Here is a 144,179-nt window from a genome sequence, read left to right on the forward strand (position 1 = left end):
ACTTTGGAGTTTGGAAATGATCTTTGTCTTCAGTGACATCACTGCCTACAGAAATCTTTAATTTTTTCATTTTTTCCCTCTGAGTCAATATCTTTCATGTGAGTTCAGATTCGGGGCCACTTGATAAATGTGGAGGAATGTAAAGTTTATAGTTTTCATTATCTAACCCCACTCCTTACTAATGGGAGGAAAGAGGGTTCTACATGTTTGATGAATCATTGAAAGAGTTGAAAACAAAAGATGGAATTTTGAGTTTGAGAAAAACACTCTGGTAACCTAACTCTAACCCAAACCCAAGTTCTCCAAGACTTTGATCTCATTTGAGTAAATTTAACATCCATGGTGATTTTCAGGAATAAGGAGTGATTCACAGAGGAAGTGATGAATCACCTCTGCATTTACAACATTCCTAAAATAAAATGGAGAAAAGACCCGGATGACATGAGCTAGCTGAAAGGTACTTCCAATTTTAGGGGTGCTCACTGAATCCTCCTTTGGCTACCTTCTCCTCCTGAAAAACATTATCAGTTTCAAACCTTTTATTCATCATTTTGGAAGGTTCTGTATGTCAGTGAGGAGCTCTGTCCCGGTAAGAAGGAAACCGACTCCTGCAATGTTTCCTCATAGCAGGGATTCCTTAGAGAGGCAATCATCACCTGCTTCTGCTGTTCCACCCTAGCAGGATCTCCACTCCTGGGAATACTCTCCATTTGGGCTGGATTTGGAGTCACTAGAGCGCATTACACAGTCACCGATTCTAGTGTAGGGCATTAAACTTTTCTACCATCAATAACAGATTGTATGGTTGGGACACATTTCATACGGCCTGACAGGACAGACAAAAGATACAAAATTAGTATTGGTATGTCAATATTTAGAAGAGGCTTTGAAAGATAAAGATAAGAAATTAATGATAATTGAAACCTAGCAATAATTTTGGTAAGTTCTAAATGGCTAGTGATTTGATTTGTCCTAGGCATTGTGGTTTAGAATACAATTACAAGATGAAAAGCGGAATATGTACCTTTATGTTTTAATTTCACTTCACAATGTGTTGGGGGAGTTAAACTAAAATCCATTGATGAAATATACTTTCAAGAGATGCTGACTTTTCTTGGAATCTTAGACATTATCTACTACAACCATACAATTATGATGGCATAAAAATGGAGGACTGACTAGCTACCATTAACTATAAAGTTTATCACCTATACTTGGTATTGTTCTAAGCATCACACATATATGAATTACCTCTAAACCTTAGAATAACTGTACAATGTAGCTGTTATTATCTCTATTTTACATATTAGGAAACTGAGGCACAGAAAAAATAAGTGACTTTTCCATGGCAACATAACTAGTAATTGGTAAGTCAAAATTCGGATGCAGATCTACCTAGCATTAAAGCCAGGTTTATTTTCACTATACTGTGTAGTTGCAAATACAGGAATAGAAACAGATTTCCTGACTCCCTGTCCCATTCTCTTTCCATTAAGCTATGACAGACTTTGATTTTTCTAGACTCTAACAGTAATGCACTTTGAACTTGCTCTCTGTGGTCATTAATTTTACTGTACCATTGGAAAGTAACAAAGCTATTATAATAGTGCAGACCTTGAAAGTAATGATTATGTTTTTATGAGAAATAAATTAATTCGGGGGGGGGAAGAAATGGCATACTCTCACTTTGATGGGTCTCAGAATATTGACATTGTCCCAAAGTTGGCCAGCCTTGATCAGTTTTCTGGAATGATCATAAAATGGCCATTGATTGCACAAAATCCAAAACTTTCCTTCTAGTGAAGGAAGATCTTCTAGTGATGTGAAGACCCTGGGATGTACTGGAATCAACCACTTTAACTCTGGCTTCAGTTTATCTTTGTGTGGTTCTGTGGGTGCTATCTTAAGCTGGTAGAGTAAAATAAGCTGGTAGAAAAGATATTACTTGTAAGATGAAAGAAGCAGCTAAGGAGAAGAAACTTTCTCTAGAAAAAAATGTGATGTTCATATATTTGTAATTTTTAATACCTTATTTCTTCTTTTCTCCTTAGGAGTCTAAATAATACAGCAATTCAGGAATTAAACTCAATTTAGCAAAAACTGATTGAGTCCAATTTTCTTTTTTCTTTTTTTTTTTTTTTTTTTGGTAGAGATTGGATCTTGCTATGTTGCCCAGGCTGATCTCCGACTCCTGGCCTCAAAGTAATCCTCCTGCCTCAGCTTCCCAAGTGCTAGGATTACAGGAGTGAGTCACCACATCTGGCTGATTGAGCCACGTTTTTCAAATAGTGATTTGAGTACTGATGGGCTATGGAAAGTTAAACTTTGAGTTTCTAATGTTTATAGTTCTGATATTTGGTTAGAATATAAGATCAGATTTTGGATATAAATTATCTTTCCTATTGAGAATAATAAGGGTAATTATGTACAAGCTTTGTTTTCACAAAGTTTTTGCCTTTACAAATGTATACGGGTGAAGCCACATGTGGAGTGGAAAGAATATGGAACTTGTGGCTGGCTTGTGGGTGCTCGCTCTGCCTCCTCCATCTAAACTGTGTGCTCTTGGGAAAGCTATTGCTCCTCTTCCCCATATATTCAATGTCTGGATTTTGCTAGGTTATCTCTTAGGGTCACTCAACTTTAACGTATATATGCATCTGTGACGTTGATTTCAGACTCCTCAGAACATCTATGAATAGAAGCAGCAGGAAGCCTGTTTGTCCACGTGGAAATCTTTAAATCTTTACCTGACTGGTAGAACAACCAATCTGCCTTCTTTCCTCCTTCCTTTCCCACTTACGAAGGGAGCCCAGTGAGAAACGTGTTTGCCTATGAGGTGGTATGTTTCATGCTGCTGGAGAATTCAGTTCTTATATAGGATTATGGAGTATTCAACTTTGAGGAGGGTCCTTGGACTTAATCTATTGCCTTCTGGGGGAGATATCGTGAAAGCACATTTCTACTTTAGAAATAGACATTATCTGTTCAAATCTGCCACCTTGACAGGATCCTAAAGGATGGAAGCTAAAGTGGTGTGGTATATTGAGTCTAGCACGACCTTGAACAACTGGTTTTATATGGTTGTCGTCACCAAGTACTTACATGAGTGTATATATACGAGAGAGCTACATCTCCACGAGTTCAGACTTAGAGAACCAGCTGAGCAATGCACGGAGCAGACCTGTAGCCGACTGACATCATCTTCAACATGAAGATAGACACAGTGCCCGTGCTTCTGACCTTGGCTCTTTGCCTTATACAAGGTGAGTAATTTGTGTGTAATCCAAGCCTCTTGCCACACATCTCAAAGCCCTGGGGAAGGGACTTTTCTCCCCCTACCTCCACCAAAAAATATTTATGTATGTATGTATAATCCTAAAATACCTTGCCAGACGCAGAGGTTTTGAAGATTTTATGTATGATATGTGTGGCTTTATAACTATGTTATCTTTAGAAATGGCAAGTAGTTTGAGATAATCTGAATCTTTTTTTTCTGTGAGAAATCCTTCCATTTTTATTAGTTCTCAAAAGCTAACAGATTCTTCTTCATCTTCCCCTTACCAAGTATATCAATTTGTACTGCCTGTAATATATATATATATATAAAATAGGCATTTAAAACTTATATGTAAATAATATTTGTATTTTAGATAAAATATTAAAATACAATTCAATAATCTGTTCTTATTTTAAAGCAATAGCACACTCTAGCTTATTTTATTTTTGTGTTTTCAAATCCTAAATGAATTGAAAGTCTTTCTCCTAAGGACTGAGGGACTTTTGTGGGAGCTAGGAGAGAGGTTTTTGCATTTGCTATTTGACTTTGAAGGGAATATGGATTGCCTAGCATTAACATTTTTAAAAAGAGAACCTCAGAGACAAAGAGTCAATGAGATTACTTATAAACATAGTGCTTGCTTTCCTAAAATAAGTATGTAGGTACAAAAGAGTATGTTAAGGAGAGAGTATAATAGTCTTGTGATTTTAATTAATTTTAATTTTTAGCAGATCTTTAATTTTTGTATATGTAATGAAGAGGCAGAGTTGCCAGAATTCAGAAAGATGAATTTTATGTGTATGTATGGTGTAAACTTCGTGTTGGAATATACTTTTAAATTATACTATAATTGGTATAATATTTGATATGTATTTTATGTTAAAATTTTAAAAGGGAGCCTGCCATACTTTACTCTGAATGGAGCTTCTGGAAATTTGCTATTTTGAGAAGGTACATGATTATTAATTTCCAAAGTACTTGGAACTCGCTGAGCCATTGGACCTTTGTGAATGTACACCCTGATCTCCTGGTGCAGTGCCATCACTGTATTTGCCATGGTCAATCTTAACATGTTCAAAAATAAGTTGTGGTTTTATAACATATTGTCATTAAAGCAATCAAGACACTGTATTAAGTGGATTATTTTATTGATTAAATATTTTGCCTTTCCTTAACTTTGGTTTCTGTATTTTTGTCCAGATGCTGCCAGTGAGGATAAAGATCAGGTTAGTCCTGCTTTTTCTGTTCGTTGAATCCATTCCAAGAAGTCTAAAGAGAAATTGTTTGTGGCCAACACCTTCATGTTAACAATGTAAACCTATTACACTGATGGGTACTAATAGCTTTTGTTAAAAACATAGAAACAGGTCTTTTAAAATCCAGGTATGATCTCTCTCTGTCACTCTCTCTCTCTGTCTCTCTCTCTGTCTCTCTGTCTCTCTGTCTCTCTCTCTCTCTCTCTCACACACACACACACACACACACACACACACTCAATGTGTCATTCATGATTGATGTCTGCAAGAGGCAATTTGCCCTGTTAAAGGAGTCCTGGAGAATTTCATAGAAATTTGTCCACAGAAACCAAAAATAAGTCAACTTGTGAACTACTATCATTCTTTTAACCTCCAAACAAACCAGGATACATCACATAGGAAGCTGAAAGAAATTTTCTGGTAATCATTATGAAAAAGGGGGTTGTCTGTATCTTGTACATAGTGAATGTATATAGTTCATCTAGTAAATATTTATTGAGCATCTCTTGTGTTCTATTATGTGTCAGACCCTGTTTGAGGTGCTGGGGATATTCTAAAGTAAACCAAATAGATGGAAATCTTGCCCCTTGGAAACTTACATTTGAATGGAGGAAAACAGACAAGTTAATAAGTGACTTAGTAAGATATATAATACTTTAAATAATAATTAGTGCTAGGGGGCAAATAAAGCAGGAGGCAAAATAGGAATTCCTGGGAACGCAGGTGGTATTTGTTCTCATTGGATAGTGCGGGGAGTTCTTTCTGGAGAGAGTATTTGAACAGCAAACTGGTGGGCATGAGGGAGTGAGCCATGAAGGTATTTGCAACTTACAGCAGACCAGGCAGAAGCACTTGGATGGCAGAGGCCCTGATGCGGAAAGGTGCTTTCCCAACTCTTAAAACACTTTTCTTTGAGAGATAAAAGGATCATTTTCTATAGAGGTTAAATTGTTCCATCTATTTGAAAGACAAGTTAAAAGGCCAATTATACACATACCTACATGCATTTTATATATTTACATAGGAACACTGCTATGTGCGCCATTAATGAAGCACTTAAAAGACAAATTTCAAGTGTTTTGCTAAGTATGTAGTACAATTTGCTATGTCTCTCAAAGGCCATAAATCAACTATTCTTTACACTGAAACTCTTAGAACCGTGGTTACAATACCCTCTTGCTATATTTTACAATACCTTTCTTTTTCCACTATAAAACATGCAAGTGGGGATCCTCTCTAGTTCCCAAAAATGCAGCCCTTTTTTTATTCTACCATACTTTCTGGACCTCTTCTTAATCAGCAAATTTAGATGAAATAATAGAGACTATGACGAAATTCTCTAAAACATTCCTGTAAGAAGTTTCTTTTTAATAGAACTGTTGTAAACTTATGTTTTTAAGACATTTTTAAGTGAAATAGAGTTTAATGATATGAAAAATATCAGTGTAAAATGTGCACTATCTGCAGGAAACCCACCACCCTTGTCATGGCTCTGTAAAAGAACATGATGCCTTTGTGTGCAGTGGGATTTATACAATATCTTTCTTTTTCCATCATAAAACATGCAAGTGGACATCCTCTCTAGTCCCCAAAAATGCAGCCTTTTTTATTCTACCATACTTCCTGTAAGAAGTTTCTTTTTAATAGAACTGTTACTGTTTTAGAGAATTTCATCATAGTCCAGAAAGTGTGGTAGAATAAAAAAAGGATATTCTATTTTACTCAGACAAAAACCCAACTCATGCTTTCAATTTTTATGATCTTTTCCCGTTTCCCAAGAGAATGCATTGGATAATTTCTTAACTCAGAAAAGTAGCACTGAGTCTCATCTAAGCCAATTAAACACAGTGGGCAAGTTTCTTAACTTGCGTTGGTGGTGATGGTGGTTGGGTGGGTCTCTGATGCCCGTTTGTAAATAAGTGAGTCTTCTAGGAATTAGGTTTTCATTAATTTGTGACATTGGGAAAGTCCAATTTAGAGATTATCCTTATTGATGCTGTCCTTTTACAATTAACCACTTGAAATTATTTAGAGCTTCATTCTAATATTATCATGAGTCTTTGTTCTATAGACTTTCTGTAAGACTTACCTCACAAGGGCTATGTTTCTATTATGAAGATACCGAGCTCTTTTCTGATTCTATTCTAAGGGTTTTAGGAGTTTATTAGAATCAGTTACATCCAGGCAGGTAAGCAGTAACTTGGAAAGTTGGCATAAGGTACTATAGAGTCAGAGATCAGAAACAGACCTCAATACCCTGTTAATCTGTTGCCAGAAATTACTCCTGTGCTACTCTGACAAGATCATTGGGTAGTGATAATAATCTTAGAGATATTTCAGCAGGTTACCTTCAGCATAATTTTCCACTGCTGGTCTCTGATATTATTTAGTTATTCTTTTTCACCATTAACTATTCTGTAAGTGCTGCCAACTGCCTGCCATGTTTAAGCGGCTAGATTAGGTACAACATTATCCAGTCAGGCAAGGATACTTCTTCCCTATTTGCTGTGGCACCTAGCAAAGTAGAGTAATCTCATGAATAAGTGATTGTTGACTGATCAAATGATTATTATAACAATGTAGGAGTCTAAATAGAATCCTATAATAAATCCTGTGGAAGAAGTTGTATTTTTTGGAGTTGAAGCAAAAGTTTTTTTTTTTTTTTTAATTTTCTGATATAAACATCTTTAAGTAGATTTGTTATTTTTGGAAAAATCAAAGCAATAAAAAATAAACAAAGAACAAAACCTTTAGATTCAGAAGTCTTACGCTAAAGGCCTAGTGAATTTTCTAACCTAATAGGGAATATCACAATTTAAATCAGTATTTTACTGAAGTATCTCAAATGCACAGATAATTTTAAACTCCTAGAGAAGAGTAACATGTATCAGACCTTCAATAAAATATATTTAATGAATGAATGACTTGTGAAGATCATTCCACTGTCTTTCCCCCATGAATTCTATTATTCAAAATGGTTTCCACTCTCCTCCTAAATGTATCATAATAGTCACTGGTATTTTTTTTTAAAAAAAACAACCCACAGCATGTCTTCAAGGATGTCACATAGAATAGTAAAATAGTAGTTCCAAATGTCATGCCAAAAAACAAAAGGAGCAAAAAAAGGCTTAAGCAAGTTTTGAGAAAATTGCACTGTACTTCCATAGATTCACAAGCTTTGATTTTGATGGTAGTTATAGTGTTGGTAGCATTGGTGGTGATGGTGGTTGGAGTGGGAGGATGGGCAGTTTTTAAGCAAAGAATACAAATATAAAAATGCAAAATGGTTAGGCCTCTCACAGGAAGGGGTGTGACAGTGAAGGGCACTGAACCTTAAGCTTTATTAGCTTTAAGGTAAGTGCTGGTAAGACGAATGATATACCAAGGAATCTGAGGTTTGTTTTTTCGGAAAAGGAATTCATTCTAGAAATTTGTTTACCACATCTATGTGACCAAGGAATACTTCCCCTCATCCCCAATTAACAACTGATAATATTTCTAGGAGCTGGTATCGTGCAGTACACTTTGTGGAAAATGGACAGAGGTACTTTGGAGTTTTCAGTGATCACATATCTTGTCTCAGTCCTCCAGCAACATTCTCATGTTCTTTTCACAGCAATTACTCTTGGTCTACTGTGTGCTAGGTATTTTATATGTGTCATCTTAATATATTCCAATAGTAATAATGGCAACCACCACCACAATAATAACAGTAAAGGAGGAAGAAGAGGAGGGATGAACTTACTTTGAATATCTCCTATATTCTGGAAAATAAGCTCAAGTCTTTTGACTCCAAGTCCCTTGTTCTTTCCATTTCACTATTTTTTCACATAAATGCTTATCAGGCGAATTCGCCATCTTCAACAGAGAAGCCAGAGTCATTATTTTTGTCTATGTTATTTGTATCAACTGACTGAATGGCCTCTGTACAAGGGCGATACTGAGCATTAGACTGCTCAAGGAGGTTCTGCTTAAAAGAAAGCCTTGTTTTACTGAAGTTTCAATAAACACAACTTTTTTTTCCCCCCTCAGGAAACATGTAATGAATTTAGGGCGTTGATGAAAAATGGAAAATTATTCTGTTCCCAGGATAAAGAACTCTTTCAAAGCCCTGATGGAATAATGCTTATCAACCAATGTGAAACATGCAAAATGATATTGTGAGTAAAGGTTTTCTTTTTTTCAAGTGTTTGAGTTACCAGCTATTCTGTGGACTAGTACATATATCCTTTTTCTTTTCTTTCAAATGTGTTTTTCTAAGCCTAAATGGTTAATTACAAAGGCTTAGCAGATCATTCTGACGAATTCCATCTGATAAAGTTGGATAATTGCCACCCATCTGGAAAGGTTTTAATAATCACTCAGATGGGATTCCAAAATCATTTCAGAGGGCCCAGTATTTATGTAGTACTCTGTAGTCTTTTGAGGACATAGTTTCACTTTGAACTTCTTGGTTCTGGGGGGAAAAGTGGATTTAAGAAAGAAAGTCAGATTCCCTAGGCCCGTTAATACCTGGTTCTGTCGTAGCCTAGGGACTGAGAAGATCCCCTTGAAAATAAAATCAGGCTGTCCTGGGGGCAGCCAGCATGCAGAAGGATTTACATAGGATACATCCTGATTCTGTGAGCTGCCAGTGTCTTTAGACATCTGGGATTATGCTAGGGTAAAATGAACTAAAGAATAGATTATAGCTTCAAATTCCTTGCAGCTCAGAAAGAATAAGTATTCTGGAAGTTTACCAAAGTCTATCCAATTCTTCTTAACTTGGTTTGGTTTTCTTCTTTCCAATGTGACACCACTAAGGTGGGGGAAAAAAAAAAGGCTTGAATTATCAATTGCAAATCCTCAAACCACATGGTCCTAATTTGTTTTTGAAAAGGGGTTTCATCCTCAATTTCTGACTGCCATCAAAATTTCAACGCTGGTACCAAGCCAATATTAAGCTTACCCATTTAAGATAATTACATTGTAATTGATTTTTTAAATGCCAGGTTGGCATGTGCCAAGGGATTTACTTTGTCATATTCGATAATATTGGGATAATGAAGCTCTGATCATATGCGCTGCTTCTAGAGAAGAGATTGTGGGAAGATGAAGAAAAGCAGGACAAGATTTTAGTGAGGGTCTGAGGCCAAGGGAAGGTTAAATAATTCTTTCTTATTCTCTTGAAAGCTGAATGTAATCCGCATATTATTGCCTATAAAATTTCCTTCTTGTTACTTAGGATGTTTTAACAGGAGACTGAAACTATGAATATAATAAATTTACTAAAAAAAATTAAAGCAGAAATAAAATGCTTTGAGACTCAAAAGACAGTTTATCACATTGGAGTTACTCATTCAATTATTGTTTCTCTTACTTATGTAAATTATATTGGATTAAACTTGGCTTCCTAACCTGGAAAGAGGAGATTGTGCAAGGCATAAGAGCTGTCTCCAATTGCTGAAGGACTGCCTTGTGGAAGAGAACATCGATTTGCTCTTTGGGTCCTTAGAGGTTGTAATCAGAATCAATACAGGCAGGGAGATTTGGGTTCACTGTAAATATGGTCTTTCAAAAATTGCATTCAAACAATGGAGAGGATGGTGACCACTCCATCCTTTTAGAATTGGTGGCCATCTGGCTGTTGGAAGTATTCAAGAGAGGTAATCTGTTACCCGGTTAAAGGTAGGGATTCTTGCCTATACTAATACCATGTTTGAGATATTTTTCAACCTTGAGGAGAGATTTGTGGTACTGTGCCCATTTCTGGACACAGTGCCTCCACTTCCGACACACCAGATTGGGCTGAGGAGAGCAGTCAAAATTAAGTTTGTCATGGAAGCTGTTATACCCAAGAGTTGGGTAAGCAATGTTAAGCTATGCTATTTCTTTTTCTCTTCCAGGGAGAAAGAAGCCAAATCCCAGAAAAGGGCCAGGCATTTAGCAAGAGCCACAAGGGCCACTGCCCCAGCCAAGGTGAGATTACTGAGAGCCAGCCTGTTATGTTTGCTTTCAAGATGATGTTGATTCTATTTGGAGGTATCTGTTTATTTCCTAATTACTAGGTCATACCTGTTGTGAAGCCAGCTACTTAGAAGGGAGGGAACACGGCTTAGTTCAGGGGTGGGCTAAATATCTGGTACATCTTGTCCATAGGCCCAACCCATGACCCAACTCTCTGAAAACATTCTGGGCCCTGACAGATGCTAAGAGGTGGAGTGAGCCAGTGTTATGTTGGCCTTGGGTGGCCTTTTCTCATTCTTCTTGTCCTGTCCTACCTCCAAGAAGAGGCTTCCTGGGACTGTACGATTAAGTTTAAATTTCAGAATTCTTATTTATTTGTCTATGCAACTTGGGAAATTTATATATTTCCGGGTCTCAACTTTTTCATTTGTGAAGTGGGTTGTTGACCAAATGAAAAACCAAGTTTAAAAAGCCAGCTTCAGTGTTAACATGTTTTAACAGGCATCAACTCATTCTACTACGTTTCTCTTTTTCCTCTTTGTTTTCTTACTGAGTATCTTTTCTAATATTGGAGGCTTTTCCTAATTCAAGTAGAGTTACTTGTTTATATCTATTTTACAGATTGAGACTAATCTAATATTAGGCCTGGCTAATATTTTGTTTGAGAAAAGTGCTCTGTGGTAAAAAGAAAATAAAACATTAAGAAGAGAAAGAAACTGCACAGATTTATCCCACTGAATAACCATTCCACTTTATAAATATTTTTAGTCATACATTTTTTTTATTTATACAAAAATATAAAAATAAAATTAAAAAATAAAAATTTTGGGCCCAGATTGGTGGAAATTTCTGGTCTGTAACATATCACAATTAGGTTGTCAACAAAGCTGGGACTGGGACTATCACCAGCTATTCTGAAAACTACTCACATTACTCCAAGTCTCCCATGCAGCTTCTTCTCTAGTATCTTTTTCCTCTTCCTCCTCTCCTGGTCCCAACACATAATTAAAATAATCAGTCAGAGTAGGCACACCCTAATTACTTATAACTTCCACAGTCTAACCAGGCTACCATCTTTCTTAGTAGTGTTACTCAGGAATGTCTGAGAACCTCAGCCTCCGCAGTGAAGGCAGTTAACTAAATTCTTTGCCTGGACTCAACCAGTCTCACTTTAAAACAATATACAATCACTGCTCGATTTATCAGTAATTGCAAATCCTTTATCTGTAGCAAAGGGGAGCTGGTTCCGTACTCTGTACAATCTATGGGACCCAGAAACATTTAGTGACAATTTTTAAATCTGCCTTTATTTGTCACATTCAGAGAGAAGCTGACTCTCTAAGATCCATTCTCCTTTTCCTCCTCTGTCACCGTCAAAAAAAAATGACACATCAATGGTGTTCAAAAATATAAAACACAAGCAAATGATAAAAAACTAAAATACACACATAGACACACACATACACACATGCACCCTTCTTAACAAACCTGCTATTTTTAAACTGCTTCCATAGGTAGTCACAAATTCATTGAATTTTTTTTATTTATTATTATTTTTTTATTTCAGCATATTATGGGGGTACAAATGTTAAGGTTACATATAATTGAATTTTAATTAAATAAAAGTTTTAAGAAATAAAATGACAGAACTTTAAGACATTATGCCTTTATGTTAGTATTTTACGCCTGAGTTATAATTTTTACCTCTGGATAAAATTCTTACAGCTAATATTAATAATTTGCTGTCTAGGAGACTACTTACATATAAGTTAAGGTAGTTAATATTTGGCTGTATGCCTTTTAAGTAATTTCTTTCTAAATTTTTACTTGCTTGTGTTTGAATGGATTCCTGCAATTACACCATGTTTTTGTTGGTTTTCTTTCCACTATAAAAGGGAACAATCTACCCACTTTCTCTTAGATTCCTCCAATCAAAAATCAACCATGTTACTCACTCTGAGAATAAGGTGCTCTACCTTTCAAGAATTTTCCTCCTACAAACATCCTCTCTCTCTTTCATCATCAATTTCTTCTTCATTAGCATGACATCCTTTCATCTCCTGACTCTAATATTCACTCCCTCAGGAAGTCTTATTGGTGCTGCCTCCAAAATATATTCCTAATTTCACTTCTTTTCACCATTTCCATATCTACCACCCAGTTCAGTCATCTGTTATTTTTGATCCCTAATGTCTTTGGTCCATGTCATGATTTTTGCTTTTTAATTAATGAATTAAGTTGCCAACTTTAAGTTGCCAACTTTATGGGATATTAAGTTCATATGAGAGTATGTATGTTTCTGAGTTTCTTATTATTGTCAGATTAATTCATCTTTTTAATAACCAGTATAGCAAATCCTCTTTTTTAGTTCATATTGAAAGTTGACTTACCTATGCATAGATATTTATTTTCCATATATATATTAGAAATAAAAAAAATTACTCAGTTTATTAAAATCCAACTTGCATGTGGGAACCCAATGTGATCAGGAATACAAAGAACTTGTAAATTAATTTGGGTAAAATTAACTTTTTATAATATTAACTTGACCAACTGAAGCACATACAATAGCTTATAATTAATTCATAAAATTTCTATGTACTTTATGCAATTTATAAAATTTCTTCACAGAAATTCTTATAATTTTTGTTAATACCTAAAAAAATGTATACTTTATTGCTACTTTGTATTTGTTTTTTATAGTATTTTTATCAGGTTGTTCTATAGACAAATTTCTATAGGTTGGTCTTGTATCAGACAAGTTTATGATATTTTCTGTTAATTTTAGTAATTTATTGATTCTATTGTTTTTTTCTTGGTAGTTGATCTCATATCATCTACATACAATAACAATTTTATAATTTCCTTTTCAATCTTAGCACTCCTTTATTTTTCTTTATTTCTTCATATCATTGGCAAGGATGCAGAGTTGAACAGTTAAACAGTTAAACAGTAGTGATAATGATGAACATCAACCTGCCTTCCCTTTCCTCATATTAAAGGGAATAAATATAAAGTTTTTCCATTAAATATAATGTTTACCATAGGAGTTTTTACCTATAAACTTTAACTAGTTTGGAAAAGTCATTTCTATTCTTTGTCTGCTGAATATGTGTTGGCTATTATCAAATGTCTTCTCTGCAATATTAAAATAATTTGATATTTTTCTCTTTTAGCTTACTAATGTATCAATTTTCTGGATACATTTCCTAATAGTTTACATTAGGATAGTTAACATTAGGATAGTTTCCTAATGTTAAACTATCATTGTTCTCATAGAGTAAATCATACCTTATTATAATGTATTTTTAATATACTGTTGAATTTAGGTAGTAATATTTTATTTAGAAAGTTTATAATTGTGTTCATGAGTAAAGTGAGTCTACACTTTTCTCTTTTTAATTGTTTTTACCTGGTTTGGGAATCTATATGAAGTTACCCTGCAGGGTGGCACTTTAGGCTATGGCTGAATGGGGAGGTCATCAAATCCTCTCTCCAAAAGCAACTATAAAGCTAGACAAATTGACCAAAACAAATATTATAGTGCTCTGAAAAATGACAAGCAGCCTATGCTAATCTGAGAAGCATTTATGCTGGAAAAATTGCTGAACTTTGGATAGAAAAATGGGAACCTGTGATATTCTTCCTCAGGGATACTCCCATCTCACTCCCTGGCTTGGTTGGAATGGAGGTTCTATACAAGGCAGGCTATAGCATCAGCAATTGCACCGCCACTGTTGAAGGGGGCTTATCTAATCTGAAGTAGTGGGCAACGGCCATGCCCAGAGGTGTTTTCAGTGTAAGTGAGGATTTTCACAGAGAGTAAGAAGATGGCCTGAGGTTGCAGTCATGGTTGGGGCAAGTATATTTCTGGCTGAGTCTTCACATATGGGTAGAGGAGAACAAAGAGGGGCCAAGGGATTCAGGAACTCCTGATCAATTCTAAGGCTGAGCAATACGCATTAGAAAACACAAAATACCCCCGTGAGAAGCAAATGCTAGGGGAGATGTGAAAGAGTCCTGAACTTTGCATGCTGTCCTTTATACACAAAGGTCTGTCTGCAGAGCATGAAAACCTTATTAGCTTGAGGTATTTGAGCACAGATTGTGTCAAATCATTAGCTGGCCAGTAAGCTACAAAGATTTAGGGGGAAAAAAACCTAAGAAGTCAGGTTTAAAAAATCAAAACTATAAATATTTTCTTAACAGACACATCAGCAGTTATAAATTATAGGAGAGAAAGATTTCAAAGATTTAGCCCAGCCAAAAAAGCAAAAAATAAAAATGTGACAAAAATAAACTTTGGGGGAAGGACCTATAGAAAGAAAGGAAAAGTATCAAAAATGGTGAACCATTGAAAATAATGCTGCTAAAATGGTGAAAATATAGGCATTATAGTAAATGTTTTCTTATTTTCTCCTAACTTCTTTTAAAATGATATTATTATATAACACAATAATTATAATGCTGTTTTATTGGGGGTGTGTATGTGTATCTATATCTGTGTCTATATATATGAATGACAACAGTAGCACAAAGGGGGATGGAGGAAATAGAAATATTTTGGGGCAAAGTGTCTGTATTTTGCTAGAATTAAGTATTAATCTGATATAGATTGTGATAAATTAAGATTCATATTGTAATTACTAGAGTAACTGCTAAGAAAATGACATAAATAATATAAAAAATTAATGGAAGGATTAAAAAGGTACACTAGAAATATTTCACTCAAAAGAAGGCAATAGTAGAATAGAGAAACAAAAAGGATAAGAGCATATTGAAAACAAATAGAAAAATAAAATTTAAATACAGCCATATCAATAATTGTATTAAATGTAAATGGTATAAATATCCCAATCAAAAGACAGAAATTGTCAAATGATAAAAAAAAACAACTACAAGTTGTCTATAGTAAATGTTTCTTGGATTCAAAGACACAAGGAGTTGAAATAATGAAAGAGCAATATCACTCCAAGCATAATCATAAGAAAGCAAGACTGGCTATATTAATATCAGACAAAATAGACATTGTTACAAATAATATTATTAGAGACAAAGAGAGATATTTCATAACTTTAGAACTGCTGATACATAGGGAGATATGACAATTATAAATGTATACACACTTAGTAGCAGAGGCTTAAAATTTATAAAGCAAAAAATGCTATAATTAAAAGAAGAAATAGGCAATTCAACAACAGTAGTTGGAGAGTTCAATATTCCGCTCTCAAAAATTGATAGAACAGCTAGACAAAATGTGATCAAAGATATAGAATATTTTAACAACACTATCAACTAACTTAACCTAAACTGAAATCGAGAGAGCACTTTCCTGATGATTGCAGAATGCACATTCTTTTAAGGCAACAGAGAAGCATTCTCCAAGATACACTATATGCTAAGATCTAAACATATTTCAATTAATTTAAAATAATTAAAAGCACACAAAGTATGCTGTTTGACCACAACAGAATTGAATTCAAAACCAGCAATAAAAATAAATTGTGAAAACCCTCAAATGTTTGGATATTGAGAAACACTTTTAAATAACTGATAGGTCAAAGAAATAATCATTGGAGAAATTGGAAAACAATTTAAACTGAATGTAAACAAAACAATAATTCAAGACGTATGAGATTTAACTAAGCATTATCTAGAGCTTTAGATGTCTAAATCAAATAAGAAATGACTCAAAGCAATAATGTAAACTTCAACGTTAAGAAACTTAGAAAAAGAAGAGCAAATTAAACCCAAAGCAAGCAGAAGAAAGACATAAGAATTAGAATAGAAATCAACAAAATACAAAACATAAAAACAATAGGAAAAATTATTAAACCAAAGTTTGTTCTTTGTACCTATCCCACTTTCATTCTTTATATTGTTGGATTTATTACCATTTGAATATTTTCCATATTCAAAACTTCTACTTTGTTTTTCCTTTATAACTTCTTTTTTCTTATTTTAAATTTTGCTTGATATATGTTGTTTACTATATTGTCTTTTATGTTGTATTTCTTTTATGTTGTTTTATTCCTCAAATATACAGATTTTTTTACTGTAAGATTCCACAATGGCTCTATTTTTTTCTGCTAGTTAGTGAATGTTCAAAGCTGAGCTTCAGTGTGGACCCTTCCTGGTAAGTGTAAGGATAGAAAAAGGAATAAGGCCCAGAGCTGGAAGTTCTGGGACCTCTGCTGCCCACTGCAGTTTGCTGCCACTTCACTAGGTCAGGAATCCATCTGTAAGTTCTCAGATACTGTCAACATTAGGAAGAGGTGTTTCCTGTAGGTTGTGATGCACTACCTCGTGGAGTTTGGAGGGGAGGGAGGTAGAGTCGTAAATCCTTGCACCTGTTCTCATCACCTCCCAGATGGCCTTTTGACCTGCTCTGTCATTCCTCTGACTACACCTGTGACCTACTTAATATGTTGCTGTTGGTTTTCTGGTGAATGGGGGACAGCAGTGATTGTCCCAAGTTAATTACTCTGATCCATAATTTCCCCATGCTTCTGTAGTATCTCCAGAAAGGATTTTTGAGAGAAAACTAGCAGTCATCCTGCTTTTTCTTTTACGCTGCAGTCACACTTCTCTTCTTTCTGTCTTTGCCTTAAACAGGATAATCTAGTTCCCATCACAAATGCTTCAAAATCGCAGTTCTCTGTATCTAGAATGTTCTTCCCTTAGATCTTTAGTAGTTGTCTCCTCCTCATTAATCTCATCTCACCTCAAATGTCACCTTAGCAGAAAGACCCTTCTTGCCATTATATTTAAAATTGTCACCATTCTAGGCACTATTGTATTCTTCCATTTATTTTTCAAAGTACTTACTATAATCTAAAATTGTTATATATATGTTGTCTGTCCCTTTCTGTCAGAATGTAAGCTCCTTAGAACATGTATTTCATTTCTTTTCTTTTCTTTTTTATTTTTGCTGTGACAGCCTCACAGTCTACTAGAATGCCTAAATCTAGTTAATGTGTAATAAATTTTGTGGAATAAATTAACAAATGAATTAATGAAATAACATATGTGGCTATTACTTATTTTATTTTCACTCTATTTTTAACTTCTTCCTAAACATATAAATCGTGGAGTATGTTCTATAGCTTTTCTTTTCTAAGTTCTTTTTTTCTTTTTCATGGCTTTCTAGAAGATTTTTTCAATCTGGTCATCTAGTTCAAAAATTCATTATATATTTATATCTATTCTAGTTTTTTTTTTTTTTTTTTTTTTTTTTTTTTTTTTTTTTTTTTTTTTTTTTTTTTTTTTTTGAGACAGAGTCTCACTTTGTTGTCCAGGCTAGAGTGAGTGCCGTGGCGTCAGCCTAGCTCACAGCAACCTCAAACTCCTGGGCTCAAGCGATCCTCCTGCCTCAGCCTCCCGAATAGCTGGGACTACAGGCATGCGCCACCATGCCCGGCTAATTTTTTATATATATATCAGTTGGCCAATTAATTTCTTTCTATTTATAGTAGAGACGGGGTCTCGCTCTTGCTCAGGCTGGTATTGAACTCCTGACCTTGAGCAATCCGCCCGCCTCGGCCTCCCAAGAGCTAGGATTACAGGCGTGAGCCACAGCGCCCGGCCTTCTATTCTAGTTTTATTCTTTATAGTTTGTGACATTCTAGGCCATCACAGGTCTATATTCTAAATGTTCCATAGTTATCATTAAAATGTTTCTATTATTATAACTATGACATCAACAATTTTATTTTGCAATGTGATATCCTAAAGAAAAAAATCTCCATTTTTATTATCTGGTTTTAGATAGAAGTTAAATTCAAGTTAATTCTACATCTTCTTTAGGTAGCTTAGGTCACAATAATAATGAATTGCCAAATAATGTTTCATAAGTATTCCTTTGATCCTTACCACAAACCTGGAATGTGGGTAGGGTGTGAATTCCCATTTTTCAGATGAAGAAAGTGAGATTCAAAGAGGTAGAGTGAGTGGGAGGCAGACTTGAGATTTAAACACTGGTCTTGGCCGGGTGCGGTGGCTCACGCCTATAATCCTAGCACTCTGGGAGGCCGAGGCGGGTGGATTGCTCGAGGTCAGGAGTTTGAAACCAGCCTGAGCAAGAATGAGACCCCATCTCTACTATAAATAGAAAGAAATTAATTGGCCAACTAATATATATATATAAAATATTAGCCGGGCATGGTGGCACATGCCTGTAGTCCCAGCCACTTGGGGGGGGGGGGGCTGAGGCAGCAGGATTGCTTGAGCCCAGGAGTTTGAGGTTGCTGTGAGCTAGGCTGATGCCATGGCACTCACTCTAGCCTGGGCAACAAAGTGAGACCCTGTCTCAAAATAAAAAAAAATAAAAAAAATAAACACTAGTCTTTAGTCATTACCTGATGCAGTTGTTTTTCTTACCATACAGGTTTGTCCCTGTCATATTATTAAAGATTTGGGGATTTCTTCTGTCATCCCTAAAAATTTACTTGGTTTGATTGTCAGTTGAGAAAACATTTAGACTAGCAACAGCAATAAATGGTTATGCTGTGCTAGGCACTGCTCTAAGTGCTATACATGTACTAACACATTTAAATCTCTTAATAGTCCTGAGAGGCTGGTGAAATTAGACTCTAATTATTTAGAGGACACTAAAGCATAGAGAGGTTATAACTTGTCCAAATCACACATCTAGGAAGTGGCAGAATTAAAAGTATAGACCCAGCAGTTTGGTTCTTGATTACTATCCTAATCTACAATATAAAAACCTTGTTATAGTTTACGGTTTACAAACAGCTTTCATATCCATTATCTACTGGGTCTCACCAGGTCTTTGTGTAGAGAGCAGGCAGAATTTGATAGGCAATATTAATAGTGTACTAAATTTCAGAGAGGTCACTTGGCCTACCTCACCCAGACAGCAAGCGGCTGAAATCATACCATGATCCTTTCTTTTGAAATCTATTTATGTCTCTGTTCTTGGATCATGTTTTATTGTCCTTCATTTCATTAGCTAACCATGGTCTCCATAATGTGTTTTTCTTCTCTCACGAGTTATATTATTAGGGGCCTAAAATGTTAAGGTTTATGTACCTAAGAAATATTTTATCTCTTTGATGTTCCTTGACCATGTCTCTTGCAGCTGAATTGTGAAGATTTCAAGAAAGGAGAAAGGGATGGGGATTTTAAATGTGGCCCTGGTGATGCAGCTGTGTGTGGCACAGACGGAAAAACATACAGCAGTAGATGTGCGCTGTGTGCCGAGAACGCGTGAGTATCCTCTGAATGAGGCTTTCTCCCTAAAGCACGTTCTCTGTGTAATTACGTGACACAGTTCTTTTCTACAGTCTTTAACATAGCAATTCATTTTGTGGATTAGTGCAAAGACTCTTAGTACCACTTCTTTTACGACTCTTAAGACAAAAAAAAGTATGTAATGTAACACATTATATTTTACAAATAACTTTTTTTTTTGAGACAGAGTCTCACTCTCTTGCTGGGCTAGAGTGCTGTGGCATCAGCCTAGCTCACAGCAACCTCAAACTCCTGGGCTCAAGCACTCCTTCTGCCTCAGCCTCCCGAGTAGCTGGGACTACAGGCACATGCCACCGTGCCTGGCTAATTTTTTTTTTTTCTATGTTTAGTTGTTTGGCTAATTTCTTTGTATTTATAGTAGAGATGGGGGTCTCACTCTTGCTCAGGGTGGTCTTGAACTCCTGAGCTCAAGCAATCCTTCCACCTAGGCCTCCCAGAGTGCTAGGATTATAGGCATGAGCCACTGCACCTGGCCACAAATAACTTTTATGTATAATTTATCACATAGCTTTCACTGTCTCTTTGAAGGAGATAGGATAGGGAGATTTTGTGTGTGTATATATATATATATATATATATATATATGTATATATATAAATTTATAGGCACACACATAGGTAAACACACACATATACATATACACACTCACATATATACACATACACACATCTATCTTCTATCTATTCATCATCTATCATGACATAAAGAAACAGAAAACAAAAAATAGACACATGAAGAACATACAGGTTTTTATTAGATATGTATATATATTACAATACAACTATGAGCACACTGTATATTTTTATTCTTACTATGTCTTATGTAGGGAATCCTGTTATAAATCTTTAAATGTCTGGTCCAGATAAAAGTTTCTCTCCCTAATATCTGGCATATTTCTTTTTATGATACAATGAAAATCATACTGCACCTTGTATTTCTTTCCTACCAGCTCTGGCTACTAGGAGACTCCATAATATTGGAATTTTTAAAATAGTTTTCCTCAACTAATATCCTTTCAAATAAACTTTTTTTATTATCACTTTTAAATACTTAGTTTTTTCTTTATATTGTTTTTATTGATTTTTATTGTTATACAGATGCTATAATTGTAAGTTGCCTTATCTTTTAGAAAGTAGGATCTGTCACAGTTATGGTTCATGTTTTCAGATATACTTTAAAACTCTACTGGATTGAACAAAGTTAATTATCAGGACTTTATGTACTTTCTATGAAAAATAAAACACTAGTTAACATAACCCAAATACAGAGTACTATGATGAGATGCTAAATAATACAAATTTGAATTTGTTTATTTAAAACAACAAAAGCAACAACAACAAAGTTTTTTGAGGGCATCTAGTATCTGGTTAGAAGCTTTACTTTTCCCCATCTTTGGTTGTAGATCCCTACCTAGACATAGGGGGAAAAAAGATTTCTGGAAATAATATTTATAGGTCTAACTCTTATCACCCCTACTGCATGACTCCATTTCTTTGACTTTGAGTTATAAACATAGGCTCTTATTAGAAAAAGTAAAGACTGCAACGTGCCACCTGTTTTCAGGAGCAAAAGAGAATCACAAGACAAGAGAAGTTATGTTTGAATAGAAAGAAGTTCTATGATAACTAAACTGCTGTGTCTCCTAACTTTTTATTCTAGGAAAACCAGGTCCCAAATCGACATCAAGAGCGAAGGGGAGTGTGAGCACAGTAATCCAGAGCAGGTGAGGATCAGTGTCAGAGTGGTGGGAAATATTGGGCTTCTAACTCCAGGAAGAAAGCAGATGCTTGGAAGGAAGTAATTCTTCCTTTCCTTAAAATGGAATACTAAATCCTGCCTGCTAATATGAAAAAGCAGGAGATAATTCCCAAAACTGGGTCAGCTCTATTTCTGCTTTCTATTAAAAAAAGTTAGAATTCAAAAGGAAACTCCATCAAAGTGCTAAGGTGGTCATGTTAGTTATTAGAAAGCACTTTCTAACTCTAAACTTTAAACTTCAGTCACTTAACCTGAGTTGAAAGCTCAGCATTGTCACTTGCTATCTGGAGGCCTTGGGCAAATTACTTAACCTAAAATGAGATTTGAACTAAATAGCTTTTTTCCTATGCCAAAATCCTATGATGGTATGATGGTAGGGGAAGGGGAAGGAGGAAATTATCTCATGTGGGTCATACTTGAATACTTTTCCTAATATTCAAGATTTGATGACCTTTCTACATGCTCCTAGCACACGTGAGGTTACCTCCACCAAGACATAGAGCAAGTTTTGGGGCAGAGAACCTGCAGCATTGGGGCCGCCAGTGGCCTTCTGCATCCTTGAGTGGGGCCTTTTGACGGAATCCAAATTTTACAGCACAAATGCCTTTATTAAAAGGGAAAACATAAATCTTTTGTTAAAAGGATTTGTTCTATAAAGTTTGGATTCGGTCGAGGGGCTGCACTTGGGGATCTGTAGGGCCACATGTGGCCTTGAGGCTCCAGGTTCCCCACCCAGTGGGGCAAGGACTGTGCTCTGCCTGAGTTCTAGCACATAGCAGGTTATCAGTGTTTACTAAATAAATGAATAAATAAGTAAATGAGTTCCATACTTAACCATGTGAGTCATACAATACTTACTGAGCTTCTTCTACGTGACCGGTACTGCTCTAGGTGGCCTGTTGCCATGGCAGAGCCACTAAGTTCTATAAAACTTCTGACAACAGTGTCGTAAGCAGGACAGTTAGCATGGTGAATGCCAAGCTCCTTTCTCTGTCCTTCAGGATGTATGCAGTGCTTTTCGGCCCTATGTCAAGGATGGAAGACTTGCATGCACACGGGAAAATGATCCTGTTCTTGGTCCTGATGGGAAGACACACGGCAATAAGTGTGCGATGTGTGCTGAGTTGTTGTAAGTATTGTCACCCACAGGTGGGCCCAGTGAGGGTGCACTTGGTTGCTGTTCTGGATCACTCCACAGGGAGATAAAGTCTTTTGCATGAAGCATGCGATCCTTTGTCTTTATAATGTAAAATAGCCCTTTCTCCCAGAAAGGTTTCTGTTCTTTTTCTTCATATCACCTACTGAAGTTTCTTGAAAGGAGAGGATAAGGTGGTCATGTTAGTTATTAAATTCGAGACTCAGTTTTTTAAAATTACAATGACTTCAAGACACAAAGTGTTTTATAACGCACAGTATTTTAAAATTTAGGAAGCACTTTCATGTGGAATGATCTATATCAGTCATTTGAGGTCATTGCTTCGTTTGAGCACGTGTAGAGACCCTAAATGAATAATGAGAGTCTAATTAAAATAATAATAATAATAATGTCATGTGTCTAAATTCAGTGTAAAAGGCGAAACATTATGAAAGAGAAGAGCTATTGAGTTAATCCTTCTCTGAGTGCCTGGCACTGCTCTGGGCACTGAAAACTCAGAAGTAAATGAGATCCAATTAGTCTTTCATATTCCCGTTGTTAAACAAGGTATAGCCTCTCTGATCCATGTGTCAGCAAGCCTCAAAGTGCTATATTTACATCACTGGGTCTTTAAAATCAGGACAGAGATTTAACAGATTAATAAACTTCACACCTGCCTTTGAAAATTACAGTTGGCTATTGTAGAATTCAAGAGCATGTCCTATCAGGTTCCTAAAACAGTGATTAAAACTGGTTTGCAGACAGGAAATCAACGTGATTTCCACTTTCCTATCTAGGAGGCATGTGTTTTCAGTGTTCCAACCTGCCCTGATCCTGTGGTTTTGTTTCTTTTCATGCGCTGGCTGAAAAGGAGAATTTGATTTCTTTAACGTCTGGTTTCTCCTTCTGTAGAAGTGAGATAGTCAGGCCTGTCTCCAGGATGAGACTGTAATCAGACAATAGATGTAGAAGGCTTAGAAGCCCAATTCCAATGTAGCTTTCATTAGCAACCATGCTTTTGCATGAAAGCAAACAAGTGCTTTACAAGATATACAAAGTTATAGTCACGGGTGTGGATGCCAATACCCCAAATGCTTAGTTGGGTTTCACCCTTGTCACAGCATTGTTTTAAAGCTCTTGGTTCTGCTTGTTAAAGGGAATTTTCCAGACAATCTTCTGTTTGTCAATCAAGGTGTAACACCCTTCCAGTTTTACAGAACAAAGCTCCTAATTGACTGTCAATGAGTCAGTTTCACACCCTTCCTTATCTTTGGCAATTTTTGTGGCTCAGGCGTTAAAGACAGGGCAATGCTAGCCTCTTGTAAGTGAATCAGTTTCAACAAGTTGTGGCAGTGAATATGAAAGCGTTTATTTAGCACAGGACTGGACACTGAAAATATGATCGAGTCATAAATTTACCAATTGTTTACTTTCTTAACAGTTTAAAAGAAATTGAAGAAAATGCCAAGCGAGAAGATGCAACCAGAATTCGAAGAAATGCTGAAAAGGTAAATGACTTTACATAATCTGGTTCTCCTGGTCATAAATATTAACAAACGTATTCTTAAACTTTTGAGGTCATGCAATAAAATCATTGTCCTTTATTATCACATGGAATTTTTTTAAATATCAAATTCCCCAAAATGACTATTCCTAGAATATTAATGATCAGATTCAGATTTTAAAACGCATTTCTCACCTAAGGTTCAAAATATTCAATTTCTACCGTTGCTTCTTCCCTGGCTCCTAAAAGAGGATATAAGACAGAAAGTTTATGTAAACCAAATTCTGCTTAATTTCCACCAGCTTTCTATCTGGTTTAGTGTAAACCCACTTAACTTTGAATAAAAATTTTTAAGAATTGCAACAAAATGTAATTTAGATAGGAATAACTTTAAAATAATTCCATAGTATTTTAAACAGTATATCCACTGGTAACTTTCTATATGATTCCATTGACATAAGTTGGAGTTATTCACTTTTCCACTGTGGTTATTACGTTCAATGGGACCCGAATTTAGAAAGGTCTTGTTTCTGTTTAAACAAAAATCTCAGGCCGGCGCGGTGGCTCACGCCTGTAATCCTAGCACTCTGGGAGGCCGAGGCGGGCGGATTGCTCGAGGCTGGGAGTTCGAAACCATCCTGAGCGAGACCCTGTCTCTACTAAAAATAGAAAGAAATTAATTGACCAACTAAAAATATATATACAAAAAATTAGCCGGGCATGGTGGTGCATGCCTGTAGTCCCAGCTACTTGGAAGGCTGAGGCAGGAGGAGGGCTCCTTGACCCCAGGAGTTTGAGGTTGCTGTGAGCTAGGCTGAGGCCATGGCACTCACTCTAGCCAGGGCAACAAAAGTGAGACTCTGTCTCAAAAAAAAAAAAATAAATAAAAAAATCTCAGATACATTTTGAGATTATGATTTTAAAAATACCCTTAAAATTAAAGTTTTTTCCAGATTATTTTGTAATTTAATTTTCAATCTGGTATAACAAGTCATTTCTTTTGCTAATTGAAGAAACATTGTAGATAATGCTGCCTGGATTTCTTAAATCATCTAGTTTCAAGAGAGGGCTAGCAATTACTTTGTCTTTTGTTGGGAAGTCCGAACAACTGTGTTTTAGTTCTGTCATGCTATGGGTGTGTGACACTGGCCACATCATTTCCTCTCTGGGCCTTAATTTTCTTGTCAGCATAATAAGGAGGTTGGATAAATGACCTCAATTTTACCTTCCTGTTGGATTATGATTCTACATCCTGTCTTTGTTGGTGCAGATATAAGTATACCATTTTTGTAGAATATAAGGCTTGTGTTTTACTATGGGAAGAAACAAGCCCAGTTTTGGGTAGTCAAAAGCTGACTCTTCACTTCATAATACTATTTAATGAAGCAAAGCTCCCACCCTCAATAGGGTATTCGAAGTTTAAATTTAGAAAAACAAAAGTATTCGGAACTGTCTATAGTTTGCTCCACACTCACCATGGATTGAAAAGCAATTCTTTTGTGGTGGTTGTTAAAATTTCAGTCTAAAACTTTGGGTCATCCTCTGATATTTAGCATTTTATTACTTCATAAACATGGAGAGTTCTTTTCCTCAGTTTTACATCAGTCTCAGGTGTACTTCCCTCCTCCTGTCTGTGGCTGGGGTCATTGTTTTGGTGGGGCCATTGTGCATGATGGTGTTGAATAGGACTGCTTTGCAGTGATGGCTCAATATGTGCCCCATAATTAACCTGTCAGTGGGTTGTTCACAAAAGTGTTTCTTCAGAATCTCCCTGGATGAATCACACCTTATAAACTGAAATTATCTTTGTTTCTCTTCTGGGAATCATTAAGCATTAATTTTATTACCATGCTATGATTATCAGGTGACTGTGCTTCTGCATCTGTGTTCCTAGATGGTTACAACCAGGGAATTGGAGCACACCCATTGCTCCTCCAAAAACAAATATCTTTTTATTAAGAGGCAATTAGCATTCTCTTTAAAAGTGTCCCAATGGAAATTTGAATTATTAAACAAAAATCAGAGAATACTAGATCTAGAAAAGCTCCTCCAAAGCATCTGTTCCAAAAACCTCAATGTGGAGATAGTAAGTTTGAGGTTCCCAAGGGATGGGACTTGACTATGGTCTCCCAGTGAGTGAAAGCCACAGTCTGTTGGTCCAGGTCTCCTGACTCCCAACCGTGATCTTTATACTCACGTTTTCTTGGCTGAAAGGGAAGGTGAAGATCACATAGCTGAAAAGAAGGTTATAGAGCAGGATTTTTTTGTAGGTTGTATTACAGTAATATATGCCATCACTAAATATGTTTAATGACATAGAGACTCTCGAGCTTAAAGTAACTTGGAATATATTTGTTGTTAAGTTTAGCCTTCACCAAATATTAATAGTAGAGTTTTGAAAACACAGAGAAACCTGAAAGTACTGAACCAAAGCATCAGGAATCTGAGAACAAATCTCTCTTGGATTTCTTGGGGAAGCCATAACATTTTTAGGTTTTCTAAATAAATATCAGCCTTGATGGTTTACCTCTCTAAGGTGGGGGTGAAAGGAAATTAGATTCACTCTCTATGAGGTTTGCAACTTCAGAAATGATCATCAATAAGCAGGCAGAATATACAAAAATTGTCCACATATCCACAGAGAAAACAAACCAAAGTAAACATAATGCTGTTAGATATCATCTTGGTCCTTTTTCCTTGCAAACTAGGTTGGATTGTTCTTGATCTAACCCATATTAAGTAACTTTTAAACATCTCATCTCACATTTTGTTTTTTTCTGTCTTGGCTCTGCATTTTGTTGTGTTTGTGTTAAAACCTTGTGAAACATCTCTTTCACCAGCCTCACCCATAGATTTGGAAGTTGAAAAGTACTATTGAGTCTTGGTTTTAGGAAATACTTGCTCAGTCTTATTCTTTCCTAGGATCTGTTGCCTTTTAATAAATATACTACATAGCAGATACAAGTGCCAAATAATTTGACAAGATAATTACTATTTGTTATTAATTCTCATTAATATGTCATATGCATTTGCCAACCCTTCTAGACCTGACATTTTATGATTATAAATCTATCATAAGGTTTCTAGATTAAAGTGTAGAAAAATAGTAAATGTAATTGTTTGGGTTTTTGCTTTTAAAGGACTTTTGCAAGGAATATGAAACACAAGTGAGGAATGGAAGACTTTTCTGTACACGGGAGAGTGACCCAGTCCGTGGCCCTGATGGCAAAATGCATGGCAACAAATGTGCTCTGTGTGCTGAATTTTTGTGAGTACAGAAACGATTTCTTGAGAGTGATGCAAAAGGCAGAAGTGGAGATTAATTGGGATGATGAGTAAGAGTAATATTGAGGGGAAGTTTTTTTGTTGTTGCTGTTGAGAACTATTTGAGCTGTGTTATGTCCTCTGCAGATCATAACACTATCTAGTGAGTAGGCACCAATGATTGTGTATATTTCTGAGTATAGATGGGTTTGATTTTCCTCTTGGAAAACTGGCTTACAAAATACTTCTTAACATTCTCCCCTGTGACCTTTGTGAGCTTCTTTATGAACTTATAGTAGTACAGAATGGGGGTAAAAGTAGATCCCAAGACTCTGATTATTTTTCTTTGGTAATTATCCCATTGTGACAGAGTTGATGGGACACCCTCAAAAAATTCATATTTTTACATCAAATGGATTACCCTCATCTTTTCATCTGGGACATGGGACATGGGAATGAGGGCAAATTCCACAACATATAAATTATGGCCCTTATGAAGAGCTCAGATGAGGTCTCCTGACACTTTCTGCCAGATCCTTGAGATTTCTAAGCCCTTCCCTATGTTCTTTCCTCCTGCTAGTTCTTCTTCATCTTGGCCGGCTAATGTCCCCTCACCTTGGAGATTATATTTTCAGACTATCCTTCCTTGGATAAGACCTCTTAAATTCCCTAATTGAAATTCAATGCTAATAATTCTTAGTAACTGTTTTTTATAATAATCACAACATGGGTAAATATGTCATTATTTATCTATTCATTGACTATCAGTCTTCTCCACTAGGCTCAAGAGTTCCAGGAGTACAGGGCATGTGTTTGTATTGTATACTATGATATGCCCAGGACCCAGACCAATGCTTACCAATAAAAGATAGTTACTAAGTAAATGATAAGTAAATGAATGAATGAAAATATGAGTGAAGATTCCTGTTTTCAAGAAGCTTAAGGTTAATAGCAGGAATAAGCCATGGGCATGCACACACATATACGTATTTATATATTGCAAAACAAAATGAAAACTATTCTGTAAGAGAATATTCAGTTATGAAAAAAGTGATAGATGTAGAGATCATGTCTATTTGAGATTTGAGATGTCTTCTTTAAAAAGGATACATTTAAACTGGGGAGATTTAAAAGAAAGGGCAATGAAAAAAAGACCATTTAGTGGAAGGAAATGACATATATAATATAAAGGCAAAATGAAAGGCAGAATTGAGATTTAAGGTGATTTGAAAGTATACTAGAACAGAAAAACTTAGCTGTTTTTTCTTCTGTACCTAGCAATTATTTTTCATTATGAAGATTTGAAGCATTTCCACTCATTTATTTATTTTTCTTTCTCCAGCAAGCGTCGTTTTTCAGCAGAAGAAAATAAAGCAGATCAAAATCTGAGAAGGGCTGAAGAAAATGATAAAGTTAAAAGAGAAATTAAGGCGAGAATTACTTTGATAAATCTAGTTGTGACTTGTTTTTTGTGTGTGTGTGTGTGTGTGTGTGTGTGTGTTCCTGTAATATGCTTTTTCAATATTGGTTAATATTTTCCCTCCTACTAATAGGTGTACTGAAAACTAATTTAAAATTACTGTTTTATAAGATTTAGGAGAAAAATTATGGCTTTACAATTTCTAGCTCTATTTGGAGGAAATTAATCAAGTCACATTAGTAACATGGTTTCGTACTTCTAAATGAAGGTGATATATCAAAACATTTTCTGAATTCACAGTGTGATATGTACTCTTCCAATATGTGATAGATGTTGTGGAGGTATTCATTTTAATGACAGTATCAATGTAGAATTTTAATGTTCTTCCTTTAAAATCATAGGGCATTCTGCTTTTTAAACATCTCTTAGTCACCTGAGCACTTTTCTGCGGCTATCACTTTAGCTCAGAAACCTAATAATTTTCCTTATGAAGGCATTAGCATCTTGCCTGGTCTATATAATTTTAGTCTTCATCTTCCTCAGTACTCAAGTTTCAATTCATCCGCCATGTTGTTTTCATAGAATAAGAGACACTTCCATGAGTCAATGACATTGTAAAATGTTTGAAGATATCCTAGAGTATGTTGGGACCCTTTCATTTTGTGTAGAAACACTATCTAACTTATTTCTTATAGATAGTTGTCTATTCTTTTTTGATGTGTAGTTTGTAGTTTTACCTTCTTCCTTGTGTAACTGAGTCTCATTACAAGGCCTCATTTTCAACTGCTTTCTACCCCTCAATCCTAGATAACAAACTTCTTTTAATTTTAGTACTCAAATGTCCCTCCACCATTTTTTATATTTATTTAAAAATTTCTCCTCCCTCCCTCCCTTCCTTCTTCCCTTTATTCCTTTTCTCCCCCCACTTTCTCTCTCTCTTTCTTTCTTTCTGTCATTCTTTCTTTCTTCTTCTGTAATCTAATTATTATAATTTGCCTAATTTTATCTCTATTAACTCAAATCCTCCACACATCTGGCTATTATTCTTTGTTATAAATATTTATCATTTTCCCATTGCCCTAGAATAAAAATCCAAATTCCTTTCAAAGTTTATTGGTTTTATTTTTAATTGATTTTCAGGGTCTCCTTTTTGACCACTTCCCAAACCTTCATCTATTTAAACAAACTAATTCTGTAGCTACTGTACTCTGGATATGTTAGATTATCTCCAAAGAAGATGTTCTTTCATGCCTCTGTGCCTTTGCATATCATAATTCTTCTTGGAGGACCTTTTTTCACATTGTGTTTCTGGATATATCCTCAAGATAGAACTCAGACATAAGTTCTCTGAAATTCCATGAATCATTCCTTCTCTTTGTACTTCTACACACTTAATTCAGACCTGTGTTATATCCCTTAGCTTTTCATATGCAATTACTTATCCTTTCTACTGATTGCTGAAGGACCCAAATAAATCATATCCATATTTATATCTCCCTAACTTTAATATATTTTTGACTATTTAAATGGATGAATATTAAAAGGAGAAAAACATCACAAAATTTCTGGATGATTCTAAATCCTAAAAGTTTTCTTTTTTTCATCAATTTCTCTTTTCCAATTTCTTTGTAAAACATTTGATATTTATAGAGAATAGAGAATTATATCTAAATTGTCTCATTTTCATTATTCAGAAACGCTGCAGTGAATATCAAGATCAGGCAAGGAATGGAAGGCTCTTCTGTACCAGAGAGCATGACCCTGTTCGTGGTCTAGATGGAAAAATGCATGGCAACTTGTGTTCCATGTGTCAAGCCTACTTGTGAGTATAGAGTTTTAGAATGTCAAAGAAAGAAGGGACCTTGCAGATAATCTAATAGAACCAACTTGTTTCATAAATGGAGGAACTGTGGCTTCAAATAGGAAAGTGAGTTGAATAAGTTATGTAGGGAATGTCAGTAAGAGAGCCCTGAGAGTAAGTACCTAGAGTTACTTGTTTCAAGATGTCTTGTCTTCTCTGAGGCTCCCTCTTTTGGCACTGGAATATCTTGACAAGCATGACCTTGGACAAATATTCATTGCCTTCTCACCCCTGAAGCTTCACCTGTGAACCTGCTTTAGTTAGCAGCTTATCAACATCTGATCTTCCATGGAAATTTAGGGTCCAAAGTTAGCACTTAACACAGAAATTGCATAGAGTCAAATTGCTCATGAAACAGCCATAAACTTATAAAATTATAATGGATGTTACTTTATATAAAGTGACATTTCTCAATAAATTAGAATGGCCAGTTTTTTTTCAAAATTTAGAATAGCTCTTACTTTATTTGATTGAGTCAGATTAAGTGACTTATATTTAGAATCCATGGTTTTTTTTTTTTTTTTTGATTGACAACCAATATGGTTGAAATACCATCAGTGAATTGTACATACCATGCAATTCATTGTACGCAGCAAATTTAGGCTTATTTGGTTTATCAGTGTATGGAAATTCTTGGCTATTTTCCACCTGCCTCACATTTTGTCTTTTGGCTACAATAGCCATAAGTAAGCAATACACACTGAAGCTTAAATAAAATCTAGGGTATGCCTGACATGGTAGATAGATTGTGGACTTGAGAGATGGGTGGTTGTAGTCCTATTCTGAGAGTATAACCAAGGCCTTCTATGCCTCTCATCTTCTCTGAGAGACAGTGGGACAAGTTGATGTGCTTTGTTAAGGTCATTTTCAGCCTCCAGCTGTTAGGTCACCATGGTTCTAGTTTTGTTATCTCTGACACCTTTGTCATGGACTTTGATGATGCTCCTTTTCTCACCACATGAAAGAAAGCTAGTTTAGAGAAAGCAAGTTTTCCAGGCCCATTGTTACTGTCTTTCTTCCAACATTAAGCAGAAACTATGAAGAAGTCATGGTTTCATACCATCCTGGAGGATGTTTAGTTGCTTCTCATCGATATGTAAAGTGATAAAGGAATAACATTGCTCCTCCCTAAGCAGGGAAAACAGACTAGCCTTGCAGGGATGTGGAGAAATCATTGCATGCATTTTGTCCTAATGGATCCCTTTCACTTCCTCTCTCATTCAGCCAAGCAGAAGCTGAAGAAAAGAAAAAGGCTGAAGCACAAGCAAGAAATAAAAGAGAATCAGGAAAAGCACCGTCGTATGCAGTGAGTAGAATCCATCCAATAAATTCTACTTGGCACTATAATTTGAACACACTTCCAAGAGCCTAAAGGGTAGAATTCTGCTGTGTGAAAATCCCTGGAAACCCTAACACTTCAAACTGTGGATGACATTGAGATGAATGCTAAGGAATATTCATCCATTCTGCTTGCTTCAAAGGCTAAACTTGTAAAATAAAATGAACTTATTTGAAAGTATTTGAAAAACTGGGTTCTACTTCTAGAGTCATTACTTAGATAGCATGTTAGCTTTTGCTAAATACTTTGCAGAGATACTCTACGTGTGTATACTTTCTTCATATAAATTTCTGAACTCTCACATCTGATTTGAGATAAATACCATGATTTCCAAAAGAACATGATTCTTATATCTAAAATATTAAAATATTAGTTTCCAAAGCCTTAGGTCAGTTATTATCACTTATTGTTTTGATGATGAAAGTCTCCTAATTCTGCCTCTGGATTTTGTCCTTTCCGTGATCCACCCATTCTCCCTAACACAGCCTAAGTAATGTTTCAAAATGTAAATCAGATCATAATAACCCTTAAGTAGCTCATCATCAACTGCAAGAGATATTCTAATCTCCTTACTTCTCTTCTTTGCTTCTTTGCCTTCATTCACAAATTCATGCTCTGCTACGTGCCATGTAGTTTCCCACCTGTGTTTTTCAGTTTATTTTACTTTCATAATCTGGTGTGCATATTTCCCAATCTAATTTTGCCCAGGAAGATCCTATTCCCTCTTCACACTCACTTAAGTCATTCTTGCTCCTTGACATCTTCCCTGGTTTCCACAATCAAATTTCATGGTTCTGACCTTTGAGTTTTCAGATTTTCTTGTATGTATGTGTTTGCACTTATTGCCTTCTGCTTAGATTACAGTGGAGTTTTCTTATGTACCTCTTTTTTTATATTGGGACAGCCTATTGTGCCTAATGGAGTTATGTCTCTTAACAAATGGTTAGGTTTTTATTGTTGCTGAGTTAAATTTTACATTAGAGAGAAACACAATTAAAATCCTGGCTCAAAGAGATATAATATTAGTTTCTGGCAATGTAGATGTCTGAATCTTCCGCTTTGAATAGAAATAAAGCATATGTCCATCTCATTTTCTTTATCTGGGCAGGAGCTTTGCAGTGTATATCGAAAGTCTGTGAGGAATGGAAAACTCCCTTGTACCAGAGAGAATGACCCCATCCAAGGCCCAGATGGGAAAATGCATGGCAACACCTGCTCCATGTGTGAGGCCTTCTTGTGAGTAGTACTGTGGCTGGGAAAATGAGGGAGAGTTTTGTCTTTTCTATTTAATTTCTATGTTTAACTGGGAAAGGGCCACTTCAACAGGAAAATAAAATAATTAAGGGATATTTAGAAAAAAAATGCCTAATTGGAAATGTGTAAAAACCATGTCCTTTGAGGATCGTTAAGACTTGGCACCCTTAGGTAAGGGGAGAGTCACTGTCTTGAAATATTAAAGTAGTTTTTGTTTTTAAATGTGGAAACAGGATTAGTTCTAGGTTATCTCCATGGATTAAAGTGAGGCTAATGGGCCAATGAATGAAAGCTCTAGAAAACAGGTTCCAGCTCATGGCCAGAAAGAACTTCCTAACAATTTGAGGATTTCAAAGATAGGATGACTTACCACCGGCTGTCAAAGATGATGTAGGTAGAGACTTTACTGGCAGATTAAAGCAAAGGCTAGTTAGTCATCAGAGACATGATAGTGAACACTGGAAGTTTGGAAAATCACCTCTAGCTAGAGTTTAAATCCCCAGCCTACACTTATTATTTCTTTGCCCTTGGGCAAGTTATGCATTCCCTCTGTCAGTTTTCTTATTTGTAAAATTAGATTATAATAATAATTTTACTACATGCCATGGTAAAAATTTCATAGTATGAGCCCAGGGTTAGGTACATTATAAGAATTTAATAAATGTTAACTGTAATAATTAAATTATATCTGAGACCACTTCCAATATGGAGATTCCATGATTTTGATTTTTACTCATCTCTTATTTAACCACTCTCTTTTAGCCAAGCAGAAGAAAAGAAAAAGAAGGAAGGTGAATCCAGAAATAAAAGACAATCTGAGAAAACAAATTCTTTTGAGGTGAGGGTACCTTCTCCAACAAGTCAGAGGCATATGGAGGTGTGGATCCATAGATGGCATTCAAGGAACATACAAGTTCCCTAAAATTGTGTGAAACATTTGTACAGTTTGTATTTTTGTATGTATTTTTATGTGTGCAGGTACACATGTGCGTATGTGACCATTTCTTGGTTGAAGGCTCATTGCTTTTGTCATCTAAAGGTATCCACGACTTCCAAGTTAAGAGCTATTCCAAAATAAGCCAATTGCTTATTCCCATTTAGGAGAAGAAAGTCTAAACTTCAGCTATTTTTGCAATCTGATCCAACCTATGTTCAACACTTCCAACTTTTCCCCCCAATTTCACAGGAATTGTGTAGTCAATACCGCAAAGCCAGGAAGAATGGACCACTTTTTTGCACCAGAGAGAATGACCCCATCCAAGGCCCAGATGGGAAAATGCACGGCAACACCTGCTCCATGTGCGAGGCCTTATTGTAAGTAGAACCGTGGCTCCCAGGGCTTCTGAGGGATTGAGAAGTGGGAACTGCCCTGGGAAGTTTTTGAACAATTGTGAATAATGCATTTTCCTCTTCAGTGTAGTGTTCAGTTTTGGTTGTCACATTTAAATGGACTAACAAACAAACAAACAATAGCAACAACAAAAAAGCAAGTGGACGGCTTTCAGATTATGTAATAACTCTTGTGATATAAAGAGATGCAGAATAAGCCAGACAGAAAAACAAAGACTGCATGATCTCACTTACATGTGAAATCTAAAAAGTTTAAGTCTTAGTAGAGAGTAGAATGGTGATCACTGGAGGCTGGAGGTGGGATAAGGGTGGGGGTTGGGAATGAGGAGATGTTGTTCAAAGGATACAAAGTTTCAGTTAGGAGAAATAAGTTTTTGAGATCTATTGCACAACATGATTACTATGGTTAATAATAACAACGCATCATAAATATTACAAAATTGCTAAACAAGTAGATTATAAATGTTCTCCTCACAAAAAGAATGATACGTGAGGTGACTAGGTTAATTAGTTTGACTTAATACTTGCACCACATCAAAACATCATATTGAATTCCATAAATTATACAATTATTATTTCTCAATTAAGAATACAAATAAAAAAAAACGCGATGAAGAAGAAATAATCCAGAATCTTTCACCCAGAAAAGAGTATATGCCATGATAATCATACTAACTGATTTAGTTTTCCAAAATATTATCAGCTAAAATAGGAAATAGATGCAATTACATGTATACTATCATTATAATGCATGGGAGATTTTTATGAGTTTTTTTAAGTGTATTATCTTTCTATTTATTCTGCATGATTTTAAGGAATAGAATCAAATGGGTAAGAGCTACTGAGAGGCAAATTTGTGTTCAGCATGAAGACTGATCTTGTAAGAGAGTAGGGGAGGACTCGAGAATGGTGATTTTGTTGTGTAGGAGTTGGATGCCCATTTATAGGGGCTTAAGGTATGACTTTAGAATGGATGACAGGACAAGGCCCCTCAAACAAGAGTTTACGAGTTTCCTAAACTTTATTTTTGACCAAAGGGATACCCAATTTATTTTCTATGTGTCAAGAATCAGCAAAAGGGTTTAGTTTCTCAGTCTTCCCTGATAGACAGCAATGTAGTCCTGCATATTTCTCCCACAGCGTTGGAGACGTGACCACTCAAAGTCTATTAGATGGAAAGTTAAGAAGATGGCTACGTGATTGTCATAACAAACATTCATTGAGCACATTGAGTAATTGTCTGGTACTAGGAGCTTTGCTACCTAATCTCATTTAATCTTCACAGCAGCCATATGAAGTAGATTCTGTGTTGTCACAAGTTACAGCTGAAAAAAACAAAGGCTCAGAAAAGTTGAGAATGATGGAAAAGTCAGGACAGTATATATGATGTGGAGATGAAGAAGATGATAATGTATGTCTCACCGTAGGATTTAGACAGAATATAATCACTTAGCAAGGCCTTTACCAACTTCTGGTAGATATATTTGTCCATATTCAGGCTAGTTCAAATGTTTTTCTTTTTCCTCCACATTAATCTTTCAGTAGCAAGGAAGTAATTCTGCCACCTAGTGGTCAGACTTGCTGCCTTCTTTGACAATTTCCCATTAGGAGGAAGAATGCTGCTTATATTTTTTAGTCAACTTAGACTTGTAAAGTTTATTAATAGATCAATTTTCATATAAAGAAGTCTGAAAAAAACTAAAATTTTGAATCTATTTTGTCTCATAAGTTTATCTTATCAAAAAGAAATAAACTTTTATCACCTCATATTTTGTAGATATGTTAACAAAGGTTATTGATTTTCTTGAGAATCACTCTATCCTCCATAGTCATTTTTTTGCACACTCTCATACCATGAACACAGTCTTTAAAACTTTTTAAAAAATTTTAATTTGATCAATGAGCGAGTGTTATGTTGATTGGAATGCACTAAAACATTTTCACAAATTATATAATTTTTTTTGTCTGTACATGATTGAGTTATTCGTATTACATATCAAATTATGCCAAAGCTCCAATCCGCTAAACTCAATTTGTAACACTGTTAGTTATTCAAAATGTAAGAGCTGTCATTCTCACTTCATTTCCATCGTATGCCTATTTTTGGAAGGTTTACTTTCAACGATGACAATGATGATGATGTCAATCCCTCATATCTCTTATTACTTCTTCTACTCCTTCTCCCCTGTCTCTCACCTTCTTACCACTACTTAAAAATGAGGAAGGTACAGAGAGGTTAAGCACTTGTTTTCCTTACACAGTATGGCTCTACAGCCTTTATTCTTAACCACCGTGCTATACTGCTTCCTAGAAGACAAATGGTGGCACTTTATAAAGAGTTATCACAGATGCAAAACAATCAGCAAATAAGAAAATGTTATTGGAGTACATATGCTGGGAACTTAAATAGGTCTGCTCCTTAAGTAAGGGACTTTTTCTCTTGTAGACCATTCTCTTGAGGCGAGCTGAGCATTCTTGTTTATTATTTAATAAAATGACAAACTACTATGGGTGTATCTTTGGAGTTGCTTGAGAATAGTAAAAGCACTGAATGATCAGTCTATGAATGTTAAAGATCTACTCTACTGCATTAAGATCCATTTCTTCTTCTCTCTTCCTTTTTTTTTTTTTTTTCTTTTTACAGTCAACAAGAAGAAAGAGCAAGAGCAAAGACTAAAAGAGAAGCTGCAAAGGTAATTTTCTCTGGAATGCTGATGGTATGTTCTGACATGTTTTTCTTTACAAGAGTATTCTGGTTATCTTATTAGAATAAATGTTTCCTGCTTAATTTTCATGCCTGAAATGAACAAAGAAAGCTTTTAACCAGAGTTTCCAGAGTATCAATTTTATTTTATGATTATTCAAGTTTTGATGTTCACTTAATAAAAAGTGCAGTGTCAACTTTTTGTAAGGGAATTTCCCCCATATTTGGCTTTTTGCTGTTAGGCACAGATTTTTAATATTAACTTGTACAGTTTACTAATTTCAATTTACATAATTCACATCTATTATTTCAAACAGATAGTACAAGATCCCAATCATTCCAACGTACAAAACAAATGCACATATGTTTTCATATTTGATCTTTGTCAGCCCCAGCTATGGAGGAAGTATTAGTTTTCTTGCTCTCAATCAATATTATTAAGTAATGTTTGACTTCCCAATTGTTTTTAGTCTACCTTCCATGCTTTTATAATTTTATAGGTAGCAGAGCCCTATGTGTAGATGTTGGATTACTTTCATATAATAGCCATATACAAGATATACCTTTTTAAATTCTATTTCTTAATAACAGCTGCAGAAGCACAAGCCTAATCATTATCTGGGGAAAAGTTGACACAGTTTAAAAGTTTACCTTTGAACTGGCTCATTTTTTCAATAGGTATTTCTGTTAGCTGGATCTATCTTTATATTGGTAATTTAGAATTGAAAATGTGTTTCAGCCATCATATTTGCCCAGTTTCCAAGCAAGTCCTCTTAGATATTTCCAACAGTCCTAAAACATGCCTTCTTCACTCCATCTATTGTTACTCCTCTTGTTCAAATCTACATCCCCATCCCTACATTTGATCAGTTCACTCCCAGGAAGATGTCAGTTTCTCCAAAGATCAGACTTATTCTCTCTTCTCTCTATAAATATATATCTTTATTTCTTCATTTAGCATGTTTTCTGTCTTCTTTCTCAGCCTCCTAAAGAAAAAACATGGGTCTGCAATCTTCTCAGTTTGTCCAGGAAGGCACCTCTTCTAGGTCTGCCTATAGGATCTCTCCGCTTCTGATCTTTCATAGCTTTTATAGACTGTGCTGTGCAGCCCAACACAGAAATATGTTTTCTAGTGGCCTGTCAGCCTTCTTCTGCATCTTGATCATAATCACCCTCAGGAGAAGGATGGTAAATATTTCCAGGTCTGCTACACCTCCAGGACAATTCTGCATTCATGACGGAAGCTCCGTAAATACTGATTTACTGCTACCTGTTAACACTCTTCTTTTCACTTTTTACTCTGCATTACTTATTCCTCACCATAGGAGATATGCAGGAAGGGTAGAAAACTGCTCTGAAAAAATCCTTTTTTCATTTTCCAGGAAACTTGCAGTGAATTCCGGGACCAAGTGAGAAATGGGATGCTCATCTGCACCAAGGAGAATGATCCTGTCCGTGGCCCAGATGGTAAAATGCATGGAAACAAGTGTGCCATGTGTGCAAGTGTGTTGTGAGTATCCTTCCCCATCTCTCCCACTGAATTTCTTCATCATTGATCACCCCCGAGCTTTAGAGTTTTCCTACATGTGTAGAGTATATGCCGTGGGTTGTAAGCTAGTGTAGGGGGAAACTTGCCATTTCCCCTGAAAGTTGGCTGAAAGATCAAGTCACAGTTAAGGCAGATGAATAAGAGAAATGTTTATTTGCCAATACCATATGCATGGGAGAAATCACAGAGTGATTACCCAATATCCCAACGAAGTTGAGATATTTTTATACATGCCTTTTAGAGCAGAGGGGGGAAAATGAGGAGTATAGGGGTTGTCAGGGATGATGAATGGATGGGGAAACAGATTGACTTGTAAATTAACCTGAAAGACAGGTATAATGTTTTAAATGATTTGGGTTAGGTCTGGTTGTCTTCTTGACCTTCTTTCCTGTAATATATTGAGATAACAGGGAGAAGAAGGGAAGTCAGTTGCCCCTTTGATCTTTTGATCAGATAGAGGGAAAGCCCCCTCCAGTGCTTTGGTGATCTCGAAGGGCCTGTGATTCAAAATATTCTTTATACCAAGGAGTCATATTTTGGGGTGGACTTGCCTGAGCTCCTTCACTAGAAAATTTTAAAAGCAGGCAGATAAGACTAAATAAAGTAATATTGAATTATATGGTGACAATGTTATTCTATATCCAATTATCCTTCTAGCTTCTAACTAAGATAAAGGGAATGACTCAATTTAGAGCTAATATCTTGTTAACACCTGATAATCTTCATTCATAAAAGAGAGAGAGCAGATGTTTTGTGATCTGAATTGGGTGATATCTTAGATCTTTCTCCCATCTTTGGCATTTTATGATGCTTTGAATATATTCAGACATGAGTTAAGTAAAAGGCAGTTGAACAGAGGTCTGTGTGACCATTATATGAAGACAGTTAAAATAACTTGAACAAAAAATGGAATAGAGGGGATTGTATTTCTCCTTTCAGGGACATTGCTGTATGTAGATCAAATGGATACTTTGGTGTAAGTGGTTTAGTGTAGAGTGAGACCCCCTCAGAAGTAGGCTCATATAATACCTGTTTACTAAAAGGTTTTCTTGTTAAGCCATGCCCAGGGCCTCCCAGGCCTTTGCTTTGCTCAGTGGTATGGGTAACCCCATGACCAGAGCTCCATTGTGTGGGGCAATATAGGAGAAGCTGATTATTACAACCTCTAATTCTTCTCCTTCTTAGTTTCCTACTCCCTTCCTGAAATTTAATATAAATGTTGAGAAAAATATTTAAATAATTCCTTTTTAAAGAGGTGCAAAGTTATTATCTCTTAACTTTCACATGTCCTGGTCCAACCTTAAATATATGTGCATGGTTTCTTCAACAGAGAGGTTGACAGCAGAGGCAGTAGAATAAACAGTGGGTTGAGATTTTTTAGCAGGGGACTGTAAACAGCTATGTTTATCTGCATCACTTGGCCAAAGCAGCAGCACCTCTTGGACTGAGTAAATTTGTACTGAAGACTGAATCTGACACTTGGTTTGGAGGATTCTCATTCCTTCTTAAAACGTACTACCAAAGAGAATAAGGAATTTTATTCAGCCTGTGTCTTCTTTTTCTATGGCAGCAAACTTGAAGAAGAAGAGAAGAAAAATAACAACAAAGAAGAAAAGGAGAAAGTTGAGGCTGAAAAAGTGAAGAGAGAAGCAGTACAGGTAGTTGTTTCAGATCACCAGAGCCACGTAATATTCAGTGATCATTCTCTGTAGACAAATCTCCTACTTTCCCCCTCACCCCTGCATCCTCGGTGATTGCAAACTGAGGACGTATGTATTTGGGTCCTTAGTCAATGTATTTGCACTAAATATATTAGTTGCTTGTGCATTGGAGGGGAGATCAATTATTTTTCTCTATCATTTATACTATTGTGCCATCATTTTTATTTATTTTTTAGTTATTTCAATAGATGCAAAAAAAGCATTTGATGAAGTCTAACACCTTCATAAACACCTTGTATCATAAACACCTTTATGATACAAATTCTTAACAAAACAGGGATAGGCGGCTCATACCTTAAAATTATCAAATCCATTTATGACAAACCCATGGCCAATATCATACTGAATAGGGAAAAACTGAAACCATTCCCACTTCGAACTGGAATTTGCTTTATTCTAGCTTACAATTGCTTCTATGTATTTTCTCCAAATAAAGTAAAAACTCTGAGTTTTCTGTGGTTGCTGTAACAATTTACCACTACTTGGTGGCTTAAAACAACATAAACTTATTATCTTACGGTTCTGTAGGTGAGAAGTCCGATGAGGGCTAAAATCAAAGGGTCGGCAGGGCTACATTCCTTTCTGTAGTCTCTAGGACAGAATCCATCTCTGTTTCTTCTCACTTCTGGAAGCCATCCGTGTTCCTTGGCTCTTGGACCTCTTCCTCCACCTCCAAAGCCAGCAGCGTTGCATCTCTCTGGCTGTGCCTCTGCAGTTGCATCTCCCTCTCCCTCTCTCTCCTGCTGCACCCTTTCAGTTTTAAGGACTGACCCTGTGATTATGTTGAGCCCATTAGGACAATCCAGGATAATCTCCCCATCTCAGGGCTCTTGATTAGTTACGTCTGCAAAGCCCCCTTTGCCATGTAAGCTTGTATCCTCACAGGCCCTGGATATTAGGACTTGGACATATTGGGTGTGTGTGTGTGTGTGTGTGTGTGTGTGTGTGTGTGTGTGTGGAGGGGGACCTATTCTGCATAGCACAAGTTCCTTAACCAATTTAAGAGACCACAAATCATTCTTCTCTGCATCTCTCATAATGCCCAGCACAGAATAATATTTGAATTGAAGGTTTTCTAATGAGATAAATAATGGTAATAATCATAAATTCCAAATGATGTGTGACCCAGGCCTCTGGAAAGCATCTTAGCTAATATCAACCTTTTGTGTCAACCTTCTGCATCCCCTTGTCTGCATCCATTGTTTTTTTTGTTGTTGTTGTTTGTTTGTTTGTTTTCAAAGGGGTGATGCAGAGGAAGCTTTCCATTGTTTAGTTACCTGATTCTTAAATCCTCCTTCCTTTGACAGGAGCTGTGCAGTGACTTCCGTCACTATGTGAGGGACGGACGACTCTCCTGCACCAGAGAGAATGACCCTATCGAGGGTCTAGATGGGAAAATCCATGGCAACACCTGTTCCATGTGTGAGGCCTTCTTGTGAGTAGAGATTCAGCCGCTGTTGCAGCTAAGTGTAGAGGAAGATGAGCCTTGGGCGGGCAAAGGGGTGGCACCACAGGCTTTCTCCATAAGGTAGATGATAAAGGCTGTCTTTGCACTGAGTTTGGGGATTTGCTATTATAAAGCCATACACTCAGCACATTTCTGTTTAGTGTTCTCCAGTGTTCTGAAAGCTACTTGAATCACCATCAAGAAAGGGCCACGTGCTAAAGACAAATTACCCCAGAGTTAGTGGCATGAAAAAACTAGGACTTCTGTTCTCTGCATTTATAGGTTACTATCATGAATAATCCAAAGGTGTCATCATTGAGTGCTAACAAATTGAAAACTTGTTAACATTTAATCAATATCCTAGTTGCTTTCTGGGGAGAAGGATAATATCTATATTTTCCAAAAATAATACAGTGTTGAATATGTATTTACTGGTTTGTGATGGCTTATATGTCTTATTCTTTAAGAAACATAAAATACAAGAACAATGGTAGGGAGGAGCATGCATTTGCCTTTCTACTCTCAAGCTAAGTTGGTAGATGCATAAAAGTAATGGATTATTTTTTATCTAGAGAAATTTCTTCTTAGGATAGTATGTATTGGGTACTATGAATAATTGTTTTTTCCTCCTTTCTCTTACAGCCAGCAGGAAGCAAAAGAAAAAGCAGAAGCTGAATCCAGAGCAAAAGTTAAAAGAAATTCTGAAAAGGTAGTTTTCCTGGATTGTTAACACTACACTGAAAGGAGAAAGTTTTGTGGTATCTCTGTAAAAATAACTCATGGAATTATTGAAGGCCCTCGCTGTGAGGGAGCTCAGAATTCATTTAGTCCAGGGGATGAAAAACTTTATCCTAAAGGGACAGCTATTAGATATTTTAGGCTTTGTGGCCATACAGTCTCTGTCACAACTATTGAACTCTATCATAGCTCTAAAGCAGCCTGAGATTATACACAAATACACAAAGCTATGTTTCAATAAAACTTTATTGCTACAAACAGGTGGTTGGTCAGATTTTGCTCCAGGCTCATAGTTTGCAAACCCCTGATTTACTCTCTTCCTATATTTTAAAATGAATATTTGGAATTCAGAGAGAGAAGGAAGAATTTGCTTTCAGAGCTAATGGGAGTATTGTTATCATATCTTCATATTTCATAGTTCTCATAGTCAAACGCTGGAAATAATAGAATACAAACCTAGACTTCTTGACACCAATTCCGACATTATTTCTATGTGCTTTGTATTATCCTATTTTGTCATACCAGGTATAAAATGTTCCTTGCTTTGCCTTGGATTATTTTTGGTATCTGTATTTGGGGAGAAAAAAAACATAGTATCCCCAAATAGTATTTTCTTGAGTTTAAGAAGACTAACTCCAGGTAGGTTATTCCAGCTTGTGGTGATTTCCCTGCCTTCATCAAAAACTATTGAAACAGCATGTTAAATTCTTTAAGAAAGGGATAGAATTCAGAATGAAAAATGGTGTTGAAACCGAATCATAAATATAATGAGTGAAGTATCTGGGCATGTTTAGCTCTTGAAAAAGAATACAGGGAGGTGCGGGAGAGCAAGAAAGCCTTCCCCAAATATCCGAGGGACTCTCATGTGAGAGAAGAAAAATATCCTTGATTTCTCCGAGGGAAGTAAAATACTTTAACACTGCTGGTCTGAAGAAACATATTCATCCCATTTTTAATGATGAAGAAAATTCAAGCCATATAGTAGGGATCCTATAGGATTTGTGAGAGTTATTTTCTAAAATTCCTCAAAAGTAAATCGATGGCTCATTTGTAGGAACTGTCTACTAGAAATTTTGGATTGAACTGTCTGGAACATAGTGGAGTCTGTATCACTGCAGGTGTTTCAACAGAAAGTGAATGACTTGGCCAGCAGAACATAAAAGGGATTGAGAGACAGCCTGCATGGTTGGTCTAGATACACTTTGGGGTCATATCCACACCTGAAGTTTTAAAATTCTATGGCATGTGCAGTGTATTTTTGCATTCTAACATGTGAGATGAACAGTAAAACCCTGAGCAAGAGCTGTGACCAGTCCTCAGAAAAATTCAGTTTATTAAGTCTTATGTGTGATGGCAGGTATAGTCTGGATTTGGGGCTAACTCTCAAAGAAAAAGAAACATTTTCCTCTTTTTACTATCCTTTTTGGGGTACTTAATAGGAATTAAACAATATATTTTCCAGAAAAATAAATCCTCAGGTCATTTTCTCTCTTTTTTCCCCCCAAGGAAGTGCTTAGTAGGAACCCAATAAACTAATTGCCAAGAAAATACCCAAGCTCTTGCCTTTTCTCTTTTTTCTAGGACACATGCAGTGAATTCCGGAGTCTTTTACAAAATGGAAATCTTTTCTGCACACGAGAAAATGATCCTGTGCGTGGCCCAGATGGCAAGACCCATGGCAACAAGTGCGCCATGTGCAAGGCAGTCTTGTGAGTGCACAAAAATCCTCCGCTGTGGATTGGAAGAGTTGGGGAAGCAATGAGATGGGCAGATCATATGTATTGTTTGTCCTTGCCTTACACACAAAGGAAACAATTAATTATCTATAAAGTATTTGAGGTGAATCTTTCTTTATGATGATTCACAGTTCTAGATTCACAGTTCTAGAAATAGATAATATGTTACTAGGTTATTACATTCTCTATTGTTCTAGCATAGAGCCTTTTGGTAGATCACACCATTCTTGATAAAATCCTAAATCCTTTGCTGTCAAGTGGATCCCTTCCCTGGATTATCTTGGAATTCCCATTGGGAAGAAAACATAGATTTTACTGTCAATCTAATTCAGGAGTCCTCAAACTTTTTAAACAGGGGGCCAGTTCACTGTCCCTCAGACCGTTGGAGGGCCGGACTATAGTTCAAAAAAAACTATGAACAAATTCCTATGCACACTGCACATATCTTATTTTGAAGTAAAAAAACAAATGAGCAAAAACACCCGCATGTGGCCTGTGGGCCGTAGTTTGTGGACACCTGATCTAATTCCTCACTTAACATTTTCAAAAAATATCACATTTTCAGAAAATGAAAAGTAGCTCTTTATGTAAAGTTTGGAAGTATACTTAAGATATTTAAGTCATTTTATCTATACTGTACAATGTGTATAATGATTATACCAAGAAAAATTGAACACTCTTATCAGAAATCAGATAGTCCACTAGGGATTAGACATGGGCAGAAAGTGATACAATACAAAGGAGAAAATTTCAAATGACAAATTATGTGTATTGTTTTGTTATACCACTTCAAGGAAAGGACAGTTAATAGAAAGTTTTATGAATAGATAGAACTGGACCTTATAATTTGGATAAGATATGGACATGTCTTGGACAGGAAGGAATGAGAGGAGAAACAGAGAAGAGGATAGGTGAAGATCCAAAATTAAGAACAACGTAGTATGTACAGTGAAAAGTAAGTCATTTAGTTTAGTTAGAACTTACCAACTTTTTACCAACTTTGAATGCCAGACTGAAGATTTTGAGGTCAATTTTCTATGTAATGGGAAGCCACTAAAACTTTTCAGGTAGGAGATTAAGTGGCATAAATGCAGTTCCTTTGGGAAGATTCATGTGTCAGCAGTAAAAAAGTAGAAAAAGAGAAGGAAGGGATGTAGGGTAGAAAGTGAGTGGATCGCTGAGAAGGTGAAATCAGTGCTACCTGGCGATTGCTATGTGAGCTGAAGGACAGGGAGCAATGAGAGATGATTCCAATGTTTTGTTCTTTGTGAAATGTAGAAAATCCGGTTGAAAAAACATGTTTAATAGAGAAGAAATTATTTCTGGCACTCTTGAATATATGTATGATAAATACAGCTAGAGATCTCCAGTGAACATACATGAAGTGCTAATTAATTCATACTTGTCTCATTTGTGGTAATGTACATGTTGGTTTTCTCTTACTGCAGTAAGAGCTCTTCCAGGCAAAGGACTCCACATAATTTATCTTTTTTTTTATTTCTGGAGAAGACCTGCAACATAGTAGATGTTGAGTGAATGCTGGTGAATTCTATCCATATCTGATTTGGTTGTATGATGAGAAACTCACAGAGATACACTCCACTTCTTGTAATCTATTATTGCCTACTGCCCACTTTCTAATTTCCAGCCAGAAAGAAGATGAAGATAGAAAGAGGAAAGAAGAGGAAGATAACAGAAATGCTGCAGGACATGGTTCCAGTGGCAGTGGAGGAGGAGGGCATGCGCAGGTGAGAGCTACCACTGATTTCAGTAACCAGAGCGGGCTCAGCTCATTGACAACAGGGCTATAACGCAGCCTGTATCGCCTAAGGCAAAGGCAAATGTGTGCAGTGCTGCGTCTGAAAGCATCCTTGGAATAACAGAGGAGTTTCCCCTTAATTAAGGGTGAAGGGTAGGATATGAGCAATTTTTCACCTCTCTAGGGCTCATTTGGACTTCTTTACACCTGAAAATATTAATAATATGCTGCGCTTTCTCCAGTCTCCTGAGTTCTCCTTGTAATAATCTTATTTCAGTAATCTCATCAGCATCACATGTTCTTTGTTGTTCTTCCTTGCCCTGGAAGGAGCCCCTTTTTTGAGGTATCTTTTCTGTTGATCCAACGCAGCATAATATGACGAAAGAGCATAGGCTTTTGAGTCAGGTAGTCTGGGGTACGAGCTTGCCCATCCCACTTGGATTTGTGAAACACAGAGTAAATTACTTCCTCTCGATGAACTCTAGTTTCTCTTATTTAGCAATAATCTTTTAGGAATAAAATAAAATAACTTAGGAAACTATGTTGAGTACATTTCTTGGGACACTTTTAAGTGTCAGCATGACAATATTGCATGTAAGGTCATTCTTTAGTTGTGAACACAGCATCACAAGATTACAGCTACCTTATTTATCTTCTTATGACCTCGGAATACCAAGATCATCTCTTCACTTCCAGATTTGACACAGGCCTAGTATTTACCTTTGATAAACCTTTCTGATTTTTTTTTTCATCTTTTCTGCTTCCAGAGGCTGAGTTTTCCTAAACAGGAATAGACTTGTTAAGAGTTTTTGTCTGTCTTCTCCATAATTTGGTCAAGCCTACTTTCCTTAATATTTCTTATAACTTTGTGCTTTCTCCATGCATTTTTCTCTCCCTTTTATCTACACTAGAGGTCAGCATTTTTTTTGTTTTTTTTTCTGTAACAGTCCAGGTAATAAATATTGTAGGTGTGGTGGGTTGTATTGTGTCTGTTGTGGAAAGGAAGCCATAAATAATACCTAAATAACTGAGTGATGATGTGTTTTGATAAAACTTTATATGTAACAATGGGCAGCAGGAGAGATTTGGCCTGTGGGCCATAGTTTGCTAACCTTTCATCCATGCTATTACATTCCAGCCAACTTTAAAATTTCCTTTTGTAGAAAGCAACATTAGTCTCCATGACAACTGACCTCTTTTCATTAGAATATGGATGATTCTAGCCCGTCTTTCTCTAGGGCTAGCAGCCCTAGATGTTATGTTTCTTTTAAGGGGAGGTTGACAAGAAATTTCCTTACACAAATTGTTTAACAAACTTAATAGTAACACAATAGACTAAGTGATCCAGGAGGCCTGCTCTCTTCTCCCTTTTCAGGACCAATGTGCTGAGTATCGAGAGCAAATGAAAAATGGAAGACTCACCTGCACTCGGGAGAGTGATCCTGTACGGGATGCTGATGGCAAATCGTACAACAATAAGTGCACCATGTGTAAAGAAATTCTGTAAGTACTTCTTTCACAGGCATATCTAAAAGATAGTTACATGTTCCTATTCCTCCTGAATTAATGGCTATTTATCATTTTCTATTGCTCCCTCAGTGAAAATTATTCTTTTTGTTGGTTCCCTAATATTATCATTTCCTCTTGCAACCCCCAAGGAACAATAGACCCTAGCAAGGGTAGCTAATCAAGTGGCTGATTCCCACTCTATTTTCTATTATAATTTTGTGACCGCTAAGTGCAATCATGATAAATAATTGTTCTTCCTTGTACTTGAATCCTCCAAAGACTTTATGATGGTCATTTGGAATAGTTGGCGAGCATAGTTTAAGAGAGCTGGTTTCTTGTCATATTTTGCATAATCCAGGTTCTGTTCCTTCTATTTATTTTCTCCAGGTGAATAATATTAAGTTGGAGTGCTTTATGATACAGCTCAGCCACTTCTGATGTGTGCTCTTGGGGCAACATAACAACTACTAATCCCATCTATAAATATGAGGTAGTTCTAGATGACCTTGAAGGGTACCTGTAGTTCTAAAACTTATTACAATGCTCTTAATTATGGCATTCAACTGATATGTGTTTCATAAATATTTATAATGCTCCCTCTTCTCACAGTAGACATGCATTATTCACCTTTCTCACCGGGGGAAAAAAATGACAATTTTGTAGTAGTATAGGCTATGTGAGGATATATAATCCAAATGTTAGATTTTACCAATGAGAAAAACTGAAGTTGGTTTACTCAGGTTTGTTTACTCAAGATCTCATGGGGAGTGAGCTATAGAGATAAAACTAGAATCCATGTGTGAATACTAGCCTAGTATTAATATTTTATTTATTCCACATTATCGAAATTCTTTGGTAGGAGCAGGATGGCAGAGTGGGGTAGGGCTGGGGTTTTAGCATCAAATGGCTGTTTCAGGTCCATGTTCTTGGACAGGTTATTTAACTCTCCTAGGCTTTAATCTGCCTATATTTACAGTGAAACATTGCTTAATGATGGAGATACATTCTGAGAAATGGGTTGTTAGATGATTTCATCATTGTGCGGATATCCTGGAGTATATTTTCACAAACCTAGATGGTATAGTCTACTATACACCTAGGCTATATGGTATAGCCTGTTGCTCCCAGGCTACAAACCCATACAGCATGCAACTGTATTGAATACTGTAGGCAACTGTAACACAGTGGGAAGCATTTGTGTGTCTAAACATCTCTAAACATAGATACGATACTATAAAAACATGATATTATGATCTTATGGACCATCATCAGTATTACAATTTTATGAGACCATTAGGTATGAAATGTCTGATTTCCTTAAATGCCGAGTTTGACAGTTGATATCTCTGACATTTCACTTTGACACTTCTTCCTTTATTTTTAGTGAAGGTACATCCTCAAAGCCAAATGCACATTTTGGCTTGTGACTATCTTTCACATTTTTTTGAGCAATTTCCATGTGAAACCATGGATAAGACAAAAATTCATATTATTTTCGAATGTGAGTTCTGCTGTGGAACCAAATGCAGCACAGACAACTTGAAATACCAACACAGTGTTTGGGAAGGATAATGGCTAATGTACACATAGTATGTCAATGGCTTGAGAAGTTCTGTTCTGGTGACTTTAATCTTGAAAATGAACCACGTGGGCAACCTGACACCAAGGTGGATAATGATGAGCTGAAAGCTATAGTGGAAGCAAATCCATCTCAACCTACATGTAAATCACAGCAAGGTTTGACATTGCTCTTTCAACAATATTGGACCATTCAAAACAAATGGGCAAGGTAAAGAAGCTGGATAATTAAATGAGCGTGAATTAAATGAATTAAATGAGCATAAGAAGAGAAATGAATTAAATGAGCGTCAGAGAGAAATTGTCTTGAAGCTTGACTTTCTTTGCTGTTATGACATAAAGGCAAACCATTTCTACCCCATATTGTAATGTGTGATGAAAATGGATTATTTTTGACAATCGCAAGTTTTCAGCACAATGGTTAGATAAAGATGAAGTGCTGAAACACAGTCCAAAACTGAGTATTTCTCAAAAAAAGCTAATGGTGTGTGTTTGGTGGTCCAGCACTTGTATTATCCACCATAGCTTCATGAAACCTGGTCAACTGGTTACAGTGGATGTCTACCGCAACCAGTTGGATGAAATGATAAAGATGTTGGTGATTAAGTGGCTGATATTGGTCAATGGAGACAGGCCAATTCTCTTGCAACGCTTGACCACATGTCACATAAACAATGCTTTGCTCAAACTACAGAGGCTGGACTTGGAAACTCTCCGTCATCCACCATATTCACTAGACCTTGCATGAACTGACTACCACTTCTTTAGGCTTTTGGACCCCTTCTTTCAGGGAAAAAGATTCAATTCTCAACAAGCTGTGGACAGTGCCTTTCTCAATTTCATCACCACTAATTCCCTAGGATTCTTCTCTGTTAACATGAACGAGCTACCATTAAGATAGCAAAACTGTGTCACCAGTCTATGCTCTGAATAATTTTACTGCTTTTTGTTTGAAATATAATGAACTTAAACCTTTGATTCAAAACCAGACACTTCATATTTAATGATCTTTAACATATACAGTTGTCATTGACTGAAATGTCATTATGTGGCACATAACTATATGGGAGAGAGGAACAACAATAATCGTAGTAGCCATGTAGTGTTTCTTTTTAGAGTTAGATGAGATGAACCATGTAAAACTTTTAACACAATGGCTGGCACAAAGTAGATGCACAATAAACGTGAGTTGTCACTAGTAAGTAGTGTAGTAATTCGTGTTCAGTAAATATTAGATATCACCATTTACAGTAATAAATAATGACTAATATTATGGTGTTTTATACTATACCATGTTACCCTTTTGTACAACTAATACTTTCCAGATATGATGACCATAATTGAGATAGCTCTTCATTTATGACTTTCTTTCTGCATCACACATTAATAGTAGAGGATTTTGTAAAAGAATAAATGATTCTTAAATGCAGAAAGTTACTAAGATAAAAATTTACTGTTACAAAATACTTACCTGAAGTAGTTAACAACAAAAAAATGAATTCTTTTTTTGTAATCTTTGGCAACCATTCATCCTACAATAAATGGTTTTCAACTGCCTAGTATGTGACAGGCAGTCTTCATGGACAGGTACTTTTCAAGTGAACAAGACAATTTCCTGTGAAGAAGGTGGTTAAGGGTATGCAAACTCTCAGGGTCCTTCCAACCCTGAGTCTGTGTTAACAAGGTGACTTCTGACTCTTTTCTCAACTAGGCAAAAAGAATCAGAGAAACAAAATGAGCATTCTGGCTTCAGATCAAATGGGACTGGATCAGCATCAGGAAAAGTGAGTCATTAACTATGGTTTCACAAAAGTGGTCTTCCTGTAAGTCAACCCTTGGCCATCAAAAAGATGGGAAGAGGATGACAATGTGGTCAACTGAGACCTTCCCCTAGAAGGCCAGGAGCCATCATTAATGTGAACATCACTAACTTGTTCAGTGTAGAAATCTAACATCAAATGGAAATCTTTCAATCTAACCCTTTACAAAGCACTTTTATAAATAGTAGTTTATTTCATTTTCTCAACAGCTTGAGCAAATAAGGCTTTTAAACCTTATTTTATAGATAAGGAAAATGAGTTTCTACAACTATATTAATTTGTTATTGCTACTATAACAAATTATTACAAACAGTGGCTTACCATAGAACAAATTTCTTATCTTACATTTCTGGAGTTAGAAGTTCTAAATGGGTCTTACTGTGCTAAAACCAAGGTGTTGGTAAGGTTGAGGGTCTTTGTTGTTACTGTTTTTTGTGAAGGCTCTAGGGGAAAATCCATTTCTTTCCTTTTTCTAACTTCTAGAGGCTACCTGTATTCCTTGGCTGTGGCCAACTTCAAAGCCAACAATGGCCAGCCAAGTCTTTCTCAAGCTGTGTCATTCTGACATTGACTCTCTTGCCTCCTTCTTTCACAGATGAGAACCTTTGTGATTACATTGGGCCCACTCGGATCATCCAGGCTAACCTCATCTCAAACTCAACTGATTAGCAACTTCAATTCCCTATTCAACCATAATTCCTCCTTGCCATGTACAGCAACATATTCATAGGTTCCAGGAATGAGAATATGGGCATCTTTGTGGGCCATTGTGCTGTCTATTCCAGCAAGCTTAACTGGCTGCCTGACTTTTGAATTGGAATCTTCTGATTCTTAAATGCAATCAAACACTATGTGAAAACAGCATTTCCAATGTAACCTTTTCATCTTTTCAGAATGTCTGTGATCAGTATAGAAGCCAAATGAAAAATGGAAAGCTTATCTGTACTCGAGAAAGTGATCCTGTCCGGGGTCCAGATGGCAAGATGCATGGCAATAAGTGTGCTATGTGTAAGGAGAAACTGTGAGTATTTTTCAAAAATGAGATTTAGACTATGAGTCTTAAAGTATAATAGCCATTTCTCATCAGTTTGAAGAAGTGACAATTGCTTAAAAAGCAGATCTAGTAATTAATGGGGTTCTTGTTCACTTTGGTCGAAATGTTTCTTTCCATCCTTTCTCCCAGGGAAAGGGAAGCAGCTGAAAAAAAAAAGAAAGAGGATGAAGGTGGGACAAGAGAAAAGAACAAAGACAAGCAGGTAATATATGTTAGATCCACTAACACCTAAACTCTCCTGGTTCATTGTGTGGTTAATTCATTCAACACATATTTGTGGAACGCTGACTGTCCCAATTATTGGGGTTATAATGGTAAACGAGAAAGTCATGGCCAGATCTTGCAAAGAAATATCATGCTATTCAGTGCCCTAAGAGAAACTTTGATGCGATTAACCTACATTAGTAGGACCAGCGAAAATTGTCAAATTATTGTGGTTACCCAGTTAATTTCATTTTTGAAGTTTTAAAACAAACAGTCAAGCAACCAAAAATTACAAACAAGAAAGTGAGTATCAAAAATTTGGAGCTCTAGGTAATATTAATAAATTCTTGAGCTGGCATTTCAGTGCCACCTAGTGTTCAATTTTAGGCTTTTTAAATAATATTCAACTTTTTACAACACCAACAAATAGAATATCATCCAGCACGATCTCTTCTTATCCCTCTAGGGATTCTAATTACAGAAGCAAAATGGTAAAATTTCTCCAGGAAGATTTTCCTATTAATGAGGCAACTTTTTTAAGGCTTATACTAACTAAACAAAGTGAAACATTAATAGTGATTGTCATTATTTGAAAATATTTTTGGAATATCTCTTGTGCATTTTGGTAGATGAATGGCTTTGAGAAAATACTTTATTGTACAACTTCAAATGATTTCTAAAGGCCATCTATTTAAAACCTTGGTCAGTTTTCAATTTTATGATATTTACTTTAGAAATTTCAAACAGAAAAAAGTACTATATGTATGTGTATAAAGAAATACTGAGATTGTGTGTGTGTGTCAAAAAGAGAGCTACAATTTTATCTATACATGCAAAGTTAACTTTACAAATTATCATATTTAAACTTCCCCCAAATCTATGCAGTAGGTGACATTGTTTCAATTTTATAGTAGAGAAAAACTCAAGAGAAGTTAACTACACATAAAAAATAAAAAGAAGAGCCAGAAATTAAACCCTTGAAGTAAGGGTTGCAATATAGCAGATGGGTGCTATATGCTGATCACATAAAAGTAGGCCTAGAATTGTTTATGGGCATATAAGTTTTAAAAAGGAGGGTAAGTACAATCTAGGTTACTAGTGGTATTTTTTAAGGTAATGCTCCTATATTTCTACTTTGGCTCTTTGGCCTTAAAGAAAGTCCGAGAGCCTTCTGTGGTTCTCCAAAGATTTTAGCAGAGGCCTGATCCTGTGGACTCAGTTCTGTTAGCTCCTTTTTAAGGTCCTTATTTTCCAATGAACAAAAAGGCATCTCCATTTCTTATGAATGGGTAGGAGTTTTATTCCCTGGTATGTTAAAACAAACGAGTAAAATGGTATAGCTTCGTTGTTAGCAGATTTCTGATCACAAATCTAACATTGACTTTACTTAATATCTCTGAGACTTATTTTTCTTACAGTAAAATGGAGATAATAAGCATTTATTTTATAGGATTTTTATAAGCACTAAAGGAAATCCATTAGCACAAACAGCAAAGTGCTGGGCATCATAAAAAAATTTTTTTTTAATTGTAATTGTTGTTGAGGAACAAAGCTGAAAATTTACATGTTTGTATGTGTTACCAGAAGGGTGTCTCTTAGCTCCTTCCAGGAGTTTTGAATTAAGACTTTTTATGTGTGGATTAATGAGTAGAGTTGCAAGGAGATAGGTTTGGGACTCAGTTTCATAGAAAACTATATATATATATGGAATGGGCTGCTTTAAGCAGTATGCAATTCCCACTGGAGCAAGACAATCGTTTGAGAGGATGCAAACTTCTTAAGCAGAGACTGAATAAAGTGCCTTTTTAACACATATTCCATCTCTAAATTTTCATTTTTTTCTGTTTTTTTTCTTTAAAGTATTATGACTTCATATCTAATCAACCAATCATGTTCTCAGGTTTTAAAGATCAGACTATATATGTAGCAACATCTTCTTTCACTCCTATCGGCAGGACCAGTGCCAGGAATTCCGGAGCAGGCAGATAGAGGGGAAGCTTGTCTGCACCAGAGAAAATAACCCTGTCCGAGGTCCAAATGGCAAGATGCACCCCAACAAGTGTGCTATGTGTCAGAGCATCTTGTAAGTACAGAGGTTCATCAATGGGTTTGATAATTGTGCCTGTCTGCCAGAAAATAACTTCTGTTTCTTTTAGAACCTAAGGCACTTTGCATCACATATTAAAGATATAATAGCTCCTCGCTTTTCAAGAGGGTGGTTAGTTTCCAAATACTTTCATAAGAATTTTTTATTTTGATGATAAGAGGCATAATCATAACTTGAGCATCTGGGGTAGGAAGACAGTTATTGTGTGGCAACAAAATCACTGACTTTTAAAGAGGAAGCTTATCAGCTAAGTAACTTGGGTCAGGCCAGTTCACTTTGCAGAGCCTCAGCTCCTTCTATATTTTAATATAAAGGGAAAAATAATTATACAATATAGTTTTTGTGGGGATTCTGGAGATCTCATTTTTAAAAATGTTTATAAACTTCAAAGCACTATAACTATGTAAAGAACAATAAAAGCTGAGAGTTTAGTTATAATCTAGTTAGAAAAGTAAAAATGAGAAATGAAGCAACTCTCTAGATGAGAGCTATACATATATTAAGGGCAAAAAAAATAACCTTTTGGGATCATATCATTCTGGATAAGAGTACAGTAACCGAATCTATAACCATTGACTGCATCGCCACAAATATATTATTATGAAAATTGTAACAATCAGAACTGATTATTTAAAAAAAAGCATTTTTTTTACTTTTTTAGGTTTGAGAAATACTGTTAGACTTGAAAATGTTTATAATTGGAGAAATAGTTGGTTAAAGACATTCAGTAACAACCCTAGCAACACTACTCTATTTGTTTTTTTATTCTGCAGTGAGCGAGAAGCTAATGAAAGAAAAAAGAACGATGAAGAAAAATCAAACGCCAAGCCCTCAAATGATGCGAAGGTTACTTTTTAAAGAATACCAAAATAAATATTTTACTTTTCACCTGTAGAATCTTGCATGCTTCTCTAGTTTTTGGATAATAAAGACACTAATATTTACTTCAAAGAAAATTGATTTTGCCAATATTGTCACTTTGGGTCATAATAAGATTTTTTTTTTTTCTTCTAGCTTTGGAGTTTGATGCTTTCCTTGATTTGGTAGGGAATCCTCCTAGAGTATGTGCCCATTATTGCTTTAGTCTTTCCTCTTTGGGAAAAATATGAGTTACAAAAATAGGGGATAAAATTTCTGACCACCTCAACTGCATGCTTAATTCTGACACTTTAAATGTCAAATGAAGCTTCAGGAAGCTTTATTGACATTGATTGCAATAGTTCAGGTAATAAAAACTAATCTCAAGCCTGCCCTTTAGCTTCCCCCCTTGATGTCTTTTTTCTGTTTTCTCCATATGACTTTCTAAGCATCAACGAATCAATAGTGTGCATGCTATTTGTTTGTCAAGCCTACAATGGAAGGCATCTTCATTCAGTTCTTTAACAGTAATAATCGCATTTGTAAAGTTAGATTCCTTTGAGATTGTCCTCTTTGGTCAAGAACACCTTATGTGGAAAATGTGGGAAAGGAAGGATGAATGAAAGGAAGAGGGAGATGAGGAAATCCATCAAACGTTGTTTTATGTTTCCCTACACTTTCCGGACCAGTGCAGAGAGGCTCGGAATGAAGCAGAGGATGCAAAGTTTACACGTTCTGAGCATCCCTTGGCCTCTCTTGCAAGGATTAGTGCAGTGAGTCTGAGCCCAGGGCCAAGATAGTATATCCTAAAACCGAGTTTGAGAAAATCACCTAGCAAAACAGGGAAAAACCGTGTTCACTTCCCCTTTCTCATTTTCTAGGACGAGTGCAGTAATTTTCGGAAGTATGTGAGGAACAATGAACTCATCTGTACTCGAGAGAATGACCCAGTGCGTGGTGCTGATGGAAAGTTCTATAGAAACCAGTGCCACAAGTGCAGAGCTATCTTGTGAGTAAGAGGATTCAGCTGCCCTTCAGCTAGCAGGGGAACTGAATTTCTAGAAACTGCTGATTGAGCAAGTATGTGTGCTTGTAAATCCTATGGCACCCTTAAGATAAGTCTTTAGCATCAAGACCCTTAAGTTGAGAACACCTGGTATAGTAGAAAGAACAACTGCACTTAGAGGCAGGAAATCCAGATGTAAGTTCTAACCATGAAACTTACTAGCTGTGTCATTAAAAATTTTTTTTTAACTTTCATCATCATAGTTATAAGAAATTCTTCGAGATCTTTCTTTCACAACTAGATCAGACTCAATTGAGATGTCTTTTTAAAATAAAATACAGATTTTTACAACACAAAATTATATTAAATCAGCATCTCTAAGGCTATGGAATTTATTTTTTAGAAAGGGTTTATAGATTATTTTTATGAACAACCAGATTCGGGACCAATGGACATAATAGATGGTGATGATGATGGTTATGAAAAACACTGTGAACACAATAATCAAATTTACTTAGCTTTCATAGTAAATGTTCTTTCAAGTAGGAATTTCTGATACTACTCTCTTTTTATGTCCTAGAAAACCGAAACTTAAGGATTTTAACCCACTTGTCTAAAGTCACACATCTGTTAAGTGATAAGAGCTCTAAGTTAGCTCCTAATTATGTACTTTTCTTAATATATCATCCTGGTCACTCTGCTTGTATGTTCTATGGTTCTGTCATCTTTTATGAGGATTGCTTAACTTCCCACTGGAAGTTACAGGAGTTGGTCCCTGTGAATATCATTTTAAACTGTTTTTTTGTTTTCTTTTCTAGTCAAGTAGAAGCTTTGGAAAGGGCAAAACTTCAAGAAAAGCCATCCCACTTTAGAGCTTCTGAAAAGGAAGAGGATCCAGATTCCTCCAATTCTTCTCTGGTAAGGATGACTATTTCTGAACAACTACTTATTAACTTAATTCACTTGACTTTTTAGACATGTTACCATTTGCCCTCCATAAACACCACTTCTATAGAGGGGTTGAGGGTGGGCTGGTTCAGTGCAGCCATTAAGTCCTTTGAGAACTAAATGCTATTCATGCTGGGTAACAGTTCTGGGATTTCTCTTTAGTGAATTCTTCTGTGCTCCTTGAGGGTACCAGCCATGCTTCAGTTTAGTACATGGGTGTGTAATAAGTGTTCCTAATCTCACATGTGGTCAAATATGTAGTCAGGTGCCTCGATTCTGCAATTTCAAAAAGGCCCGTCACCCAGCTTCTTCTCACTGTCCTCTCCCAGCCAAATCCTTTCCCGGTAGCCGGAATTGCTATGCCGAGCACACTCACACTTGTGAATTTCCACCAATCGGCGATTCACAGTGGGTAAAACTTCTTATTTAAGATACAGGTTGGTGGTCACCAGTAATGCATGTCTTAGTGTACATTGCCATAACAGGATTTCATTTTTAGAGCCTTGACGAGGTGAGAAGTAGAAAAGATAAAATGGGATATGAAAGCATGAAAGTAGGTTGATGAAGTAGAAGAATCTCAGATAGGGCCTGTCAAGAGAAATTTTAGCACCTAGGCTGATAACGCAGGAAGGAAGAAAGGTATCAAATGTGAAATTTATATAATTCTTTACCCAACTCAACTGATAATAGATGACTTGAACATGTGGAATAAATATGCATGAATTACATATTTCTAGTAAATTGGTCTCCACATCAGGAACCCCTAAGCATGGAGAAGGACCAGTCACAAAATTTGTTCTTTGTAAAAAAGATTTTACTAAAGTATAATAGTCACAGAGAAGAAGTGCACATATCCTTAAGTTTATAGCTAAATGAAATACCACAAAGCGATCACACCTGTGATACCAGCACCAAAGTCAAGAAATAAGATATCACCAGCAGATCAGAAGCTCCCTCATGGTCCTTCCTAATCCACAATCTGGTTTGGAGCTGAGATTTCTTTTGGAGAAGACAGTCACGTTCATTATGAATTTTTTCATCAAGCTAACAGTCCATTTGTCATTCTACAAATATTATTGGACACCTACTATTCTTCCAGGCATTGTTTACATGTGCTGGATCAATAGCCATGAACAAAAGACAGAACTCTCTGCACTCATGGAGCTTATGTTATACCGGAATAACAAGAGACCACAGATAACATGAATGAATAAAACATAATGCCAAGGAGGAGATAAAGCAGAAAACTGGTATAATAAATGCTGAGATGAGGAGGGGATACACTTTTTTAAGTAGCATGTAGAGGGAAGAACTCTCAAAAAGTGATGTTTGCACCAAGTCCTGAGGGGGCTGATTCTGCAGGTGTATGTGAGGAGAGCACGTTCCAGGAAGGAAACACAAGAGCAGAGTGCAGTGTAGTTGGAACAGAGCAACCTCAGAGGAAGCTGCAGAGCAGGAAGTCAGGAAGGTGATGGGAGGTCATGTTATAAAGGATTTTGTAGACAATTTTAAGGGTGTTGGCTATTGTTCTCAGTGAAGGTTTTGAGAAGAGTGATACAATTTGATTTATGTTTTGAAAGAATAATTCTGCCTACTGTATTGAAGGTACACTGAGGGGAGACAAGGAAAGAAACTGGACAGGTAGTTAGCTATTGCAGTAATTCACGGAAGAGATGATGCTGGTTTATACCATGGCTGTAGAGCTGGAGCTCTTGAGAAATGGTTAGATATAGAGTCTATTTTGAAAGTGGAGTCAACAGAATTTGCTGAGGTGATGTACTACGTAAAAAAAAAAGAGAAGCATTCTGTCTTTGTTGTCTCTGTCTGCCTCTTTATGATAATGTTTTATCCTGGTACTTTTTTTTTTTTTTAACATCGTAGCAGCAGTTACCTGAAAAATACAATCAGTATACCTGGTTCAGCCAACGATTCCTAGAGGTTGCTTGTTTATATTCTCCCAGAATATTTTTATCAATATGGAACTCACCACAATCTAAAGCACTTTAGATTTTGAAATATTTATCAAAACAAAAGAACAAGTACATAAATCCTACTTGACCCCTCTGAAATAAATATTAACATATATAAGTATTAAATTTTCTATTTCTTCTTTGTATCTGTTTCAGGAAGTGATTTTCAAGGAATTTATTAATTTCATCTATGTTGTCAAATTTATTGGCATATACTTATTTATAATTTCTACACTATCCTTTTAATATCTATAGTTCATATAATGTTGCCTTTTATCTGTATATTGGTAATATGTTTTTTATCGCCTTTTTAGTCAATTATGCTAACAGCTTATCAGATTCTTAACCTTTTCAAGCAGTTAGCTTTTGACTTTGCTATTTTTTTGTTTCAATTTCCCCTCCTTATTATTTCTTTTTTTCTATGGGTTTAATTTGCTCATTGTTTGCTAGCTTTTTGAGATGGAAGTTTAGATCATCAATTTTAGAATTTCTTCTTTATTAATGCATGTAATTAAACTTACAACTTTCTCTCAAATCACTGCTTTGGCTGTAGGAATTTGATGGGTTATATTTTTATTTAGTTCAAAACATTTTTAAATCTTATGATTGTTTTGAGAATGAGTTATTTAGAACTCATCCTTTTACTTTCCACCTGCCTGTTTCCTTATATTAAAAGTATATTTCTTATAAACATATAGTTGATTCTGTTTTTCCAGTCTGATGATCTGTCTTGTAACGAGAGCACTTACTCATTAAAATTTAATGTAATTACTGGTACCATTGGGTGTATGTCTACCATTAGCTTATTTTCTTTCAAATCTGTTCTTTATATTTGAGTCCTACTTTTTGCCCTATTATCCTGATTTATGAAGTTGTCATTATTATTATCATCATCATCATTCGTTATTGAACTTATTCTTCTAAAAGACTATAAAAAGCAAATATGTTTCTTCTTTTGCATGAATTTTTTTATTACCATGGAAAACATACTGACAACTAACATTTACTGAGAGTTATGTGACAGACACTGTGTTAAGCATGCATTTACATGCATTATGTAATTTAATATCCTAAAGCAATACTATAAGGTAAGAGCTACTATCATTCATTATTTTCAAGTGAGAAAATTAAGGCTCAAAAAAGTTAGATAAATCACTTCCCTAGTTAGTGGCATAGCTAGGTCTCAAATATCCATACAATTAACTAGTATTTACCTATGAATCTTTCCTTCCTACATTGCATATAAACAATAGCTTCATTTTATTATTATTATTTTATTTCTACCATGATTATCATCCTAGTTTTCTTCCTACAGGCACACCCCAGTTTATTGTAACCCCTTATTATATAGGCATTTTGCTTTCTTATTGCTTTGTTCTCCCTTGCTTCTTTGTTTACAAATTTTCTCTGAATAAAAATTGCCAAAACCAGGAGGTTAAATCCACCTAATACGGTGCGTGAGATAAATGACTTCATATGACTTACATCCCAGTTCCTTTACAATCATTTAGTCAAATTGGATTAAGGAAACCAAGGGGTTCTTTTAAGCCCATCCCTCCCCTTGAATGCCACTAAGCAAGTCTGCTTTATATTTTCCTTGTTCAGGATTCTGACATGTGCAAAGACTACCGAGTATTGCCCAGGATGGGCTACCTTTGCCCCAAGGATTTACAGCTTGTCTGTGGTGATGATGGCCAGACATACAGCAATCCCTGCATGCTCTGCCATGAAAACCTGTAAGTAAACAAACTGCACCATCTCATCTTCCGGTAGAGAAGTTCTTGACTATGATGTCAGTCCTTAGTAGTTGCACTGGTGACGATTTGAGGTGTGTCACAGGTAATTCATTAATCATAGAAGTTAAAAATTCAAAATTTGTGAATTACCTTTCTTATATGTAAAATAGAAAAGATTTAAGATTATTCCTTTAGCAAAACTGCTTATATGCATTGTCGTATACTTTACTGAGTAAAAGGGAAAAGAAAACATGGTGGGGTTATGATAGTTACAGAACATCTGTACAGGGCCAGGCATGGAGGCTTATGCCTGTAATCCTAGCACTCTGGGAGGCTGACACAGGACAACTGCTTGAGCTCAGGAGTCAGGAGAGCACTGTGAGCAAGAGCAAGACGCTGTCTCTATTAAGCATAGAAAAATTAGCCGGCATTGTGGCATATACCCATAGTCCCAGCTACCCGGGAGGCTGAGGCAGATTACTTGAGCCCAGGAGTTAGAGGTTGCTGTGAGCTATGATGGCAACACTGCACTCCCTGTACGTGTGGTGACACAGCAAGATTCTGTCTCAAAAAAAAAATCTGTATAAAGTGTAACACTCATGGGGCAGTGAACATCACCCACACTGTGTGTATAAGAGAAAAACAGTTGAGAGCAACTGCTATATAGAGTCAGCCCAGCTGATAATATCTAAAAGGTCCTATGACTACAAGACTGTCACTGATTTCCCATCTTCCTCTTGAAGGAGGTGGTGCTCTACAAGAGGAAATTGGTACCCTACAAAAGAAAGCGCTCTAAGATAAATGCCAGACCTGATGTCTGTTTTCAGACTTATTCTTGTGTCTCTAGGTATATTATCCCTCATTATAGAAAAGGAAACAGTTCTCTAAGTAGCTAACTTCTCAGGTTATTGAGAAGAACAGCCAAATATAGAAATATTTTTATTTTAGGTTAAACATAAAAGATTCACTTTAAGATTTTTATTGTTGGCTTTAGCTTTTTTGTTGCTTTTCTGCTCAAATGCTATCTGATGTGGGTAATGATTTCTTCTTGCCTCTGTACATATTGTCAACTTCTCCCAGCTTCTCTTTGACCAGCTTTCAATGAGAGCAAACTTGTGTCTTTCCATCCCACCTACCCCAGACCTACGTTGCAGTCCATGCACTACTTCATCCTTCTTAGGACACTGTAAGCAAGGCCCAGGGCATGAGGGCAGGACTCCTTGATGTCCTGATCTTTCATCCTGGGAAAATATTTACATTTGCATTGATTTCCTTTTGAATGAAGTAACTCATGAAAGAATAAGCTGCTCCCCATTTCATATGCTTAGAAGCATAAAATCTGAGTATGAGTGCTTCCCACGTTCCTGCATCTGTAGGTGAGGTATGGTGGATAAGACACTTTCACATTCACTCAGTGAATCCCTACGACCCTCTGTGAGTGGTACCATCTTCATTACACAGAAGGTTAACATGAGGCTCAGAGGGTGCGGGTAATTTGTTTAAAGTCAGAAAGCTAGGAAGTAGGTCAGACAGGATTTTAACTTTGTTGATTTGTAATGGTTCTAAGTATGGTTTTCTTTTTTTGTTTCTATACTACAGTTGCATCCAAGGAATAGTCCTTTAAGTATTTGGGGTCAAAGATTCCTTTAATAATATGAAGAAAGTTACTTCATTCCAGAAAAGAAAGAAACAAAATGTGACATGAAGAATTTGTACATACAATATTCATGGGCTCACGGGCCACTTGAAATTCATCCATAGACTTTATAGAGTTTCAAGAATTAAGAAATCCTTGTTTAAGAAATGAATATAACTATTCAGGAATTTAGTTACTACATATACCTTATCTCCAGCCCTAAAATTCTTCAAGTTTTATTTATTGTAAATGTCAGGGCCTAAATTTTGTATATAATTTTCTTTAAAATTTCCATTAACTGTAGAGACCCATAACAAGTGATCTGCTACTCAAGGGAACTTTAGAGTAAGAAACTCAAATGATGAAAATATTAATAAAACATGCCTCAGGATAGCTTATTTGGCTAAAGGAGGGAGTATAGTTTATAGAGAAGAGAAGATTCAGTTTATACCAGGCAAGAAGAACCAATATTAGTTTCTATTGTTCTAGAGGAAGTTATAGGGGAACAATTTCAAGTTAAGCAATGTACAAGACAAATTGTACTGACTTGATAGATAATGAGTTTCCCATCAGTAGAGGCAATCAAGTAGATGTTTGATTCATAGTATGTCTTAAGTGTGAGGCATTACAATTCATACTCTTTAAGATTCCTTCTAACTATAAAACTCAGACTGTATTATTGTGTCTTGTTATATTTTATATTGCCCGAGTCACATTATAGATGCACAGTATAGTCCAGCTTTTCTCTGGGATCTAATTTTTCTATCTATAAAGTAATGACTTTTGGACCAGATGTCCAAGTTTATTTCCAACATTCAACAATTCTAAGAGTATATCAGTGAATTAAATGTGATGAAATAGGTCTGGGGCTTGGAAAAAATCTGAAGCAGAAAAGAGAGAGACTGAACCTGGGTGAAACTTGCTGGAAAAAGGTTGAATACAGGCCCCAGGTCCTCCCTCTAATCTCAGTCTGCTTTGATGCCCAAAGATCATTCATGTTGGTCCTTGTTTTTTTCTCTTTATAACTGTGGGTTTTCCAGTTGTTGACGCTTCCTCTGGTTGTTTCAGGATACGCCAAGCTAACACACGCATCCGTAGTAGAGGGAGGTGTGAGGATAGCAGCAGCACAGGAGCCACACCTGCCAGTGTGCCCACAGCTGTAAGTACACTGGCCTCTGCGATTCCATGCTGGGAGCCGTTGGTCCTGCTTTTATTCTCTTGCACTGGGTCATGGACATTTCTCTGGCCAGAGAAGTGATAGGAGGTCAGGTGACTCCAAATTGGTCACATTTTCACTCTGAGGATGATTAACTAGTTATTGCAATACTTGGGGATAATAATATGGCAGTTAACACTTTACTCACTGGGCTCATTAATAGATTGTTGAAGAGGAAAATCTCTAATGCAACATTACTTATTTCAGGGTAGGTTTTGTTCTCTGTGATCTACAATAAAAAAATCAGACATAAAAAGAAGTTTGATAGTGACAACTCTGGATTTAAATCGTTTCTATGTAGCACCCATATGTTTGCACTTTTACATTGCATTACATTTTTTCCCAATGTTTAAAGTTGATTTATTTCATTAAACACTCTACAAGGATGTTTCGACATTTCGACATATATTACTGAGTTTGACATTTTCCCTGGTGAATGTATTTGAGTAGTTTCTTCCTCAGGCAAGATGGTGTGACACTTGAAAAAACAGGAATTTTAAAATAAGAGAAAAGATTTTATAATAAGATAAATAAGGGTTCAAATTCCAGTATTTGATGTTATTCAACTGTGAGACCTTTGGCAAATCACATAAATATTTTAAACCAAAGAACCCAATGAACTATGAAAATATTCAGGAAACACTGACTTTTAAGCATCCGGCACAGTGTCTGAAATTTAATGTCATATTTTATTAGTATTATCATTTTTATTATGCCTAAGATGCTGCAAAATATGAATTTAAAGAAAGTTCAAGTATGAACTTAGAAAAAAGACCCTGGCACAATGCTTATTTATTAATAAATTATTTTTGATACATTATATGTTAATAAAATTATGTTTAGTATTTCTATAAAAAACAATATTCTAATAGATTATATTTAATAAAATGACTTATCATTCACAACTGTCTTTAGTCCATTCTCTTGCAACACAAAGCTTTGGCAATATGGAATTGGAAACTATTTGGCCAGGGATCTTAGTTAAATAACACTACATGAGGCCATATTCAGAAAAACTACTCAATAATCCTTGATATGGGAAATTGGGAAAATGAGAACGATAAGCTAGGGTGTTTCTGGTTTTACATTCTCAGCTAGAAGGCAGGGTAGAGAAGGCTGAGGTCCCAGTGGGCTTGATGAAGTCTACTCTCTTGTGGGCTTGACAAAGTCATTTATTTATTCTGAATTTTTTTTATTTCAGAATATTACAGGGGTACAAATGTTTAGGTTAAATATATTACTTTTGCCCCCCCCCCCCAAGTAAGAGCTTAAGTGTGTCCATCCCCCACTGCACCCATTAGGTGTGACTATACCCTTCCCTTCATCCCCCCTCACACCTGCCCAACACCCGATGATGACTGTTACTACTATATGTGCACATAATTGTTGATCAGTTAATACCAATTTGATGGTGAGTACATGTGGTGCTTGTTTCCTCATTCTTGTGATACTTCACTTAGTAGGATGGTCTCCAGCTTCATCCAGGATAATACAAGAGGTGCTAGATCTTTACCAGAATCCATAAAAAAGGGAGTTTAAACTTTAATTCTAGTCCCCATATTGTGTTTGCTATCTTATGACACGTAAATTCTTCATGGTTTACTCCCCATTTTATTGACAGACTATACTGTTCCCCATCCTCACAAACACACCTACTTACATATATCTTGGGACAAGGAGGTCAAAATAACTTTATGCAAATCCAATAGACCACACCTTAGACCACACTTCCCTGTGACTCCCATCCTGTGTAGGCTACTTGTGAAAAACTACTTTATGAGACACTCTTCATAGGGTCATACTGATAAAATGCATTTCTTCCAATCATGAAGAATCTTGTCCGGGTTCAGCACACAAGGTTTTGTAAGGAAATTATCTCCTTTCATGTCTGGGTGTTTGTTTTCCACTAGAGTTACATAGTAGGTATTAATAATGACAGGAATTATTTATGATGTTATCTAGTGGAACAAATCTTTATAGAAAAATTTTACCCATGTCCATACTGGACATGGGTAAAATTTCAGTTCCCTCTGTTTGATTCAGTGGTGTGATCCTAGGTATCAGATGTACAGACAGTTGATGGCCGGCCCAGCATTATTTTGTTGGCTATTATGGATGTATGTACTGGTGGTTGGAACCTAACACTTGATTTCTATTCCTGAGTGGAAGATTCTCTAAGCAAGCCCAAAATCCTCAAGCAAATCAGCAAGAAAAAAACCTGAAACAATCCCATTAAAAAGTGGGCAAAAGACACAAACAGAAGCTTTTCTAAAGAAGATAAACTAATGGCCAATAAACAGATAAAAAATTCTCCATGTCACTAATCATCAGAGAAATGCAAGCCGAAATTACTAAGATAGCACCTAACCCCAGTGAGAATGGCTTTTATAAAAAAGTCCCAAATAATTGATGCTGGTGTGGATGCAGAGAGAAAGACACACTCAAACACTGCTGGTGGGACTGCAAACTAGTTCAACCTCTGTGGAAAGTAGTATAGAGATTCCTCAGAGAACTAAAAGCAGACCTACCATTTGATCTAGCAGTCCCATTACTGGGTACTTACCCAAAGGACAAAAAGTCATTTTATCAAAAAGACACTTGCACTAGAATGTTTATAGCAGCACAATTCACAATTGCAAAGATGTGGAATCAAACCAAGTGACCATCAATTAATGAGTGGATTAATAAATGTGGCATATGTACACCATGGAGTACTACTCAGCCATAAAAAACGAATTAATACTTTTTGCAAAAAATCTGGGTGGAAATGGAGGCCATCCTCCTAAGTGAAGTATCTTATAACTTGAAAAACAAACACCACATGTACTCCCCATTAAATTGGAACTAACCAATCAGCACTCATGTACGGAGATGGAAGTGAAACTCAGTGGAAATCATGAAGGTGGGAGGTGGTGGAGAGGATGGGTGAAATCACACCTAATGGGTACAATGCACACTATCTGGGTGGGTGATGGGTACACTTATAACTTTGACTCAGGCAGCACAAACGCAATCCATGTAACCAAAACATTTGTACCCCCATGATATTGTGGAATTAATATCAATCAATAAATAAAAGGCTGGGTAGTCACACGTTTCCTGGAAATGTAGGTTGAGGATCCTGGAACCCATACTCCACTTATTATCTAAGTACATATTCCATTATAAAATAAGTATTATGCAGTAACTACTTACATGTATATAGGTCTTTAGGGTTTTACATGCATTTTCCTTTTGCACCCTGACAATAGTCCTTTGGTTAGGGAAGACATCATCATCTTCCCTGTTTTACAGAAAATCAGCCTAGAGGAAACTTTGTCATTTATTAAAATTTTTAAGTACAATGTCTTGGGTCCAAATGTAGATCTTCTAATTTTATTCCACATGCTCTGGCACCATTCCTTAGTTGTCAGGGGATTCTGAAAACCAGGGGCTCTAGAGAAGACATTATCTCAATTAAAAGGTTTGCTATATTGGAAGGAAATTCGTATATTAAGAAAAATACCAATACTATTTTGTGATATGAACGACTGACTATTCTCAATTTCATGACAAATATTTTCAAGGATTCAATAAAACTGTAGCTTTCTAATAATTTCAATCCAAAGGAAACCTCATGGAGTTGATATAAGAACTAAAACGGAGGTTTGAGTTTGGATACCAGTGTTGCTCATGCCCTAGATGGTACACGATGAAGATGTGTAATCACATGGAAAGAAACTTCCTGAGGCTCTTGCCCCCTTTCAAAAATTTCTTCAATGTTGATTTAATGTTTTAAATGTTGATTTCAGGAGTATATGAATACATGGATGAGTCAGGCAAGACAGCTGATGATAATCTAATAACCTAAAACAAACTATAATAGAAAACATTAGTGTTACAGGAATTTGGATTCAAGTCATGACCTAATGTGAATCTTTGGCAAGTCACAAGCATCTCTGAAGCTCCATTTCCTCATTTGCAAAATGGTGTTAATTATACCTACCTCTTTTTATTACCATGAGGGTTGCATGTAATCAACAGCAGAGTTAACCCTTGTTCATTTTTATGTCTTTCTTAATAGGTAGCACATACGAGGTGTTTAATTAATACTAATTGAAGCAAATTGGATAAAATGTGAAAGTGATTTAAAATTGCTATTTCTTGGCAGCATGCAGGAATCTATGGGCTTCTTGGATTAAGATGCAACTGTAAATGTACAGCTCATATTTCTGTGCTATCCTTGAGTTCCAGCATCTAACCTACCCATCTTCTCTTCTAGGATGAATGATGGGAGGATTGGTGAAAGCCAACAAAAAAACCCACACCCCAATTCTGAATAGCCTACCTTCACCATCTGTATATACAAAGAATTCTTCAGAACTTGCCTTATTTACTATAGAGAACAATACAGAGTTGTTGGGAACGGACTCACTGATTTTCAGTCTTTTCCATCTTTTTCCTCCTCAACTCTGTGATCTGAGAGTACAGAGACATCTCCATCTGGTCTGTGCTCAGGAAAAGTCCTGATCACAATGCTGTCTGTCCAACTGCCTGTTCAATAAAAGTAAACTCAGTAGAGCAGCAAGCACCCTTCCTGGTATTTCTTTGTTACTTCCTGGAACATAGGAATTTTATTTTTACAGAAATTAAATAAACTCTACCCTTTTGTCTTGCTAAACACATTGGTGGACAGAAAATGCTCACTTTTTTTTCATATTCAAGGTACTGTCACAGTTGGGAAGGAATGTCTAGAGTGAGAGGAGATAGGGGGAGATATGGGCTCTTAGGCAGCCAACAACTGTGTAAAGCTAAACGAGCTATGAATCAGCCTCACCCTGACTACCCATCACCATGCCAGCTCCCCTACCTGGGTTCTAAATTTGCATGAATGGCATAACTGTCTCTCATTTATATAGGCCTCATCTAAGGAAATGACCAGTAGTTTTTCACATGCAATATGCTACCTCTTGACAGTTTCCTATGTCAGGGACTTATACCCGTAGTCTGGGAAAGACTAAGGAAATGAGTTAGCAACATGTGCAAGTCTCTAAAGCAACACTCTCCAGCAGAAATGTAATGCAAGCCTCATATGCAATCTCAAATTTTCTAGTCGCTACAAAAGAACTGAGTAGTGCTAATTTTAATAATATATTTTATTTAGCGCATTATATCAAAACCATTAATGCCATTAACATAAACTTTTTTACTAAGTCTTCATTGATATTGATGCATATTGTATGTTTTTAGCATGTTTCAATTTGGACCAGCCACATTTCAAATGCTCAAAAACTACATGTGGATAGAGGTAGATTAGATAATGCAGCTCTACCAGGAGCTAATGACATGGGAAATCTAACCAGAGCTCCAAGCATTAGATAACGGTGAGATAAAACAACTTATAAGCGCCTGCCTCGATGACGAAACTCTGACATTACCTGGTTTTACCTAGTCATTTTGTTCCCTTGAAGACTCTGGGAATAATAAAAAAGATTCTGGGAATAATAAATAAACTCCAGAAGGAGAAATTATATGGAGAATCCATCATAGCCCAAGGTGATCTCTGCTACAAAAGAACTGTGCCAGGTTTGGCAGACCTCCGTGGATTTGGGAAGTTAATTTTGTACTTTTTCTTCATTTTTCCTTTTTTCAAAATAAGTCTCCACCTAACCAATGAAAGTAGGATTTTGTGACCTTTGTCCTTTGTAACTAAGTGAAAATAAATCAGTCCCTATTCCATGTGCTTTCTATTTTATCATTAAGAAAAAGTGAAAAAAGACTTGTAAATATGGACTATATGTAAATATAGTCCTATAGACCTATGCAAATATGGAAAATATGGACTCTCTACAGGAAGAGAGAGAGAGAGAGAGAGAGAGAGAGAGAGAGAGAGAGAGAGAGAGAGAGAATTCTGTTGAGTTATATTCTTTGGGAATTCCAGAATGTACAAGACGGGTTTAGGGTGAGTCTGTGACCTATGAGATCATCTCTCCTATATTTCCTTCCTGTTCATTTCTAGGAAATCTAGAATCTCTTTTTTATGGCTAAGTCATATATGATCTTTTGAGAAGATGTTTTGTTATTACATTTTGGACATTTTATTGAGCTCTAAACAAAATTGCTTCATATTTATTTTATTATTATTAATAAGTAATATGCTGAAAAACCTTTTTTATTCCACCCTTAAGGCCTAGCCAATCTGTAATCATCCTGCGTACCAGAGAGAGAGTGTGTCTTAGGGAGAGGGTGGTGTGGAGGATGGTCTTCTGGAAGAGACAGGGGCTGGGGAGAGGCCCAGGGACCTCAGGGGTGAGGGTTGAGGGTGAGGCAGGGGTGCAGGGGTCAGGAATTCCCCAAGGCCAAGCCAAATGAAGTTTAGAATGGAATGTGGCTTAAGCGTTGGGTTCAGTGTGTGCATGTATTGAACACATTTGTTGGGATTTGAAAAGGTGAAGGTTGATTTATTTTTGGATATACAAACGAGCAGTATATATAGAATGTCATCTGTGTCTAAACAGTAACAAATATATAGTTGCACTAAATATGAAGTAAATGAGTCTTTGAGTGACTTCTTAAGTTATATATATATAATCCCACAGCTGTCTTCCAATACATGATATTCACAAAGAAGATGGTGGTCCAGATCTGGCTCATGAAGCTGTGTTTTCCCTGATATAGACCAACTCAGTAATGGACAAGCATGTCTTGCTCTTATTTGTAACTTGTCTTCTCCTCACCCCCTTTCAAAGCCTTGAACACCAACCACACTCCTCTTTTATGAAAGTGATCATGATAATAGACCAAAAATAAAACTTGACATTTATGAAAATTTAATATATGCTAGAAAATAAGAAAGGCACAGGGCAAATTTCGCATTTGTACTCCGATGCCATGTGTTGTGCTATGGATTGAATTGAGTTTCTTCAAAATTTGTAGGTTAAAACCCTAACCCTGCAATGTGACTGTATTTAGAGACAGGGCCAAGACACAGCCAAAAAATAAATAAATAAATAAAGAAGAGGGGAGATTCAGAGATGTGCATGTTCATGAGAAAAGGTGGCTTGAGGACATAGCAAGAGAGCCTTCACAAGAAACTGACATTTTTGGCACCTTGATCTTGGAATTTTGACCTCCAGAAGTATGAGAAAAAAACCATTTCTGTTGTTCAAGCCACCCAGTCTATGGTACTTTGTCATGGCAGGTAAGCCAACTAACGCACCATGCTCTTTCCTTTATAGTCTGTGGCCTTTTTGATTGACTTTGACCAAGGTCAGTCTCATCACTTCCCCAGTTAGATTATGAATGAGGCATCAAATGACCTTCCCTGAGGACTTTACCAGGGGTGGGCAGTATCCCAAACTGTTCCCTACAGAAAGAAGCAGAACAGGATGTCCTGGTCTTCCTAGGACACTGTCTTGGCACACAGATCCCTTTTCCTTTCCAGTATTGAAACTGAAGTTCTATAAAAATAATTAATATGTGACTATGAATCATTCTTCAAGCATGAAGAGAGACCAGAGAAAAAGACTGTGTCAATTTTAGATAGGTGCCAGGGAAGAAATCAGGTGAAATATTTGTCTTTCTTCATGGAATTTTCTCTTGATTCTGTAGCTCCTCCTGGATTATTTTGAGGGATGCCGTGTAGTCTTCCTCTAGGTTTGTGTAGTCATCCTCTATGCACGTTATTCTAATCTGTTATGATAATTGTAAATCTTTCAAGCCTATGGACATCTTGCATTCTGCCTTATTTTTTTGTTCTTTTTTAAATTTCAGATCCTTTTTTTCTCTTCAGTAGACTTTTGCACTCATCTTCTGACAGATTTGCTTGTCTCCACCCCTTACAGCTCTTTTTAAATTTTCAAATGATTTCTTTAAAAGACAGATCTATTCAACTACCTGGTATAAATTACTTGAAAATACCTACTAGGCAGCCACAGTGCACTAGAACAAAGGAAAACTAGACAAACCCCAAATCTAGGTATTATCCTTGTGTTATCCTCTCCCCGTGATCCTCCATAGTTAATCATCACACCTGACAAAGCCATAATCATCCTTTCCTGGTTGACTATAGCAGCCTTATAACTGATCTCCCTGCTTTAGTATTCTCTCCTTCATTCCATCCTCCGCCGAAGGCTGAGTAATTATCTAAAATTTGAATTCCAGGCTATAGCGCTTAAAACCTTGAAGTGGCTTCTCTAGTCCCCAAGATTAACTTCAAACTCCTTCAAGGCATCTGTTCAGATCTTCAGCCTCAACTCTTGCACTGTCCTCCTTCCCTTCTGCACTCAAATGATTTTTTTCACCTCATTTCTACATGTCTCTTCCTCCTCAGATATCCTCTTCACCCGCCCCTGCTCTTCCCCCTTTTCCTTCCATTTTATAAAGTCCATCTCTCCAAAGTCTAGACTGATTCTTCTCACCTCAGGAAAGGCACAGCTTTATTCTGGAAGTCTTTCCTGACCTTAGTACCTTATTAGTGTGAATTATTTATCCCTTCATTATGCTTTTATAACATCCTGTCCTTACACCTATATTATGACTGTCACTGTGGAGTAATAGCTTATTTACAAGTCTGTTTCTCTCACTAGACTGTGCCTTCTTTAAGAAAAAAAGACTTTTTAATGTCCTTGTTTATACTAGAACATTGTGCCTAGTACAATGCCAGGCATGGAGCAATAGCTCATTAAAAATAGTTGGGTAAACTTAGACCTTTAAGATAAGGATTTTTTTTTTTTGAGACAGAGTCTCACTTTGTTGCCTAGGCTAGAGTGAGTGCCATGGCGTCAGCCTAGCTCACAGCAACCTCAAACTTCTGGGCTCAAGCAATCCTCCTGCCTCAGCCTCCCGAGTAGCTTGGACTACAGGCATGTGCCACCATGCCCGGCTAATTTTTTCTATATATATTAGTTGACCAATTAATTTCTTTCTATTTATAGTAGAGACAGGGTCTCGCTCTTGTCAGGCTAGTTTTGAACTCCTGACCTTGAGCAATCCGCCCACCTCGGCCTCCCAGAGAGCTAGGATTACAGGCGTGAGCCATCGCGCCCAGCCTAAGATAAGGATTTTAAAGGAAGTAGTATATAGGACAGACACGCTTCAGTTCTCATCAAGGGCATAAAGCCTACAAAGATAAGAGAAGGAAATGATTTTCTAAAATTTTAGTGATTTTTGCATTCTCTTTCCTGGTACAAATAAAAAATTGCCAGCACTCCTGGAAACAACTGGCACTGCTGAAAATAATCTTGTTTTATGGAATCTGAACTTATAAAATGTATCTACCTCTCCATGAAGAAGGCTAAATTGAGGAAGTAGTTCCCATAAATGTATAAGCTAAAACAAAAAAAACATGGAAAAAGCAGCAAGGGCCTAGAAAAATATCCTGTGAGGTATATTTTTGAAAATGGATACTTTACCAGTTTTTAACTATTTTTTTTTATCAGCTAAAGAAAGGATCTGTAGTTAACAAACATCTCAATAAGGGAAAACTATTTATTTCAGGTTGCTAAAATTCTGGATTGAAAGAGCTAGAAGAGACTTGGAAATAATTTTTCCCAGTATCTTTACTACATAGAAATCCTGATACTGAGAGGAAAAGAAATTTTCTAAGCATACACTAATGAGTAATCAGAAATACAAATTCAAATAAATGACTTGTAATCTCATGTTTCTTGCATCACATCCTTCAGCCTCATGAACCTCAGTCTCGTGTTCTTTGTGTAAATAATATTGTCTATCTTATTGTGGTTTTAGGAAAAAGAAATGGAATTTATATTCAGTGATCTTAGAGAAAATTGTTGTCTGCAGAAATCGCCACTTCCACATATTTGTGATATACATCAATTCTATATGTACAGAATGTGAGTACAAGCTAGTACACTTGCAGATTTATTCAGCATATTGTGAAGGGATTAGTGATTAAAACATGAATTCCAATGACATGAAAGAAACCCAGAGTGGCAGTAATAAAATGAAGAGTTGCCAGCTATTATATTATTATCTCTGGATCGACTTAAATTCCTAAGGCTTTAAGCAAGAAAGTTACCAGAACTCCTTTTTCTATGGTCTGTAAAAATGAGCTCTTGATAAGGACATTTGCTTATGTTCTAGCCATTGTTTGCAGAGCAGATCTTGAGGAGTTGACCAGGAAATGCCACATCCTTTTCCAGCCAAAGGCTATTACTGTGCAGGCAGAAGAAGCAGCTGGGTGAGCCCCAGCTATGAGGGCACCCTGAGGGACTTCTGGTGGGGCTGCTCACCCTCACATTAGCTGTCTTAGTTCATGTTGTGTTGCTGTTATACAGAATACCTGAGGCTGGGTAATTTTTAAAGGAGAAATGTCTATTTACCTCATGATTTTGCAGGCTGGGAAGTTCAAGAGCATAGCGCCACATCTGGCTGGCTTCAGGTGAGGGCCTTGTACTGGGTCAAAACATAGCAAAGAAGTGAAAAAGTGAGGGAGCCTGTGCAAGTAGATCTCACAGTGAGAGAGGAAGCAAGAGAGAGTTTAGGAAGAAAAACTCACTTTTAGGACAATCTGCTCTCTAGTAAAAGTAATCCAGGCCTGTGAGAGTGAGAACTCAGTCTCAAGGGAAGGTATTTTTGTGTTCTCATGACCCAAACACCTTTCACTGGGCCAGACCTCCCAACTCTGCCACAATGGGGAGCGAATTTCAACATGACTTTTAGTGTGGAAAAACCACATTCAAACCATAGCATTAGCTTTTACCTATAAGGAAAAGATAAGATTTTAAGAAAAAAACTGGAATTTGATACTGTCATTTTCATGTCAATGTGTGAAAAAGGAAACAATAACACAAAATCAACAATGAAAGCAATAATTAAAATCTATAAATTAGCGTTCCTTGTATTTTTTCTTTACTTCCATTACAAAGCTATCAGAAAAAGATATACACTCTTGTTTTAGAAAATGATTGAATTAAACAGGACCAAAGCATAAATGATGGACAAGAAATTACTTATAGTGGCTTGAGTACTTTGAAAATAACCAAAAGATAAGGAATAACGTTTCAAGAAAAATAAAAGACACTTGAACAAGAGTGCTTCTTGGTATGTCTTCCATAAATTGTATTGTGAAAACTTGATATCCATACGCAAAAGGATAAAATTAGACCTTTATACCATTCACAAGATTCAACTCAGAATGGATCAAAGACTTAAATATAAGACCAGAAATTGTAAAACTCCTAGAAGAAAATACAGAATAAAAGCTTCATGATAGTGGTCTTGGCAATGATTTCTTGGATATGACACCAAAAGCACAAGCAATCAAAGCAAAAATAAATAAGTTGCATTACATCAAAATAAATGCCTTCTGGAAAGAGTAAAGTCAGTAGAGTGAAAAGGCAACCTACCCAACGGGAGAGAATATTCGCAAATACATATCTGATAAGGAGCTAATATCTAAAATATATAAGGAATCCCTATAACTCAGTAGCAAAAAAAGTAATAACCTAATTATAAAATGGGCAAAGACTTGAATAGACATTTTTCTAATGAAGATGTAACAAATGGCCAACAGGTATATGAGAAGATGCTCAACATTACTAATCATAATGGAAATGCAAATCAAACCACAAGGAGGAATAACCTCACACCCGTTAGAATGTCTATTTTCAAAAAAGGAAAAGGTGAAGATGTGCATTAATTGGAACTTTTGTGCACTCGTGGCAGGAATGTAAACAGTGTAGAAAACTGTATAGAGTTCCCTCAAAAAATGAAAAACAGAACTACTTTATGATCTAGCAATCTCACTCCTGGGTATATATCCAAAGAATTGAAATAAGGATCTTGAAGTGATAACTGCATTCCCATGGTCACTGCAGTGCTATTCACAATAGCTAAGAGATGGAAACAACTTAAATGTTCATATACAGATGAATAAAGAAAATATGGCACATACATATAATGGAATATTACTCAGTTGTAAAAAGTAGGAAATCCTATTATATGCTACAACATAGATAAACCTTGAGATATTATGCCAAGTGGAATGTGCTAATAACAGAAGGACTAATATTGCACAATTTCATTTATATGAGGTATCTAAAGTAGTCGAACTCATGGGGAAAAAAGCAGAATGTTAGTTGCCAGGGGCTGAGGCAAGGGGGAAATGGGAAGTTGCTGTTCAACGGATATAGTTTCTGTCATGTAAGATGAAAATTTCTAGAGACTCATTCAGCAATATTGTGCTTATGGTTAACAACACTGTACTCACACTGAAATTTTGTTAAAAGGTTAACTCTCATTGAAGTGTTTTTGCCAATATACAAAAAAAAAAAAAAAAAAAAAAAAAAGAATTCTACTTGGTAGCATTCAGAGGAAGCAGAAGACTCCTGACTCTCTGACTTCAAAAAGTGTCTACTGAATCACAGGGTCAGATGCTCAGTCCCAGTTAAAATCACTCTGTCCCATGTGCCCTAGAAAACCAGAGAGTAGCCTCAGAGAAAGGAACTATTTATGGCTTGGCTGGGACCATCATAATGCAGGAAGCTACCCTCATTGTGCAGAGATTAGAGGGTCTACTTTCATTTTCTGTGCACTTATAAATCATATCACATCCTCATGAACTCCAATGATGAATAAGACAAAGTCTCCTCAAATCCAGGCAGAATCAGATATAATTTTATCTACAAAAAAGAAAAATAAACAGTAGATAATTTTGTATACCCAAATTTATTGATCAAAATCCACACCTACCATGTTCAGGATCATATATGGGATAGCTAATGCATTCTTTTGCATTGTGTGTTTGAGTCAAAGGCTAACTTCCCTGGAATCACAGCCAGTTTGGTTTGAAACAAAAACTTTAGGCCTGTTAGGCAACAGGTAAGTAGAGATGGGCCTGGATTCTTTGAAGTGACTTTTGGTTTGAGCAATGCATTGTGATGATATTGGATTTAACATAATTCTAGATACTGTTTATATGTTCTTAGATATTTTTAAGTGGGTGGCAAAAGAAAGGAAGAAAGAAAGAAAAATGCAGGGTTTTTGAAAGGTTAATTTCTCCATTGTTCCTAAAAGAATTCCTGGAAAGGAATAGACATGGAGATAGATATAAAGGCCATTAGTCTTTGACTCTGAACTTTAAAAAGTGATAAACATAAAACAAAATAAAAAAACAAACAAACAAATTCTTCCTGGAAAGGAAGGCAGGCAGGCGCGCGCACACACACACACACACACACGGAGTCATATTTTGGTCTCTCAGCTCCCTATCAGTTTGGGGGCACTTTTTCCACTTTGTCCCAGATATTCTTGAAACAATTGTAAAGAATTTTCCTACTGTAGAAATAAGGAATGTTCAGTGCCAACTACTAACGTTATCTACTATTGTACATTTTAAAGAGTGTCCTCATTGCCTCTATTTTCCATTTCAACTCATCTGCTTGTAATATGACATTAACACATGTAATACCCTTTACACATGTCATTTCATTGTTTGTTTTCTCTTACTACGCCAATTATTGAGTTTGTTCTCAAATAGAGCATTGTATTTGCTAAGCAATCAGGAGGTCATTATGCAAAACTTCTTTTTGGTAGATAACTGGCATGGTAAAACTGTCCCAACTGTCCATAAATCATAATAATAAGGAAACTTTCCTGGAGGAATGAAACAAATATCCTGAGTTCATAGCCAATCATTGAAAAGGTCAATTTCTAATGAAGGTGGGCCCCAGCCTGAGTGTGAGTATATATATATATTTGTACGCAGGGCAGACTGCTCTGTCTCTCTCTCTCTCTCTCACTCCTTGCCCCAGAGCAGCGTGTCTGTCACTGTCATTCACCATCGTTATGAAGGGCATTGCTGCTTTGGCCATCTTTGCTCTGGCAGCCACTGCATGGGCTGCCTCTCCAGCAGGTAACTCACGATTTCTTTCAAAAATCCATGCCTTTCTTGTTAACTGTAACATATTCAATCTTCATTAAATTATAAAATGTTATAGTCTGAAGATACTTTAGAAAGTTTTATTTCGATTGGCCTGATTAGCAAACCGAGGAGGGTTGTACCTTCAGTGAAAGGAACAGAGACTGAGAAGAGGAATAAAAGGGTATTGGTTCTCTGTGCAGTTCCTGATCAGGATCTTTCAGGTTTAAGACTTGCCTTTCCAGGAACAGCTTGGGGACAGCTTGGGGACCATGACCCAACCTACTCTGGACATGCCCACCAGAATCTCCTGGACATCTGTGACAGCCCCTTGTCAATAACCGGGACTTTCCTCTCTGGATTGTTTGTTTTAAATCAGGGCTATGTAGATATTTGTCTTCATTCTGAGTTTGGCCCTCGGTAAAGAAATGACCTCTGTTAGGGTTGGATTGGGCTGGGAAAGAAAGTTGTTGGGAAATGGGTTTGGGTTACTGTGAGCAATGTAGCTTTGCACTTCTAACTGTAAAATATGTTCTTTCTCCAATTCCTTCTCTCCAATTGCATCTCACTTCACTGTCTTCTGGTGATCAAGCCAAAGGGACAGAGGTAAGTGCAGCCTTCTCTGTGTGGTCTTTATAAAAATGAAATCAGAGTTAAGGTGTGCATACAGCTGGGAAAGAAGCTAAATTGGCTCACAGTGGACTGAAGTAATTCCTCAGGAGTTAAAAATGTTCCTGCTCTTCACCTTTGTTTCTTTAAAGGTTGCAAAAGGAACCTCCTTGCAAAAGGAAAACAGCAGACAAAGTAAACTTTTACCTTTGGGCAGCATTTTAAACTCTTCTGAGTATTTTTCAGATACATTATTCCACTGGACTCTCATTACCACCCTAAATGGAGAGCTTAACATTTCCTTGTTACATAGAGAATTCCATTATAGGGTATGTTCTGGTCTGATTTATTTCTGTAGTACAACACCTGGTCTGTATAAGATCTTCCGGAGGTGTTTGCTGAAAAACTGAAGAGACTGGTGTTCTTTCTTCTCTCTTGTTCTTCCTACACCATCTGGATATGAGAATGACTGTAGAATTGAAGGGACATAATGAAGGATATTATATTTTGTTTGAATTACAGGTGGACTGTTCCCAATACAATGGAAAAGGCACAAAAATTGCATGCCCAAGGAATTTGAGTCCAATATGTGGCACAGATCAGAAAACTTACAGCAATGAATGCATGCTTTGCATGCAAAACCAGTAAGTAAAATACTTGACTTTGAGTTCCCTACTTTTTTTTTTTTTTAAAGACTATAAAGCCCACACTGGCCCAAATCTGCTTGGACTTTTAAAACATGGTTTGACAAATGCTAACTTTTTGTATGTTTCTCCAATATCCCTTGGACATTGCAATTTCAAAATAATGAAAAAAGAAAAGTTTAGCTATATTTCTAGTGTGTATTTGTGTGTTTGCATATGTATGTGTGTGTGTGTGTATCCATATCTATATATCTATATTTATGAGGCTCTCTGGAAAGTATCAAGCTATGTGATATGGAAAACACGTATGGACAAAGGCTGGATTCATTACTCCAGCCTCATATATCTTTGCTACTTAGCCAAATTCTCTTTCACATTGCACACGATCATTGGGGCATTATCCCCACGAAATATTTTTATGCTCACATAACATTTAAGGAAATAGGATTTCAAGCAGGAAATGTATCTTGGTCAAATTTCCACAAATTTCCTCTGTTACATCTTTGCTTTTGCATTTGGGAACTTTGAAGATGGCTATCTCTATTTCATCTGTTAGCCATGGACACATAAAATTTTGAGAAATTATATGGAAATATTACATTTCAATTTATGCTTAAACATCTAGAAAAGTCTAGGGAAGAGAGTGATAGTACAAATGGGTAGTTGAAATGAGCATATTCCCAGCACCACCAGCTCCACAAATTTAATATTAAGACTTTACCTTTAATAAAATATGAGCTTTTAGAATAATGAAAGAATTGTTATTACCAGGCTTTCAGTAGGAGAAATTCAATATTTTATGATTAGTGGCTAAAATTGTGAGTTTTGGTGCCAAATATCTGGATTACAATCCAGATTTCACATAGTAGATCAGTGATATTATGTAAATAACCAAGCCACTACAAGCTTTAGTATTCTTACCTGTAAGATAGATATTATAATCACATTTAGGATTCACTGTGATAAAATGTCACAAATCTTAGCTAAATAGCTGACACAGAGTGAATACTCATGAAAATAAGCTCTTCTTTCTTCTTATCCTTACTTCCTACTTTTCTTCTATTTTCTAGCCCTTCAGAAAATTTACAGTCGAGTGTAATAGCAAGTGCTATTCACAATAAGATTTCTCAAGACAGGCAAGTTCATGCACTAATATTAACACAACAAGAAGAGATTAAAGACTGATGAGATCTTGTTGATTACATTATCTCATACCTTCTTTTTAGATAGCGTGAATCTAATAGTCGGCAAGGAGAAATAACTCCTTTCTGACTATTGGACTTTTGTATAACAGAATTGTGCAGATTCTAAGATCCAGGAAAGTATTTGGGCCTATTTTTTTTCTTCTTAATCTCAGTTTTAAGAATGTTTTCACAGTATCATATGACCTACTTTTTCATCTGAATATTCATGGGCTATTTTTAAAAATGCCCAATCTACTTTTAGAGTTGATTGTATTTTCTTATATTCTTAGTTGTTAAGTGTTCATCTATTAAATATGGTTACAGTCAATATTAGTCAACTGAAGTAGTAATTCAACCAGAGAGAATTCAACTGATGGGAATTCCACCTCATTTTCAGTCCAGGTCAGACAACAGAGAAATAACATATGACTGTATTTTATTCTATAGTCTATGACACCTCAAATCATTGCATTATACATTTAATAAAATCTTCTCTTCTAGAGAGAAAAATTTGCAACTCAGAAAACTTCATGATGGTAACTGTGTAAGTATATGCAGAAGTTTTATTTACCCTTAATGTGCAATGTTGCAATAACTCCTCACTTTCATAGAAAATAACTATTATAAAATGCATGTTCTAGAAATCATTTATGAGTGTGTATATTTATAGATAAAGCATCTGGCCAGCCTGAACAGAAGGCCTAAATTAGCAAAGGAAGAGTTCACAAACCTTACTCATAGCCTTAATTGGGACATATCGGTATACATACGGTTATTTTCTAATACTACAACTAATTACAAGGTTAAGATGAGTATTTCAAGGGAAATTAGGTACTCAAAGACACTCTCATAAAAAGAAAGGAAATTATAAATAAAGCAAGAAAAAATTCAAGAGCAAGTGTAGAGACCATTCAGGGATAAAGAGCTATGTGAGTGTGATGTGAATAGTTCCAATAGAGCTTAAAATGTGATATCAGAGCATCATAAACACGGGTGGTGGCAGTGAAGGCAGCTCAGTGTAAGGAGGGACACGTAACCCAATTAGATGGGTGTGGGAGAAAAGCATCATCATGAAACTGTTCTACAAGTAGTTAAAATGACACTTAAAGGAGAGCGGGAGCTGGCCTGGTGGGTAAAGCGGGAAAGATCAGGCAAGAAGACAGGAAAACAGCAGGAGCCAAGGCACAGAAATACACAGCAGCTGAAAACAGTTGGGAACTTGGCCCAGATGTTTATCAAGGGTAACAGGAAGAGGAAAGACATAAATACATGTGAAGAGAAAAGCACAGGTCAAAGGGGATTATCTTCTGATGGGAAGTCACTTAAGTATATAAAGAACAAGATCTGATCTGTTTTGTAAAAGATCACTCCAGCATCAGTGTGGAGGATAATCAAAGCCTTCAGTGAGCATGGAGGATGCGCAATAAATTGGCAGACAATTAAAACTATTTGGGGAAGACATATTGAGGGTCTGAACAGAATCAATGACAGTATGGCGAGGAGAGGGCTGATTCAGAATAAAGTACCAGATGAAATCCACAGGGTCCATTCGTCACTTAGATATGGGGACTGGGTGAGAGGCAGGACCTAAACACAGGCTGAGCTATCTTTTGCTGTAACAAGATTTCAAAGTTGTCAGGGTAGAATATTTAAGGTGCAAGGTTATGCCTTTTTGCATGTGAGATATTGGACTAATGATTGTTCAAAGTCTTTTAAAAGTTCATTTTCTATGATAACATTTTTTTTCTTTTTTTAAAGACAAGGTCTTTTCTGTCACCCAAGTTAGAGTGCAGTGGCACAATCATGGCTTACTGTAACCTTGAACTCCTGGGCTCGTATTTTCTGTGATTTAAAAATTTGAAACATGAAACTTTGTTTTTGACTTGGCAGATTAAGTGCACCAAATATTCTGAGGTCTGTACCATGGAATACATTCCTCACTGTGGATCTGATGGAAAAGAATATCCCAACCAATGTACATTTTGCAACGCTGTTGTGTAAGTGCTGAATTTCATATATGATTTGCAGAAATAGCCTCTTCCAGAAAAAGCCAGAAACCACATTAGCTACCTAATAGGCTAAATGCTACTATGAACAATAAGAGTGAGTTTGTTCATTGATAATCAGAATATTATTAAAAAAAAAAAAGAAAAGAAAAGCAAGGAAAGAGACAGAAAACAGGAAAGAAAAGATAGTAGCAAGAAACAGATGCTAAGAAAGTCAGAAAATTTATCAGCATTATAATGTTACCAAGTGGCAACTAACAGAGAAATTTATAGATTCTTTGGCTTCTATCACCAGCTTTCACTACTACATTGAAGTCCTCTTTTCTCCCCTGTTGAAGCTTGGTGATTAATTATTCACCTTTCTTACTGTGTACTCATGTGACTAATTGATCTAAGGATATGAAACTTTTCATTTAATGTCTCCGAAGGCTTTCTTTTAACAAATAACTTCTTCTGCAGGGAAAGTCGTGGTACACTTTCTTTGGAAAATTATGGAAAATGCTCCCCAATGCTGAAGGGCACCAAATCCCCCTCTGGCAGATTCCGCTGAGAGTACCAGTTTCTCCAGGATGGCTGAGGAGGCAAAGGGTGATATGGTGCAAATGTGAATTTGATTCTTCAATAAAAAATTCTCAGCAGGAAACCTACTGTTGGGCTTGACTCTGGATGTGATTCTTCTCTTAAGGAAAATATTTATGGTCATTTCCCTAAGCTATAAGTCACATGGAAAGATTTCCTCCATTTTTATTCAAGTTGGGAGCTGGAGATTATATATATATATATATATACCAGTGAGAGGAGAATCTGCTCATGTCACCCCATTTTATAAAGACTCAAATGTTTTAAGTAAACATGAGTCAAAGGATGGATCTGCCCATCAGTCTCACATTATATTTAGCACACTGATGGAGACTGGAAAATTCAGACTTAGAGAAAGAGTGAGAATCTAAAGTACTGTAAAATAATCAGAACGGAACAGGAGTAATGTATACTATAGGTATCCTACTTTTTTTTATTTTGGCATATTATGGGGGTACAGATTTTAAGGTTTCAATAAATGCCCATTCCTCCCTCCCCCCACAAGTCTGAGTCTCCAGCATGACCATCCCCCAGATGGTGCACATGTCACTTATGTATGTATATACCCACCCCCTCCCCTCTCCCACCTGCCCAATACCCTATTACTGTAGTACCTATGTGTCCACTTAGGTGCTGCTCAGTTAATACCAATTTGCTGGTGAGTATATGTGGTGCTTGTTTTTCCATTCTTGGGATACTTCACTTAGTAGTATGGGTTCCAGCTCTAACCAGGAAAATATAAGATGTGCTATGTCACCGTTGTTTCTTAGAGCTGAATAGTACTCCATGGTATACATATACCACCTTTTATTAATCCACTCTTGGATTGATGGGCACTTGGGCTGTTTCCACAGCCTTGCAATTATGAATTGTGCTGCTATAAACATTCGAGTGCATATGTCCTTTTTGTAGAGTGTCATTGGATCATTTGGGTAGATGCCCAGCAATGGGATTGCTGGATCAAATGGTAGATTCACTTGTATGGCTTTAAGGTATCTCCATATTGCTTTCCACAGAGGTTGAACTAGTTTGCAGTCCCACCAGCAGTGTAGGAGTGTTCCCCTCTCTCCGCATCCACGCCAGCATCTATTGTTTGGAAACTTTTTGATAAAGGCCATTCTCACTGAAGTAATACCTCATTGTGGTTTTGATTTGCATTTCCCTGATGATTAGAGATGTTGTGCATTTTTTCATATGTTTGTTGGCCATTCTTCTGTCTTCTTTAGAAGAGTTTCTGTTCAAGTCCTTTGCCCACTTTTTTAAGGGGTTATTTGATTTTTTCTTGCTGATTTTCATGAGTTCTAATTATATTCTAGTTATCAGCCCCTTATCAGATGGGTAGGATGCAAAAATTTTCTCCCATTCTGTAGACTGTATGTTTATTTTCATGACTGTTTCTTTGCCTATGCAGAAGCTTTTTAGTTTGATCATGTCCCATTTATTTATTTTTGTTGTTGCTGTGATTGCCTTTGGGGACTTCTTCATAAACTCTTTGCCTAGGCCGATATCTAGGAAAGTGTTTCCAACATTTTCCTCTGAGTCCTCTTTAAAAAGTAGGATACCTTGTATCATACCTATAAATTATACAAGGTATCCTACTTTTTAAAGAGAACTCAGCCATATATGCCTCATGCAAAAGAAGGCATGATGTTTAGAGGAGAGATGAAAGACAAAATCACTTGAGGAAATGTTGAAGTCACTGAAAAGGCCTTAGGAAAATTCAAGGGAGCTGAGAAAGGTGAGGGTATATAATGAATTTTTATGAGATAGAGACTCTGGAATTCTCTTAATTTTCTCAAGTCTGGGGCTCCATGGAGAACACTCGGAGCATTACAACAGCATGCAGAGATAGGTATTTCACCTTGTAAAGAGCAGAAATTGCTAATGGTCAGTCTAAAATAGGAAGAAAGCTATGCCTTATATATTAATTTTGTGAGCACAATGGTTTTTAAACAGGTTGGTTAAATAATTGCCAGCTATGCTGTAGATATTTGTGTTTTCTTTTAGCAACATATATAGAAAAGCCACCAGGGGTCAGGCAATGTGTTGTGTGGGGAGAAGCAATACGAATGGGTAAAAAGAAGAATCCGAGCCATGGAAGAATTTTCAGACTACTGAGAGAGACAGACTTTGAAGAATCGATTACTGTATAATGTAACACGGACAGTAATCCGGTATTATTAAAGGTTCAATCAAGAAAGAAAGGAAGATACAAGGTGTTAGCCACATAATATTTTAGTCTACTTGTGCTTCCATAATGAAATATCACAGATTGAGCGGCTTAAACAACATGAATTTATTGTCTTACAATTCTGGAGGTTAGAAAGTCCAAATCAAGTTGCTGGCTAAATTTTTTCCTGGTGGAGGTTCTCTTCCTGGCTTTCAGATGGCTGCCTTCTCATGGTGTCCTCTCCTGGTGGGTGTAGGGATGAGGGGGGACAGTTATCTTTCTCTACGGATGTGAATTTGCCCCCAAAAAAGACAGCTCTGCAGTGTTACTTCTATCTGTGAGACCCACGGCAGCCATGTCAAAACATGTCAAAGAAATGTATTATCCTTGAAAGTCATAGACTAAGAATTATCTGAGGGAGGCATGATTCTTTAACCTTTTCCTCTTCACCCAATACTAGTTTAAATGAAATTTGGGGAGTTTGGAAAAGCTAAAAATAATTTAGCCTTACTTTTTTCCTATGGTATTTACTTTTTCCTCTACGTGCTTTAGGATTAAGTCATATTGTCAATGGAAAATATCCCAAACTCTGTAAAATACCTTAAAGAGTTTTACTCTGAACCAAATATGTGACACTTTGGCGCAGAGAGCCACAGCCAAGAAGCCTTGAACGAGTGGTCTCACCATGGTTAGACTACAGTTTAGTTTTATATATTTTAGGGACATAGGAATTACATGTAAAGTCATAAATTATTATATGGGAGGCGAAAGTTAGCTTGGCCCCAAAAGGCAGGATGTCTGGAAGTAGGGCACTATAGGTTACAGGGTTTAAAGATTCTTTGATTTGTAATTGGTTGAAGAAATGAAGCTTTGTCTAAAGGTTTGTAATGTTTAAAGTTAAGATAAGGAAGTCTGTCAATCAGAGACAAACCACCAGACATGTAACCAGATTTAAGTGATCTGTTAGGGAAATTGATGATCTGAAGGTGTGGTTTAAGCTTTTCCTTGCATAGTGTTAGGTCTGTTAATGAGTGACAAAGGATGACTCCAAGAAGGGAACCATGGATGAAGCATGGTTACCTCCCTTCTCATGCCCAGCAACTCATCTTTGGGGTATTTCTGGGGTCCCCTTGGCCAAGAGAGGGCATATATTCAGTCAGCGGGGTGCTTAAAATTTTATTTTGGCAAATGTTTTTAGAACTTTCTCTGTTATCTCATTTTTGTGTCTATTAAATAGAACCACGTGGTGATAATATGCAATCCCCTTTATCTTAGAATAATTTGCTTCACTTTTATGCAGTTAATATATTGGATGTATAGAAGTTTATTCTTTGATTAAGTAAGTTATTTAGTCTTGAGTGGAAGGTAATTTCATACTTGTTTCATACATTATTTTTGAATGCAATTAAATGAGTCTGATCCCACAATATACAGGTCAATAGTAGTGGCTTGCCCGGGCACAGTGGCTCATGCCTCTATCCTAGCACTCTGGGAGGTTGCGGTGGGTGGATCACTCAAGGTCAGGAGTTCGAAACCAATAGTAGTGGCTAATAAGAAGCCAAAATAGGCCGGGCACTGTGGCTCACACCTGTAATCCTAGCTCTTGGGAGGCCGAGGCGGGCGGATTGCTCAAGGTCAGGAGCTCAAAACCAGCCTGAGCAAGAGCGAGACCCCGTCTCTACTATAAATAGAAAGAAATTAATTGGCCAACTGATATATATATAAAAAATTAGCTGGGCTTGGTGGCACATGCCTGTAGTCCCAGCTACTTGGGAGGCTGAGGCAGGAGGATTGCTTGAGCTCAGGAGTTTGAGGTTGCTGTGAGCTAGGCTGACGCCTCGGCACTTACTCTAGCCTGGACAACAAAGCGAGACTCTGTCTCAAAAAAAAAAAAAAAGAAGCCAAAATAAAATAGCATTTATCATTACTTTATCTGGGTCAGGCAGTTTTCCAAGCTGTTTAAATGTTTGCTCAACTGAACTTTCAAAGACCACTTCATGGAAGGTGTGATTACCTCATAATGCAAATGGAAAAATTCTGTGGCCAAAGACAAGAAAGTCCTTCCCACGTTGACAAGATATTATAGCCAGATCTTCTGTTTCTGCATTCAGAATCCTTTCTAAACAATGGGGTGACTCTACCTTTCTGAACTGGGAGCAAATTATTTCATCAGGAAGATAACAGTGTGTTTTCAAAATATTCTATGTTAGATTATAAGTATGGAGCCCCAAATTGGATGAAAACCACCTCTTTCATGTTCTAGGTGACCCAGGTTATTTTTGTAAGTTTCTGGTAGGTATATTTATAGGCATTTATTAAGATGAAATAATACGAGATAAATTAACTGAGGAAAATAAAAATATTTTCATTCCAGCATTGTTAATGTCAATAAAAATTTGATACGACCTTAACTGAGCAACAAATAAAGAGTATTAGTATAATCGAAAGCCATATATTTAATGGAATACAGCATCAGGCATCTAAATTCGTGTTCTATATAATTATTTTTAGAGATAAGAAAATGTAGTGGTACATATACAAGTGAAAAAGGCAGGAAACAATATATTTGATAATAATTGATTGAATATTATAATAAAAACATGTATATGTGTGTCTATGTGTGATTATGTGTATATATTTTTAAAAACCAGAAGAACATATTTTAATACATGTTTAATAACTATCTCTTAGTTGTGAGTTTTTATATCTTTTAATTTCTTTTCATATATTTATATTTTCTAATTTTTCTAAGTGAAAATATATTTCCTTTATAGAAGAAAAATTATTCTTTCCAGAAAGGAAGGTAGAGGCAAGAAGTTCAGATAACAGGAAAGAGCAGCTATGACTACACGTCTTCCCTGCTAAAACTGAAAAGGCTCTGATTGCTACAGGGCCGAGGCTGTACCCACTGCAAACGGCTTCCACTTATTTCAGCCTTCACTGCAACCTCCTGTTCCAATCTTTTCTTTCTTAGGCATTTCCACACAATTTTTATTCAGCCCCAAAGTACTAATCATCATTGTGGAACATGTTATGCTTTTTCTGCTGTACTCTCTCCACTGTCATATGTTTCCTCAGGCCTCTCTTGAATGTTCCATTCCTTATCCACCTTGCATCTTCTGCTGCTGAGGTTTGACCTTGATTCAATCTGAATGATGAACCTCTAGGAGCCCTCCCCCACAACCCAGCCCAGAATGCAATGCCTCAGTGCCTTCTATCTCCTGCCCAGCTACTCTAGCACTTCCCGAGGCACCAACACATGCTCCTTAAAAAAAGAATTTTAATTCCTCTTCCTTTTCTCTTCTTTCTAAGGTGTGTCACTCTTGGCATGGAGGATGGGGAGAAGGTGCTTCCTCATTGTGCTTTAGGCCTCTGGCTGCAGCTGGATCTTCTACTGTTCCTGCCCTATTCCTGAGGGAATCTATGGAAGATGTCAAGATGAGATGAGGGTGTGCTTAGCAAAAACATGGGGTCCCAAAGTGTCTCAAGAACCTGCAGTGTATGCAGCTCTGCAGGTTGTAGCAAGAACTTCCCATCATCCTGGGAGTGGGGTACTCTTGAGACATTTTAATGTCTTGAATGCCACATGTCACACCATAGCATATCAGGAAAGAGCTCATACAAATTACTTGTGGACATGTGCAACATAGCAGAGATAAAGGCCTAGATGACATGGGGAGGACTAGGTTACTTTTGCAGGGGTAATACAGAGTTAAATGTGGTCCTTGGTCAGGCTCTGGAACCTGCAGATACCATTCTACAAGAGAAGTGGATCCAAAGGGAGGATTTGCCCATTGACTTTCCATTCTGTGTGTGAATTAAAATAGCTTGGGGGCCCCCATGAAATGGCACAGAATGATTTTTCTCTCTATCCACTCTGTCAGAATGCCCCAAGACAGTCTAGCATGCAAAGTCAAAAGACACTTAGCACAGCCAGCAATGCCAGAAATATTTTTAATCCAAAGAGGTATTGTCTATTTCATAAGCAAATACAGTCCTGCTTCCTCTATTGAGAAGCTCTTGTTGTCTAGAAACCTCTAGTAGCTCCCTCTTCTTCTTTGTATCCTCTCAAAAAATTTATGTGAAGGCTCAAGTGAGGAGACACCTATTCAAGATGTCTAAAAGAACTCCAAGCTAACATAACATATAGTGATGCCCATAGAGTAAACTCTCATTTACTTTTGTCTTCTGAGTATTCACAGATCTGTCTCTGAGCTCTATACTTTTAATCTTGAATATGGTTCAACAAGGTTTAACCTTTCCTGACTGTTTGTTCTTGGGGAAGTGTGGAATGAGCTGTCCGAACGTGGTGTATAGAGAATACAATGAATAGACTTGAGGTGACTATTTATTTTAAGAGTTGTCTTAATTCCTGATTATCTCCACTTTGGTGATTATATTGGAAGGCAACACTCTGAGACAATATCTCAGAGCATTATTCCAAGGACAGACCAGGAGGGAAAATGGCCAAATCTTTCCTATTATTCTGCTCAATTTTGTTCATCTTTATACATATGATATTATCTTCTGGTGAATAATTTGTCTGGTCCTGGCCAGATTGTGAGATTGATTTGTGGGCTTTGAATTTATAATCTGAAAGAGAATGCTTTGGAATTATTTTTAAATTTAAGTAGATCATTTATATAAAATATATATATACTATGTCATATATATCTGCATATACAGTTAGAGATAAAATGGGACGTGGTCCAAATATACATATATATGTCTGTGTGTGTATCCATATAGATACATATACATCTGTATATATATTTACAGAGACAGCAGGGTGTGGTCCAAAAGATTCAGGGTCAGTGTGTGGGCAGGGGTCTTAGTTTTGCCATGTATGACATGCAGGTTGAGACAGAATTTATGGGGGCAAGGAGGTTTGGATGATTCAGTGAGTGTACAGCATGTTAGAGTGTCGAGCAATATGCCTATACCAGAGCACATCTTGAAAAATGTAGTGCAATGTAAAAGTGCAAACATACGGGTGCTACATAGAGATGATTTAAATCCAACTTTCTCACTATCTGACCTCTCTTGCTTTTTGTCTCATCTTTTAATTGTAGATTACAGGGAACAAAACCTACCCTGAAACAAGTAATGTTACATTAGAGACTTTCCTCTTCAACAATCTATTAAGGAGCCCAGTAAACAGTTTAAAATGTTAACTGCCATGTTATTATCCCCACGTATTTCAATAACTAATTACCTTCACAGTGAAAATGTGACCACTTCTGGAGTCACTGGAGTTAGTATCACTTCTCTGGCCAGAGAAATGTCCATGACCCAGTGCAAGACAATAAAGGCAGAACCAACGGCTCCCAGCATTGGAATCGCGGAGGCCAGCTGTGGGCACGCTGGCAGGTGTGGCTCCTAGGCTGCTGCTCTCCTCACACCTCCCTCTACTACGGATGTGTGTGCTAGTTTGGCGTATCCTGAAACAGACCTGAGGAAGCGTCAACAACAGGAAAACCCACAGTTATAAACAGAAAAAAAAAAGCTAGGATCAGTATGAGTGATGTTTGGGCATCAAACCAGACTGAGTTTAGAGAGGGGATTCTGTATGCAGCCATTTTCCAGCAGGTATCATCCAGGTTCAGTCTCTCTGTTTTCTGCCCCAGATTTTTCCCAAGCCCCAGATCTATTTCATCACACTTCATTCACTGATATGCTCATAGAATTGTTGAATGTTGGAAATAAACTTGGACATATCTGGTCTAAAAGTCATTACTTTATAGATAGGAAAATTAGATCCCAGAGAAAAGTTGGACTATACTGTGTATCTATAATGTGACTTGAGCAATATGAAATATAACAAGACACAATAATACAGTCCGAGCTTTACTGTTGGAAGGGATCTTTAAAGAGTATGAATTTTAGTGCCTCTCACTTAAGACATATTATGAATCAAACATCTACTTGTTTGCCTCTAGTGATGAGAAACTCACTATCTATTAAGGCAGTGCAATTTGTCTTTGGACATTGCTTAAGTTAAAATTGTTCCCCTATAATTTCCTCTAGAACCATAGAAATTAATATTGGTTCTTCTTGCCTGGTATAACCTAAGTCTTCTCTTCTCTATAAACTAAACTCCCTCCTTTAGCCAAATAAGCCATCCTGAGGCATGTTTTATTAATACTTTCATAATTTGAGTTTCTTACTCTAAAGTTCCCTTGAGTAGCAGATCACTTGTTATGGGTCTCTACAGTTAATGGAAATTTTAAAGAATATTATATGCAAAATTTAGGCCCTGACATTTACAATAAAGAAGAATTGAAGAATATGGAGGCTGGAGATAAGGTATATGTAGTAACTAAATGCCTGAATAGTTATATTCATTTCTTAAACAAGGATTTATTAATTCTTAAAACTCTATAAAGTCTATGGACAAATTTCAAGCGTCCCATGAATCCATGAATATTGTATGTACAAATACTTTATGTCACATTATTTTTCTTTCTTTTCTGGAATGAAGTAACTTTCTTCATATTATTAAAGGAATCTTTGATCCCAAATACTTAAAGGACTATTCATTGGATGCAACTGTAGTATAGAAACAAAAAAAGAAAACCATACTTAGAACCATTACAAATCAACAAAGTTAAAATCCTGTCTGACCTACTTCCTAGCTTTGTGACTTTAAACAAATTACCCTCACCCTCTGAGCCTCATGTTAACCTTCTGTGTAATGAAGATGGTACCACTCACAGAGGGTCATAGGGATTCACTGAGTGAATGTGAAAGTGTCTTATCCACCATGCCTCACCTACAGATGCAGGAACGTGGGAAGCACTCATACTCAGATTTTATGCTTCTAAGCATATGAAATGGGGAGCAGCTTAATCTTTCATGAGTTACTTAATTCAAGAGGAAATCAATGCAAATGTAAATATTTACCCAGGATTAAAGAGCAGGACATCAAGGAGTCCTATCCTCATGCCCTGGGCCTTGCTTACAGTGTCCTAAGAAGGATGAAGTAGTGCATGGACTGCAACGTAGGTCTGGGGTAGGTGGGATGGAAAGACACAAGTTTGCTCTCATTGAAAGCTGGTCAAAGAGAAGCTGGGAGAAGTTGACAATATGTACAGAGGCAAGAAGAAATCATTACCCACATCAGATAGCATTTGAGCAGAAAAGCAACAAAAAAGCTAAAGCCAACAATAAAAATCTTAAAGTGAATCTTTTATGTTTAACCTAAAATAAAAATATTTCTCTATTTGGCTGTTCTTCTCAATAACCTGAGAAGTTAGCTACTTAGAGAACTGTTTCCATTTCTATAATGAAGAAAATGAGACTCAGAATGATGGGATAATATACCTAGGGACACATGGATAAGGCTGAAAGCAGACATCAGGTCTGGCATTTATCTTAGAGTGCTTTCTTTTATAGGGTACCAATTTCCTCTTGTAGAGCACCACCTTCTTCAAGAGGAAGATGGGAAATCAGTGACAGTCTTGTAGTCATAGGACCTTTTAGATATCATCAGCTGGGCTGACTCTATATAGCAGTTGCTCTCAACTGTTTTTCTCTTACACACACAGTGTGGGTGATGTTCACCCCCCATGAGTGTTACACTTTATACAGGTTTTTTTTTTCTTTTTAGACAGAATCTTGCTTTGTCACCACAGGTAGAGGGAGTACAGTGGTGTCATCATAGCTCACAGCAACCTCTTATTCCTGGAGTCAAGCGATCCTCCTGTTCAGTCTCCAAAGTAGCTGGCATTACAGGTATGTGCCACAATGCTGGCTAATTTTTCTATGTTTAGTAGAGACAGGCTCTTGCTCTTGCTCAAGCTGCTCTCCTGAACTTCTCAGCTCAAGCAATTGTCCTGCCTCAGCCTCCCAGAGTGCTAGGATTACAGGCATAAGCCGCCATGCCCGGCCCTGTACAGATGTTCTGTAACTGTCTTAACCCCACCACGTTTTCCTTTCCCTTTTACTCAGTACAGTATATAACAATGCATATAAGCAGTTTTACTAAAGGAATAACCTTAAATATTTTCTATTTTACATAGAAGAAAGATAATTCACAAATTTTGAATTTTTAACTTCTATGATTAATGAATTACCTGTGACACACCTCAAATTGTTACCAGTGCAACTACTAAGGACTGACATCATAGTCAAGAACTTCTCTACTGGAAGATGAGATGGTGCAGTTTGTTCACTTACAGGTTTCCATGACAGAGCATGCAGGGATTGCTGTATGTCTGGCCGTCATCACCACAGACAGGCTGTAAATCCTTGGGGCAAAGGTAGCCCATCCTGGGCAATACTTGGTAGTCTTTGCACATGTCAGAATCCTGAACAAGGAAAACATAAAGCAGACTTGCTTAGTGGCATTCGAGGGGAGGGATGGGCTTAAAAGAACCCCTTGGCTTCCTTAATCCAATTTGACTAAATGATTGTAAAGGAACTGGGATGTAAGTCCTATGACCTCATGTTTCTCACACTCCATATTAGGTGGATTTAACCTCCTGGTTTTGGCAATTTTTATTAGAGGAAATAAGTAAACAAAGAACCAAGGGAGAACAAAGCAATAAGAAAGCAAATCACCTATATAATAATGGATATAATAAGCTGTGGCATGTCTGTAGGAAGAAAACTAGAATGATAATAATTTTAGATACAATATTCATTTTTAAAATGAAGTTACTGGTTATATGAAATGTAGAAAGGAAAAACGTAGAGGTACATAGTAGTTAATTTAATGGATATTTGAGTCCTACCTATGCCACTAACTAGAAAAGCGATTTATCTCCCTTTCTTTAGCCTTAATTTTCTCACTTGAAAATAATGAATAATAGTAGCTCTTACCTTATAGTATTGCTTTAGGGTATTAAATCACATAATGCATGTAAATGCATGCCTAACACAGTGTCTGTCACATAAGTCTCAGTAAATGTTAATTGTCAGTATGTTTTACATGGTAAAAAAAAAAATTCCATGTAAAAGAAGAAACATATTTGCTTTTTATAGTCTTTTAGAAGTATAAGTTCAATAATGAATGATGATGATAATAATAATAACAACTACACTAATCAGGATAAAAAGGTAAAAAGAAGGATAAAAATATAAAGAACAAATTTGAAAGCAAATAGGCTATGGTAGACTTAAATCCAATGGTATCAGTAATTACATTAAATATTAATGAGTAAGTGTCCCAGTTACAAGACAGATCATCAGACTGGAAAAACAGAATCAACTATATGTTTATAAAAAATATACTTTAAATATAAGGAAACAGGCAGGCAGAATGTAAAAGGATGAGTTCTAAACAACTCATGACTCAAAATAATCATAGGATTTAAAAATGTTTTGAACTAGATGACAATATAACTCATCAAATCCCTACAGCCATAGCAGGGATTTGAGGGAAAGTTATAAGTTTAATACATACATTAATAAAGAAAAAAGTTCTCAAACTGATGATCCAAACTTACATCTCAAGAACCTATCAAACAATGAGCAAATTAGGCCCATAGAAAAAAGAAAGAATAAAGAAGAGAAATTGAAGAAAGAAAAAAAAAACACAAAGTAAAAAGTTAATTGCTTGAAAAGATTAAGATCTGATAAGCTGTTTGCAAAATTGACTAAGGAAATAAAACACATATTACCAATATTAGACATAAAAAGCATCATTATATGAACTATAGATATTAAAAGGATAACATAGAAATTATAAATAACTATATGCTAATAAATTTGACAACATAGATGAAATTAATAAAGAAAGAAATAGAACGAAGAAATAGAAAATTCACTACTATTATATTATATATGTTAATATTCATTTCAGAAGAATCAAGCAGAATTTATGTGCTTGTTCTTTTGTTTTGATAAATATTTCAAACATCTAAACAAACTGCTTTAGATTGTGGTGAGTTCCATATAGATATAAATATTCGGGGAGAATTTAGACAAGCAACCTCTAGGAATCCTTGGCAAAGGTATGGCTGAAACAGGTATATTGATTGTGTTTTTCAGGTAACTGCTACTATAATGTTTAAAAAGTACCAGGATAAAACATTATAATAAAGAGGCAGACAGAGGCAACAAAGACAGAATGCTTCTCTTTGTTTTTTATGTAGACCATCAACTCAGCAAATTCTGTTGTCTCCACTTTCAAAACAGACTCCATATCCAACCATTTCTCAAGAGCTCCAGCTCTACAGCCATGGTATAAACCAGCATCATTTCTTCCATGGATTACTGCAATAGCTAACTACCTGTCTGGTTTCTTCCCTTGCTTCCCTACAGTGCACTTTCAATACAGTAGGCAGAATTATTCTTTCAAAGCATAAATCAGATTGTATCACTCTTCTCAAAACCTTCACTGAGAACAATAGCCAACACCCTTAAAATTGTCTACAAAATCCTTTATAACATGACCTCCCATCACCTTCCTGACTTCCTGCTCTGCAGCTTCCTCTGAGGTTGCTCTGTTCCAACTACGCTGCACTCTGCTCTTGTGTTTCCTTCCTGGAATGTGCTCTCCTCACATACACCTGCAGAATCAGCCCCCTCAGGACTTGGTGCAAACATCACTTTTTGAGAGTTCTTCCCTGTACATGCTACTTAAAAGTGTATTTTCTCCTCGTCTCAGCATTTATTATACCAGTTTTCTGCTTTATTTCCTCCTTGGCATTATGTTTTATTCATTCATGTTATCTATGGTCCCTGTTATTCCAGTGTAACGTAAGCTCCATGAGTGCAGAGAGTTCTGTCTTTTGTTTATGGCTATTGATCCAGCACATGTAAACAATGCCTGGAAGAATAGTAGGTGTCCAACAATATTTGTAGAATGACAAATGGACTGTTAGCTTGATGAAAAAATTCATAATGAACGTGACTGTCTTCTCCAAAAGAAATCTCAGCTCCAAACTAGATGGTGGATTAGGAAGGACCATGAGGGAGCTTCTGGTCTGCAGGTGATATCTTATTTCTTGACTTTGGTGATAATATCCTAGGTGTGATCACTTTGTGGTATTTCCTTTAGCTATAAACTTAGGATATGCACACTTCTTCTCTGTGCCTATTACACTTTAGTAAAATCTTTTCTAAAGAGAACAAATTTTTGACTGGTTCTTCTCCATGCCTAGGCACTCCTGATGTGGAGACCAATTTACTAGAAAGATGTAATTAACGCGTATTTATTTCACATGTGCAAGTCATCTATTATCAGTTGAGTTGGGTAAAGAATTATGTAAATTTCACATTTGACACCTTTCTTTCTTCCTTCCTGGGTCATCAGCCTAGGTGCTAAAGTTTCTCTTGATGGGCACCATCTGAGATTCTACTTCATGAATCTACTTCCTGCTCTCATATCCCATTTTGTCTTTTCTAATTCTTACCTTGTCAAGCGTCTAAAAATGAAACCCTGTATGGTAATATACACTAAGACATGCATTACTGGTGACCATCAACCTATATCTTAAATAAGAAGTTTTACCTAGGGTGAATCGCCAGTTGGTGGAAATCACAAGTGTTAGTGTGCTCGGCATAGCAATAGCATTTTTTATTGAAGAATCAAATCCACATTTGCACTAAATCACCACTTTCCTCTTCAGCCATTCTGGAGAAACTAGTACTCTCAGCGGAATCTGCCAGAGGGGGATTTGGGCCTTTCAGCATTGGGGAGACTCAGCATGTTCCATAATTTTCCAAAGAAAGTGTACCACGACTCTTCCTGCAAAAGAAGGTATTGGTTAAAAGAAAGCCTTTGGAGACTTAAATGAAAAGTTTCATATCCTTAGATCAATTAGTCAGATAAGTACACAGCAGGAAAGGTGAGCAATTAATCTCTAAGCTTCAACAGGAGTGAAAATAGGACTTCAATGCAGTAGTAAATGCTGGTGTTAGGAGCCAAAGAATCTGCAAATTTCTCTTTTAGTTGCCACTTAATAATATTATGATGCTGATCCATTTTCTCACTTTCTTAGCATTCATTTATTGCTTCTATCTATTCTTTCCCCTTTTTGTCTCTTTCCTTTTCTTTCTTCCTTTTTTTTTTTTTAATATTCTGATTATCAATGAACCATCTCACACGGTTCATAGTAGCTTTTAGCCTATTAGGTAGCTAATATGGTTTCTGGCTTTTCCTGGAAGAGGCTATTTCTGAAAATAATATATTAAAGTCAGCGCTTACACAACAGCATTGCAAAATATACATTGATTGGGATATTCTTTTCCATCAGATCCACAGAGAGGTCTGTATTCCAGGGTACAAATCTCAGTATATTTGGTGCACTTAATCTGCCAAGTCAAAAACAAAGTTTCAAGTTTTAAATCATTAAATCATAGAATATATGAGCCCAGGAGTTTAAGGTTACAGTGAGCTATGATCCTGCCGCTGCACTCTAGCCTGGGTTACAGAGAAGACCCTGTCTTTAAAAAATGAAATCATAGAAAATGAACTTTTAAAAGGCTTTGAACAATCATTAGTCCAAAATCCCACATGCAACAAGACATATCCTGGCACCTTACATATTCTGCCCCAACAACATTGAAATCTTACAGCAAAAGACAGCTCAGCTTACGTTTAGGTCCTGCCTCTCACCCAGTCCCTATATGGAAGTGATGAATGGATCCCGTGGATTCCACCTGGTACTTAATTCTGAATCAGCCCTCTCTTCCCCATACTGTCATTGACTCTGTTCAGGCCCTCCATATGTCTTGCCCAAACAGTTTTAATTGTCTGCCAATTTATTGCACATCCTCCATGCTTACTGAAGGCTTTGATTACCCTCCACACTGATGCTGGAGTGATCTTTTACAAAACAGATCAGATCTTGTTTTTTATATACTAAAGTGACTTCCCATCAGAGGAGAATCCCCTCCTGACTTGTGCTTTTCTCTTCAGGTGTGTTTATGTCTTTCCTCTGCCTGTTACCCTTGATATACATCTGGGCAAAGATCCCAACTGTTTTCAGCTGCTGTGTATTTCTGTGCCTTTGCTCCTGCTGTTTTCCTGTCTTCTTGCCTGAGCTTTCCTGCTTTACCCACCAGGCCAGCTCCCGCTCTCTTTTAAGTGTCATTTTAACTACTTGTAGAACAGTTTCATGATGGTGCTTTTCTCCCACACCCATCAAATTGGGTTAGCTGTCCCTCCTTACACTGAGCTGCCTTCACTGCCACCACCCGTGTTTATGATGCTCTGATATCACATTTTAAGCTCTATTAGAACAACTGACATCACACTCACATAGCTCTTTGCCCCTGAATGTTCTCTACGCTTGCTCTTGAAATTTTTCATGCTTTATTTATAACCTCCTTTCTTGTTATGGGAGTGTCTTTGAGTACCTCATTTCCCTGGAAATACTCATCTTGACCTTGTAATCAGTAGCAGTATTAGAAAATAACCCATATGTATAGCAAGATGTCCCAATTATGGTCTATGACTAAGGTTTGTGAACTCTTCCTCTGGTAATTTAGGCCTCTGTTTAGGCTGGCCAGATGCTTTATCTACAAATATACACAGTCATACATGATTTCTAGAACATGTAGTTTAAAATAGTTATTTTCTATGAAAATGAGGAGTTATCGCAACATTGCACATTAAGGGTAAATAAAACTCCTGCATATACTAACACAGTTACCATCATGAAATTTTCTGAGTTGCAATTTTTTCTCTCTGGAAGAGAAGATTTTATTAAACGAATAATACAATGATTTGAGGTGTCATAGACTGTAGAATAAAATACAGTCATATGTTATTTCTCTGTTGTCTGACCTGGACTGAAAATGAGGTTGCATTCCCATCAGTTGAATTCTCTCTGGTTGAATTTCTACTTCAGTTGGCTAATATTGATGGTAAACATCCTTAAGAGAAGAACATTTAACTAAGAATATAAGAAAATAAAATCAACTCTAAAAGTAGATTGGGCATTTCTAAAAATAGCCCATGAATAATCAGATGAAAATTTAGGGCATAAGATACTGTGCAAACATTCTGAAAAGTGAGATTGAGAAAAAGAAAATATGTCCAAATACTTTCCTGGCTGTTACAGGCTGCACAATTTTGTTGTACAAAAATCTAATACTCAGAAAGGACTTACTTATCCTAGCTCAGTATTAGATTCATGCTATCTAAAAAGATATGAGATAATATAATTAACAAGATCTCATCAGTCTTTAATCTCTTCTGGTTGTGTTAATATAAGTGCATGAACTTGAGTGTCCTTAGAAATCTTTTTGTTAATAGCACTTGCTATTATACTCAACTGTAAATTCTCAGAAGGGTGAAAAAACAGGAGAAAATAGGGAGGAAAGGATAAGAGGAAAGAAGAGCTTATTTTCATGAGTGTTCACTCTGTGTCAGCTATTTAGCTAAGATTTGTGACATTTTATCACACTGAATCCTAAATGCTATTATAATTTTTATCTTACAGGTAAGAATACTAAAGCTTGCAGTGGCTTGAGTATTTGCATAATGTCACTGATCTACTAAGTGAAATCTGGATTTTAATCCAGACATTTGCCACCAAAACTCATAATTTTAGCCACTAACCATAAAATATTGAATTTATACTACTGAAAGCCTGGTGATAACAATTCTTTCATTATTCTAAAGACTCATATCTTATTCAAGGTAAAGACTAAATTTTAAATTTGTGGAGCTGGTGGTGGTAGGGATATTCTCATTTCAACTACCCATTTGTACTATCACTCTCTTCTCTAGACTTCTCTAGATGATTATGAGAAGCTGCATAAATTTTCTATAGAGTATGAAGGATAAATCAAAGTGTTATATTTCCATATAAGTTCTCAAAATTTTATGTGTCCATGGATAACAGATGAAATAGAGATAGCCATTTTCAAAGATCCCAAATGCAAAAACAAAGATGTAACAAAGGAGATTCATAGAAATTTGACCAAGATACATTTCCTGCTTGAGATCCTACTTCCTCAAATGTTATGTGGGCATAAAAATGTCTCATGGGGCTAATGCCACAGAGATAGTGTATAATGCAAATGAGAATTTGGCTAAGCAGCAAAGATATATGAGAGCTGTCTGGAAAGCATTCACCCATTGTTACGATGTGTTTTTCATATCACATAGCTTGATATTTTCCAAAAGCCCTCATAAATATATATAGATATGGCTATACACACACACATACACACACACACACACACACACACACACACACACACACACACTAGAAATATAGCTAAACTTTTCTTTTTTAATTATTTTAAAAGAGCAATGTCCAAGGGATATTGGAGGAACATACAAAAAGGTAGCATTTATCAAACCCTGTTTTAAAAGTCCAAGCAGATTTCAGCCACTGTGGGCTTTATAATATTTTTAAAAAAGGATGGAACTCGAAGTCAACTATCTTACTTACTAGTTTCGCATGCAAAGCATGCATTCATTGCTGTAAGTTTTCTGATCTGTGCCACATATTGGTCTCAAAATCCTTGGGAATGCAATCTTTGGGCCTTTACAATTATATTGGGAACAGTCTACCTATAATTCAAACGAAATATAATACCCTACATTCCATCCATTCAATTCTACAGTCATTCTCACATCCAGACGGTGAAACAAGAAGAAGAGAGAACACCAGTCTCTTCATTTTTTTCAGCAAACACCTCTGGAAGATCTTATACAGACCAGGTGTTGTACTACCGAAATGAATCAGAACAGAACATACCCTATAATGGAATTCTCTATGTAACAAGGAAATGTTAAGCTCTCCTTTTAGGGTGGTAATAAGAGTCCAGTGGAATAATGTATGTGAAAAATACTCAGAAGAGTTTAAAATGCTGCCCCAAAGTAAAAGTTTACTTTGTCTGCTGTTTTGCTTCTGCAAGGAGGTTCCTTTTGCAACCTTTAGAGAAAGAAAGGTGTAGAGCAGGAACATTTTTAACTTCACAGGAATTATCTCAGTCCACTGTGAGCCAATTCAGCTTCTTTCCCAGCTCTATCGACATATTAACTCTGATTCCACTTTTATAAAGACCACACAGAGGAGGTTGCACTTACCTCTGTCCATTTGGCTTGATCACCAGAAGTGATTGGAGTGAGATGCAATTGGAGAGAAGGAACTGGAGAAAGAACATATTTCATAGTTAGAAATGCAACGCTTAATACATTGATCACAGTAACCCAAACCCATTTCCCAACAACTTTCTTTGCCAGCCCAATCCAGCCCCAACAGAGGTCATTTCCTTACTGAGGACCAACTCAGAATGAAGACAAAGATGTATACAATCCTGATTAAAACAAACAAACAATCCAGAGAGGAAAGCCCCGGTTATGGACAAGGGGTGTCACAGATGTACAGGAGCTCCTGGGGGGCATGCACAGAGTAGGTTGGGTCATGGTCCCCAAGTTGACCCCATGCTGTTCCTGAAAGGGCAAGTCATAAACCTTAGAGATCCTGATCAGGAACTGCACAGAGAACCACTACTCTTTTATTCCTCTTCTCAGTCTCTCTTCCTCTCATTGAAGGTCTGACACACCTTGCTTTGTTGATCAGGCCAATCCAAATAAAAACCTTCTAAAGTATCTTCAGACTTTAACATATTATAAATTTAATGAAGATTGAATATATTAAAGTTAATAAGGCATGAACTTTGAAAGAAATTCTGAGTGACCCACTAGAGAGGCAGCCCATGCAGTGGCTGCCAGGGCAAAGATGGCCAAAGCAGCAATGCCCTTCATAGTGATGATGAATGACAGTGACAGACACGCTGCTCTGGGGCAAGGAGTCCCAGAGACAGAAAGAGAGAGAGAGACAGAGACAGAGACAGAGAGACAGAGAGACAGAGAGAGTGAGCGAGCGAGCAGTTTGCCCCATGTGCATACATATATACTCACACTTGGGCTGGGGCCCACCTTCATTAGAAATAGACCTTTTCAATGATTGGCTGTGAACTCAGGATATTTCTTTCATTTGCCCAGGAAAGTTTCCTTATTATCATGATTTATAGACAGTTGTGACAGTTTTACCATGACAGTCATCTACCAAAATGGTGCTTTGCATAATGACCTCCTGATTTCTCAGCAAATACAGTGCTGTATTTGAGAACAAACACAATAATTGGCATAGTAAGAGAAAACAAACACTGAAATGACATGTGTAAAGGGTAGTACATGTGTTAATGTCATATTACAGACATGTGAGTTGAAATAGAATATTGAGGCAATGAGGACACTCTTTAAAATGTACAATAGCAGATAACTTGAGTAGTTGGCACTGAAAATTCCTTACTTCAAGAGTGGGAAGATGCTTCACACTTGTTTCAGGAATATCTGGGACAAAATGGAAAAACTGCCCCCAAACTGAGATGGAGCAGAGAGACCAAAGAATGATTCCAACAATTCCAGCTTGGCAAGTCAGCTGAGTTATTAGCAGTTACTTACTAGGGTACTTGCTTTTGGCCAGAACAGGAATTTTTTTTCTCAGGAGCCTCTTGCTAGCAAAATCCACATCTGCCCACCCTTTGGTGCTGCCTTAAATCCCTTCCCAATGAGTAATGCAGAGTTTTTTTGCATCGTATCTCTGCTTGTTCACAGGGAAACAATCACGCCGGCACAGGACTGTCATCACACACTGTCGTGCCACCCACATTATGTTAAGGACATTACAATTTTGGATTAGGCTGGGATTTTAGTATTATAATGAGTGAAAGGGCACTACAGGACAACCAAAGCAGTTCGAAAGCAGCCAGGGCTGGTCTAAACTGGCTACTTCAAGGAAAGAAAGGGCTGAGGCACCCAAGAAAGTTCTGGGCACCTTTCCTGGGGCCAACAGTTACATTGGTACTTGTTTAAACTGCTTTGTAAGAATTTTTCTGAGCACTCCGGGAGCTCATGGTACAGTGGTTCTATTATGTGGCAGGGAGCATGCATTTTCCCCTTCATAATGTCCTATGAAGGCACATACTATGCATTTGCTTGTCATGATCTAATCATTTCAATGATCACAATAAATTTGTGAAATATGCAGATCATATCATTTTTATTTAGAGGGGCAGCAAACTCACAAAGGTTATGTATTCCGTATTAGTAACACTTTTAGCCAGAGGGAGAGCCAGGTCTCCAAAACCCTAGGCCTATGCTTCTCTTTTAAAATATGTTTTTCCCTTACTAAGTTATGCCACTTCATTACTAAAATAGATATTCAAAATCAAAATTCTGATTTTAGAATACTGTCACATATATCTTAAAGTGATAGCCATGAAATTGTTGAATACATTCCACTTTGCCCATATCTACATATTTCTGTCTATCCACAGAACCAGTATGTACAACATTCCTTAATATTTTTTCCATAATACAAGCCTGGGGAATTTCAATCAGTTAGTACTTTCACCCATATTATCTCATGTGCTCCTCCCATTGTCTCTGCAGAAGATAGAATATAATATTTCTACTTCACACATGATGAGTCCAGATATTAAACGAATTAAGCAATTTCCTCAAAGCATACAGCTGCTGACTGACAGAATCTTGACCAAAACTGGATTTTCTAATTGGAAATCTTGTGGTCACAAGTAATTGATTGAACATGTTTCCAATTTCTTTTAATATGTGTGTCTTTAACTCACAATTTCCATTTTCCAATACCAGCTAGAACATTATTATGGAATTTGATCATACACACCTCATCCTTATTTTGATGCTTCATCAGCTCTTGAACTCTACATACTAAAAGTGCTCTCCAGAAGCTTTTCTGAATGGGAGGAATGATCTGGTCTTCCCAAGTCATAGTGAAGCACCTGCATAGACCAACCATGTCCCAGGCAGATACAGAAATGAGAACAATGGCTCACTAACAGGAGGTTAGAGCTGCAGAGACTCTAAAAATTCTGTCTGTGGTTTTAAGCTTTTTGTTTTTGTTGTTTAATTAAAAAGTAGAACTTTATATTCTCAAATCCTCATTGAAAAATGAGGATTCTAATTCTTCAATTCCTCATTATAATTTAATGAGGCAAACAGTAGAGTGAAACAGAATTTTGAAGGGCAGTCACTTAAATAGAAGCAAGTCACGGTTCCCGGGTACCTGCATTTTGACCACCTACCACAAGGTTCTTTGGAAATCAATTTGAAAACTTCTGAAAAAGACAGTGACAGCCTGAGAGGGGGAGTATCGTACACAAGGCCACTCAGTGGATCAGGTCCCCTGTAAGATTCTACCGTAAGATTCTTTCTTCCCTGCCACACCTTCCCTATCTACACACAGTCCTACGACCCTATGGATTTTGTGCCTCTGTTTGCTTCCCCAAAGAAAATGAGGGAGGATCTTCCACCTGGGTTGACGACTTAGTTCTCTGCTGTTTACTGGGCATCGCCTCCTGGACATTTGATACGATCTTCCAGGCCAACAAGGCCCCAAATGTCCTTGTGCTAAATCTCATTTTAAGTGGCCTCTCTCCAGTTTCACTCTGTTAATATCTGCCAGTAGTAACCCAATCCAGGAAACCTAGCACTTCACCTCCTCTCTGATTTTCACTCTAAGTAGGTTTTGAGCCATGAGTGTGTGTGTGTGTGTGTGTGTGTGTGTGTTCGTGCTCACACACGAACCTTCCTTTCCAGGAAGAATGTGTACTTTTATTTTTATTTTTAAATTGTTTTATGCTTATGAATATTTAAAGTTCAGAGTCAAAGACTAATGGCCTTTATATCCATCTCCATGTCTATTTCTTTTCCAGAATTCTTTTAGGAACAATGGAGAAATTAGTCCTTTCAAAAGCCCTGCATTTTTCTTTCTTTCTTCCTTTCTTTTGCCACCCACTTAAAAATATCTAAGGACATATAAACAGTATGTAGAATTATGTGAAATCCAATATCATCACAATGCATTGCTCAAACCAAGTCACTTCAAAGAATCTAGGCCCATCTCTACTTACCTGTTGCCCAACAGGCCTAAAGTTTTTGTTTCAAACCAAATTGGCTGTGATTCCAGGAAAGTTAGCCTTTAACTCAAACACACAATGCGAAAGAATGCATTAGCTATCCCATATATGATCCCGAATATGGTAGGTGTGGATTTTGATCAATATATTTCAGTATACAAGTTATCTATTCTTTTTTTTCTTTCTTGTAAACAAAATTACATCTGATTCTGCCTGGATTTGGGGAGACTTTGTCTTATTCATCAATGGAGTTCATGAGGATGTGATATGATTTATAAGTGCACAGAAAATGAAAGTAGACCCTCTAATCTCTGCACAATGAGGGTAGCTTCCTGCATTATGATGGTCCCAGCCAAGCCATAAATGGTTCCCTTCTCTGAGGCTACTCTCTGGTTTTCTAGGGCACATGGGACAGAGTGATTTTAACTGGGACTGAGCATCTGACCCTGTGATTCAGTAGACACTTTTTGAAGTCATAGAGTCAGGAGTCTTCTGCTTCCTCTGAATGCTACCAAGTAGAATTTTTTGTTTGTATATTGGCAAAGACACTTCAATGAGAGTTAACCTTTTAACAAAATTTCAGTGTAAGTACAGCATTGTTAACCATAAGCACAATATTGCTGAATGGGTCTCTAGAAATTTTCATCTTACATGACAGAAACTCTATATCCGTTGAACAGCAACTTCCCATTTCCCCCTCGCCTCAGCCCCTGGCAACTAACATTCTGCTTTTTTCCCATGAGTTTGACTACTTAGGTACCTTGTATAAATGAAATTGTGCAATATTAGTCCTTCTGTTATTAGCACCTTTCACTTGGCATAATATCTCAAGGTTTATTTATGTTGCAGCATATGATAGGATTTCCTTCTTTTTACAGCTGAATAATATTCCATTATATGTATATGTCATATATTCTTTATTCACCTGTATATGAACATTTAAGTTGTTTCCATCTCTTAGCTATTGTGAATAGTGTGACAGTGACCATGGGAATGTAGTTATCTCTTCAAGATCCTTATTTCAATTCTTTTGATATATACCTAGGAGTAAGATTGCTAGATCACATGGTAGTTTTGTTTTTAATTTTTTGAGGGAACTCTCTACAGTTTTCTATACTGTTTACATTCCTGCCAAGAGTGCACAAAAGCTCCAATTTATGCACATCTTCACCTTTTCTTTTCTTTTTTTGATGATAAACATTATAACAGGTGTGAGGTTATACCTCCTTGTGGTTTTGATTTTCATTTCCATTATGATTAGTGATGTTGAGCATCTTCTCATATACCCTTCAGCCATTTGTTATGTCTTCTTTAGAGAAATGTCTATTCAAATCTTAGCCCATTTTATGATTGGGTTATTACTTTTCATGCTACAGAGTTATAGGGATTCCTTATATATTTTAGATATTAACTCCTTATCAGATATATATTTTGCAAATATTCTGTCCCATTGGGTAGGTTGCCTTTTCACTCTACTGACTGTTCTATTTGCAGAAGGTATTTAGTTTGATGTAATCCAACTTACTTTTTCTTTGATTGTTTGTGCTTTTGGTGTCATATCTAAGAAATCATTGCCAAGACCATTATCATGACGCTTTTACTCTGTATATTTTCTAGGAGTTTTACAGTTTCTGGTCTTATATTTAAGTCTTTGATCCATTCTGAGTTGATTCTTGCCATTGGTATAAGGTCTAATTTTATCCTTTTGCATATGGATATCATGTTTTCCCAATACCATTTATGTAAGAGTTACCAAGAAGCACTCTTGGTCAAGTCTCTCTTATTGTCCTTGGAGTGTTATTCTTTATTTTTTGGTTATTTCCCAAAGTACTCAAGCCACTAAAAGTAATTCCTTGTCCATTATTTATACTTTTGTCTTGTTTAATTGAATCATTCTCTAAAGCAAAACTGTATACTTTTTTCTGATAGTTTTGTGCTAGAAACAAAGTAAAAGTACAAGGAGCATTAATTTATAGATTTTAATTATTGCTTTCATTGTTCATATTGTGTTATTGTTTTCTGTTTGACACATTGACATAAAACAACAGTATCAAATTCCATTTTTTCTTAACATCTTGTCTTTTGCTTCTAGGAAAGAGCTAATGCTATGGTTTGAATGTGATCTTTCCTCAACAAAACTCATGTTGAATTTTGCTCCCCATTGTGGCAGGGTTGGGAAGTGGGGTCTAGTGAAAGGTGTTTGGGTCATGAGAATACAAAAATAACCTATTCATTGCTCACGAATAGATTAATACCTTCCCTTGGGACTGAGTGAGTTCTCATTCTCATGGGACTGGATTAGTTTTACTATAGAGCAGATTGTCCTAAAGTTAGTTTAGCTTCCTAGACTCTCTTGCTTCTCTCTCACCCTGTGATCTCTTTGCACAGGCTCCCTCACTTTTTCACTTCTTTGCTATGTTTTGACCCAGTACAAAGCCCTCACCTGAAGCCAGCCAGATGTGGTGCTATGCTCTTGAACTTCCCAGCCTGCAAAATCATGAGGTAAATAGACCTTTCTCCTTTAAAAGTTACCCAGCCTCAGGTATTCTGTATAACAGCAACACAAAATGAACTAAGACAGCTAATGTGAGGGTGAGCAGCCACACCAGAAGTCCTTCAGGAAGCCCTGATAGCTGGGGCTCACCCAGCTGCTTCTTTTGCCTGCACAGTAATAGCCTTTGGCTGGAAATGGATGTGGCATTTCCTGGTCAACTCCTCAAGATCTGCTCTGCAAACAATGGCTAGAACATTAGCAAATATCCTTATCAAGAGCTCATTTTTGCAGACCATAGCATGAGAAGTTCTGATAAATTTCTTGCTTATAGCCTTAGGAATTAAATTGGATCCAGAGATAATAATATAATAGCTGGCAACTATTCATTTTATTGCTGCCAGTTTGGATTACTTTCATGTAAGTTAAGGCATTGGAATTCATGTTTTAATCACTAATCCCATCAGTATATGCTGAATAAATCTATAAGCATACATTCTTGTAAACACATTCTGTATATATACAATTGATGTATATCACAAATATGTGGAAGTGGCCATTTCTGCAGATAATAAACAATTGTCTCTAAGATCACTGAATATGAATTCCATTCCTTTTTCCTAAAAGCATAATAAGACAGACAACATTATTTACCCAAAGAACATCAGACTGAGGTTCATGAGGCTGAAGGATGTGATGTAAGAAACATGAGATTACAAGCCATTTATTTGCATTTGTTTTTCTTATTACTCATTAGAGTATGCTCAGAAAATAGCTTATCCTCTCAGCTTCAGGATCTCTATATAGTAAAGATATTGGAAAAATCATATCTAAGTATCTTCTATCTCTTTTAATCCAGAATTTTATCCACCTGAAATAAATATTTTTCCCTTATTGAGATCTTTGTTAACTCATATCTTTTCTTAGCTGATAAAAAATAGTTAAAAGTTGGTAAAATATTAATTACCAGAAATATGCCTCACAGGATATTTTTCTAGGCTTATGCTGCTTTTTGCATTCTTTTTAGTTCTGTTTGTTTATTTCTGAGAACCACTTCATAAATATAGCCTTCATCATAGATAGGTAGATACATTTTGTAAGTTCATATTCCACAAAAATAGCTTAATTTCAGCGGTGCCAGCTGTTGCCAGGAGTGCCAGCAATTTTTAATTTCTACCAGGAAAGAATGCAAAAATCCCTAAAATTTTAGAAAATCATTTCCTTCCCTTATCTTTGTAGGCTTTATGCCATTGACCAAAGAGAAGCGTGTCTGTCCTAAATATAACTTCCTTTTAAAATCATTATCTTAAAGGTCTAAGTTGACCCAGTAATTTTTAATGAGCTATTGCTCCATGCCTGGCTTTGCAGTAGCCACAATGTTCTTGTATAAACAAGGATATTACAATGTATTTTTTTCTTAAAGAAGGCACAGTCTAGTGAGAGAAACAGACTTGTAAATAAGCAACTACTCAACAGTGACAGTGGTAATATAGGTGTAAGGAAGGGTGTTACAAAAGCATAATAAAGGGATAAATAATTCACACTAATAAAGTACTAAGGTCAGGAAAGACTTCCAGAATAAAACTGTGCCTTTCCTGAGGTGAGAATTAGTTTAGACTTTGCAGGGATGGACTTTATAAAATGGAAGGAAAAGCGGGAAGTGCAGGACCAGGAGTGGATGAAGAGGATATGTGAGGAGGAGGTGACATGTAGAAATGAGTTCCAAAAAATCATTCGACTGCAGAAGTCAAGGAGGGCAATGCAAGAGTTGAGGCTGAAGGCTGAACAGAGGCCTTGAAGGAGTTGGGAGTTAATCTTGGAAGCTAGAGAAGCAACTTCAAAGTTTTCAGCACTATATCCTGGAATTCTAATTTTAGATAATTACTCAGCCTACTGTGGAGGATGGAATGAAGGAGAAAATACTAAAGCAGGGAGATCAGTTATAAGGCTGCTATAGTCACCCAGGAAAGAATGATTATGGCTTTGTCAGACATGATGATTAACTGTCGAGGATGATGGGGAGAGGGGAAGACAAGGATAATGCCTAGATATGGGGTTTGTCTAGTTTTGCTTTGTTCTAGTGCAGTGTGGCTACTTAGTAGGCATTTTCAAGTAATTTATACCAGGTAGTTGAACAGATCTGTCTTTTAAAAAAAATCATTTGGAAATTTAGAAAGAGCTGTAAGGGGTGGAGACAAGCAAACATATCAGAAGAGGATTGTAAATGTCTACTGAAGAGAAAAAAAGGATCTGAAATTTATAAAAGAAAAAAGAATAAGGCAGAATGCAAGCTGTCCATAGACTTGAAAGATTTACAATTATCATAATAGATTAGAATAAAGTGCATAGAATAACTTAGAGGATGACTACACAGCATCCCTCAAAATAATCCAGGAGAAGCTACAGAATCAAGAGAAAATTCCATGAAGAAAGACAAATATTTCACTTGATTTTCTTCCCTGGCACCTATCTAAAATTGACACAGTCTTTTTCTCTGGTCTCTCTTCATGCTTGAAGAATGATTCATAGTCATATATTAATTATTTTTATAGAACTTCAGTTTCAATACTGGAAAGAAAAAAGGATCTGTGTGCCAAGACAGTGTCCTAGTAAGACCCGGACATCCTGTTCTGCTTCTTTCTGTAGAGAACAGTTTGGGATACTGCCCACCACTGGTAAAGTCCTCAGGGAGGATCATTTGATGCCTTATTCATAATCTATCTGGGGAAGTGATGAGACTGACCTTGGTCAAAGTCAATCAAGAAGTCCACAGAGTATAAAGGAAAGAGCATGGTGCATTAGTTGGCTTGGCTGCCATGACAAAATACTATAGACTGTGTGGCTTAAACAACAGAAACATATCTTTTCCATACTTCTAGAGGCCAAAATTTCAAGATCAAGGTGCCAAAAATTTCGGTTTCTGGTCAAGGCTTTCTTCTCTCTCCCTATGTCCTAAGGTACCTTTTCTCATGCACAAGCACACCTCTGGGATCTCCCCCTCTTCTTATAGGAACACTAATCCTGTTGTATTAGGGCCTCACCACTATAACCTCATTTAGCCTTAATTGCCTCCCTAATGGCCCTGTCTCTAAATACGGTCACATTGCAGGGTTAGGGTTTTAACCTACAAATTTTGAAGAAACTCAATTCAATCCATAGCACAACACATGGTATTGGACTACAAATGTGAGCTTTGTCCTGTGCCATTCTCAGTTTCAAGTGTATATTAAATTTTCATAAATGTCGACTTTTATTTTTGTTCTGTTATCATGATCACCAGCATAGAAAGAGGAATGTTGTTGGTGTTTAAGGCTTTAAAAGGGGGCCAGGAGAAATTACAAATAAGAGCAAGAGACAGATGGTTTTCCATTACTGAGTTGGCCTATACCAGGGTAAACACAGCCACATGGGAGAGATCTGGCCCACCATCTACTTTGTAAATATCATGCTATTAGAACACAGCTGTGGGACTATATTCACATAATTTAAATTTATGTATTTGCATTTATGTACACAACAACAGCATTGCATAGCTGAAAAAGAGACTATTATGTTCCACAAATCCTAAAATACTTAATATTTGGTTCTTTCTAAAAAGGGTTTGTGGAAATATAGCCTAGACAAGTTCTCTCTTGGGGTACTTCTGAAGCCTGAGTACGGTAGGAACCCTTTAGGAAAGTTTCTCACATTAAAAAATAAGGAGTCTGAAAGGGATAGATCTCTGAAAACCCATTTTTTATAATGGAATCTGCAGTAGCAATTATGAATAAATGCATAAGTCTGTGGTAGTAGTCAGGTAGGGGTGATAGAAATATTTTTGCTTTCTTTAGTTCCATCTCAAGGTCATTTGTCACCTCCTGCTACAGAATTTTAGAGCTCATTTTGAAACCTCAGTAAGATTAGTCTGGTATAAATTTGCCTTCTATTCATGAGAGTATATCTTAAAAAGAAACTCAGAGATTTGTTTACTTGATATTTAGTGCAACTATATATTTGTTACTTTTTTGACACACATGACATTTTACATACATCACTTATTTGTATATCCAAAAGATATCAACTTTCAGCTTTTCAAATCCCAACTAAAGTATTCAATACATGCACACACTGAACCCATGCTTGAGCCACACTCCATTCTCAACTTCATTTGGCTTGGCCTTGGGCTATTCTTGACCTCTGCACCCCTGCCTCACCCTCGACCTTCACTCCTGAGGTCCCAGGGCCTCTCTGAAGCCCCTGACTCTTCCAGAAGACCATCCTCCACACCACTCAGTTCCTAAGCCACAGTCTCTCTCTGGTATGTAGGATGATTACCACGATTGGTTAGGCCTTAAGGGTGGAATAAAAAAGGTGTTTGAGCATATTACTTTTTAATATAATAAAATAAATGTAAATCATTTTTGCTTTGTGCTTAATATAAAGTTCAAAATGTAATAACAAAACATTTTCTCAAAACAGCAGATATGACTGAGGCATAAAAAGAGAGCTTCTAGATTTCCTAGAAATGAACAGGAAGTAGATTCAGGAGAGATGATCTCATAGGTCACAGACTCACTCTAAACTCATCTTGTACATCCTAACATCCTAGAATTGCCAAAAAAAAATAATTCAACTGGGTTTTCTCTCTTTTTATTTTCCTGAAGAAAGTCCAGATTTTCCATGGTTGAAAATGATTTACAAGGCTTTTTTCCCTTTTTTGAAGTGATAAAATAGAAAGAACATGGAATAGGATGATATATTTTCACTCAGTTACAAAGGACAAAGCTCACAAAATCCTTCTTTGATTGGTCTAATGGAGACTTACTTAAAAGCAATTTATGCAACCAAAATATGTGTACCCCCATAATATTCTGAAATTAAAAAAAAACACAAAAGACCAAGGTGTCAAGTATGTGACTCTTGAAGAACATAATATCCATCTCTCAGATTCATTTAAATTTCAAAAGAGAATATTTACCAGGTAATCATCCATTCATCCTCCTTGCTGGTCCTCTGTTGCCCCTGAACAGAATTTCTTTTTTCCGCCTCCCATAACCCATTTTTACCAGAAAGGCCTGTACACTCCTGAACCCTATTGGGGAGTTCAATCCTCATTTTCTGGAGGTTCCCATGTATACAAATTAAATAAATTCAATAACTTTTCTGTGAGTTGATTTTTCAGTAAACTTTCTGAGAATGGAAAGAGCATCATTGATCAGGTGAGTTCCCATAAACCTTTTACACTCTGGGATTCTGATTTGTCAGGAAGTGTGAGGAGCACTGGAAACACAGCTGTGAAAAAGATTGGCATCATCCTCACCCTAGTAGAGCTTAAACTACAGTAAGGAAAGTCATTAAACAAACAATAAGTCATGGATGGCAGAGTTGAGGAAGAAACTTTCAGTATTAAAGTTTTCTGAATTTGTGACAATTCAGGTATAAATGATGACCTCCTACTGTTTCTCAATGAGAAATTGTTACCAAAAGTTCAGCACTTGTTCTGAGGCCGCATCAGATGGATGAGGAGAAGTGGTTTGAGGAGAAAGAAAGAGAAGTTTATTACTTTCCAGCAAATGAGGAGGTTGGCAGACTCCTGTATTAAAGTACCAATGTCCTGCCTCTGAGCAGAAATACAGAACTTTTAAGAGGGAGGTTTTCAGGTTTAGGCTATTGCTGTTCAACTATAGTTGATGGTCCTGATTCATCCCATTTTCAGCTAAGTCAATCTCATGACCTCTGCCCAGACAATTCCCTTGAGCCATCTCATGTGTTGCAAAGAAAAATATGCTTCCCTCCCCCTTCCACCACTGGCCAGAGGCAAGGATGCAGGTTTTAGTTCCTAAAAGGAGTGGAGGAAATTTTAGAGAGACAGCAAACATTTTTATGCTTTTTCAAGCCATTCTCTCTGTTTGAAAATAAAAAATTAAAGTTCTATAAATATAATATATTAACTGCATAAAAGTGAAGCAAATTATTCTAAGATAAAGGGGATTGCGTACTATCATGATGTGGTTCTATTTAATAGATACAAAAATAAGATAACAGAAAGATTTCTATAAACATTTACTAAAATAAAATTTTAAGCCCCCTGCTGACTGAATATATGCCCTCTCTTGGCCAAGGGGACCTCAGAGAAACCCGAAAACTGAGTTGCTCGCTGTGAGAAGGGAGATCAAGCATGCTTCATCATGTCCCTTTCCCTTCTTGGAGACATCCTTTGTCACTCATTAACAGACCTAACACTATGCAAGGCAAAGCTTAAACCACACCTTCAGATCATCAATTTCCTTAACAGATCACTTGAGCCTGGTTATATGTCTGGTGGTTTGTCTCTGATAGACAGACTTCCTTATCTTAACTTTAAACATTAAAAATCTTTAGACAAAGCTTCATTTCTTCAACCAATTACAAATCAAAGAACCTTTAAACCCTGTAACCTATAGTGCCCTACTTCTAGACATCCTGCCTTTTGGGGCCAAACTAATTTTTGCCTTCCATATATTGATTTATGACTTTACATGTAATTCCTATGTCCCTAAAACATATAAAACTAAACTGTAATCCAATCATGGTGAGATCAATCATTCAAGTCTTCCTGAGTATGGCTCTCTGGGCCAAAGTGTCACATATTTGGTTCAGAATAAACTTCTTTAAATTATTTTACAGAGTTTGGGTATTTTTCATTGACAATATGACTTAATCCTAAAGCACAGAGAGGAAAAAGTAAACACCATCGGAGAAAAGTAAGGCTAAATTATTTTTAGTTTTTCCAAACTCTCCAAATTTCAGTTGAAGTAGTATTGGGTGAGGAAGAAAAGGTTAAAGGATCACATCTCCCTCAGAGATTCCTTAGTCTATGACTTTCAAGGAAAATGTATTTTTTTGACCTGTTTTGAGATGGCTGCCATGAGTCTAAAAGATAGAAGTAACACTGCAAAACTGTCTTTTGGAGGCCACATTCACATCTGTAGAGAAAGATAACTTTTCCTCTTCCTCCCCACGCCCACCAGGAGAGGACACCGTGAGCCATCTGAAAGCCAGGAAGAGAGCCTCCACCAGGAACTAAATTAGCCAGCACCTTGATATGGACTTTCTAATCTCCAGCATTGTAAGACAATAAATTCATGTTGTTTAAGCCACTCAATCTGTGCTATTTCATTATGGAAGCCCAAGTAGACTGATAACATTATGTGACTAACACCTCATATCTTCCTTTCTGTCTTGATTGAACCTTTAATAATACCACATTATTGTCCTTGTTGCATTATGTAGTAATCAACTCTTTAAAGTCTGTCTCTCTAAGTAGTCTAAAAATTCTTCCATGGCACGGATTCTTCTTTTTGCCCATTCCTATCGCTACTTCCCACACAACACATTACGTGACGCCCTAGTGGCTTTTCTATATATTTTGCTAGAAGAAAAACACACAAATCTCTATAGCAGAGCTGGCAATTATTTAACCAATCTGTTTAAAAACCATTGTGTTCATGACATAAATATATAAGGCATAACTTTATATTTCTTCTTATTTGGATACTGATTATTAGGAATTTCTGCTCTGTATCGAGGTGAAATATCTATTTCTAAATGTTGTATGAATGTTCTGAGTGTTCTCCATGGAGCCCCAGACTTGAGAAAATTGAGAGAATTCCAGAGTTTCTATCTCATAATGATTCTTTATATACCCTCACTTTTCTCAGCTCCCTTGAATTTTCCTGAGGCCTTTTCAGTGGCTTCAACATTTCCCCAAGTCATCTTGTCTTTCATCTCTCCTCCCAACATGATGCCCTTTTTGCATGAGCCCCTATATGGCTGAGTCCCCTTCAAAAAGGGATACCTATAGTGTACATTACTCCTGCTCTGTTCTGATTAGTTTACAGTATTTTAGATTCTCACTCTTTCTCTAAATCTGAAATTTCCATCCATGTGCAAAAGATAATGTGAGGCTGATGGACAGATCCATCCTTTGACCCATGTTTACTTAAAATATTTGAGTCTTTATACAATGGGGTGACATGTCACTGGTATATAATAGTATATAATCTCCAGCTTCCCACTGGAATGAAAATGGAGGAAATCTTTCCATGTGACTTATAGCTTAGGAAAATGGCCATAAATATTTTCCTTAAGAGAAGAATCACATCCACAGAGTCAAGCATGACAGTAGGTTTCCTGCTGATAATTTTTTATTGAAGAATGAAATCCACATTTGCACCAAATCACCCCTTGCCTCCTCAGCCATCCTGGAGAAAGTGGTCCTCACTCAGGGGAATCCACCAGTGGGGGATTTCTTTCCCTTCAACATTGGGGGGAACGAGCAATTTCCATAGTTTTCCAGAGAAAGTCTTCCAATACTTTCCCTACAAAATAAGTTGTTAAAAGAAAGCCTTTGGAGACACTAAATGAAAAGTTTCATATCCTTAGATCAATTAGTCACATTAGTACACAGCAGGAAAGGTGAGCAATTAATCACTAAGCTTCAACAGGGGAGAAAGGAGGACTTCAATGCAGTAGTAAAAGCTGGTATTAGGAGCTAAAGAATCTGTAAAGTTCTCTTTTAGTTGATACGTAGTAACATTATGATGCTGATCATTTTTCTCACTAGCATCCATTTATTCTTTCTATCTTTTCTTTCCCCTATTCTGTCTCTTTCTTTTTCCTTCCTTCCTTCCTTCCTTCCTTCCTTCCTTCCTTCCTTCCTTCCTTCCTTCCTTCCTTCCTTCCTTCCTTCCTTCTTTCTTTCTTTCTTTCTTTCTTTCTTTCTTTCTTTCTTTCTCTCTCTCTCTAAATATTCTGATTATCAGTGAATCATCTCACTTTTATGGTTCATGGTAGCATTTAGCCTCTTAGATAAATAAGATGATTTCTGAGTTTTTCTGGAAGAGGCTATTTTTACTAATCATATATTAAATTCATCACTTACAAAACACCATTGCAAAATGTACACTGATTGGCATATCTTTTCCATCAGATCCACAGAGAGGGAGGTATTCCAGGGTACAAGTCTTAGTATATTTGGTGCACTTAATATGTCCCGTCAAAAACAAAGTTTAATGTTTCAAATCTTTAAATCATAGAAAATATGACCTAGGAGTTAAAGGTTACAGTAAGCTATAACCATGCCACTGCACTGTAACCTGGCTGACAGAGAAGACCCTGTCTTAAAAAAAATGAAATCATAGAATATGAACTTTTAAAAGGTTTTGAACAGTTAGTCCAAAATCCCATGTGCAAAAACACATACCCTTACTGCTTACATATTCTGCCCCAACAACATTGAAATCTTGTTACAGCAAAAGACAGCTCAGCCTATGTTTAGGTCCGGCCTCTCATCCAGTCCCCATATTGAAGTGGTGAATGGATCTCGTGGATTCCACCTGGTACTTAATTCTGAATCAGCCCTCTCCTCGCCATACTGTCATTCTCTCTGTTCAGGAAGTCGATATGTCTTCCCCAAACAGTTTTAGTTGTCTGCCAATTTATTGCTCATCCTCCATGCTCACTGGAGGCTTTCATTACCCTCCATACTGATGCTGGAGTGATCTTTTAAAAAATAAATCAGATCTTGTTCTTTATATACTTAAGTGACTTCCCATCAGAGGAGAATCCCCTCCTGACTTGTGCTTTTCTCTTCAGGTGTGTTTATGTCTTTCCTCTGCCTGTTACCCTTGATATACATCTGGGCAAAGATCCCAACTGTTTTCAGCTGCTGTGTATTTCTGTGCCTTGGCTCCTGCTGTTTTCCTGTCTTCTTGCCTGAGCTTTCCTGCTTTACCCACCAGGCCAGCTCCCGCTCTCCTTTAAGTGCCATTTTAACTACTTGTAGAACAATTTCATGATGGTGCTTTTCTCCCACACCCATCAAATTGGGTTAGCTGTCCCTCCTTACACTGAGCTGCCTTCACTGCCACCACCCGTGTTTATGATGCTCTTATAACATATTTTAAGCTCTGTTAGAACAACTGATATCACACTCACATAGCTCTTTGCCCCTGAATGGTCTCTACGCTTGCTCTTGAATTTTTTCTTGCTTTATTTATAACTTCCTTTCTTGTTATGGGAGTGTCTTTGAGTTCCTCATTTCCCTTGAAATCCTCATCTTAACCTTGTAATTAGTTGCAGTATTAGAAAATAACCAGATGTATACCAATATGCCCCCAATTAAGGGCTGTAAGGTTTGTGAACTCTTCCTGTGGTAATTTAGATCTTCTCGGCTGGCCAGATGCTTTATCTACAGATATTCATAGTCATACATGATTTCTAGGACATGTATTTTAAAATAGTTATTTTCTATGAAAGTGAGGAGTTATTGCAACATTTTACATTAAGGGTAAATAAAACTTCTGAATATACTTACATAGTTACCATCATGAAGTTTTCTGAGTTGTGATTTTTTCTCTCTGGAAAAGAAGATTTTATTAAATGTATAATGCAATAATTTGAGGTTTCATATACTATAGAAAAAAATACAGTCATATGTTATTTCTCTGTTGTATAACCTGGGCTGAAAATGAATTCCTGTCAGTTGAATTCTCTCTAGTTGAATTGCTACCTCAGTTGGCTAGTATTTACTGTAAACATCTTTAATAGAAGAACAATTAACAAGTAAGAATAAAACAAAATAACATCAACTCTAAAAGTAGATTAGGCATTTAAAAAAATATCCCATGAATATTCAAATGAAAATCTAGGCCATAAGATACTATGAAAACATTCTTAAAACTGAGATTAAGAAAAATAAAATATGCCCAATACTTTCCTGGCTCTTACAGTCTGTACAATTTTGTTATACAAAAATCTAATTCTCAGAAAGGAGTTACTTTTCCTTGCTGAATATTAGATTCATGCTATCTAAAAAGAAGGTATGAGATAATGTAATCAACAAGATCTCATCAGTCTTTAATGTCTTCTGATTGTGGTAATATTAGTGCATGAACTTGCGTGTCCTTAGAAATCTTTTTGTTAATAGCACTTGCTCTTACACTCGACTATAAATTTTCAGAAGGGCTAGAAAATAGGAGAAAAGAAAGAGGAAAGGGTAAGAAGAAGAAGAGCTTATTTTCATGAGTATTCACTCTATGTCAGCTGTTTAGCTAAGATCTGTGACATTTTATCACAGTGAATCCTAAAGGCTATCATAATTTCTATCTTACAGGTAAGGATAGTAAAGCTAGTAGTGGCTTGGTTATTTGCATAATGTCACTGATCTACTAAGTGAAATCTGATTTTTAATCTAGATATTCAGCACCAAAACTCATAACTTTAGCCACTAATCATAAAATATTGAATTTCTTCTACTGAAAGCCTGGTAATAACAATTCTTTCATTATTCTAAAAACTCATAACTTATTAAAGGTAAAGACTTAATGTTAAATTTGTGGTGGGGATATGCTCATTTCAACTACCCATTTGTACTATCACTCTCCTCCCTAGACTTTTCTAGATGATTATGAGAATCCACATAAATCTTCTCTGGGGTATGAATGATAGATCAAAGTGTTATATTTCCATATAATTTCTCAAAATTTTATGTGTCCCTGGCTAATGGACAAAATAGAGATACCCATCTTCAAAGTTCCCAAATGCAAAAACAAAGATGTAACAGAGGAGATTCATGGAAATTTGACCAAGATACATTTCCTGCTTGAGATCCTGCTTCCTTCAATGTTATATGAGCATAAAAATGTCTCATGGGGCTGATGCCCCAAGACAGTGTGTAATGCGAATGAGCATTTGGCGAAGTAGCAAAGATATATGAGGGCTATCTGGAAAGTATTCAACCATTGTTAATATGTGTTTTTCATATCACACAGCTTGATACTTTCCTGACAGGCCTCAAATATATATATATATATATATATATATATATACATACACACACATACATACACAAGCACCCCCACACACACATTAGAAATATAGCTGAACCTTTCTTTTCTTGTTATTTTTAAAAGAACAATGCCCAAGGGATATTGGAGGAACATACAAAAAGGTAGCATTTGTCAAACGATGTTTTAAAAGTATATTTGGGCCAGTGCATATATGGGCCAGTGTGGGCTTTATATTCTTTAAAAAAAGGGGAAGGAACTCCAAGTCAAGTATTTTACTTACTGGTTTTCCCTGCAAAGAAAGCAGTCTTTTATGTACTTGACCGTATCTGTGCCAGATATTGGTCTCCAATTGAGTGGGCATACAATCTCTGAGCCTTGTTCATTGTATTGGGAACAGTCCACCTGTAATTCAAATAAAATATAATACCCTGCATTCCGTCCATTGAATACTACAGTCATTCTCACATCCAGATGGTGAAAGAAGAAGAGAGCAGAAAGAACACCAGTCCCTTCAGTTTTTCAGCAAACACCTCTGAAAGATCTTATATGGACCAGATGTTGTACTACAGAAATAAATCAGACCAGAACATACCCTATAATGGAATTCTCTATGTAACAAGGAAATGTTAACCTTTCTTTTTAGGGTGGAAATGAGAGTCCAGTGGAATTATGTATGTGAAAAATACTCAGAAGAGTTTAAAATGCTGCCCAAAGGTAAAAGTTTACTTTGTCTGCTGTCGATTCCATTTTTATAAAGACCACCCAAACAATGTTGCACTTACCTCTGTTCCTTTGGCTTGGTCACCAAAAGACAGTGAAGTGAGATGCAATTGGAGAGAAGGAATTGGAGAAAGAACATATTTCACAGTTACAAGTGCAAAGCTAAATCCATTGACCACAGTAACCTAAACCCATTTCCCAACAATCTTTGTCAGCCCAATCCAGCCCAAACAGAGGTCATTTCTTTACTGAGGGTCAAACTCAGAATGAAGACAAAGATGTATACGGCCCTGATTTAAAACAAACAAACAATCCAGAGAGGAAAGCCCTGACTATTGACAAGGGGCTGTCAGATGTCCAGGAGCTCCTGATGGGCATGCCCAGAGTAGGTGGGTCATGGTCCCCAAGCTGTTCCTGAAAGGGCAAGTCATAAACCTGAGAGATCCTGATCTGGAACTGCACAGAGAACCATTACCCTTTTATTCCTCTTCTCAGTCTCTCTACCTCTCATTGACAGTCTGATCCACCTCACTTTGTTAATCAGACCAAAGATCTTATACGGATCTTATTTTATCCAAATAAAAACCTTCTAAAGTATCTTCAGACTTTAACATTTAATAATTTAATGAAGATTTAATATGTTACAGTTAACATAAAGGCATGGATTTTTGAAAGAAATCTTGAATTACCCGCTAGAGAGGCAGCCCATGCAGTGGATGCCAGAGCAAAGATGGCCAAAGCAGCAATGCCCTTCATAGCAATGGTGAATGACAGTGACAGACACGCTGCTCTGGGGCAAGGAGTCCCAGAGGGAGAGAGAGAGAGACAGAGCAGTCTGTCCGGAGTGCATATATATACTCACATATGGGAAGGGGCCTGCCTTCATTAGAAATTGACCTTTTCAATGACTCTCTGTGAACTAAGGATATTTCTTTCATTTGTTCAGGAAAGTTTCCTTATTATCATGATTTATAGACAGTTGCGACAGTTCTACCATGACAGTCATCTACCAAAAAGAAGTTTTGCATAATGACCTCCTGATTGCTCAGCAAATACAGTGCTGTATTTGAGAACAAACTCAATAATTGGCATAGTAAGAGAAAAGAAACACTCAAATGACATGTGTAAAGGGTAGTACATGTGTTAATGTCATATTACAGGTAAGTGAGTTGAAATAGAAAATAGAGGCCACGAGGACACTTTTTAAAATGTATAATAATAGATAACATTCGTAGTTGACACTGAACATTCCTTACTTCTAGGCTAGGAAGATGCTTCACAATTTTTTCAGGAATCTCTGGGACAAAATGGAAAAACTGCCCCCAAACTGAGATGGAGCTTAGAGCCCAAAAAATGATTCCAACAATTCCAGCTTGGCAAGTCAGCTGAGTTATTGGCAGTTACTTACTAGGGTACTTGCTCCTGGCCAGAACAGGAATTTTTTCCTCAGGAGCCTCTTGCTAGCAAAATCCACATCTGCCCACCCTTTGGTGCTGCCTTAAATCCCTTCCCAATGAGTAATGCAGAGTTTTTGCATCGTATCTCTGCTTGTTCACAGGGAAACAATCAGGCCGGCACAGGACCGTCATCACACACTGTCGTGCCACCCACATTATGTTAAGGACATTACAATTTTGGATTAGGCGGGGATTTTAGTATTATAATGAGCGAAAGGGCACTACAGGATAACCAAAGCAGTTTGAAAGCAGCCAGGGCTGGTCTAAACTGGCTACTTCCAGACAAGAAAGCGCCGACGCACCCAAGAAAGTTCTGGGAACTTTTCCCGCGGCCAGCAGTTATCTTGGTACTTCTTTAAATGCTTTGTAACAATTTTTCTGAGCACTCTGGGCTCCCACAATGCAATGGTTCTGTTATGTGGCAGGGAGCCTGCATTTTTCCCTTCATAATGTCCTATGAAGGCACGTACTATGCATTTGCTTATGATGATTTAATCATTTCAATGATCACAATAAATTTGTGAAATATGCAGATCATATCGTTTTTATTTAGAGGGGCAGCAAACTCACAAAGGTTATGTATTCCGTATTAGTAACACTTTTAGCCAGAGGGAGAGCCAGGTCTCCAAAACCCTAGGCCTATGCTTCTCTTCTAAAATATGTTTTTCCCTTACTAAGTTATACCACTTCATTACTAAAATGGATATTCAAAATGAAAATTCTGATTTTAGAATACTGTCACATATATCTTAAAGTGATAGCCATGAAATTGTTGAATACATTCCACTTTACCCATATCTACATATTTCTGTCTATCCACAGAACCACTATGTGCAACTAACTTTAATCTTTTTTCCATAATACAAACCTAGGGATTTCCAATCAGTTAGTACTTTCACTCATATTATCTCATGTGCTCCTCCCATTGTCTCTGCAGAAGATAGAATATAATATTTCTACTTCACACATGATGAGTCCAAATATTAAACGAATTAAGCAATTTCCTCAAAGCAGACAGCTGCTGACTGACAGAATCTTGACCAAAACTGGATTTTCTAATTGGAGATCTTGTGGTCACAAGTAATTGATTGAACATGTTTCCAATTTCTTTTATATGTGTGTCTTTAATTCACAATTTCCATTTTCCAATACCAGCTAGAACATTATTATGGAATTTGATCATACACACCTCATCCTTATTTTGATGCTTCATCAGCTCTTGACTCTGCATACTAAAAGTGCTCCCCAGAAGCTTTTCTGAATGGGAGGAATGATCTGGTCTTCCCAAGTCATAGTGAAGCACCTGCATAGACCAACCATGTCCCAGGCAGATACAGAAATGAGAACAATGGCTCACTAACAGGAGGTTAGAGCTGCAGAGACTCTAAAAATTCTGTCTGTGGTTCTCAAGCTTTTTGTTGTTGTTTAATTAAAAAGTAGAACTTAATATTCTCAAATCCTCATTGAAAAATGAGGATTGTAATTCTTCAATTCCTCGTTGTAATTTAATGAGGCAAACAGTAGAGTGAAACAGAATTTTGAAGGGCAGTCACTTAAATAGAAGCAAGTCACGGTTCCCGGGTACCTGCATTTTGACCACCTACCACAAGATTCTTTGGAAATCAATTTGAAAACTTCTGATCTAAACCACACTGAAAAAGAAAGTGAGGGCCTGAGAGGGGGAGTATCTTATGCAAGGCCACTCAGTGGATCAGGCCCCCTGTAACATTCTACTGTAAGATTCTTTCTTCCCTGCCACACCTTCTCCACCGACACACAGTCCTACGTCTCTATGGATTTTGTGCCTCTGTTTGCTTACCCAAAGAAAATGAGGGAGGATCTTCCACCTGGGTTGTGGACTCAGTTCTCTGCTGCTTACTGGGCATCGCCTCCTGGACATTTTATACGATCGTCCAGGCCAACAGGGTCCCAAAAGTCCTTGTGCCAAATCTCATTTTAATTGGCCTCTCTGGAGTTTCGCTCTGTTATTATCTGTCAGTAGTAACCCAATCCAGGAAACCTAACACCTCACCTCCTCTCTGATTTTCACTCTAAGTAGGTTTTGAGCCATGAGTGTGCGTTTGTGTGTGTGTGTGTGCGTGCTCACACACGCATATTCCTTTCCAGGAAGAATGTGTATTTTTATTTTTAAATTGTTTTATGTTTAAGAATTTTTAAAGGTCAGAGTCAAAGACTAATGGCCTTTATATCCAAATCCATGTCTATTCCTTTCCAGGAATTCTTTTAGGAAGAATGGAGAAATTTATCCTGTCAAGAACCCTGCATTTTTCTTTCTTTTCTTTCTTTCTTTCTTTCTTTCTTTCTTTCTTTCTTTCTTTCTTTCTTTCTTTCTTTCTTTCTTTCTTTCTTTCTTTCTTTCTTTCTTTCTTTCCTTCCTTCCTTCCTTCCTTCCTTCCTTCCTTCCTTCCTTCCTTCCTTCCTTCCTTCCTTCCTTCCTTCCTTCCTTCCTTCTTTCTTGCTTTCTTGTTTTCCCCACTTAATAACTATCTAAGAATGTATAAACAGTATATAGAATTATGTTAAACCCAATATCATCAAAATGCATTGCTCAAACCAAAATCACTACAAAGAATCCAGGCCCATCTCTACTTACTTGTTGCCTAACAGGCCTAAGTTTTTGTTTCAAACCAAACTAGCTGTGATTCTAGGGAAGTTAGCCTTTGACTCAAACATACAATGTGAAAGAATGCATTAGCTATCCCATATATGATCCCAATCATGGTAGGTGTGGATTTTGATCAAAAATTTCGGTATACAAAGTTATCTATTCTTTTATTTTCTTTCTTGTAAATAAAGTTACATCTGATTCTACCTTTATTTGGGGAGATTTTGTCTTAATCATCATTGGAGTTTATGAGAATGTGATATGATTTAGAAGTGCATAGACAATGAAAGCAGGCCCTCTAATCTCTTCATAATCATGGTATCTTCCTGCATTCTGATGGTCCCAGCCAAGCCATAAGTGGTTTCCTTCTCTGAGTCTGCTCTCTGGTTTTCTAGGGCACATGGGACAGAGTGATTTTAACTGGGACTGAGTACCTGATTCTGTAGTTCTATAGATACTTTTTGAAGTCATAGAGTCAGGACTCTTCTTCTTCCTCTGAATGCTACTAAGTAGAACATTTTTTTTTCTATTTTGGCAAAAACACTTCAATGAGAATTACCCTTGTAACAAAATTTCAGTGTAAGTACAGTGTTGTTAATTATAAGCCCAATATTGCTGAATGGATCTCTAGAAATTTTCATCTTACATGACAGAAACTCTATATCCGTTGAGCAGCAACTTCCCATTTCCCCCTTGCCTCAGCCCCTGGCAACTAACGCTTTTTTTCCCCATGAGTTTGATTACTTTAGTACATTATATAAATGAAATTGTGCAATATTTGTCCTTCTGTTATTAGCACATTTCACTTGGCATAATATCTCAAGGGTTATTTATGTTGCAGCATATGATAGGATTTCCTTCTTTTTATAACTGAGTGATATTCCATTATATGTATATGTCGTATTTTCTTTATTCACCAGTGTATGAACATTTAAGTTTTTTCCATCGCTTAGCCATTGTGAGTAGTGCTGCAGTGACCATGGGAATGCAGTTATCTCTTCAATTCTTTTGGATATATATCCAGAAGTGAGATTGCTAGATCATATGGTAGTTCTATGATTCATTTCATGAGGAAACTCTATACAGTTTTCTATACTGTTTACATTCCTGCTGAGAGTGCACAAAAGCTCCAAATTCTGCACATCTTCACCTTTTCTTTCTTTGATGATAAACATCCTTACAGGTGTGAGGTTACACCTCCTTGTGGTTTTGATTTGCATTTCCATTATGATTAGTGATGTTGAGCATCTTCTCATATACCTGTTGGCCATTTGTTACGTCTTCTTTAGAAAAATGTCTATTCAAGTCTTAGCCCATTTTATAAGTGGGTTATTACTTTTCTTGCTACTGAGTTATAGGGATTGCTGATATATTTTAGATATTAACTCCTTATCAGATATATAGTTTGCAAATATTCTCTCCGATTGGGTAGGTTGCCTTTTCACTCTACTGACTGTTCTGTTTACAGAAGGTATTTAGTTTGATGTAATTCAGCTTATCTATTTTTGCTTTGATTGCTTGTGCTTTTGGTCTCATATCCAAGAAATCATTGCCAAGACCAATATCATGAAGCTTTTATTCCGTATTTTCTTCCAGGAGTTTCACAGTTTCTGCTCTTATGTTTAAGTCTTTGATCCATTCTGAGTTGATTTTGTGAATGGTATAAGAGTCTAATTTTATCCTTTTGCATATGGAAATCAAGGTTTCCCAATACTATTTATGGAGGGGATACCAAGAAGCACTCTTGGTCAAGTCTCTTTTATTTTTCTTGAAATATTATTCCTTATTTTTTGGTTATTTTCCAAAGTACTCAAGCCAGTAAAAGTAATTTCTTGTCCATTATTTATGTTTTTGTATTGTTTAATTCAATCATCCTCTAAAGCAAAAGTGTATAGCTTTTTCTGATAGCTTTGTGATTGAAGTAAGGTAAAATTGCAAATAATGCTAATTTATAGATTTTCTTTTCTTTTCTTTTCTTTTTTCTTTTTTTTTTTGAGACAGAGTCTCACTCTGTTGCCCCAGTTAGAGTGCTGCAACATCAGCCTAGCACACAGCAAGCTCAAATTCCTGGGCTTAAGCGATCCTTTTCAGCCTCTCTGGTAGCTGGGACTACAGGCATGTGCCACCATGCTTGGCTAATATATTTTATGTATTTTTAGTTGGCCAATTAAGATCTTTCTATTTTTAGTAGAGACAGGGTCTCGCTCTTGCTCAGGCTGGGCGCAAACTCCTAGCCTTGAGTGATCCTCCCACCTCGGACTCCCAGAGTGCTAGGATTACAGGTGTGATCCACCACACCCGGCCTATAGATTTTAATTATTGCTTTTATTGCTGAAGTTGTGATATTGCTTCCTGTTTGACACATTGACATAAAAATAACAGCATCAAATTCCATGTTTTTTTAACATCTTATCTTTTGCTTCTAGGTAAAAGCTAATGCTATGGTTTCAATGTGACTTTTCCCCACCAAAACTCATATCGATATTTGCTCCCCAGTGTTGCAGGGTCGGGAGGTGGGGCCCAGTGAAAGGTATTTGTGTCAGGAGAACCCCAAAATAATCTATTCATCCCTCATGAATTCATTAATACCTTCCCTTGGGACTGAGTGAGTTCTCACTCTCATGGGACTGGATTAGTTTTACTAGAGAACAGATTGTTGTAAAAGTGAGTTTAGCTTCCTAGACTCTCTCTTGTTTCTTCTCTCATCAAGTGAACTCTTTGCACAGGCTCCCTCACTTTTTTACTTCGTTGCTATGTTTTGACCCAGTAGAAGGCCCTCACCTGAAGCCAGCCAGATGTGGTGCTATGCTCTTGAACTTCCCAGCCTCCAAAATCATGAGGTAAACAGACCTTTGTCCTTTATTAATTACCCAGCCTCAGGTATTATGTATAAACAGCAACACAAAATGAACTAAGACAGCTAATGTGAGGTGAGCAGCCCCACTAGAAGTCCTTCAGGAAGCCCTCATAGCTGGGGCTCACCCAGCTGCTTCTTGCACATTAATAGCCTTTGGCTGGAAAAGGATGTGGCATTTCCTGATCAACTCCTCAAGATCTATTCTGTAAACAATTCCTCAGAACATAAGCAAATATCCTTATCAAGAACTGATTTATACAGAGCATAGCAACAAGAGTTCTGGTAACTTTCTTGCTTATAGCCTTAGGAATTAAAGTGGATCCAGAGATGATAATATACTAGCTGGCAACTATTCATTTTATTACTCCCAGTTTGGATTACTTTCATCTAAGTCAAGGCATTAGAATTCTTGTTTTAATCCTTTGCACTCAGATGTAGAGTGTGGGTAATGTTGAGTGGATAATGAGTAAAAAGCAAGTGAGTGCAAAGGGTTAATCACTAACCCCTTCACTATATGCTGAAAAATATACAAGTGTACCTTCTTCTACACACATTCTGTATATATACAATTGATGTATATCACAAATATGTGGAAGTGGCCATTTCTGCAGACAAAAAACAATTTTCTCTAAGCACTGAATATAAATTCCATTCCTCTTTCCTAAAACCACATTAAGATAGACAATATTATTTACTCAAAGAACATGAGACTGAGGTTCATGAGGCTGAAGGATGTGATGTAAGAAACATGTGATTATAAGCCATTTACTTGAATTTGTGAGGTAAGAAACATGAGATTAGAAGCCATTTACTTGAATTTGTGAGGTAAGAAACATGAGATTAGAAGCCATTTACTTGAATTTGTGAGGTAAGAAACATGAGATTAGAAGCCATTTACTTGAATTTGTATTTTTGAGAACTCATTAGAGTAGGGTCAGAAAATTGCTTTTCCTCTCAGCTTCAGAATCTCCATGTAGTAAAGATATTGGGAAAAATCATTTCTAAGTCTCTTCTAGCTCTTTCAATCCAGGATTTCACCAACCTGAAGTGAGTAGTTTCCCTTATTGAGATCTTTGTTAACTACATATCCTTTCTTTAGCTGATAAAAAATAGGTAAAAGTTGGTAAAATATTAATTACCAAAGTATACCAAAAGTATACCTCACAGCATATTTTTCTAGGCTTATGTTGCTTTTTACATTGTTTTTAGTTTCAGCTTGTGTACTTCTGAGAACCACTTCATAAATATAGCCTTCATCACGGAGAGGTAGATACATTTTATAAGTTCATATTCCACAAAGCTAGCTTATTTTCAGCAGTGCCAGCTATTGCCAGGAGTACCAGCAAGTTTTAATTTGTACCAGGAAAGAAAATGTAAAAATCCCTAAATTTTAGAAAATCATTTCCTTTCCGTATCCTTGTAGGCTTTATGCCCTTGATCAGAACTGAATTGTGTCTATCCTAAATATTACTTCCTTTTAAAATCCTTATCTTAAAGGTCTAAGTTTACTCAACAATTTTTAATGAGCTATTGCTCCATGCCTGGCATTGTACTAGCTACAATGTTCTTGTATAAACAAAGACTAAAAAATATCTTGTTTTTATAAAAAAGGCAAAGTCTAGTGAGCGAAACAGACTTGTAAATAAGCAACTATTCAACAGTGACAGTGGCAATATAGGTGTAAGGACAGGGTGTTATCAAAGCATAATGAAGGGATAAATAATTCACATTCAAAGGGAACAAGGTCAGGAAAGACTTCCAGAATAAAGCTGTGCCTTTCCTGAGGTGAGAATTAGTCTAGACTTTGCAGAGATGGACTTTATAAAATGGAAGGAAAAGCAGGAAGTGCAGGACCAGGAGTGGATGAAGAGGATATGTGAGGAGGAGGTGACATGTAGAAATGAGTTCCAAAAAATCATTCGACTGCAGAAGTCAAGGAGGGCTATGCAAGAGTTGAGGCTGAAGAGCTGAACAGAGGCCTTGAAGGAGTTTGGAGTTAATCTTGGAAGCTAGAGAAGCAACTTCAAAGTTTTCAGCACTATACCCTGGAATTCTAATTTTAGATAATTACTCAGCCTACTGTGGAGGATGGAACGAAGGAGAAAATACTAAAGCAGGGAGATCAGTTATAAGACTGCTATAGTCACCCAGGAAAGGATGATTATGGCTTTGTCAGACATGATGATTAACTGTCGAGGATGATAGGGAGAGGGGAAGACAAGGATAATGCCTAGATTTTGGGTTTGTCTAGTTTTGCTTTGTTCTAGTGCAGTGTGGCTACTTCGTAGGCATTTTCAAGTAATTTATACCAGGTAGTTGAATTATTTAAAACACAGATCTGTCTTTTAAATAAGTCATTTGTAAATTTAGAAAGAGCCATAAAGGGTGGAGGCAAGCAAATCTGTCAGAAGATGATTGCAAAAGTCTAATGAAGAGAAAAAGAGAATCTGAAATTTATAAAAGAAAAAAGAATAAGGCAAAATGCAAGATGTCCATAGGCTTTAAAGATTTACAATTATCATAATTGATTAGAATAAAGTACATAGAATAACTTAGAGGAAGACTACACAGCATCCCTCAAAATAATCCAGAAGGAGCTACAGAATTAAGAGAAAATTCCATGAAGAAAGACAAATATTTCACTTGATTTTCTTCCCTGGCACCTATTTAAAATTGACACAGTCTTTTTCTCTGGTCTCTCTTCATGCTTGAAGAATGATTCATAGTCATATATTAATTATTTTTATAGAACTTCAGTTTCAATACTGGAAAGAAAAAGGGATCTGTGTGCCAAGACAGTGTCCTAGTAAGACCCGGACATCCTGTTCTGCTTCTTTCTGTAGGGAACAGTTTGGGATACTGCCCACCACTGGTAAAGTCCTCAGGGAGGGTCATTTGATGCCTCATTCCTAATCTACCTGGGGAAGATAAGAGACTGATTTTAGTCAGTCAATCAAAAAGGCCACAGAGTATAAAGGAAAGAGCATGGTGCATTAGTTGGTTTGTCTGCCATGACAAAATACTATAGACTGGGTGGCTTAAACAACAGAAATTTATTTTTTCTTACTTCTAGAGGGAAAAATTCTAAGATCAGGTGCTAAAAATTTCAGTTTCTGCTCAAGGCTCTCTTCTCTCTCCCTATGTCCTAAGGCAACCTTTCCTCATGCATATTCACATCTCTGTGATCTCCCCCTCTTCTTATAGGGACACTAATCTTGTGGGATTAGGGCCTCACCATTATAACCTTATTTAGCCTCAATTACCTCCCTAACGGCCCTGTCTCTAAATACAGTCACATTGCGGGGTTAGGGTTTTAACCTACAAATTTTGAAGAAACTCAATTTAATCCATAGCACAACACATGGTATTGGAGTAAAAATGTGAGCTTTTCCCTGTGCCATTCTCAGTTTCAAGGATATATTAAATTTTCATAAATGTCAACTTTTATTTTTGTTCTGTTATCATGATCACTATCATAGAAAGAGGAGTGTGATTAGTGTTTAAGGCTTTAAAAGGAGGTGAGGAAAAGTTACAAATAAGAGCAAGAGACAGATGATTGTCCATTACTGAGTTGGTCTATACCAGGGAAAACACAGTCTCATAGACCAGATCCAGCTTAGGAACTATATTCACATAATTAAATTTATGTATTTGCATTTATGTACACAAAAGATGCATTGTATAGTTGGAAAAGAAACTATTATGTTCCACAAAGCCTAAAATACTAAATATTTGGCTCTTTCGAAAAATGGTTTGTGGAACTATAGCAGAGACAAGTGCTCTCCTGGGTATTTCTGAAGCCTGAGAAAGGTAGGAACCCTTTAGGAAAGTTTCTCACGTGGAAAAATATGGAGTTTGAAAGGGATAGATCTCTGAAAACCTGTATTTTATAATGGAATCTGCAGTAGCAATTATGGGTAAATGTATAAGTCCTGTGGTAGCAGCCAGGTAGGGATGATAGAAATATTTTTGTTTCTTTAGTTCCATTTCAGGATCATTTGTTACCTCCCCTTCAGAATTTTAGAGCTCATTTTGAAATCTCGGTGAGATGAGTCTGGTTTTAATTTGTCTTCTATTCATCAGAATATAACTTAAGAAGTAACTCAAAGACTCGTTTACTTGATATTTAGTGCAACTACATATTTGTTACTGTTTAGACACAGATGGCATTCTATATACACTGCTTCTTTGTATATCCAAAAAGAAATCAACTTTCACCTTTTCAAATCCCAACTAAAGCATTCAATGCATGCACACACTGAACCCAACACCTGAGCCACACTCCGTTCTCAACTTCATTTGGCTTGGCCTTCGGCTATTCCTGACCTCTGCACCCCTGCCTCACCCTTGACCCTCACCCCTGAGATCCTTGGACCTCTCTGCAGCCCCTGTCTCTTCCTGAAGACCATCCTCCACACCACTCAGTCCCTAAGCCACACTCTCTCTCTCTGGTACTCAGGATGATTACTAACGATTGGTTAGGCCTTAAGGGTGGAATAAAAAAAGGTTTTTGAGCATATTACCTTTTAATAATAATAAAATAAATGTAAAGCATTTTTGCTTAGAGTTCAATATAATGTTCAAAATGTAATAACAAAACATCTTCCCAAAAAGCATATATGAGCTAGCCATAAAAAGAGAGCTTCTAGATTTCCTAGAAATGAACAGGAAGGAAATACAGGAGAGATGATGTCATAGGTCACAGACTCACTCTAAACTCATCTTGTACATCCTGGTATTGCCAAAGAAAATAATTCAACTGAGTTTTCTCTCTCTCTCTCTTTTTTTCTTTTCCTGAAGAAATTCTATATTTTCCATGCTTGACAAATGGCTTTTTTCCCTTTTTTTAAATGATAAAATAGAAAGAACATGGAACAGTGATTGATTTATTTTCACTCAGTTACAAAGAACAAAGAAAACACAATCCTACTTTCATTGGTCTAGTGGAGACTAACTTAAAAAAAAAAAGGAAGAAAAAGTACAAAATTAACTTCCCAAATCTAAGTAGGTCTGCCAGGTATGGCAGACCTATAAAGACAGTTGTGAATAATAAGTCATGTTATTAAACATAATCTACTAGATATTGTGTATTTTTGTAATATCAATACTAAGCATGATTTTATTAGCAAATGATTGAAAATAATTTATTAATAAAATAATCCAGGTCTGCTTTTCTAAGTTCATACTTTGAACTTTCTCTAAATCCATATTTTACAGCATCTTAGGCATAATAAAAGTGATAATACTAATAAAATATGCCATTAATTTGAAAGACACTGTGTCAGATGCTTAAGAGTCAGTGTTTCCTGAATATTTTCACAGCTCATTGAGATCTTTGGTTTAAAATATTTATGTGATTCGCCAAAGATCTCATAGTTGAAGAACATCAAAAACTGGAATTTGAACCCATATTTATCTTATTGTAAAATGTTTTCTCTTATTTGAAAATTCCTGTTTTTCCAAGTGACATACCATCTTGCCTGAGGAAGAAACTACTCAAATACATTCACCAGGGAAATGTCAACCTTAGTAATGTATGTCAAAACATCCTTGTAGGGTGTTTAATGAAAGAAATCAACTTTAAATATCGGGAAAAAATGTACTGCAATGTAAAAGTGCAAATATATGGTTATTACACAGAAATGATTTAAATCCAGCTTTGTCACTATTTGACCTCTCTTGGTTTCTGTCTCATCTTTTTATTGTAGATCAAAGAGAACAAAACCTACCCTGAAATAAGCAATGTTGCATTAGAGATTTTCCTCTTCAACAATCTATTAATGAGCCCAGTAAATAGTTTAAAATGTTAACTGCCATGTTATTATCCCCACATATTTCAATAACTAATTACCTTCACAGTGCGAGTGTGACCAGTTCTGGAGTCACCTGACTTACTATCACTTCTCTGGCCAGAGAAATGTCCATGACCAAGTGCTAGAGAATAAAAGCAGAACCAACGGCTCCCAGCATGGGTATCTTGGAGGCCAGTGTACTTACTGCTGTGGGCACGCTGGCAGGTGTGGCTCCTGGGGCTGCTCCTCTCCTCACACCTCCCTCTACTATGGATGTGTGTGCTAGTTTGGCATATCCTGAAACAGACCAGAGGAAGTGTCAACCACAGGAAAACCCACAGTTATAAAGAGAAAAAAACAAGGGCCAATGTGAGCGATGTTTGGAAGGGATTCTGTATTCAGCCATTTTCCAGCAGGTATCATCCAGGTTCAGTCTCTCTCTTTTCTGCCCCAGATTTTTCCCAAGTCCCGGACCTATTTCAGCACATTTCATTCACTGATATACTCTTAGATTTATTGTATGTTGGAAATAAATTTGGACACATCTGGTCCAAAAGTCATCACTTTAGAGATGGAAAAATTAGATCCCAGAGAAAAGTTGGACTGTACTGTGTATGTATAATGTGACTCAGGTAATATAAAATAAAACAAGACACAATAATACAGTCTGAGCTTTATTGTGTAAAGGATCTTTAAAGAGTATGAATTTTAGTGCCTCTCACTTAAGACATATTATGAATCAAACATCTACTTGTTTGCCTCTATTGATGGGAAACTCATTATCTATCAAGACAGTACAATTTGTCTTTGGACATTGCTTAAGTTGTAATTGTTCCCCTATAATTTCCTCTAGAACCATAGAAACTAATATTGGTTCTTCTTGCCTGGTATAACATGAATCTTCTCTTCTCTATAAACCAAACTCCCTCCTTTAGCTAAATAAGCCATCCTGAGGCATGTTTTATTAATATTTTCATCATTTGAGTTTCTTACTCTGAAGTTCCCATGAGTAAAAGATCATGTGTTATGGGTCTATATAGTTAATAGAAATTTTAAAGAAAATTATATGGATACTTTATGCTCTGACATTTACAATAAAGAAGAATTGAAGAATTTTAGGGCTGGAGATAAGGTATATGTAGTAACTAAATGCCTGAATAGTTATTTTCATTTCTTAAACAAGGATTTCTTAATTCTTGAAACTCTACAAAGTCTATGGATGAATTTCAAGCGGCCCGTGAGCCCATGAATATTTTATGTACAAATTCTTCATGTCACATTTTGTTTCTTTCTTTTCTGGAATGAAGTAACTTTCTTCATATTATTAAAGGAATCTTTGATCCCCAAATACTAAAGGGACTATCCCTTGGACACAAATATAGTATAGTAACAAAAAAAGAAAACCATACTTAGAACCATTACAAATCAACAAAGTTAAAATCCTGTCTGACCTACTTCCTAGCTTTGCGACTTTAAACTAATTACCTGCACCCTCTGAGCCTCATTTAACCTTCAGCATAATAAAGATGGTACCACTCCACAGAAGGTAGTAGGGATTCACTCAGTGAATGTGAAAGTGTCTTATCCACCATACCTCACCGACAGATGCAGGAACGTGGGAAGCACTCATACTCAGATTTTATGCTTCTAAGCATATGAAATGGGGAGCAGCTTATTCTTTCATGAGTTACTTCATTCAAGAGGAAATCAATGCAAATGTAAGTATTTTCCCAGGATTAAAGAGCAGGACATCAAGGAGTCCTGTCCTCATGCCCTGGACTTTGCTTATGGTTTCCTAAGAAGGATGAAGTAGTGCATGGACTGCAATGTAGGCCTGGGGTAGGTGGGATGGAAAAACCTAAGTTTGCCACCATGTTCTCATTGAAAGCTGGTCAAAGAGAAGCTGGGAGAAGTTGACAATATGTACAGAGGCAAGAAGAAATCATTACCCACATCAGATAGCATTTGAGCAGAAAAGCAACAAAAAAGCTAAAGTCGATAATAAAAATCTTAAAATGAATCTTTTATGTTTAACCTAAAATAAAAATATTTCTATATTTGGCTGTTCTTCTCAATAACCTGAGAAGTTAGCTACTTAGAGAACTGTTTCCTTTCTCTAATGAAGAAAATGAGACTCAGAATGTTGGGATAATATACCTAGGGACACATGGATAAGTCTGAAACCAGACATCAGGTCTGGCATTAATCTTTCTTTTGTAGGGTAACAATTTCCTCTTGTAGAGCACCACCTCCTTCAAGAGGAAGATGGGAAATTGATGACAGTCTTGTAGTCATAAGACCTTTTAGAGATCATCAGCTGGACTGACTCTATATAGCAGTTGCTCTCAACTATTTTTCTCTTATACACACAGAATGAGTGATGTTCACCGCCCCCCCCCCATGAGTGTTACACTTTATACAGATTTTTTTTCTTTTGAGACAGAATCTTGCTCTATAACCACAGGTAGAGGGAGTCCAGTGGTGTCCTCAGAGCTCGTAGCAACCCCTAACTCCTGGGCTCAAGTGATCCTCCTGTTCAGCTTCCCAAGTAGCTGGCACTACAGGTATATGACACAATGTCAGCTAATTTAAACGTGTTTATTAGAGACAGGGTCTTGCTCTTGCTCACGCTGCTCTCCTGAACTCCTGAGCTAAAGCAATTGTCCTAACTCAGCCTCCCAGAGTGCTAGGATTACAATTGTGAACCGCCATGCCCGGCCCTGTACAGATGTTCTGTAACTATCGTAATCCCACCACGTTTTCCTTTCCCTTTTACTCAGTAAAGTATATAACAATGCATATAAGCAGTTTTACTAAAGGAATAACCTTAAATATTTTCTATTTTACATAGAAGAAAGATAAGTCACAAATTTTGATGTTTTAACTTCTATGATTAATGAATTACCTGTGACACACTTCAAATTGTTACCAGTGCAACTACTAAGGACTGACATCATAGTCAAGAACTTCTCTACTGGAAGATGAGATGGTGCAGTTTGTTTACTTACAGGTTTTCATGACAGAGCATGCAGGGATTGCTGTATGTCTGGCCATCATCACCACAGACAGGCTTTAAATCCTTGGGGCAAAGGTAGCCCATCCTGGGCAATACTCGGTAGTCTTTGCACATGTCAGAATCCTGAACAAGGAAAACATAAAGCAGACTTGCTTAGTGGCATTCAAGGGGAGGGATGAGCTTAAAAGAACCCCTTGGCTTCCTTAATCCAATTTGACTAAATGATTGTAAAGGAACTGTGATGTAAGTCCTATGACCTCATATTTCTCACACACCATATTAGGTGGATTTAACCTCCTGGTTTTGGCAATTTTTATTTTGAGAAAATAAGTAAACAAAGAACCAAGGGAGAACAAAACAATAAGAAAGCAAATCAGCTACATAATAAGGGATATAATAAGCTGTGGCATGTCTGTAGGAAGAAAACTAGAATGATAATCATTTTAGATATAATATTCATTTTTAAAATGACATTACTGGTTATACGAAATGTAGAAAGGAAAAACGTAGAGGTACATAGTAGTTAATTTAATGGATATTTGAGTCCTACCTATGCCACTAACTAGAAAAGTGAGTTATCTGTCTTTCTTGAGCCTTAATTTTCTCACTTGAAAATAATGAATAATAGTAGCTCTTACCTTATAGTATTGCTTTAGGGTATTAAATCACATAATGCATGTAAATGCACGCTTAACACAGCGTCTGTCACATGAGTCTCAGTAAATGTTAGTTGTCAGTATGTTTTACATGGTAAAAAAATTCCATGTAAAAGAAGAAACATGTTTGCTTTTTATAGTCTTTTAGAAGTATAAGTTCAATAATTAATGATGATGATAATAATAATAACAACTACAGTAATCAGGATAAAAAGGCAAAAAGAAGGACAAAAATATAAAGAACAGATTTGAAAGCAAATAGGCTATGGTAGACTTAAATCCAATGGTATCAGTAATTACATTAAATATTAATGAGTAAGTGTTCCAGTTACAAGACAGATCATCGGACTGGAAAAACAGAATCAACTATATATTTATAAGTAATATACTTTAAATATAAGGAAACAGGCAGGTGGAAAGTAAAAGGATGAGTTCTATATAACTTATAACTCAAAACAATATAGGATTTAAAAATGGTTTGAACTAAATGATAATATGACCCATCAAATCTCTACATCCAAAGCAGTGATTTGGGAGAATGTTGTAACTTTAATATGTACATTAGTAAAGAAAGTTCTAAAATTGATGATCTAAAAATTTCCATCTCAAGAAGCTAGCAAACGATTAGCAAAGTAAACCCATAGAAAAAAAAGAAATAATAAAGAGGGGAAATTGAAACAAAAAAATCGAAAGTCAAAAGTTAACTGCTTGTAAAGATTAAGAATCTGATAAGCTGTTTGCAAAATTGACTAAAAAGGAAATAAAACACATATTACCAATGTTAGACATAAAAAGGCATCATTATATGAACCATAGATATTAAAAGGGTAAGGTAGAAATTATAAATAAGTATATACAAATAAATTTGACAACATAAATGAAATTAATAATTTCCTTGAAAATCACTTCCTGAAACAGGTAAAAAGAAGAAATAAATAGAAAATTTAATACTATTATATTATATATGTTAATATACCTTTCAGAGGAATCAAGCAGGATTTATGTGCTTGTTCTTTGGTTTGGATAAATATTTCAAACATCTAAACAAACTGCTTTAGATTGTGGTGAGTTCCATATTGATATAAATATTCGGGGAGAATTTAGACAAGCAACTTCTATAAATCCTTGGCAAAGGTATGGCTGAACAGCGTATGTTGATTGTGTGTTGCAGGTAACTGCTGCTACAATGTTAACCCTTTGGACTTGCTTGCTTTTTTTCTCATTATCCCCTCGACATTATGCCCACTTGACATCTGAGTGCAAAGGGTTAAAAAAGTGCCAAGATAAAACATTATAATAAAGAGGCAGACAGAGGCAACAAAGACAGAATGCTTCTTTCTATTTTTACGTAGTACATCACCTCAGCAAATTCTGTTGACTCCACTTTCAAAATAGACTCCATATTCAACCATTTCTCAAGAGCCCCAGCTCTATAGCCATATAGGTATAAACCAGCATCATCTCTTCCATGGATTACTGCAATAGCTAACTACCTGTCCAGTTTCATTCCTTGCCTCCCCACAGTGCACTTTCAATACAGTAGCCAGAATTATTCTTTCAAAACATAAATCAGATTGAATCACTCTTCTCAAAACCTTCACTGAGAACAATAGCCAACACCCTTAAAATTGTCTACAAAAATCCTTTATAACATGACCTCCCATCACCTTCCTGACTTCCTGCTCTGCAGCTTCCTCTGAGGTTGCTCTGCTCCAACTACGCTGCACTCTGCTCTTGTGTTTCCTTCCTGGAACGTGCTCTCCTCACATACACCTGCAGAGTCAGTCCCCTCAGGACTTGGTGCAAACATCACTTTTTGAGAGTTCTTCCCTGTACATGCTACTTAAAAGTGTATTCCCTCCTCATCTCAGCATTTATTATACCAGTTTTCTGCTTCATTTCCTCCTTGGCATTATGTTTTATTCATTCATGTTATCTATTGTCCCTGTTATTCCAGTGTAACGTAAGCTCCATGAGTGCAGAGAGTTCTGTCTTTTGTTTATGGCTATTGATCCAGAACATGTAAACAATGCCTGGAAGAATAGTAGGTGTCCAATAATATTTGTAGAATGACAAATGGACTGTTAGCTTGATGAAAAAAATTCATAATGAACGTGACTGTCTTCTCCAAAAGAAATCTCAGCTCCAAACCAGATTGTGGATTAGGAAGGACCATGAGGGAGCTTCTGGTCTGCTGGTGATATCTTATTTCTTGACTTTAGTGCTGATATCACAGGTATGATCACTTTGTGGTATTTCCTTTAGCTATAAACTTAGGATATGTGCACTTCTTCTCTGTGACTATTATACTTTAGTAAAGTCTTTTTTAAAAAGAACAAATTTTGTAACTGGTCCTTCTCCATGCTTAGGGGTTCCTGATGTGGAGACCAATTTACTAGAAATATGTAATTAATGCATATTTATTTCACATGTGCAAGTCATCTATTATCAGTTGAGTTGGGTAAAGAGTTGTATAAATTTCACATCTGATACCTTTCTTTCATTCTTCCTGGGTCATCGTCCTAGGTGCTAAAATTTCTCTTGATGGGCCCTATCTGATATTCTGCTTACTGAATCTACTTCAGGCTGTTATATCCAATTTTGTCTTTTGTGCTTCTCACCTTGTCAAGGCTCTAAAACTGAAATCCTGTTATTGTAATGTGCAATGAGACATGCATTATCTGTGACCATCAACCTATATATTAAATAAGAAGTATTACCTAGCATGAATCGCCAGTTGGTGGAAATCACATGTGTGAGTGTGTTGGGCACAGCCAGTGAATTTTTTATTGAAGAATCAAATCTACATTTGCATCAGATCACCGCTTGCCTCTGCAGCCTTCCTAGAGAAATTGGTCCACTCAGCACATTCTGCCAGATGAGGATTTGATGCCCTTCAGCATTTGTGAGACTCAGCATGCTCCATAATTTTCCAAGGAGAGTGTGCCACAATTCTTCCTGCAAAAGAAGGTATTGGTTAAAAGCCTTTGCAGACCTTAAATGAAAAGTTTCATATACTTAGATCAATTAGTCAGATAAGTACACAGCATGAAAGGTGAGCAATTAATCACTAAGCTTCAACAGGGGAGAAAAGAGAACTTCAATGTGGTAGTAAAAGCTGGTGTTAGGAGCCAAAGAATCTGTAAATTTCCCTTTTAGTTGCCACTTAGTAATATTATGATGCTGATCAATTTTCTCACTTTCTTAGCATCAGTCTGTTCCTTCTATCTTTTCTTTCCCCGTTTTCTGTCTCTTTCCCCTTCCTTCCTTCCTTCCTTCCTTCCTTCCTTCCTTCCTTCCTTCCTTCCTTCCTTCCTTCCTTCCTTCCTTCCTTCCTTCCTTCCTTCCTTCCTTTCTTTCTTTCTTTCTTTCTTTCTTTCTTTCTTTCTTTCTTTCTTTCTTTTTAAATTTCTGATTATCAACGAACCATCTCACTCTTATGGTTCATAGTAGCATCTAGCCTGTTAGGTAAATAAGATGGTTTCTGGCTTTTTCTGGAAGAGGCTGTTTCTGCAAATTGTATATTAAATTCAGCACTTACACAATAGCGTTGCAAAATGTACATTCGCTGGGATTTTCTTTTCCATCAGATCCACAGTGAGGTCTGTGTTTCAGGGTACAGATCTCAGTATATTTGGTTCACTTAATCTGCCAGTCAAAAACAAAGTTTAATGTTTCAAATCATTAAATCATAGAAAATATGAGCCCAGTAGTTTAAGGTTACAGGGGCTATGATCATGCCACTGCACTCTAGCCTGGGTGACAGAGAATACTCTGTCTCTAAAAAAAATTAAATCATGGAAAATGTACTTTTAAAAGGCTTTGAATAATCATTAGTCTAAAATCCCACATGCAAAAAAACATACCCTTGCAGCTTACATATTCTGCCCCAACAACATTGAAATCTTGTTACAGCAAAAGGCAGCTCAGCCTGTCTTTAGGTCCTGCCTCTCACACAGTGCTTATATCTAAATGATGAAATGGATCCCGTGGATTCCACCTGGTACTTAATTCTGAATCAGCCCTCTCCTCTCCATACTGTCATTCTCTCTGTTCAGACCCTCAATATGTCTTGCCCAAACTGTTTTAATTGTCTGCCAATTTATTGCTCATCCTCCATGCTCACTGGAGGCTTTCATTACCCTCCACACTGATGTTGGAGTGATCTTTTAAAAAACAAATCAGATCTTGTTCTTTAAATAATTACACTAACTTGTCCTTTGCCCTTTTAGTTCATTAGTTTCATTTGTTTTTTTTTTTTCCCTAAATTCCATGTTTCCTCCTTGGGATCTTCTGGGTAGTCATGACCATCCAACCAAACATATTTTTTTTCTCAACCTAAACTCATTCTACCTTCAGAGTTTAGAATGTAACCCACTTTCTCAGAGATATTTCTTAAATTAAAATCATTACTTTATGAGTTATTTTTTTAATTTTTATATATTTGATCAGTTAGATAAAGCTTTTGTGTAATTATTTAACTACTTCCACACCCCCAGAAGACTATAAGCCCACAAGGGTAAGGCTTGTGTCTGATTAGGTTTACCATTATGTGCTCAGCACTTACATTAACTCTATTGGCAGCTATTTTTGCTCTAGAAACATTTGCAAAATGAGCGAGTGGACATATAAAATAGTTCAGTTTGAATGAATATAGAGTTATCAAATAAAAGAGCAAGAATAGTTCATATCATTGTCTATAAATGCAGCTTCGTTTCTCCCCTCTGTCTTTGGAGGAGGACGTGCATTTGTGGGGGAGGGTCCTGCCAGCTGCTCCAACTGTAGCCTCTGCCACATCCCCTCCCTGTGCTCCAGTCACACAGGGATCCAACCAGCGACTCAAGCAGGTAAAGCCTTCCTCACTGATCTCCCCCTAAGTGGCTCTTTTTATCCCTCTGGCCTCACCTTATATGTCCCTGTGGCACAGAGGACTTCCCCGATCACATTGTTTATAGTAGTATCTGCATCCCCGTTGTATAGTCTCTATCTTAATACCCTATATTTTTAATTGATAGAATTTATGAAAAATCATAGCTGTTGCTTTTGTATTTTTCCAGCTATCTGTAAGCTTCATGAGAAAAGGGAATATATCTCCAGAGGGAGAAATCATATGGACAATCCATGTGGACCAAGGGGTTTTCAGCTTCAAAGAACTGTGCCAGATGTGACAGACCTACTTCAATTTGGAAAGTTAATTTTGTGCTTTTTCTTCTTTCTTTCTTTTTTTTTTTTTAAAGTAAGTCTCCACCTGACCAATGAAAGTAGGATTTTGTGATCTTTGTCCTTTGTAACTGAGTGAAAATAAATCAATCCCTATTGCATGTTCTTTCTATTTTATCATTAAGAAACAATGAAAAAAGCCTTGTAAATCATTTTCAACCTCTTCAGGAAAAGAGAGAGAGAGAGAGAGAGAGAGAGAGGGAGAGAGAGAGAGAGAGAGAGAGAGAATCCTGTTGAATTATTTTCTTTGGCAATTCCAGGATGTACAAGATAGATTTAGAGTGAATGTGTGACCAATGAGATCATCTCTCGTGTATCTCCTTCCTGTTCATTTCTAGGAAATCTAGAAGCTCTCTTTTTATGGCTAACTCATATATGCTTTTTTGTCATTACATTTTGAACATTATATCTAATCAAACATTGATCTCTAAGCAAAATCTCTAATCTAGAACATTGATCTCTAAGCAAAAATGCTTTACATTTATTTTATTATTATTGAAAAGTAATATGCTCAAAAACCTTTTTATTCCACCCTTAAGGCTGAAACAATGGTTGGTAATCATCCTGAGTACCAGAGAGAGAGTGTGGCTTAGGGACTGAGTGGTGTGGAGGATGGTCTTCAGGAAGAGTCAGGGGCTGCAGAGAGGCCCTGGGACCTCAGGGGTGAAGGTCGAGGTTGAGGCAGGGGTGCAGAGGTCAGGAATAGTCCAAGGCCAAGCGGAATGAAGTTGAAAATGGAGAGTGGGTCAAGCATGGGTTCAGTGTGTGCATGTATTGAATGCTTTAGTTGGGATTTGAAAAGCTGAAAGTTGATTCCTTTTTGGATTTACAAAGGAGCGGTTTATATAGAATGCCATCTGTGTCAAAACAGTAACAAGTATATAGCTGCACTAAATATCAAGTAAACGAGTCTTTGAGTTACTTCTTAAGTTATATTCTGATGAATAGAAGACAAATTAAAACCAGACTCATCTCACCGAGATTTCAAAATGAGCTCTAAAATTCGGAACTAGGAGTTGACAAATGATCCTGAGATGGAACTAAAGAAAGCAAAAATATTTCTATAACCCCTACCTGGCTGCTACCACAGACTTATGCACTATCCACAATTGTTACTGCAAGTTCCATTTAAAATACGGGTTTTCAGAGAGATCTCTTTCAAACTTCTTATTTTTTCATGTGAGAAACTTTCCTAAAGGGTTCCTACCTTTCTCAGGCTTCAGAAATACCCAGGAGAGCACTTCTCTAGGCTATAGTTCCACAAACCGTTTTCAGAAAGAGCCAAACAGTAAGTATTTTAAACTTTGTGTAACGTATAGTCTCTTTTGCAACTGTACAATGCATCTTTTGTGTACATAAATGCAAATACATAAATTTACATTATGTAAATATAGTCACAGAGCCGTGTTCCAATAACATATTTACAAAGTAGATGGTGGGCCGGATCTGACCTATGAGGCTGTGTTTTCCCTGGTATAGACCAACTCAGTAATGGACAATCATCTGTCTCTTGCTCTTATTTGTAACTTCTCTTCGCCCCCTTTTAAAGTCTTAAACACCAACCACACTCCTCTTTCTACGATAGCGATCATGCTAACAGAGCCAAAGTAAAAGTTGACATTTATGAACATTTATTACATGCTTGAAACTGAGAAAGGCACAGGGCAAAGCTCACATTTGTACCCCAATGCTATGTGTTGTGCTAAGGATTGAATTGAGTTTCTTCAAAATTTGTAGGGTAAAACCCTAATCCTGCAATGTGATTGTATTTAGAGACAGGGCCATTAGGGAGGCAATTAAGGCTAAATCAGGTTATAATAGTGAAGCCCTAATCCAACAGGATCAGTGTCCCTATGAGAAGAGAGGAGATCCTAGAGATGTGCATGTGCATGGGAGAGGTCCCTTGAGGACATAGGGAGAAAGAAGAAAGCTTTCCCCAGAAACTGAAATTTTTGGCACCTTGATCTTGGAGGTTTGGTCTCTATAAGTATGAAAAAATATATTTCTGTTGTTTAAGCCACCCAGTCGACGGTACTTTGTCATGGCAGGCAAGCCAACTAATGCACCATGCTCTTTCCTTTATACTCTGTGGCCTTCTTGATTGACTTTGAATAAAGTCAGTCTCATATCTTCCCCAGTTAGATTATAATGAGGCATCAAATGACCCTCCCTGAGGACTTTACCAGTGGTGGGCAGTATCCCAAACCATTCTCTATAGAAAGAAGCAAAACAGGATGTCTTGGTCTTACTAGGACACTGTCTTGGCACACAGATCCCTTTTCTTTCCAGAATTGTAACTAAAGTTCTATATAAATAATTAATATATGACTATGAATCATTCTTCAAGCATGAAGAGAGACCAGAGAAAAAGACTGTGTCAATTTTAGATAGGTGCCAGGGAAGAAAATCTAGTGAAATATTTGTCTTTCTTCATGGAATTTTCACTTGATTCTGTAGCTCCTCCTGGATTATTTTGAGGGATGCTGCGTAGTCTTCCTCTAGGTTATTTATGCACTTTATTCTAATCTATTATGATAATTGTAAATCTTTCAAACCTATGGACAGCTTTCATTCTGCCTTATTTATTTTTTTCATTTACAAATTTCAGATCCTCTTGTTCTCTTCAGTAGACTTTTGCAATCCTTTGCTGACAGATTTGCTTGTCTCCAC

General features: G+C 36.7%; 2 protein-coding genes across 2 annotated transcripts; both read left to right on the forward strand.

Annotated features, from left to right (window-relative positions):
- The first annotated feature begins 3,012 nt into the window (after positions 1-3,012).
- SPINK5 (serine peptidase inhibitor Kazal type 5) lies at positions 3,013-68,553 on the forward strand. The gene is made up of 33 exons (XM_075996192.1): positions 3,013-3,263; positions 4,478-4,503; positions 8,566-8,693; positions 10,419-10,491; positions 19,580-19,707; positions 21,412-21,475; positions 22,512-22,639; positions 24,087-24,153; positions 27,290-27,417; positions 28,756-28,843; positions 30,528-30,655; positions 31,919-32,000; positions 33,142-33,269; positions 34,050-34,125; positions 34,474-34,601; positions 37,282-37,330; positions 38,724-38,851; positions 40,461-40,548; positions 41,919-42,046; positions 42,701-42,767; positions 44,378-44,505; positions 46,181-46,280; positions 47,667-47,794; positions 51,090-51,162; positions 52,092-52,219; positions 52,382-52,454; positions 54,412-54,539; positions 55,337-55,409; positions 56,303-56,430; positions 57,246-57,345; positions 60,951-61,081; positions 63,786-63,876; positions 68,195-68,553. The coding sequence occupies exons 1-33, from the start codon at positions 3,209-3,211 to the stop codon at positions 68,201-68,203; spliced, it is 3,177 nt and encodes a 1,058-aa protein (XP_075852307.1). The 5' UTR covers positions 3,013-3,208; the 3' UTR covers positions 68,204-68,553.
- A 9,171-nt stretch (positions 68,554-77,724) lies between these two features.
- LOC105876509 (double-headed protease inhibitor, submandibular gland-like) lies at positions 77,725-82,790 on the forward strand. The gene is made up of 6 exons (XM_012774196.2): positions 77,725-77,791; positions 78,390-78,403; positions 78,929-79,050; positions 80,736-80,778; positions 82,125-82,231; positions 82,700-82,790. Exons 1-6 carry the CDS (start codon positions 77,725-77,727, stop codon positions 82,788-82,790), a joined length of 444 nt encoding a protein of 147 aa, XP_012629650.1.
- The last annotated feature ends 61,389 nt before the right edge of the window (positions 82,791-144,179 follow it).

Source organism: Microcebus murinus, chromosome 21 (genome assembly GCF_040939455.1).
Source record: "Microcebus murinus isolate Inina chromosome 21, M.murinus_Inina_mat1.0, whole genome shotgun sequence".
Classification (NCBI taxonomy): Eukaryota; Metazoa; Chordata; class Mammalia; order Primates; family Cheirogaleidae; genus Microcebus; species Microcebus murinus.

Bases quoted from the DNA above. Each gene is read 5' to 3' on its own strand.
- SPINK5 (XM_075996192.1), top strand. From the start codon at position 3,209: ATGAAGATAGACACAGTGCCCGTGCTTCTGACCTTGGCTCTTTGCCTT. The intron at 10,492-19,579 runs GTGAGATTACTG...TGTCTCTTGCAG, and splicing joins GGGCCACTGCCCCAGCCAAG to CTGAATTGTGAAGATTTCAA. The intron at 21,476-22,511 runs GTGAGGATCAGT...TCTGTCCTTCAG, and splicing joins AGCACAGTAATCCAGAGCAG to GATGTATGCAGTGCTTTTCG.
- LOC105876509 (XM_012774196.2), top strand. From the start codon at position 77,725: ATGAAGGGCATTGCTGCTTTGGCCATCTTTGCTCTGGCAGCCACTGCA. The intron at 79,051-80,735 runs GTAAGTAAAATA...CTTCTCTTCTAG, and splicing joins ATGCTTTGCATGCAAAACCA to AGAGAAAAATTTGCAACTCA. The intron at 82,232-82,699 runs GTAAGTGCTGAA...CTTCTTCTGCAG, and splicing joins ACATTTTGCAACGCTGTTGT to GGAAAGTCGTGGTACACTTT.